Source organism: Mercenaria mercenaria, chromosome 5, assembly GCF_021730395.1.
Source record: "Mercenaria mercenaria strain notata chromosome 5, MADL_Memer_1, whole genome shotgun sequence".
NCBI lineage: Eukaryota > Metazoa > Mollusca > Bivalvia > Venerida > Veneridae > Mercenaria > Mercenaria mercenaria.
In genome coordinates, this window is record NC_069365.1 from 24,263,123 (window position 1) to 24,392,500 (window position 129,378).

A 129,378-nucleotide genomic window follows, 5' to 3' on the forward strand; every position below is an offset into this window, starting at 1 on the left:
TGTAATTCTGCCCAGTGGTTTTCAAGGAGATTTTTTTTACAAATTGTTGACGCACGACGGACAACGCATGACGGACATCAAGCGATCACAATAGCTCACCTTGTCACTTCGTGACAGGTGAAGAGTCCAATAGCTCTACTATTCTTTGAAGAGTCGAGCTAAAAAATGGAGATAATAAAAAGAAGAAAATTGAATTAAGGGAGATAATTAGAGCTAGGGACTTATCATTAAGTGTAATTTTTGCCTCTATCATTTTGTGCAGTAAGGTAGAATTATGATTCTTTGACACTGCACTTTTTCTCAATGGCCTCTATCATTGTTGTGAAGTTATGTGCCATGAATACTTTTCAAGTTATACTCCGAAAATAAGTGTGTCGGAAGAGCAGACAGATGGATGGACGAAAGGAAGGAAGAAAGGAAGGACAAAGCGGCAACTATATGCTAGCCCTTCGAGAGGCATAAAAATAACCTTTCAAGTTAAAGCGGGCCACAACTCTTATAAAATCCAAGACAGAGAGTTATGGTTCTTGACCTACTTACTAATCTAGTGATAATAGACAAAAGTGTACAAAGTTTCATAGCTATACTAAGCTTTTAAAGTATTCACAAACAATGGAACAACAAACATTTTAACCATGAAATTTTAATTTAAAGGCCACAATTTAAACAAAATACAAATAAATTCAAACAAAATGCAAATAAGAGCTGTGGTTTCTGATCTGCATAATAACCTAATGATGATAAACAAGTTTCCAAAGTTTCAAGTAAATTGGACCTTAACAAAAATTCTTACCAAAAATTATCAATTTTCCATGATAAAAAGGACCATAACTCTACTAAAATGCAAGCAAGAGTTATGATTCTTAAAACAAGAGGGTCATGATGACCCTGGATCGCTCACCTGAGTAATATGAGCTACATGTTTTAAATGTCAAACTGATGATAAAATATTAAGAAAGTCAGTAGGTCACATTCATGGTCAATGAAATTCAGTTTTATGATTTGTGTGCAAAACTGTGTATGTCATCAAAATTTCAAGGCTGTATCTTAAAAAAAAACAACAAGAAAGTAGGTCAGTAGGTCAAGGTCACAGTCAAGTGACATCATATTACTTGGGGTCATAAGGTAATTATAATTAAACAGTCTTGGAAAAAGGATCAGATGATGTTTTAAGTATTTTTCCTATATAACTCACAAAATATCTAAGTGACCCCAGGGCAGGACCTCTTTTAACCCCAGGGGCATAATTTGAATAATTTTGGTAGAGAACTACTAGACAATGCATCATACCAAATATCAAAAGCCTTGGTCGTATGGTTTGAGACAAGAAGATTTTTAAAGCTTTTTTCCTATATAAGTCTATATAAAACTTGGGACCCCCGGGCAGGGCCTCTTTTCACCCAAGTTGTACAATTTGAACAATTTTGGTTGAGGACCATAAGACAATGCTACAAATCAAATATCAAAGGTCTAACAGTTGTGGTTTCAGACAAGAAGATTTTTAAACTGTTTTTCCTATGTAAGTCTATGTAAAACTTGGGATCCCTGGGGCAGGGCCATATTTGACCCTAGGGGGATAATTTGAACAATCTTGGTAGAGGACCACTAGATGAAGCTACATACCAAATGTCAAAGCTCTAGGCCACGTGGTTTTGGACAAGAAGTTTTTTAAAGATTTTCCTTTCGGTTGCCATGGCAACCAGAGTTCTGCATGGAATTCAATTCTTTGAATAATTTTGAAAGGGGGCCACCCAAGGATCGTTCCTGTGAAATTTGGTGTAATTCTGCCCGGTTGTTTTCAAGAAGATTTTTTTAGAAAATGTTGACGGACACACGACACACATTGAGCGGTCACAAAAGCTCACCATGAGCCTTTGGCTCAGGTGAGCTAAAAACATCTTCATCAAACATGATGTACGAGTCTATAAAGTTTCATCGATAAAGCTCTTATAGAATTTAAGAAAGGTCGACTTAAACAAAAACTTAACCAAAGAAAAAAACCTAATCAAATTTTATTAAGACAAAAAGGGCCATAAAGCAAGTGAGAGTTACATGTATGTAATATTGACCAACTTCTGCAAAAACTTTCGATAGAACAGTTTATTCTGTAGAACATTTTCAGTTCTAGTGCAAGTTTGCCTGCTGTTTCTTTTTTTTATGAACAAATTGTTCTTCTCTTCTTGACTATTTGACAGACAATCAACCAGTCAGCGTAAGGGTTACATTTGGTGTTAATATAATGGAAATATGTCAAGGGGTTCAAAGATATGGACAGGACACTATGTTATGGTATCCCCAAGTGTGACCTAGACCCAGCGCCATTTGAACATTGGTTCTGCACATTGCTTGGTTAGTTTAACATTTGGTGTTAATATAATGGAAATATGTCAAGGGGTTCAAAAGATATTGACAGGACATTAAATATCACCCCATGACTTTGATCCCAAAGTGTTACCTTGACCATGACTCAGCGCTGTAGGGACATGGGATCTGCACATCACCTTGGTGAGTTTAACATGGAAATATGTCAAGCAGTTCAAGAGATTGACCGGACATGATTTGTTACAGTATCCCTAAGTGTGACCTTGACACAGCACCGTCTCCACATGGCTTTGGTGAGGTGTAAGAACCTGATAAAACTTTCCAGGATTCAAGTCTGGCATCAGTATCTACATAAACCCGGTAGACATCATTACTTTCAGGTCTCTCTTCAACACCTTCCCTGACATTTTGTTCATAACATTCTTTGACCCCATACTTAAGTATTTCACTCCTAAAACCACATGGCTTGAGAAATTTTTCAATTATTTTTACTGATTTGTCAAGACAGAATTTGTCAAAGTTCAAGGCAAGCCATATTGTAAATACAACTCTTCTGTTTAGTTCTTTATTAAACAATACTGGTTGACACTCAACCTGAGTGACTAATGAGTCATTGGGTAAATTATACATTACTAACCTGACTCCTTTTGGACTAACAAGAAAAGATGGAATAAAGAAATTCTTTAAATTCTGATTAACCTTGGCTACAAGAAATGCATTGACAATTGTCTGTGACAATATCTGAGGAACAGGGTCTTGGTCTTGTTCACTTTTACGTGTAACTTTCCAATTTAGGTCTTTCTTTACTTCTACTAATCCAGTTCTGCTGCATTCTGTTTCCTTTTCTCCAGCTATGCTAGATTCTGTTTCTTTTTCTTCAGAATCCATCCTCTGTCTTTTTGCTGCAGGCTCACCGCTGCTGCCAGAACTCCCCTGTCTCACTGCTACAGCCTGCTGAACTTTGCCATGTTTAATAATTATGTCTGCTTTTCCATGCCACATTCCCGGAACACCTGCAAGCCATCAAATCTAGACAGTAAGACTTTTAGAGATTGCCTCAACCATCCTTCCTGTAAGGACACGGATCACAATCACTTTCATGTGATTTTCATGTAATATTTAAGTATTTTGACTTTATTTCAAATGCAAGCAATTCAGTCCAGTGTTCTCATCTACAACCTTTTCAGGATATCTTTTGACAATATTTGCATATCCATGTAGACAAAGAGCAACTTAAAGTTTATCTGATAGAACAACTTTCCATCCAAGGCTCCAATAAGACCTTTTGATCAATCATTCAATGTTGTCTGTCTTTGTTACATGTACCTACAATTTGCGCAAGTTTGGTGCGAGAGCCCAGGGTTGAAAGATGATGTGTAGACAAAAACAGCATTTTTATTATAGGTGGGTGCTTAATACATAGAGCTCATCAAGGTGCAACTATATATGAGGTTTGAAGACCCAAGGTGGTATCATTTTCATTTTATGGCCAGTGTAACGTTTTCCTATTAGAGGTCTAATAGGGATGAACTCCCAAAATTGAGATGTAAAGTTTGAAAATTGCGAGACCTTCACATTTAAGTGCAACTGACAACAAAAATTAGTCTAATTCAATATTATATCAAGTGATTATAGTTTATACATGCATGCTTCATAATGTCAAATGTAACAACCACACAGACTTGCACCAGTCAAAATGTCAAATGTAACGTCCATGTTTCCATGTTAAGTTATTAAACCCACGCTTACATTGTGTTCTTTATCTTGACACCAACACAATGCCAAACAAAGCAGTTAAATTACTTGTAGAATATCATTATGGGTTATGGCCCATTTACATTTGGTACCATCACAGAAACATAAAATGGAACAAAAAAATAGTAATGTAAAATATGTTGTTACAGGCAAACTATAGGTGCTACAATTAATACCATTTTGTGGAAACAAAAAACACTTTGTTCTTCCATAGATTTAATGCTTGTTTAACAAAAACAGTAAGCACATCTACCTTTAACCACTAAGAAAAAAATGTCAAAGTAACGCCCATCACATTTACCAGGTCAAACATTTTAATTTTTTTCAAAACCAATGCACAAACTATCTTCTTACAGCATTTTTCTATTAGTTGAATAATCATTTCATTGTAAAACCACAAAAATCCAGCTGAAATATGCCTTCCGATTTTTGTAAAGTGACGCCCGTTGTTTTTTCCATTTATCTGATAAGGAGCCATATGAAGTTTGTCACAGGACCCTAGGTGAAATACTTTTCAGCTTTTAGCCATGGTAATGTTTATCTATTACGGGTTATGGTTACCTTGACCTTTGACCTAACATGGTAGGTAGAATTCATAGCGTTGCATCTTCAGTACACTATATTAGGTTTGAAGATCCATTGTGATGATGGTGGGCTAACAAGTTTTGTCAAGTCTTGAAATACATAACACCTCAATATTGCTGCAACTACCAATCGTGCCCTGAATGATCTAAAAAGTCGGATCTATGACCACACCACAATGGAGCCATTAGAACAGTGTAAATGAACAAATATTTTGTTGGTTATATGTTGACCCACATGCAAATCTGACCTAGAATTTCTAGAGATGTACAGATTGGCCAAATTTTAAGAAGATCTGATGAAAACTGTGGCCTATAGAGCGCACACAATTGTTGTCCTATGACTTGACCTAGTGACCTACATGTACTTTCTCACCCCAGATGAACCAGATTTGAACTTGACCTAGAATTCATGAAGACATCCATGCAGACCAATTTTTTATAAAGATCCAATGAAAATTGTGACCTCTACAGAGAACACAAGTTTTTTTCCTTCATTGTCTTTTGTGACATGACATGACGTGACGGACAGGCTGATTACTAAATGCCCACCAAACATTTGTTGGGAGGGTATAAAAATTTGAGCTTACCAAAAGAAGTGGTTCCTGATTTAACTGCCTCATTTTTTCCTGGACAAAATGGACATTTTGATGCATCAATTCCAACATATTCGTCAACCAGCATTTCTGCACGAGGGAGCAACGGCTCAAACAGATGGTGGGCAAAAACAAGAAGAATTTGTTTCTCAGAAATCTTGTCTTCTTCCATTATCTTTGAAATGCAGGGCACATGTTTTTTCTCTGAAATGATAAAAAGTATCATTATTTCATTCATTGTATCATGCATTTTTCCATTGGTCAACAGTTGATCACACGACCAACAATATTCTGATATACTGACTTGTGTATCTTGTGTTGTTAGCCTTTGATCTTGTGATCTCAACTGCATAGCTGTTCCAGTCACCGTTATTTATGTGCACTTTGGATGATTTCATCCCTAACTGTCGTATTATTTCTCATTCCACTAAAATTGTTTTTGTCTCATGTTTTTGTAATTGTACAAACTGAGAATTGATTAATATACTTGAAACTTGACAAGTCTATTTTCTGATAAAACAAATATTGACTTCTAAATTCAGAGAATGTCCAAATACATAGACTTCCTGTACGTGATATATCATACGATGGGTCAATAGTATACAACTAGTCGACTTCTGATGATGAGAATATCAAAATCTATGGACCTTGTGGCATTTTTATACAAGCATCTGCAGAGCTCATCCAGGTACATCTACATAATTATGACAGTAGGGAGGTAACTTCCCATTCGGGAAGTCAGGCAGTAAGTTTTCCTCTACTTCCTGAACAGGAAGGTTGTTATTATATTTAGTAACAACCTTCCCATTCGGGAAGTAAATCACCAATTTTTGACCTACTTCACTTAAAAGACTCGGTGCATAAGAATATTCATCTGATCTTAAAAATGAACATACCATAAACTAGAGAAATATATCTAACTTACTACTGTTCAGAATTGTTTTAAATTCACTTGTTTTTGTTTTTTTATTTGATACTGAAATTGCAAAAAATCGGCACTTGCTGAATTGGAAACCAAAAATTCCTGATCAGGAAGTGCATTAATCAATTACAGCTTTAACTATCGTACAGATATTCTTAATGTGTGTCATATTCTGAATGGAAGTCCACATGCATTCTGAATTAAAATAAAACATGTGATCCTTCGGTGTTTTGGAACAATAATCTTCTAGTTTTAAACTAATATAGGGTAAAAGAATGTGAACACCACCTTCTGTCCGCAACATTTGGTGTCCGATCTACAACAGTTACTGTTATTATCAATGAAGAGATTTTGCAACAACTTGGCATAAATATATTATTGTATATATCTGTACAGGAGTTAAAGGCATAATTGCTGAAAGTGTTTCCCAATTGGGAAGTTAGATTTCCAATTCGGGAAGCTCCGATTTTTTGCATTTTTGACAGAAAATGACCATAATCAATATTTAATTAAAAAATTACTGGTGAATTAAAAAAAAATTCTGAACGGTTGAAAGTTAGATGTATTCCTTTGGTTTAAAATGGCATGTTCAATTTTAAGATCTGATGAATATCCTTATGCACCGGGTCATTTGAATGAAATAGGTAAAAAACTGGCGATTTAACTTCCCGAATGGGAAGGTTGTTACTAAATATATAGTAACAACCTTCCTATTTGAGAAGTAGGGAAAAACCTATTGTTGACTTCCCAAACAGGAAGTTTCCCTCTACTGTATGAAGTTTGAAGATCACAGGTGGAAGTGCTTTCATTTTATGGCCAAGGTTACAAAGACCTTGACCTCTGACAAAGTGACGTCAACTATGTGGGAGGAGAGAACTTGCCAAGATGCATCTACATATGAAGTTTGAAGAGCCTAGGTGAAAGCACGTTTAGTCATTGTCATGTTAATTCTTTTGTTTTGGAGTTCAATGCCGCCTAGACATTTGACCTTGTGACCTCAAAATATGTGGATTTGTAGAACTTATCCAGGTGCATCCACATAATTACAGGGGACAAGCGAGGGGGCGACTTGGGCAAAGAAGTCGCTCTCCGAGCCCAAACCTCGCCGTATTCAATGATCAAAGCGAAAAAAACTTCGCCCTGATTTTTTTCAAATAAACAAACAAGAGGACCATGATGGTCCTGAATCGCTCACCCAGTTTTGAACTTGACCTAGGTATTATCAAGATAAAAATTCTGACCAATTTTCATGAAAATCCATTGAAAAATATGGTCTCTAGAGAGGTCACAAGGTTTTTCTATTATTTGACCTATTGACCTAGTTTTCGAAGGTACGTGATCCTGTTTTGAACTTTGCCTAGATATCATCAAGGTGAACATTCTCACTAATTTTCATGAAGATCTCGTGAAAAATATGGCCTCTAGAGAGGTCACAAGGTTTTACTATTTTTATACCTACTGGCCTAGTTTTTGATCGCACGTGAACCAGTTTCGAAACTGACCTAGATATCATCAAGGTGAACATTCAGATCAATTTTCATGAAGATCCATTGAAAAATATGGCCTCTAGAAAGGTCAAAAGATTTTAATAATTTTAGACCTACTGACATAGTTTTTGACTGCAGATGACCCAGTTTCAAACTTGACCTAGATATCATCAAGATGAACATTCAGACCAACTTTCATACAGATCCCATGAAAAGTATGGCCTCTAGAGAGGTCACAAGGTTTTTTATTATTTGCCCTACTGACCTAGTTTTCTAAGGCACGTGACCCAGTTTCAAACTTGACTTAGATATCATCAAGGTGAACATTCTGACCAATTTTTATGGAAATCCATTCAGAAGTATGGCCTCTAGAGAGGTCACAAAGTTTTTCTATTTTTAGACCTACTGACTTAGTTTTTGACCACACATGACCCTGTTCCGAACTTGACCTAGATATCATCAAGATGAACATTCAGACCAACTTTCATACAGATCCCATGAAAAATATGGCCTTCAGAGAGGTCACAAGGTTTTTCTATTATTCGACCTACTGACCTAGTTTTGGACGACACGTGACCTACTTTCAAACTTGACCTAGATATCATCAAGATGAACATTCAGACCAACTTTCATACAGATCCCATGAAAAATATGGCCTCTAGAGAGGTCACAAGGTTCTTCTATTATTTGACCTACTGACCTAGTTTTTAATGGCATGTGACCCACTTTCAAACTTGACCTTGATATCATCAAAGTGAACATTATGACCAATTTTCATGAAGATCTCATGAAATATTTGGCCTCTAGAGAGGTCACAAGGTTTTTCTATTTTTAGACCTACTGACCTAGTTTTTGATCGCATGTGACCCAGTTTCAAAACTGACCTAGATATCATCAAGATGAACATTCAGACCAACTTTCATACAGATCCCATGAAAAATATGGCCTTTAGAGAGGTCACAAAGTTTTTCTATTATTTGACCTACTGACCTAGATTTTGACGGCATGTGACCCAGTTTCGAATCTGATCTAGATATCATCACGGTGAACGTTCTGACCAATTTTCATGAAGATCTTGTGAAATATATGGCCTCTAGAGAGGTCACAAGGTTTTTCTATTTTTAGACCTACTGACCTAGTTTTTGATGGTACATGACCCAGTTTCGAACTTGACCTAGATATCATCAAGGTGAACATTCTGACCAATTTTCATGAAGACCTTGTGAAATATATGGCCTCTAGAGAGGTCACAAGGTTTTTCTATTTTTAGACCTTCTGACGTAGTTTTTGACCGCACGTGACCCAGTTTTGAACTTGACCTAGATATCATCAAGGTGAACATTCAGATTAACTTTCATACAGATCCCATGAAAAATATGGCCTTTAGAGAGGTCACAAGGTTTTTCCATTATTTGACCTACTGACCAAGATTTTGAGGGCACGTGACCCAGTTTCGAACTTGACCTAGATATCATCAAGGTGAACGTTCTGACCAATTTTCATGAAGATCTTGTGAAATATATGGCCTCTAGAGAGGTCACAAGGTTTTTCTATTTTTAGACCTACTGACCTAGTTTTTGATGGCACGTGACCCAGTTTCGAACTTGACCTAGATATCATCAAGGTGAACGTTCTGACCAATTTTCATGAAGATCTTGTGAAATATATGGCCTCTAGAGATGTCACAAGGTTTTTCTATTTTTAGACCTACTGACCTAGTTTTTGATGGCACGTGACCCAGTTTTGAACTTGACCTAGATATCATCAAGGTGAACGTTCTGAACAATTTTCATGAAGATCTTGTGAAATATATGGCCTCTAGAGAGGTCATAAGGTTTTTCTATTTTTAGACCTACTGACCTACTTTTTGACAGCACGTGACCCAGTTTCGAACTTGACCTTGATATCATCAAGATAAACATTCTGACCAACTTTCATAAAGATCCCATGAAAAATGTGACCTCTAGAGTGGTCACAAGCAAAAGTTTACGGACGGACGCACGAATGGACGACGGACACCGCGCGATCACAAAAGCTCACCTTGTCACTTTGTGACAGGTGAGCTAAAAAGCGAATACACAAGGTCGTGTCAACTACTTTCTGAAGCATAACTACCTGTCAATATGATTTTACCTTGTATATCGATGGTGCCTGCATGTCTATCGTAATTTGAAACGGTGTGAAAACATATATTTCGGATAATCTACAGTGACTTTTGATTGAAGCCGACGTATTCCATTTTCTGTATCTCGGACATTATCGGTAAGCGGTAATAACAAAATATTCCGATTATCAAAACAGTATGGTCGCATTTTCATGTTTACTTAAAATTCTCGGAAAACAATAAATTGCTATTTATGCATTAACGGAATGGAATAAAATAGACAGGTGTGTGAGAATAGTTCACAAATACATTTTTACAAACATCTTTTGTATCAATAGTACACATATAGCTGACACAGTGTATGATCGCTCATAACATGGATAGTTTCCAAAAAGTTTTATCCAAAATTCATTCGGGACATCGGCGCCTGTACTGGCCGAGTAATTTTGTATTGAAAATATGCCCACTTTGACCATGCATGTGACTTGTTTATTGAAATATGCATTTACTGACAATGAAACAGTATCAGTTACACAAATGATCAATGTCACGTGGTGGGAGTGGGTATGGAACAACAGATATCTGTTCGACAATTACAGAGTGCAGACACTGGTTACAAAGACTGAATTTCTATGGGTTCAGTAACATTTAATTAGCATATTATCTAATATAATATAATCTCTTTTCAATAAGTTAAACTAAACAGCGACGCACCACTTCTCCCTAGTGTCTCCCCACTTCTCCCTATTTTTGGCCCAGGGAGAAGTCACTTCTCCCTAAAATTTGGTTCTTGCCTGTCCCCTGAATTATGAGAATAGAAGATTCTAGGTGGAAGCACTTTCATTTTATGGCCAATGTTAATGTTCGTGACAGACAGATAGATGGAAAGACACAGAGACAAACAGACAGGACAAAATCATTATGCCCCCAATCAACAAGAGCACCGCCAAGGGGGGCAATATACGCCCGAAGATTTTAATCAGAGGATGGGAGCAAAGTTTTGACTGTTGAAATCCAAACGACAGGAACATGAAAGGGAAGATATCCCGCCCCCCCACCAAAGAAAAAGACAATGTTGCTTAGTGAGCACTGGTTATAATCTAATATCAAACAAAGTCATATAACTTCGAAGTGTTCTCAAGTTATCATTTGGAAGCCGTTTCACTGTTCATGGTCACTGTGACCTTTAACTTTGACCCACTGACCCCAATATCAACAGGGCTCATCTACTTACCATGACCAATAAGCCTACCAAATTTGATGACCGAGGGGTTCTCGAGTAACTGAGGGGAAATCGAAGTGTGACCTTTAACCCCTATTTATGACCTTGACCTTGAAGTGAGCTATCTGGAACATGAGTTCTGCACGTTGTCTCAATGTGGTGAACATTTGTGTCAAGTTTCTTTAAAATCCTTTAAGGGGTATAAGAGTTACAGAGCGGAAGGGAAATTGCTAAATATGACCTATGACCCCTAAGTATGACCTTGACCTTAAAGCAAGCCATCCGAAACATGGGTTCTGCACGTCAACTCGATGTGGTGAACATTTGTGTCAACTTTCTTTAAAATCCTTCAAGGGGTAAAGAGTTACAGAACGGAAGGGAAATTGCTAACAGACAGACGGACGTTCTTACGAGACCTACATTATGGGGTTACTCCTGTGATCTTCTTTTGATCTTTTAAACCCCACAAAACCCCTAACCCTAACCCCATAATGCAACAAGAGGGCCATGATGGCCCTATATCGCTCACCTGAATACGACTGTCCCTAATGGCAAGGGCAATGATAATACTAGAAATGCACCACATTGACTATGTACTCTTTTAATCCATGTGACCATAAACATATTGTTCAACTGAAATTGCTGTGTCCACTAACACAGGTGCAACTGTAATCAAGATGACGATTAACAAATCTGGATTCAACAGTTATCGAGGTAAGCAATACCATGGTCTTAACTGTAAAAGAGATGACCTCTAACAAAAGGAAACACTTACATAGTCTGAACTGTTATAGAGGGGACCACTAACACAGGTTTAACTGTTATCAAGGGGACCATTTACACAGGTTCAACTGTTGTAGAGGGGACTCTAACACAGGTTCAACTGTTGCTTAGGGGGCTCTAACACAGGTTCAACAGTTATTAAGGGGAATATTATCACAGGTTCAACTGTTGAAGAGGGGACTCTAACACGGGTTCAACTGTTGTTGCGGGGACCACTAACACAGGTTCAACTGTTGTTGAGGGGACCATTAACACAGGTTCAACTGTTATTGAGGGGACCACTAACACAGGTTTAACTGTTATTAAGGGGACTCTTACACAGGTTCAACTGCTGTTGAGGGGACCACTAACACAGGTTCAATTGCTGTTGAGGGGACCACTAACACATGTTCAACTGTTATTAAGGGGACTCTAACACAGGTTTAACTGCTGTTGAAGGGACCACTAACACAGGTTCAACTGTTATTAAGTGGACTCTAACACAGGTTCAACTACTGTTGAGGGGACCACTAACACATGTTCAACTGTTATTGAGGGGACCACTAACACAGGTTCAACTGTTATTAAGGGGACTAACACAGGTTCAAATGTTGTTGAGGGGACCACTAACACAGGTTCAACTGTTATTAAGGGGACTCTAACACAGGTTCAACTGTTGTTGAGGGGACTCTGACACAGGTTCAGCTGTTATTAAGGGGACTCTAACACAGGTTCAACTGCTGTTGAGGGGACTACTTACACAGGTTCAACTGTTATTAAGGGGACTCTAACACAGGTTCAACTGTTGTTGAGGGAACTCTAACACAGGTTCAACTGTTGTTGAGGGGACTACTTACACAGGTTCAACTGTTATTAAGGGGACTCTAACACAGGTTCAACTGCTGTTGAGGGGACTACTTACACAGGTTCAACTGTTATTAAGGGGACTCTAACACAGGTTCAACTGTTGTTGAGGGGACTCTAACACAGGTTCAACTGTTATTAAGGGGACTCTAACACAGGTTCAACTGTTGTTGAGGGGACTCTAACACAGGTTCAACTGTTATTAAGGGGACTCTAACACAGGTTCAACTACTGTTGAGGGGACCACTAACACATGTTCAACTGTTATTGAGGGGACCACTAACACAGGTTCAACTGTTATTAAGGGGACTAACACAGGTTCAAATGTTGTTGAGGGGACCACTAACACAGGTTCAACTGTTATTAAGGGGACTCTAACACAGGTTCAACTGTTGTTGAGGGGACTCTAACACAGGTTCAACTGTTATTAAGGGGACCACTAACACAGGTTCAACTGTTGTTGAGGGGACTCTAACACAGGTTCAACTGTTATTAAGGGGACTCTAACACAGGTTCAACTGTTGTTAAGGGGACTCTAACACAGGTTCAACTGTTGTTGAGGGGACTCTAACACAGGTTCAACTGCTGTTGAGGGGACCACTTACACAGGTTCAACTGTAAACTTAGTGATCACTTAAAAAGGTTCATGTTATCATAGTGTTTACTAACTGCAGAAAATGAGTGCTTTTTTTCAGATTTAATATATTTCATCATCTTCCAAAAAATTCCTTGGACAGAAAGGTCACTGAGAGGACAAGTTTTTCCAAGAAGGGTCATTTCAAAAGTACAGCTAAGGTTATAACTGTCAAAAGAATAATTTTGATTTGCTAGCTAATAAAACAATCATTTGAAATTTTCATGAATTTTATGTTTTCAATATGACAAAAAATTATATAGTGAGAAATTTATCATAAACAGTTTGACCAGCCCTTCTTCATTGCATGCTTAACTCTCAACAATTTGAACCACAGGTCACAATAAAACAACTCTCTTGATAAAACATGAAATTTTGTCCTGTAAATAAAATACCAAATTTGAACTTCCTGCGTGAACAGTTATAAAGTTCCAGCCAAAATAAAATATTTCTATTTTTAGTAGCATTAACCCCTTATAAGCAGTCGCACAGTGCGACCAAAAAATCAGCTGGGCGCCTAAAAATCACAAGTTAGGGGCCTAGGAGGCGACCAGGGTGAAAAAATTTTTTTTTTTCCATAATTCGGTGTTTTTTGGCCTCTTTTCGTTTTTTCACAGTTCTCTTGGGAACTGAAAGGAATATAATGAGTTGCTCTGTCTGGACTATATGTTTATGTCTACTGGGAAATGGATTGCAATAGTATGAATCATTCAAAAACGTAGTCGACTCGATTTAACAAGAGGACCATGATGGTCCTGAATCGCTCACCTGCCCCCACATGAACTGAGTATGACGTCGTTTTTTCTATTACTTGAGCTCATGTGACCTACTTCTGAACTTGACCTAGATATCATCAAGATAAAAAATTTTGACCAATTTTCATGAAGATCCATTGAAAAATATGGCCTCTAGAGAGGTCACAAGGTTTTTTTAATTATTTGACATAATAACCTAGTTTTTGAAGGCATGTGACCCAGTTTTGTACTTTACCTACATATCATCAAGGTGAACATTCTCACCAATTTTCATGAAGATCTCATGAAAAATATGGCCTCCAGAGAGGTCAAAAGGTTTTTCTATTTTTAGACATACTGACCTAGTTTTGATCGCATTAACCCAGTTTCGAACCTGACCTAGATATCATAAAGGTGAACATTCTCACTAATTTTTATGAAGATCCATTGAAAAATATGGCCTCTAGAGAGGTCAAAAGGTCTTTCTATGTTGAGACCTAGTGACCTAGTTTTTGACCGCAGTTGACCCAGTTTCAAGCTTGACCTAGATATCATCAAGATGAACATTCAGACCAACTTTCATACAGATCCCATGAAAACTATGGCCTCTTAAGTGGTCACAAGGTTTTTTCTATTATTTGACCTACTGACCTAATTTTTGAACGCATGTGATCCAGTTTCGAACTTGACCTAGATATCATCAAGATGAACATTCTGACCAATTTTCATGCAGATCCCATGAAAAATATGACCACCAGCTAGTCACAAGGATTTTCTATTATTTGACCTACTGACCTAGTTTTTGACCGCACGTGACCCAGTTTCAAACTTGACCTACATATCATAAAGATGAACATTCTGACCAATTTTCATACAGATCCCATGAAAAATAAGACCTTAAGAGAGGTCACAAGGTTTTTCTATTATTTGACCTGATGACCTAGTTTTCGACCGCACGTGACCCAGTTTCAAACTTGACCTAGAAATCACCAAGATGAACATTCTGACCAATTTTCATGCAGACCCCATTAAAAATATGGCCTCTACAGAGGTCACAAGGTTTTTCTATCATTTGACCTACTGACCTAGTTTTGGATCGGACGTGACCCAGTTTTGAATCTGACCTAAATATCATCAAGATGAACACTCTGACCAATTTTCATACAGATCCCATGAAAAATATGACCTATAGAGAGGTCACAAGGATTTTCTATTGTTTGACCCACTGACCTAGTTTTTGACCGCAGCTGACCCGGTTTCAAACTTGACCTACATATCATCAAGATGAACATTCTGATCAATTTTCATACAGTTCCAATGAAAAATACCGCCTCTACAGAGGTCACAAGGTTTTTCTATTATTTGATCTACTGACCTAGTTTTGGACCGGGCGTGACCCAGTTTCGAACTTGACCTAGATATCATCAAGATGAACATTCTGACCAATTTTCATGCAGATCCCATGAAAAATATGACCACCAGAGAGGTCATAAGGATTTTCTATTATTTGACCTACTGACCTAGTTTTTGAAGGCACGTGACCTAGTTTCGAACTTGACCTAGATATCATCAAGATGAACATTCTGACCAATTTTCATGAAGATCCATTGAAAAATATGGCCTCTAGAGAGGGGGGTCACAAGGTTTTCCTATTTTTAGACCTACTGCCCTAGTTTTGGACCACACATGACCCAGTTTCGAACTTGACCTAGAAATCATCAAGATGAACATTCTGACCAATATTCATAAAGATCGCATGAAAAGTGTGACCTCTAGAGTGGTCACAAGCAGAAGTTTACGCACGCATGCACGCACGGACTGACGGACGGACGACGGACGCTGCGTGATCACAAAAGCTCACCTTGTCACTATGTGACAGGTGAGCTAAAAATGGAGGTCTGTCAAGAGAAAGTCCGTTATACCGGTCTATACCAGACACGTTTAAACTGCGACGCCATGTGACCCAATGTGTGGCGCAGTGCTTCCTCCCAATGTGGCGCAATATTTGAAAGCGTGGTTCGCAAAAGTGGCCATCGGTTTTCACTGTTGCATGTGCTTCATTATTATCGGAACCACAAACTTAATTTACACATCTCGTGTAGAGATGCCGATGAACTGCTAGCTTTTTGGAACGAACTTTTAGGATCGATGAATGTCCGTCGTCCGTCTGTCCTAAAAGCTCACCATGAGCCTTCGGCTCAGGTGAGCTAAAAATAACCTTATAATGATGGAATGAACGTAATCAACCTCATAATGTCAACCTGTACTCAAACCCTAACCCCCTAATGTCGCTTGACCACGTACGGACCGACAGAAGGACGGACACCAAGTGATAACATAATACGTCCCTTTGGACGTATAAAAAACTTGTGCGATGCTTCCCTGAATTTGTTTAGTATTGACACAACGTATCCACAACTTGCTGAAATAATTGAAAGTCCAGTTGCAATAATAAACAGCTACAGTACAGGCAGCGTGTTCGCTTGAAAATTGATCCCCGCGATGTGTGTTGTCACTTATCACCGCGACAAGCCTGTCCGATCAGGCCTAAAAAAAAAATTGTTTGTTTCCAGTGACATGGCCAAAAAAAATAGGGTAGGTAGGTAGGTAATATTTTTTTTTTTTTTTTAACCGAACACCATCGTAGTTTCAAACAGGGTGACTATAAACCTTATAAACATGCATCCTATTGTTATGTTTGATTTATACCTGAATGTACAATGACTTTGATGATGTTTTAGCAATATAAAATGCCATTTGATTATGTATTTTAATATTACAAAATAAATACTTTATTTACATGTTTGCGTTTTGTTGTTTTTTGGGGTTTTTTTCATTTCCAGGTTAGCCTGTCTGATTAGCTCAGTAGGCAGAGCAGTCCATCTACAGACTGAGTGGTCATAAGATCGTTGTGTCCTATAACATTCATTCTCCGCCGCTAATTCATGTGGAGAAGTTGGCAATTACTTGCGGAGAACAGGGTTTATATTTGATTAAACATGAAACTTGAATGAAATCTTGCTGTGGATTCTCTCTTTAAGTAATACATTGAATATTATTCACCAACAAACATTTATATTTCAAACTACAACCAAGTAAAAGCCCACTGGCCAGGAATATCATTTGTATCTTTCAGCTGCATTGAGATTAATACCATCAACCCCTACCCCAATCTAAAATTCTGGATTAACTGGAAATGCCAGACAATGGAGTTTTGACTGGTATGCCCAAATTGTAAATTAATAAAGCTACAAGTGGTTGTTTTAGGTCTTACTACTACAAATCCCATCTAAAAACTGACTTTTCATGACTCTGCAAGCCTCGACCTTGACTTTTTTCAGCAGTTGCCAGCAGGTCCACCAACTGCTAAAATCTAGTAGTCCTGCTCAGACTTTAGTGGACCTCCAATTCTATCACATAAATTGTGATGTTGTAGACGTCATAACTTCATATGACTCAAAGAAACAGGAATTATTTCTAAAATAATTAAAACTGGAAGAAGTAGCAATCTGTTATCCCGAAAAATAATTATTTTGAAAAGTGTCCCAAAATATGGACACAATAATCATCATCCACCCGACCCGTGTTATTTAGATGATAAACTAAGTAATTGGCCTTGTTTTCATCATCAATTAACAAAAAGCTAAAAAGTGTGTTGGTTATTTTGGCATCTGAAGTGGAGATCAAAGCGGTATAGTTGCCCGAGATTGTCATGGCATTACGTCATGTTTTCGTGCCATGTGAAACATCACTGTCTGATCGTACTTTCTCAATTCCTTAAATCGAGAAGAAATCAATAAAAAAAGTTTTTACTTTAATCATTTGAAAGTGATTGTGCAATATCCCAAATAAACTGACATGTAAATGTGTTAAATCGTGAACGATGATAGTGGATATCTTACCTCTGTGACCTATTTGCCCTCAAGAAATTTACATTATTGTTGGAGAAGAATATCTATCAAAGTGTTGCGTCAAAAAATGTGTGTGTGTGTGTTCGGGTTTAACGTCTTTTTCAACAATTTTTCAGTCATATAAACAACGGTGTCTACTTGTAGCAGTGAACACAATGCCCAACTTTATAGTGCTGCCTCACTGGAATATCACGCCGTAGACACGTGACATGATACCCCACCCAGTCACATTATACTGACACCGGGCTGACCAGTCCTAGCACTATCCCCTTAATGCTGAGCGCCAAGCGAGGAAGCTGCTAGTACCATTTTTTTACGTCTTTGGTATGACGCGGTGTGTCAAAAAATACATGTAGAAAGAATCGTTTAAAATTATTAAAAACCGCAACAACATCATACTGCTTTATTTTATAACCACATTTCTATATAAGTTCACGAGGTCACATCTGCCAACAGAAATCTGTTTGCCAAAAATCGTTTTACTCAATGTATTTAAATTCCTGCCGCTTTTTCATTATTTAAGATTTTCTAATTGTGTTTTTTGTACTTTCTGGGCAAAAGTCTGAATTTTATTACCATATTATGTACCATTTATTTACCTTAAAAATTAAATAAATAATCAAGATCGCGCTGTTTGAAATTTTACAAAACATTATATGAAAATTTGATCATCTTTAAAGAATTTTGCCTACATTCCTGTCGATATCTTATTAAAATTGTTATAGAATTCAAACTGTATTAGTTCTCAAGCGGTGTTGAAAATTTGAAGCGATTATATTAAAAAACGAATGCACTGTGCACGTTTTTTGTGTCAAAAGTAACCGCGGTGTAAATTAGATATGGCGCACGTGCTTGTGGAATGGAAAATTACCAGCATGACGTTTTGATACTTTTCGATTCGCGGGTAAATTCCAATCAATCCAGGTAATTTTGTCTGATGTAATTTCTCATTTTGGTAAACTTACCATGTAAAAACCACTCGCCTGATCGGTGGAGTAGTCCATTCATGCTATCCTGACTTTAACTCACCAATGCTTACAATTGTATAATGCCATACTTTAGGAAAAATCAACTTTGGTTTTGTGAATTCGTCGATATGGGTACGATTTTCCCCCCCTATTTTTCACTTTTAAGGGTTTTATTTTATTTGCAGACCGTGACTTTTGATAGTGGACCTGTTGATATTTTGGTTGCGTCGGGCCGACAGTCCACTGCAAAGGTCGAGGCCTGTATCATATTGTTATATTTTGATGTTTAGTGTGCAGATAAAGTTGAACATAAATACGGCACGATTTTTATTGCGGGGCGTCACAAAAATATGCGGCCCGATTTTACCGCTAAAAAAGTAGGGTAGGTCGGGCCACCAGAAACAACGCCTCACGGTGTCCACAGACACCGCGTAACACCGTGTTCAGGTCAGGGTGTTTCGCCGTGTCTGTTTCAAAACGGTAGCATAAATCTGGGAGGCAATGTATTATGTATTTTAAGTTAATATACATACTACAAATAAGCATATTATATACATTGTATCATTCATTTTTAAAAACGTGTTTGCCATTTTAATTATATTCCATTCAATTTTCCAACAAAATTTTAACATGTTTCCAAACACAATCGTTTAATTCAAAACAGAAAATTATTTACAATTTCAAACTGTCAAAATATTACTGTCGCTTGTCTCGATTTACAGTCAACTCGTTGCCGATTTGGTCATTTTGTCCCCCTTGGCGATTTCAAATTGGTCATTTCGTCCCCCCTTTTCGGCCCCCTTTTTTAAAAATTATTTTTGAATAATTTTCAAAATAAGATAAATTAATTCTTTCTTTTTTTATAAAAAGGAAGTATATTTAATGCTAAAAATATAAATATGTTTTTGTTTGTTTAAAAAAAAAATGAGTCAAAAACGATCAATTGAACCACTGAACCAGAGGATTTTCTGGATTTTTTTAATGTTTTTTTTTATTGTTATTATTATATTTTTTATTATGTAAGTCTGCAGGATTGATTTTTTAATATTTGTATTTTTTTCTGCTTAATTTCCAACTTTTGAATAAGATTTAATTTCCTAAATATAATCAACTATTAGCACATTTTATTCCGTCAATCAACACCTTCTGATGCAATTAAATACCATTAACACCTTCCAATCAGTCCAATCAAGACTTTTAATGTGATTAATATCCTTCTTTTATTATAACCAGTTAACTGACTAATATTTTCAGTACAGTTTTATTATTATTTTTTTTGCAAGTATGCGAAAACAGTTGATTTTTTAATGTTCGTATTTTTAATATAAGACTACACCTTTTTTATAACGCATAATTTCCTCCGTCCATCTAATTAACTTTTACCGCGTTTCATTCAGTTAATCAACAACTTCTCAAGCAATTAATCAGCATTAACACTTTCCAATCAGCCTATTTAACAACTTTTAATATGATTATCAGCTAAAGCTTTCTGCATACATTTGTATACCAAGTTATGGCTAATAACATAACAAAATATAAAATAATATAGTAAAAATAAATAAACTAGACTAGTGTTTGTTTAATCTATTTCATTGAAATAGATAATGTACACATGTGTAACATGCAATAAATAGGTGATTCACAACTATATGTATTCATCAATGTTAATGTTTTATTTCGTAACACTTTGAATGTCTGTTCTACACACTTCACATAGCATTTATTAATTAGCACTTGTAATCTGGTACACATGTATAACATGCAGTAACTGTGATATAAATTATGAAATAGTAATTGAATTCATAACTATGTGTTCATCAATGTTCATGTTTTATGTCTGTTACACTTTGAATGTCTGTTCTACATGCACACTTCACATAGCATTTAGCTTGTTATCGGGTGTCTGTACACTAAAGACATTTCTTTCAGAAGTCTAGTCGTCGAAAGATTCTCGTTCGTGTACCTGTGAAACATAATTAAAAAGATCATAAATATACAGTTTTCAGTGATTTATTATTAAAAATTCTAGTCATGATAAACAATTTGACAGTTTTATTTAAATCTAAAACATAAATCACCATACATTTGTTAGGGTTGACTGTGGAATGTAGGAAAGAAAAAGTAAACTTGTTATTACCTTTCTTAAATCGTATTATTGTTCCATTCGGTACTAAATGTCAATATAAGTTAGACTGACTTTACTAACTACAATTTAGGAAAACAATAAGAAATAAAAGAAAATTACCTATCCCACAACTCAAACACCTTGGCTTGGACAGCTCGTGTTGACTTTCTGTGTATACGTCTCAGCTTCATTTCGGACACCAGCTGGACCAGATTCGCCATCTGTCTGCTTTCTTGGTGCAAAACATGGACAAGGAGGTGGAAGGCTGGTGAGGGGCCTGCACGTCCACTGATCTTCCTGTGCCAGCCTGAAATGTATGAAAATACACAAATACATATAATAACAACAACAACAATAATAATAGTGCATGACTCGCATTATTTTCTTCAGATGTACTGACACTTAATCGCAATTATAAAAGGCAAAGGACTTACATAAAGCACTACATGTAAATACTAGTATAGCTAAAAACAAGAGCGCCACCAAGCGGGGCAATATACGCCCGCAGGCTTACATCATAGGATGGGAGCAAAATTTTAAGAACTTGACTGTTGTAGCCCCAAAGGACTGGAACAACAAAAGGAAAACTTAAAAAAACAAATCTAAGTCCACAAAAAAAATATTCAAAGTCTACAAAAAATCCTTATCAGGTACAGGTATTTAAAAATACACCTTAAAATTGGAGGTACCATCCATGTTGTACCACAGAAAAGTGGTCTCGGTTTTTCCCTACGGCCAATAATAAAAAAGTTTCAAAATAAGCTATTTATAGTAACATAAAAGGGAAGTAATTAAAAAAAAAATTATTGTAAGTACAAAAAAGAGATCTGCCAAATAAAAACAAGAGCACTGCAATGCAGAGCAATATACACAAAGCAAAGTCATATATGACCTTTGACCCTTAAGTGTGACCTTGACCTTGAAGCGAGTCATCCGGAACATGCGCTCTGCACATCATTACAATGTGGTGAACATTTCTGCCAAGTTTCTTTGAAATCCTTCCAGCAGTTCAAGAGTTACAGAGCGAACACGAAAAAGACTGATGTGACTTTTGACCCCTAAGTGTGACCTTGACCTTGAAGCAAGTCATCCGGATCATGCGCTCTGCACGTCGTCTTGGTGTGGTGAACATTTGTGTCAAGTTTCTTTGAAATCCTTCAAGGTGTTCAAGAGTTACAGAGCGGACACGGAACAAACTGGTATGACCTTTGACTCCTAAGTGTGACCTTGACCTTGAAGCGAGACATCCAAAACATGCGCTCTGCACATCGTCTCGGTGTGGTGAACATTTGTGTAAAGTTTCCTTGAAATCCTTCAAGGGGCTCAAGAGTTACAGAGCAGACACGAAATTGCTAACGGACAGAAGGACACCAGCGTCATAACATAATACGTCCCTTCGGGCGTATAAAAAAGGATAGAACCATACCTTCAACATCATTGTTGTTTCGTACAGACTGGCCGTACACGGACCATGATGTGACAGGCCATGTGGATGACTGTAGCCAAGTGTGATGGATGTACTTCAGTAACGGCTTCAGGTGGTCTGCTGAGTTGAGATCACACAGGGCGTAGAACGTTGGTTGGATATGCTCTGGTGGGAGGAACGGTAAGCGTAACAGTTTTCGGATGTAGCAGTATGTGCCTACGTCCTGCGTGTATTGTGTGGAAAGGCCTAGATTCTGAAATGAATGATTTGTTGATGGCAATGTATGATACGGTATCTGTATTAAAAATGTAATAAAGAATATAACGATCTTACATGTTTTTTATCCAGTACCATGTATTACTTAGAGCACTTAATATACCTAGTCATATAAATAATCTCTCCGCATAAATATCATGAGAATGATTTGTAAATCTGAAGCTACATTATTTCATTATTTGTAAGTGACGTACCACCACATGTTTCCAAACTGCCTGTCCCCAGTGGAACGCGCAACCACGGATGTCGGCCCCCTCAAAGACGTAACGCACTGCCTTCCATAAAGCCTGTTCATAATCCACCACGAATCCCTCGCCAACGCACTGGCCTTTCAACATTCGACCCACAGCCTGAAGAATACACCATAAATGTTGTTTTTTTTTTACTCACTTACCTCTACCATTTTCATAATTTATCTGTAAGCACGTAGAGTTAAAAAAACAAGAGGACCATGATGGTCCTGAATCGCTCACCTGTTCCCACATGACCCAGTTTTGAGTATGACGTCGTTTTTTCTATTATTTGACATAGTGACCTAGTTTTTGAGCTCATGTGACCCAGTTTTGAATTTGATCTAGATATCATCAAGATAAAAATTCTGACCAATTTTCATGAAGATCCATTGAAAAATATGGCCTCTAGAGAGGTCACAAGGTTTTTCTATTATTTGACCTATTGACCTAGTTTTCAAAGGTACGTGACCCTGTTTTGAACTTGACCTAGATATCATCAAGGTGAACATTCTCACTAATTTTCATGAAGATCTCATGAAAAATATGGCCTCTAGAGAGGTCACAAGGTTTTTCTATTTTTATACCTTATGGCCTAGTTTTTGACTGCATGTGACCCAGTTTCAAAACTGACCTAGATACCATCAAGGTGAACATTCAGACCAATTTTCATGAAGATCTATTGAAAAATATGGCCTCTGGAGAGGTCAAAAGATTTTTCTAATTTTAGACCTACTGACCTAGTTTTTGACTGCAGTTGACCCAGTTTCAAACTTGACCTATATATCATCAAGATGAACAGTCAGACCAACTTTCATACACATCCCATGAAAAATATGGCCTCTAGAGAGGGCACAAGGTTTTTTCATTATTTGACATACTGACCTATTTTTTGATGGCACGTGACCCAGTTTCGAACTTGACCTAGATATCATCATGATGAACATTCTTACCAATTTTTATGAAGATCCATTCAAAAGTATGGCCTCTAAAGAGGTCACAAGGTTTTTCTATTTTTAGACCTACTGACCTAGTTTTTGACTGCATGTGACCCAGTTTTGAACTTGACCTAGATATCATCAAGATGAACATTCAGACCTACTTCCATACAGATCCCATGAAAAATATGGCCTTTAGAGAGGTCACAAGGTTTTTCTATTATTTGACCTACTGACCTAGTTTTTGATGGCACTGAAACAGTTTCGAACTTGACCTAGATATCATCAAGATGAACATTCTGACCAATTTTCATGAAGATCTTTTGAAATATATGGCCTCTAGATAGGTCACAAGGTTTTTCTATTTTTAGACCTACTGACCTAATTTTTGACCGCACGTGACCCAGTTTCGAACTTGATCTAGATATCATCAAGGTGAACATTCTGACCAATTTTTATAAAGACCCCATGAAAAATGTGACCTCTAAAGTGGTCACAAGGTTTTTCTATTATTTGACCTACTGACCTAGTTTTTGATGGCACGTAACCCAGTTTCAAACTTGACCTAGATATCATCAAGGTGAACATTCTGACCAATTTTCATGAAGATCTTGTGAAATATATGGCCTCTAGAGAGGTCACAAGGCTTTTCTATTTTTAGACCTACTGACCTAGTTTTTGACCGCACGTGGCCCAGTTTCGAACTTGACCTAGATATCATCAAGGTGAACATTCTGACCAATTTTCATAAAGACCCCATGAAAAATGTGACCTCTAGAGTGGTCACAAGGTTTTTCTATTATTTGACCTACTGACCTAGTTTTTGACGGCACGTAACCCAGTTTCGAACTTGACCTAGATATCATCAAGGTGAACAGTCTGACTAATTTTCATGAAGATCTTTGAAATATATGGCCTCTAGAGAGGTCACAAGGTTTTTCTATTTTTAGACCTACTGACCTAGTTTTTGACCGCACATGACCCAGTTTCGAACTTGACCTAGATATCATCAAGGTGAACATTCTGACCAATTTTCATAAAGACCCCATGAAAAATGTGACCTCTAGAGTGGTCACAAGCAAAAGTTTACGCACGGACGCACGCACGGACGGACGCTGCACGATCACAAAAGCTCACCTTGTCACTTTGTGACAGGTGAGCTAAAAACAATTACTGAAAGATAACTGTTTTAACAGATGAGCCATATCATGGTTATATATTTTTCTGGAAAAAAAAATGCCACTGTTGATTTCCAAACATCCTACCTGAAGAACCTTGACGTAGTCAGCTGTTGATCTTCTTGACATGAATATGTAGACCAATGGGACCTGTTTGCTGCAATCACCACGGCGCACGAACGCATGAATAGACAGTAGCTGTGTGAATGGTTCACGTACCACCTGAAAAGTAATCATTCTGAGCATGCCGGTAAATCATGGAAATATTATTTTCATTTTGATAGTGATGCTTTTTTTTTTTTGGCAGTCATATATCCCCAGTTATGAAATGAAACCGACGTATATAAATACAAGTATTCAATAAATGCAAGTATTCAATTACCTTAAACGTGCCGTCAATGTACCAGCGTTTGGCCTGACGATGAAGATCGAGTTGCTGATCTGACGCAAATATCAAGTGACGTTGTGCACCAACACGGATGTCACCCCTGAGGAATGCTGCGGTAAGTCGTTCTCGTTCAACTGAAAATGCAAGAAAACAAAAGAACATTGCAGAGTACTGAAAGCCGATACACATTTAACAACACATCGCAATTCATGACATGCCAATTGAGAATGTAAATATTTAAAATAACACAAAACTACCTCAAAGTCCAGGTTTTTTGGATCTTCTGGTCGTAAATCTTTCCTGTACCGATTTGCCGCACATGCGATGTACTCCTTATTGAATGGTTCAACGTTTGTGATTCCCGTCACCCCATCCAACACCTTCGTAATTGTGCGCGCCTATTTAAACATATCCTTGGAAGCCAAATCTTTCACCTGAAAAGAAGTAACTTTGCAATGTTTCGACATGCTTAGAATGTAACGGACTGTTCAGTACAATTCTTCATTGAATAACATTAGCTGAAGTGTATTTCGGATTTTTTATGTCCTTTTTTTCATAACTGCAATAATAATAATAATTTTTTCATATTTCTTGCTTTTGTTACCTTATTTGTGATCTTGGCTGTGACACAACGCGCTGGGTCCGGTTCGTGTATATGGTCAGATCCACTACCTTTGAACTGTCCCTCCCGCTCTATGACCCCTGATGGACACTTCATGGAACCATTACGCACAGCACACCGCCACTTCCGTGTGCGCCCTCGAACCTCCTACAGTGGAAAATGTGCATATTAATAAAGGATATTACATGAGTGTTTTTTCATACTGAATGTATCAAACGAGTTGAATAAAATACTAAATTTTATTCAACGAGTTAAATAATTTCAATGCGGAAAGACGCTCATGTAATCTTATTTTATTTTTATAATAATATAATGCATATTTAATTTTAAAAAGATAAAGTATTTTGTTTCTCATTATAGTAATCGTGATTATAAAAGTAATAGTGACTAATGCATTTTTTATTCAATTACCTTCACATTGTACGAGTATCCTCTGGAATCAACCAGCAAGTCCTTCCCCCTCTGCGTACCGCCAGGAATCGAATTCGAATTCAACCGGTCTATCATCGATCAAGGTGGCTGCTGGAGGTGATCGAGAATAGATCTGTAATAAACAAATTTCGTTCTTTGCCTGTCTGTTCAGAAAGAATAAACAGTCAAAAGTTACATACGAGCTTTACCGCTCGTACTATATGACGATAAATAAAGATTCCCGTTAGAATGTATAAACTCTAATATGAACCATGTAATTCACTTAATGGAGAACGAATCATATTTAAACCTGCTTAGGATCGGTGAAATTTCATTTTTTGTTAACGGCTATTAACACTTACCTTTCGACAATCACGTTAGGCTCAGCAAAAGAAACGTCAATTCTCACTGACTCATTATTCACTGCCATAGATTCCTGCATCTCGACATCATCTGTATTTGTTGATCTCTCCAGGTTGTCTGTAGAACGTGTGTGCTGTTCGGAATCCTTTAAAAAAGAAAAGTACAATCTATCCTCACATGCATAACGTCTCTGCATGCAAAACTATTTTTATTTGCATTTAAGGCAACGGGCCCATACACAATAATATTTAGTTTATACTGATTTGTTTCAGCTCAATTTTGATGAAAGCTTTCAGCTTATTGTAACCACTGTCGAGTCCGCTTCCTGGAAGTTATGGAGTAACAAGCAATTCTTACCAGACATTAAAACCATCTATATGCATTATAATCACACTGCGTGAATAAGTGATGTGTGTATGTTATGAGTCAATTATCCTGTGCTAATTAATGACCTGATATGATATTAGCTGAAGTGAAATACAAATAATAGATTTTTAAACATTTATTCTACAATACCTGCTCAAGATCCATTTGAATTTCGTCATCTGTTACGCTATCGTGATCATTGTCTACTGGCGGAATTTTCAGTTCACATGGTGCACATATAAATGCCAAATCTGACCCAGCAGCAACAGCAGCCTTATACTGTTTTACGGTGATACCTGTAAATTAATGAGAAGAACAATTTTCTTAAAGACGCGGCACAAACTAAATTTTTTAAAAGAGATTGACCAAATAAGTTTGCACCAAGTTCACGTGGGCAGAAAAGGTACGTCACTAGATTATGACGAGTCTTTATGATATAATCTATTTCGTTTTGTACTAATTTGTAACATAATTGATACAATTCTATTATTACTCTTACTTATCATTTTCTCGATTTTAAACTGGGTATGAGAAAATGTTACGTTGTGCTCTATCAGAACAGCGGATGATGATACGGATCAGGTCCGAAAATTAAAATATATATAAAAAATCTCACCTGTTGATCCACATTTTCTGTGCTGCCAGTTACCGCACATATCACACGAAATTGCATGATGGTGAGCATGCACTCTCTTGCTGCAAAAGATGCAGAGAGGTGAAGACAACGACATTCTAAGCACTTTATATTAAAGTCAATCAATATTAATCCTATAGATCTTTGCACGTCTAACACAGAATAAAAATCTAAATTTAATACAGAAAATTTATATATCCAATAATCCTTCGTCAAATAACTTTAACACAGTGATAATTAAGCAGAAAGTGATTGCTTACCTCATATAGAAAGTTTATATACATTTGGACGCCGGTAGTTCAAAGACAGTTGCAATCATTAGTCTCTATTATTTCGGTGCTTTGATGTTGTTTTTTTGTACTTTCAACAAACTGTTTTCTTAACTGTCCCTTCTGTTATAATATAATTATCACCTTTACAATGCCGCATTATCACCTATTAATTAAAGTACCTCATATCTTATCTTGTGATTAGAAGTGTGTCAGTATTTAATTGATTGACTACTTACATGGGATTCTATTAATCCTTTAATTTTCATTTGCATTCTAATTATCAATTATCTAATTATCAGTTCTAATTACAACTAGTTATAATTATCGGATAAATTTAAAGTGCCGACAGATTAAAATGTTTGTCAAGTTTAGCGCCACTAAAAGACTTTAATCTAATTATACTTCCATTACTAATCAATTAATTTATATTCAATTATACCGATTATTGGCTTCTTTTTTCTTGCTACGAATTGTAAAAAGTTAATTATTGTCTTACTTTTCTTTTTATTTCCAAGGGCATTTTATTATTTTTTTATATATATATTCTATAGTAAACTATAAAAAATAACTCAAAATTTGGAAGTCATAATTTTTAGAAAACGATTTTAACGTAAGTACAAATTTATGTAAGAAAATAAAAAATCCTCATAATATTTATTGGAATTAAATTACAAAAAGGGGGACCAGTTTACAAAAGGGGGACGAATTGACCAAAATGGGGTCGAGTTGACCAAATTTTATCAAGGGGGGGACGAAATGACCAATTTTAGGGGACGAGATGACCAAATCGGGGACAAGTTGACTGGGGGACGAGTTGACTTGATACCCTTGTCTCACACCTGGGATGAATAGAAATTTAATTAATGTACGCACTGCTCACACCCATGCTACAACTTCAAACAATGATTAAGGACGCCGCACGCTCCTTTGATGTTTCGACTTCAACAAGTGACACCTGCTACTCAAGTACCGGTAAATTGCAGGCATTTCACGGGTACACATGGATATTAATTATCTGGCACCTGTGATATATTTCTGTCCAAGTAATTTGGACTATAGCTTACCATCTTCCATGTATTTTCCCAACTTCTCAAGTGCTTCTTCAACATCTACAGAGAAATCTCCTTGTGCAAGAGCGGAAAAGGCATGCGTGAAAAAATTCACCGGAGCCATACATTTACACATGTCATCATAATAATCAGCACCATTTTCGACGTGAAGGCTTGCAGACAAACTAATCTTGGAGAAACTTTTACACTGATGTGGAAAAAACTTTGAAACTGTTAGTTGTGCAAATTCTGCATTGTCAAACCAGCGAGAAAAGACTTCTGAACAGTCAGAATGTGGGCGTAATATATGCGGAAAATAGTCAGCTGCTTTCGCCGCCATTTTGTTCTGTGACGCGCATATTAAAGGTTACATACAACTAAATCATTTCCCATAATGTACTCTGCCATCGGCTCTACTTTAGACGTTTTCTTTTGAAAACAATATAGTATCTTATCGTATCGTATCGTATCTTATTCTTGTAGTCTTCCCCGATGACGTCTTGGCTTTCTCTGAGGCAGAGATAAAATCCTTCCCAGGCTAAATTCAATTTGTATTTACGCACGGGTTAAATTCCTGAACGTATGAATACATGTAACACTGTACTGTAGTATGTACACTACACCGATAGCCATATCCTTCAGGGATTTATCTCGTATCACATTCTTTCAACTTCTATTTTATATCCTGTTGTATCTTTACACCTTAAAAACTTAAAGAATAATTGTTAAAAAGTTAAATATATCAGCTCTGAACTTCTATAAAGACATAAAAATTTACAGAACTGAATTATATGCCAGTGGTCAGTATAACTTAGGAGCTCCAGTTGAAGCATGTGTGACTGACAGCAGTACCGTGCATAAACTGCAGTCAAACTGAGTAATGTTTTAACTGTGAATAGGAATGAAAATGTTTATATTGATTGTAATGAAGGGAATAAACGCACTTCAAAAATTGAATTGGAATTTTATGTAAAGAGCAAGTTAAGTGTCCTTTATACTAATGCAGATTGTCTCACAAAAGAAAAACAGCTAGAATTAACAACAATTTTGTCTGAAAAGAGATGTGATATTTGGCAATAACTGAGGTATATCCAAAAAACTCTATTATGACTGTACCAGGAAGAATTATACAAAATAAATGGATATGATGCATTTTTTGGTGATAATGGTAAAAGGGGAACAGTGATATATGTAAAACAAAACTTCGTGCCATTAGGATTGAGAAATCTAACACTTTTAATGAATCTGTATGGGTAGAAATTGATCTTGATAGAAATGATAAGCTCTTGATTGGCTGTATATATAAAAGTCCAAATAGCGACAGAATAAATCATGACAAAATGTATGAAATGCTAAACCAATGTGTGCGTTGAATTATTCCCACCTCTTAGTGATGGGTGATTTTAACTTCAAAAACATTGACTGGGATCTACTTGCAACAAGTACAAGTGAACATCATCCTGAAACTGAATTTGTAGAGAAGGTTAAGGATTTGTTTTTATATCAGCACGTGAAAGAGCCAACTAGATACCGTTCAGGAAATGAACCGTCCATTTTAGACTTGATCTTCACAAATGAGGAAGACATGGTTACAGAAATCATATATAACCCAGGGGTAGGGAAAAGTGATCATTTGACATTGATCTTTGAATTTATCTGCTTTAAGGAGATAAAGACCAATAATGCACCTAGATTTGACTATAATAAAGCTAACATCTCCGCCATAAAAGAGGACATCAAAACGACAGATTGGACAGTTATTGACAGTGTGGGGATTCAGATGTCTTGGGAATTGTTTGAAAACAAACTTACCAATTGTATCGAAAATCATGTTCCAAAAAAGACAAATAATCGAGGACACCGGATTCCTTATATTGACAATGAAACTGCAAAGGCCATCAAAGAAAAAAGAAGTAAGTGGCTGAAATACAAATACAGGAAAAATCATCTAACATACAACAGTTATAAAATAGCAAGGAATAGGGTAGGATATCATCTTAGGAGGTCAAAATACAAATATGAACAGAACATAGCAGACAATGTTAAGAAAGATCCTAAAAGATTCTGGAAATATGTAAGATCAAACTCTAAAACAATGTCTGGAATAAATGGAATACTAGTTAATGGAACCAAAACTAATAACGACATAGAAATCGCAGAAGAATTCAATAGGCATTTCACAACAGTGTTCACCACTGAAACAGAACCTATACCAGATACAGAAAGAATATCAAAAGTTGCTATATATGACACAGAAATCAATGATAGAATCACATTTAAAGCTATTCAAGAAATTAACCCAACAAAATCCCAAGGGCCAGATGAAATACACCCCAAAATCATATATGAATGCAAAGATGAAGTCTGTAAAATCCTGACTAAAATGTATAGAAAATCTCTTGATGAAGGCAAACTTCCAAATGACTGGAAAAAAGCAAACGTGACAGCAATTCATAAGAGTGGAAATAAAAATAATGTTGAAAATTATAGACCAATTAGTGTGACATCTATATGCTGTAGGATAATGGAGAAAATTATAAGAAATGCCATAGTAACACATCTAGAAAATAATGAAATAATTTCAAACTATCAACATGGATTTAGAAAAGGCAGATCGTGTACTACACAATTGCTCGAATGCATTGAAGAATGGACTACGGCAATTGATGAAAACCATGACATAGATATCATTTACTTAGATTTCAAGGCTGCTTTTGATAAAGTTCCACATAAAAGACTGTTAAAGAAAATCTGGAGTATAGGAATAAGGGGTAGCATTTACAAATGGATTGAGGACTTCTTGAACAATAGGTTACAGAGGGTTAAAATCAATGGGGCCACCTCAACATGGCAAAATGTCACCAGTGGAGTCCCACAGGGTAGTGTATTAGGACCAGTTTTGTTTCTAATCTTTATCAATGACTTACCAGATGCTCTAAGTTGCGCATCAAAACTCTTTGCTGATGATACCAAACTGTACTCGGTCATAAGAGGACATGATGATGAAGTTAGGCTACAAGATAATATTTTCGATGCCTGTGAATGGGCAAACAAGTGGCAAATGATATTTAATATCAAAAAATGCAAAACAATGCACATAGGAAATAAACCTAGGACAGAATATTACATGAAAGATAATGAAAACAAAATAAACAAGATAAACCAGATTACTGAAGAAAAAGACCTTGGGGTTATATTTGATGATAAACTCACTTTTAGTAAACATATAAGTACCAAAGTTAACATCGCAAATAGAAATCTTGGACTAATAATTAAAAACTTTACATATATGAACAAAGAAATGTTTTTACAGTTATACAAATCACTAGTACGTCCACATTTGGAGTATGCTTCTGTCATATGGACCCCAAAATACAAGAAAGATGCAGTCGCCATAGAAAATGTGCAGAGGAGAGCCACAAGGATGCTTCATGAATTACAAGGATTAGAGTACAGCGATAGGTTAATCCAACTAGGGATGCCAACTCTAGAGTATAGGAGAACTAGAGCAGATGTCATTGAAGTGTACAAACTTAGAAATGAATTAGATAAAACTTCCACAAACTTGCTAACTGTTAGAACAAATACTAATACAAGGGGGAACACACAGAAATTATTCAAACCTAGAGCCAATTCTAACACAAGAAAAAATACTTTCAGTCACAGAGTAATTGACACATGGAATGCACTCCCCTCCAGTACAATTGAAGCTCCAACTCTCAACAGTTTCAAATCAAGACTAAATAAGCACTGGTCTGGGCGGTCAAAATTCATAGCTAAGTGCTACAGCCCCTATCAGTAAAAATTTTGTATATTGACATAAAGGGTGATAAGACTGTGCTAGGGAACAATGTTCCTTTTTAGAAATTTTATTGATTGATATTTTTAAATGTCAGGCCAGTCTGAACCCAAGCATAGGTGCTATGGTCTTAATTTGTAAAATCTAGACTCTATGACAGTTAAGATAAATTATGTTCTTTTTAAAAAAAAAAAAATGAACAAAAACAAACACCAAAATAACTTGTTTCTACTATATAAATGTAACGCCAGTCTAATTCAAGCAATGGATACTGTGCCAAAACACGCAATTGATAGTACATACACAAGTATATATTGAATAGACTGTGCTAATTAACTGTGATTTTTTATCCTTTTAAGAACACACCATTATAAGGAATTTTAACTGTAAATAGTAGCAATATAATATATGTCAGAATGTACATACCAATATTATGACAATTAAATGGAATAGAATAAATATAAAGATAATTTATAATAACCATAATTAAAATAATTTAGTACCAAATTGGGAAAACAAATACAAATGGGCCTAAGAAGCGTCAACGCTTAACATCTAATGATGTTCCGGGCTTCTACTCTACATGAACTACATGAACTACATGAATATAGATTTCTTTGAAAGAACTTGTTATATCTCTTATATCCATATTGGCCATTTCTGTATCTTTTATTATATACAGTTGATCTGTAGTCGTATATTTTCTTTCATTCAAGTACAGACTTGTAATGTTTTATATTGCAAGTATTATATTGTTGGAGCGTGAAAAAAAAGATTCTGAAATTGGGCAACTATTGGTCAGTCAATTTACTAGGCCCATCTCAAATAAAATATACACAACATGCGCTTTGAAATGTTGGCTAAATTTACATAGATTTATATTGCCATATATTGTACGTATGTTACTGACCGATAGCCATAACTTTCAGGGATTTATTTTGCATCAGATTCTTTTAACTTTTATTCAAAGCGAGAGAACATGCCATCATCATGAGAAATAAGAAGAAAATTTGGTAAAACAGTTCAATATGATTACGTAAAAGTGTTCCTCTCTAAAACTCCTATCAACTCTTTCCAACTAAATATTTGTTTGACTAAATTATAAATTTCTTTGAAGGAACTAAGTACTGTATCTCTTTTCGACCTGGCCATTTCTGTATCTTTTATTTATATAAAATTGATCCGTACTCTAGGGGCCTCCATGGCCGAGTGGTTAGTCATTGACTTCAAACCATTTGCCCCTCATCGATGTGGGTTCGAAACCTCATTTGGGGCGTAGAATTCTTCACGTGAGGAAGCCATCCAGCTGGCTTACGGAAGGTCGGTGGTTCTACCCAGGTGTCGTTGTGATGGGCACCTGGGGTCTTCCTCCACCATTAAAGCTTGAACAAAATAAATAAATGATCCGTACTCTTCACTTTGCTTCCATCACAAATAAGATATATAACATGCGCTTCGACATTTTGGCTAATATTCCATGGTCTTATATTGTTCTATCTTGTACGTATGTTACTGATACTGACCGAAAGCCTCCTCCACCTCTGCTAATTCATGTGGGGAAGTTGGCAGTTACTTGCGGAGAACAGGTTTGTACTGGTACATAATCCAGGAACACTGAAATACTGTTAAACCCAAAACAAACAAACTGACCGAAAGCCATATCTTTCAGGGATTTACCTCGTATGAGCTTCTGGAACTTTTATTAAAAGCGAGAGAATATGATATCATCATGGGAATTAAGAAGAAAATTTTGTCCACCCGTTCAGCATTATGCATTTCGATAATATGCATATAAATAGGGGTTACTATACCCCAGACCACCCCAAAACCTTTATGTGAATAGGGGTTACTATACTCTAGACCACCCCAAAACCTTTATGTGATGTACCCCTTTGGCTTGAACCTACACCTCCCCCCTCCCCCCCAACCCCTGAAAATTGCAGTCAAAGAAGGTATGGTAGGAATTGAATAATCTTGATTTCAAAAAGGAGGCACTCTATTACGAGTCTAATACCTTAAGCAATAATCCTGTGAAACTTCTATAAATAACAGAAATGTGTCTCTTAAAAACTCAGCAGAATATAGGATTTTGTGTTTAAAATACAAAAATATTGCAGGATGGGGTTCCCTACAAGGAGTTTCCCACACCCTGCTACATGTGATGCACATAGTAAACCGGCTGACAAAGCCTTGCGTCATTTCAGTATCTCTTCCTTCAAGGTCTATCAACAAGTACATGCAATATGATACATGGCAAGACTATAATTGAATGAAAGAAAATAAACGACTCTAGTTTCACGTATATATAAATTTAAGACATAGAAATGGACAATATGTCGAAAAAAGTACAAGATCGTCAAAGTATTTATCAATCAGTTTATCAGTTTACAGTTTCATACATAGTTAAAGCAAGTTCAGAGAGGATCATTATAAAACCTGCAACTTTATATAATCATGCCTAAAGTTTTCATTGCGATTCTTTAATACAGTTCTCAATGGAATACACACAATGAAATTAGTCATGTTGTCGAAGAAGAAAAGATGAACTGGAGGTCGAATTGACGTCCTAATGCTAATGATGATATCATGTTGTTTCACCTTCAGTAAATGTGTGTTGTATTGCAACAATCTCCAACGCAGTGATCTCCCCTTATAATAGGAAGAGACTGTACTATAAGGGAAGTAACTCTGCATGGAGTTTGGTGTTGCAAAAATCTGACATAAAATCAATTTCTGCAATATATGGTCATTTCTCAGTTACATAGACAATGTAAAACTAGCCAAAATGTCAAAACGCATGTAAGATATATAATTGTAGATGTGATGGACATAGTAAATCGACTAACAGTTTTGCGCCATTTCAGTATCTCTTTCTTCAAATTCTATTAAGAAGTACCCGCATTATAATAAATGGCACGACTACGGACTACGGTATACCGGTATACAATTTCCAATGGAATACACATATCAAATTAGTCATATTGTTAAAGCGCAAAAAACTGAAGGACTAAATTGACATCTTCATGCTAATGATAATATCATGTTGTTTCGCCTTCAGTAAAAGGGCGTTTTATTGCAAAGAAGCAAAGAAGTTGATATGAGAAATTTCTGCAGGACATGCATATTGGTCAGTTCCACAGGAAAGTTAGACGATGTAAAACCAGCCAAAAAATCGAATACATGGCAAGACCGTATTTGAATGGAAGAAACTAGACGACTATGGTTCACGTGTATACAAATTAAAGACTTAGAATGACCAATAAGTCGAAAAAAGATAACCTCAGAAGATCGTCCAAGAATTTACTAATGACTCTAACAGTCTATTATTTTCATAAATAGCTGATGCTATCTTAGAGTGGAACATATTAAACTGGTATTTTTAACTTGATATAATCATGCCTATAGTTTTTATTGTGATATCTGTATACAGTTGTCAATGCAATGGAATACACATATCAAATTTGTCATAAAGTCCATGCGCAAAAGGTAGAACTAGAGAACCAAATTAACATCTGAACTGTCATAATTATGACATGTTGTCTCGCTTTTAGTTAAGTGCGTTTAATTTGAAAGCAGCCGATATGAAATAAATTCCTACAGGACACGGTCATTGGACAGTTCCACACGTTAAATATATGGCAGTATTAGACAATGAAAATCTAGCCAAAATGTCGAAACACATGTGACATAATTATGTCGAAGATTTGATGACATAGTAAACCGACTTACAACGTCTTGTGCTATTTCAGTATCTCTTTCTTCAAGTTATATCAACAAATACCCGCAATATAATACATTGCAAGACTATAATTGAATTGACGAAAATAAACGACTATGGTTCACGTATACATAAATTTAAGACAAAGACAAGAAACGCGGCAATGCCACGAAACCAGGTTTTCAACACTTTTCATAAGGATAAACAAGAGTGCCAGAATGTCACAAATTTACGCCCGTCACAGCAAATTTCTTTACTCTAGCACCTGTATTTGCAGATGTAATTTTAATTTTGTGGTTGTTTAGTAATCATTGTAATTCTTTTGTTTTTCTAAGTCCACAAAAAAACTCCTTACCAGGTAGAGATACCTTAAAATACACCTAAAATTAGAAAGTAACAACTATGTTGTACTACAGAAAAGTGGTCTTGGTTTTTCCCTACGATCATTTATAAAAAAGTTACAATATAAGTTATTTATAGTAACAACTAAGGGAAGTTAATCTTAAAAAAAAATTAAAAAAAAAAAAAAAAAAATTGTAAGTCCACACAGAAATCCTTACCAGGTAGAGATTGGTCAAAATACACCTCAAAATTGGATGTAACATGCATGTTGTACTACAGAAAAGTGGTCTCGATTTTTCCCTACGTCTAGTAATGAAAAAGTTACAATATAAGCTATTTATAGTAACAACAAAGGGAAGTAATTCTAAAGAAGGGAACTGCACAAGACACTTCGTCTCATGATGGTGTATAATTGTGCCAAGTTACATCAAAATCCCTCTATGCATGAAGAAGATATGCTCCGGACAAAGTTTTCATTCTTGTATCCTTTGACCTCTAAGTGTGACCTTGACCTTAGACCTAGGGACCTGGTTCTTGTGCATGACACTCCGTCTCATGATGGTGAACAATTGTGCCAACTTTCATCAAAATCCCTCCATGCATGTAGAAGATATGCTAACCCTAACCCTAACCTAACCCTAACCCTATTTTCAGTAACAATGCCCTTGACCTTGATCCCAGAAACCCCAAAATCAATCCCAAGCTACAACTTTATATAAGTTTTCTATATACCAAGTTTCATCATGATAGCTCATTCCTAAGTTAAGTTATTGACCGGAAACCCTTTCTCTATTTTAAGTAACAGTGACCTTGACCTTGACCCCAGAAACCCCAAAATCAATCCCAGCCTTTGTCTTGATATAAGCTACATACATACCAAGTTTTATTCAAATACCTTTACCGAAACAAAAGTTATTGACCGGAAACCTTTTTCTATTTTAAGTAACAGTGACCTTGACCTTGACCCCAGAAACCCCAAAATCAATCCCAGCCTTTGTCTTGATATAAGCTACATACATACCAAGTTTTATTCAAATATCTTTACCGAAACAAAAGTTATTGACCGGAAACACCAGTTTGACGTCGCCGCCCGCCCGCCCGACCGACATCTACCCCAATCTAATAACTCAGGTTTTCGTTGAAAACCTGGTTAAAAAGGTCAATATGTCGAAAAAAGATATCGATGCAAAACTATCCAAAATGTCGAAACGAATGTAACATAAATCATAGATGTGATAGACATAGTTAACCGACTGACAAAGTCTTGCGCCATTTAGTATCACTTTCTTCAAATTCTTTCAAGACGTACCCGCAATAAAATACATGACAAGACTGTATTTAAATGGGTCTTGTTCATGTACATCTAAATTAAAGACATAAAATGGCCAGTCGGTCGATAAAAATATAACCTAACAAGAAAGTCAAAGGAGCTATCAATCACTCTAGCTGTCTATCGTTTTATAAATAGGTGATGCAATTTCAGAGTGGTTCTTTATTAAACTTGTATTTTTAACTTTACATAATAATGTTTTTATTGAGATATCTGTATACAGTTTTCAATGGAATACACATATCAAATTAGTCAGAAAGTCCAAGCGCATAAGGTTGAAATGGAGGACTAAATTGACATCTGAATGGTCATAATGATCTCATGTTGTCTTGCTTTTAGTTAAGTGTCTTTTACTGCAAAGCAGCTGATATGCGATCAGTTCCTACAGAACATGGTCACTGATCAGTTCCACAAGTAAAATATATGGCAGTATGAGACGCTGAAAAACTAGCCAAAATGTCGAAACGCATATGACATATGTCGAAGACGTGACGAGATAGCGAACCGACTGGCAAAGTCTTGTGCCACTTCAGTATCCCTTTCTTCAAGTTCTATCAAGTATCCACAATATAATACATGGCAAGACTATACTTGAATGGACGAAAATAATCGACTGCGATTTACGTAGATATAAATTAATGTCAAAGAAATGGTCAATAATTCGAAAAAAAATATCGTAACAATCTTGATCTTCGAAGCATTTATCAATTAGTCTGCCTGTCTGTAGATTTATAAATAGTTGATATAAGTTGAGAGCGGAGCATTATAAATCATGTAACCTTAACTTTACATTATACTGTCTTTTTTTTTTTTGATACCTGTATGCTGATTTAAATGGAAAACATAGATCAAATTAGTCATATTGTCGAACTGCAAAATTGCAAAAAAGTGGACGACCAAATTAACATCTTAATACTAATTATGATATCAGGTTGTTTCGCCTTCAGTAAAAGAGTGTTTTATTGCAAAGAAGCTGAAATTTCTGTAGGACATGTACATTGGTCAGTTATACAGGAAAATTGATGATGTAAAGCTAGCCAAAATGTCGAAACGCAAATTACATATATCATAGATGTGATCCACATAATAAACCGGCTGACAAAGTCTTGCGCCATTTCAGTATCTCTTCCTTCAAGTTCTATCAACAAGTACCCGCAATATGATACATGGCAAGACTATAACTGAATGAAAGAAAATAAATGAATCCAGTACACGTATATATAAATTTAAGACATAGAAATGACCACAATGTCGAAAAAAGATATCGTTACAAGTTTGTAAATCAGTTTAACAGTTTATAGTTTCATAGATAGTTGAAGCAAGTTCAGAGAGGATCATTATAAAACCTGAACCATTAACTTTATATAATCCTACCTAACGTTTTCATTGCGATTCTTTTATACAGTGCTCAATAAATTTTTGCAATATATGGTCATTTCTCAGTTACATAGCATTATTAGACGATGTAAACTAGCCAAAATGTCAAAACGTATGTAAGATATATTGTAGATGTGATGGACATAGTAAATCGACTGGCAAAGTCTTGCGCAATTTCAGTAACTCTGTCTTCAGATTGTATCAAGTAGTACTCGCAATAAAATCAGTGCTAGCTCTGGCCATTATAAATTAATAGCCACTTTTTTTTTCAGGTAAAAAATTAATAGACAAACCTGGCGCGCGCGTAATTCACATGCGCTTTCGCATTTCAATGAAAAACATAAAACAGGGTATTTGTAACTTTTTTTTTCATGAAACTCTTAAACACATTTTATTTTTCAGTTATCATTTTTCATGTTTATCATAGGCTTTGAAAAATCATACATTTATGCATATCTTCAGTTGTTTGTTTTCAGATGTCACTGAAAATACCATTTTACTATGTGACATGACCCACTGTGAATTCTTGTCAAGAATGATCATTACTTTTTGTGACGAAAGTCAGGGCTTAAGCTAGGCTAAGATTTTAGGGAGAAGTCACTTCTCCCTCAGCTAAGATTAGGGAGAAGGGGAGAGATTTTAGGGAGAAGTGACAAGATTTTAGAGAAAATGTGGAAATATTTTAACGCCATGACATGCAAGTTGAAAAAGGAATTGAATATGCTTAATATAATGTTACTATTTTTATTATTTCCTATCTTTGTTTAAGTCTATTGATTTAAAGTAAATAACAAATTCACTCAAAATGTCAGTGATTTTGTTTTCTTATCCTTGTAAACGTTGTGAATCTCATGTAATTAAACTGCAAATTAAAGTTTTTTTTTCACTATTGCAATGATTGCCCAAACCTCGAAAACCTTTTGAATATAAATACAATTTAAAAAAGTTAATTCCATATCAGCCAAAAATAAATCAACTCCCAGCGCTATATGCACTCGAAGTCACAGTCACTTTAAATAACAGGTGTGTGTATTGATGCTGGTTCTGAATTAAATACATGTCAATAGCAGTGACATCACTATGACATCACATGGAATACAGGTCTTCTTTGATCTGCTGGTGTCAGCACACATTAAAAGAAACAGTTGTCAAACAGGTTAAACCCAGTTTCTGATGGCAGGTGTCAAAAATTTGGGTAAATTTAAGTTACGTTACATGGCAAGTCTGTATTCGCTACTTTCTAAGAGGGGAAATTAACTGTAATTTATTTTAATTGATAGGGAATCGATCCTACGCGTAGCAAAGGAAGTCGGGACCGACCCCTTTAATATGCGATTTATCGACTAAAAGATTTACTGTCTGCCCTTCATTGCTGCCGTTAGGCACTTCTTTTGATTTAATGAGTTGTAGTCGGATCATTTGAAAACATTGTGGCAAAGGAAGAAATTGCTCCTGCAGGAAAAAATTGTCACAATGTTTTCAGAGCTTTCAAACCAAAATGTTTCATTTATATTAGTAGTAAAGACATTTATCCAGATCTTTTTCAATGTTGTCTGATGATTTGCACAATCTTTGTAGGGGTTCACTAGGCAGTGCTCCATTCTAAATATCTAAGATCTAGGCCTTGCAGTTCTGGAGATCTTTTTCAGTTTTTCTTATACATGTATATGTCTATGTAAAAACAAGTGACCCATCAAGCGTGGCCATTTTTGACCCCAGGGTCATGATTTGAAGAATCTTTGTAGAGAACCACTAGGCAGTGCCACACGCCAAATACCTAAGCTCTAGGTCTTGCGGTATTGGAGAAGTTTTTTAAAGATTTTCCTTTTGGTTGCCATGGCAACCAGAGTTCTGCATGGAATTCAATTCTTTGAATAATTTTGAAAGGGGCCACCCAAGATTTATTCCTGTGAAGTTTGGTCAATATCAAACCAGTATTTAAGGAGGAGATGTTGTTTAAAGAAATTGTTGACGCACCCACGGATGGACAACGGACGACAATGACCAATCACAATAGCTAACAAGAGGGCCATGATGGCTCTATATTGCTCACCTGGGTATCATTTTGCTTCAGTTCAAATTCAAAGTTTAAATTAAAACAAAACTGTACATGTGGTCCAAATTTGAAGGCTGTGGCTCAAATAATCAAGCAAATTCAATGAATTGGCATCCCCCGCCGAATATTTTTGGGTACAATCCAAAACAAGAGCTGTCCCAAGACAGCGTCGTTCGACTATTCTCAGTTCCTGATAGTATAATGAGGTAATTATTAATTTTTAGATGAAATTTGTACAAATTTCTAAGTCCAAAAAGGGCCATACTTCAGCCAAAATAGTTGAAGGAGTTAAGTTCTCTTGCCTATAGGTAGACATCATGATGATAAACAAGTCTTCAAAGTTTCAAAGCCACAGGTCAAATAATTTTGACAAAATTATAAATTTTATGAAATTTTTAGCAATTTCTAAGTCCAAAAAGGGGCATAATTGTGTCAAAATGCTTGATAAAGTTACCTCCTCCTGTCTGCAGGTTGGGTCATGATGATGAACAAGTGTTCAAAGTTTCAAAGCCAAAAGTCAATGGACTTTGAAAATATCTGAGGTGGTATGCAAACTTTAACAAAAATTCTAAGTTGAACAAGAGGGCCATGATGGCCCTATATCGCTCACCTGAATCATGTTATTCATATCATTGCAGAGTTATCAAGCTTTTTGGTACTAAAGGTCATGGTGACCTTTGCTCTCAGGGTTATCTACTGGTAAGGACAAACATCCCTGCTAAGTCTGAGGGTCCTATCCCAAAGCATCAGAGTTATAAGCTTTTCTGTACTACAGGTCACCGTGAACTTGACCTTTGCCCTCAGGGTCATCTACTGGTCAGGACCAACATCCCTACTAGGTTTCAGTGTCCTATCCCCAAGAATTGCCAAGTTAAAAGGTTTTTGGTACTTAAGGTCACGGTGACCTTGACCGTGACCTTTGCCCTCAGGGTCATCTTTTGGTCAGGACCAACATCCGTGCAAAGTTTGAGGGTTCTAGTCCTAAGCATTGTGGAGTTATAAGCTTTTTGGTACTAAAGGTCACTGTGACCTTGACCTTTGACATAATTTTAACAACCTTGGTAGAGGATCAATGGGCAATGCTACATACCAAATATCAAAGGCCTAGGTATTGTAGTTTTAAACAAGAAGATTTTTAAAGTTTTTTCCTATATAAGTCTATATAAAACTTTGGACACCCCGGGCAAGGCCACTTTTCACCCAAGGGCCATAATATTAACAATCTTGGTAGAGGACTATTAGGAAATGCTACATATCAATTATCAATGGCCTAGGCCTTGTGGTTTCAGACAAGAAGATTTTTAAAGTTTTTTCCTATACAAGTCTATATAAAACTTGTGTCCCCAGAGGTGGGGCCTCTTTTCACCTTAGGGCCTTAATTTGAACAATCTTGGTAGAGGACCAAAAGGCAATGCTACATACCAAATATCAAAGGTCTAGGTCTTGTGGTTTTAGACAAGAAGATTTTTTAAGGTTTTCCTATATAAGTCTATGTAAAAATTGAGGCCCCCTGGGGCAGGGCCTCTTTTCAACCCAGGGTAATAATTTGAATGATTTTGGTACAGGACTGTAAGGCAATGCTACATATCAAATATTAAAGGTCTAGGTCTTGTGGTTTTAGACAAGAAGATTTTTAAAGGTTTTCCTATATAAGTCTTTGTAAAACTTGTGACCCCAGGGCGGGGCCTCTTTTCAACCCAGGGTTATAATTTGAACAAACTTGATAGAGGACCAATAAGGATGCTACATGCCAGGTTTGGTGAAGATCCATCAAACGGTTCATGAGAAGAAGTCGTTCAAAGATTTTTCTATTTTTAGCTCTGGTGGCCTCTAAAGTAGGTCAAGCAGAACCATTTGAACAAACTTGAGAGAGGACCTTGCCAGGATATTACAGACCAAGTTTGGTGTAATTCTAAGCAGTAGTTTCACAGGAGATGTTTATGTAAAATGTTGACGATGGATGCAGGACGATGGACGCCGGATGGTCCACCCATTCTAATAGCTCCCCTTGAACCTTCGGTTCAGGTGAGCTAAAAGGGGGATAATTCAATGAATATAGTTGACAGAATTATGGGGATTATTTCATATGATGGAGATGTTGATAGTAAAGAAGTATTTTAAGTTTCAGGTTAATATGTTTGATATTAGACTTTATAAAAAACTTAATCAACGCCGACACTGGGTCGAGTACAATAGCTCTCCATATTCTTCGAATAGTCAAACTAACAAGTATATAGTAAGGGTCAAAACACTGGGCAAAAAAGGCAAATGTACCTTATAGTGCAAACAGCAATAATGCATAAAGAACAACATTTTATTTTGATACCTTAATGAACATGCCGACTATAATGGAGCCGCTTGATAAACATGCCGACTACAATGGAGCCGCTTGATAAACATGCCGACTACAATGGAGCCCCTGTTTGTGTGCTCCAGCAAGTTTCACAGCAGTAAGATGGTGGTCGGTACATGGGAGTGCCTTGGTAATTGTCAGCTGGTTTTGTAGACGACTAATCACAAGTTAATTCAACTTGCATGAGCACAATAGTTTCATGAAATTCAATGTGTAATTTACTGAGAAATGGCTGCACAAGTGCATTTTTTTTACTATTTCAGGATTCAGGAGCCATAACTCTTGACATACCTGTGCAGTAAAATAATACATACTTATAATAAGTTTCATGAAATTCCATACAACATAAATTTACTGAGAAACAGCTCTGGATGAACAAAATTAATAAATTTGTATTAATTAAGGGGACGCATATTGCTACATTCACAGTTCATACAGCAATGCGGAAGGGGTGCATATTCAAGAAATTGATGGTGGGAAAATAAAAAACATATTCCTAAACTGATATAATACTGATGGACACCTGTAATATTCAGTATTTTGTGGATAAGGATGTGGTACTATGAATGTAATAGGAAAACAGAGGTGTTTGTGAAAGTACATTCAACACAAAATATTAAGCTTTTGTATTAGGAAAAAACAGGTTTTTTACAATAACAGTGTTCCAAATAATGTTGAAGGGATGAGATTTTCTTTCTAACACACCAGGTTTGCTTAAACATGTAAAAATTTAACGCCACATCAGTTCATCTCGGGATGGACGCCATATTTCTCATTGATAAAAAATGTAAACAAAAAAATCAGAGTGGGATTAGCGAATTACAGTGGTTTCGTCAAATCACCGGTTCGTCATACTTAATTTATATAGTAAGTGAGAAGTGGTTTCGTCATAAAGACTTTATATAGTTAATAGCATATAATAGGTCAATACAATGGAAGATGATCGCACCTATTTAATGGCAGTTAATATCGATGATTGCGTTAAAGTAATTCGCACATACTTTAATCGATAATGTTACTCAAATTGCAAATGAGTTATTAAAAATTATTGTGTATTAAAAACGAGTTCTTGATAAATATTACGTTTCTGAAATAGACGGCCCGATGTATAATTCATTTCATGAAAAAAAAAATGATTAGCGAACAATATAAAGCTGATCTTGATCTGCACTGGTCGCGAATGCAGGTACATGTATACTTGCGATTAAGATGTTGATAATTAAAGGATGCTGTAAGAAAAATGTACAATTTTGGTAATATGAATTATATATTTAACTTAAATATGAAAATGGTTTATTTATATTCCAATTGCAATTAAATCTAAACACGTTCATTTCGCAATTTCTTTTTTCATTGCAGGTGAAGCAAGTTGCCCGGGAAAATGTTTTCCGTCCTGCCGGTGAAATTGTGGAGACCGTGATGAAGGATTTGATTTCGGCAGAAGAATTCGCTCTACCGAAACCAGATCTTCTTATCAGGGCCGCCAATCTTCATCGGCAGAATCTCCGACCAACGGACCCAACTACGCTGGACTTCGTGATCAATACCAATTTCATCGGGCCAGACTTCGTTGCAGACGACATCCGGGTAGACGACCAGAGGCACATACTTCTTGCCACAACACCTCAGCTACAGCAGCTTAAACAGGCCAGGCGGTGGTTCTTGGATGGCACCTTCAAACTGGTAAAACGCCCGTTTTACCAGTTAATGTCTGTCCACGCATTCGTCCGAAAGGGTGAAGATGCCAAACAAGTACCACTCGTCTACGTACTGATGTCACGGAGAACAAAGCAGGATTATATTGCGGTACTTAATTCCTTTATATATTTATATATTACTTGCATAACGGACCTTTAATAGTTTAAGTACGTTTTAAAATAAAATGATAAACAGACCAAGCATTTTTGTCTATGTTTCAGTATTTTTTTACCAACTAAAATATTCTTTTCTATTTTCAGGTGCTGACCAGTCTACGTAGTATGCTGGAACGCCCGCAGGTTGAATGGTTCATGCTGGACTTTGAAGCTGGTAAGTAGAAAAAATCGATTTTATATCATGTGAAATTCTATAATGGTTAAATAACTTTCATTAGACAACTTTCATATAACATTTAATACATAATACAATCATTTTTCATGCAGAAATATATTAATTTCTATTTATTATATTTTCAGCTGCCTGGCAGGCATTAAGGGAAGTTTTTCCGGGGTGTGTTCTGAAGGGATGTGTGTTCCATTGGAGTCAGCGGGTTTACCGTAAAATCCAGTCCGAGGGTCTTACCACTGCCTACCTGGAAAAAGAAGATAAGTACAGGTTCTTACGGAAACTGCTGAGTCTGCCATACCTCCCTTCAGAGCAAATTCCAGCGGCTTTCCACCAGTTGAAGCAGCAAGCTTTAGAAGTCGGCGGCCCAATCCTGCACGTGACGCAGTATGTCCAGGGTACGTGGATAGAAGGAAGTATGTGGCAGCCGAACCACTGGAGTGTGTTCAGGGAGACGGTCAGGACAAACAACGACGTTGAAGGTAACCAAACTTTTCAGACTTCTGTAAATTGATGATTCCATGAGATTGACATAAATTAACATAAAGCTGTTTTGTTTTAATAAATTTACCGACACTTACCTTTAGTTGTGTTGTGGTGCTGCCATGTGTTTTGCTTGATCTGTTTGATCATAAATTGTATGCAAGTTTATGTATGCAATGTTATCAACGATAAATGTAACATAAGTATTTCTTTTTACTTTCAGGGTGGCACAGACGAATCAACACCCGGGCTGGTCGGGCTGATTTGGGGTTCTACCTGCTTGTACCTTTGCTTCGCAGAGAGGCCGAGACGGTAGATCTCCAAATCAGGCTTGTATCAGCCCATCTACTGACGAGGCTACACAGAGCAAGATACGCCAGACTCCATGGGGCATTGTTTGACGCTTGGGACAAATACGAAGACGGTGAACTGACGACGACACAACTTCTACGTAGATGCAGCAACATCGCGGGGCTCGGACCTTCCACTGGATTTACCAACAGCGCGGTACAAGAAGATGTATAAATTAAAATCAAAGAAACTGACATTGAAAATGTGTGTTTTGTAGTGTATTGTATTGTACATTGAATGTGTATGTTCTGTTGCTTCTTTCTCTTTTTCAGGGTTGACATGACATGTGTATTATAATGTATATAATTATATTGTATTGATATTGATTGTAATATTTTATAATGTATAAAATTATATTGTATTAATATTGAATGTGCTATTGTTTCTTTTTCTTTTCAGGGTTGACATGACATGTGTATTATAATGTATATAATTATATTGTATTAATATAGAATGTGCTATTGTTTCTTTTTCTTTCAGGGTTGTCATGATATGTATAAAAATGCATTGTGTATTGACTGTGATATTAATTGCTTCTTTTTCTTTTTCTTTTTCAGAGTTTACATGGCATATGTATTATAATGTATAATATTGTAATGTGTATTGAATGTGCTATTGATTGCTTTTTTTTTCTTTTTCAGAGTTGACATGTGTATTATAATGTATAAAATTGTATTGTGTATTAAATGTGCTTCTTATTTTCATTGTTGAATGAGTGTCTTTTGTGATGATGTAAATAAATGTAAAAATATAAAACGCTTTGTTTTTCTTCTGCAAATACATTTTGATGATAAATTAATTTCTAATTAGAAACATCAATGAAATGTCGGGAATTTAATGAGCAGAATGTGCCACAATTAGCACCTCACTGACATTCTAGAAATGCAAGGAATTTAGCACATTTTAAGTATAATAATCATCGATCATCAGTTAAGCTTTGGTGACAGTTACGCTAACTTCTTAAGATAAGAATTTTAATTCTTTTACTATAAATATACATTTTGTATATCTAAATTTTACTTTTTATAGTATTTGTTTTTTTTTTCTTATCAAATTCTTTGTATATAATTATATTGTATTAATATTGAATAGATTTAAAATGTTTTAATTCTCAATAGAAATTCTTAATTTTTTATTAATTCAAATTTAACATTTTGAAAAATAAATTGTCTTGCGTCGAACTTAACATTTGTAACCAGTAATAAATACATAAGTTTCGTCCATAATAATTAGTTTAACAAAAACTAAATCTCTATATATCTTAATCGATCGGCAATTATATCATTTATTTTTCTTTTCATTTTCTGTATAAATAATTAGCTTTGAAATTATCTTTGCAAAATTAACAACTTGTTTGCCACACGAAGTACATCAACAATAAAACGACCAACAAACAATCATTATTACACTATAACAATAAGTATGACGAAACCACTTCTCACTTACTATATAAATTAAGTATGACGAACCGGTGATTTGACGAAACCACTACCATCCGGATTAGAATTGCAAGGGCATAACATGACATTCTACACAATGAATACCTTAGAACAGATATCTAAGATGCTACACAGGTCAGGCGGGTTAAATGCATAATGCCGATCACTTGAAATTCATCTTGAAAAGGTGGTTATTTTTAGTTTGTTTACATGGTTTTTAATTTTCCCACGACTTCTCGGCGATTCACTGCAAATGTATTACTGCGCCGGACGAAAGGTAACTCTAATAAACAACGGGAGACAACTTAGGTGTCAGCACGTGTACGCTTTTTAAAAAAAACATGTCGATGATTATAATTTCTTATCAAATAATGAATCCTATTCAGATATTCGTCTTTAATATTAGAAAATTATTAATTTCTGTGGACATTTGTCAAAAAATATTACCTACAGTGGACTACTTTGCGCATCAAACTGGTTTCCGCTTCAGTTGTGAGGCACTTCCGTTATACTTTTGACAACAATAACAAAACACAAAATGAATCGATAAAGTCACTTATAAACCGACTGCTACTTAAATTAGTGTAAGTAAAGTTGTTGTTACAACATTATACATGTTCGTTACGTTATGAGATAAAGTTTATCTTGAACTGCATAATCCATTAACTACGTTTACATGATATTGCATTTACAACTTATTTGACCCCATTTTTTACGTGAATGACAGCATTCTCGTGCAACTCGTGCAAACAGAGTTATGAAAAGTATGGTGGAGAATTCAAGGACAAATTATAAATGACATTAAAATGAGGATAACTGTATATTCGTCCAGTTTTGATCATTGACATTCCTGCTGTGTATTAGTAACTTTTGTGAACAAGATTAGAATGTTGCTTTTGCACATATACACATTGATCGGACCTCTCAACAAAATTTCATACCTTATTTTAGGGATTTTTAAGACAGTACATTTTCAAAAGTTTGTTGAATGTGTTTTGATATTTAAGTGCATTGCAATTCATGAATACCAAGTTAAAAATTAATAATGGCAACATTTCTAGGCCTTTATTGTAAGCCACTAGACTTCTGTAATGATAAATGTTTAATGTATTAAGGGGAATATACTCTTTTAGTTTTGTAATGTGGCATTCCTTGACCACCGTATCTTTTCTTATGCACTACTTTGTAAACAAACTAAATAATGTGTTTTAGCTCACATATGCCAAATGAAAAGCAAGACAGTGAACTTATTTCACATTCTTTCTTTAAATTAGAATCTGTAGGACATTGATAAATGTTTGGACAAAGTGAAGCACTATTATTTTCGCACCAAAAAGTCTTAATTGTTGACTTTGAATGTACACAAGAAGTCTTATGTAATTCAACAATAACTTTCTTGTTTCAGTTTTTCTCATTTTTATTTTAGTGAGCAATCCTTTGTGTAGTTATAACAGTTGAAACAGTATTCATTTCATTTACCAAAACCTTGTACTTTTTTGCAGGTAAATTTTATAATACCCCACCCACTTTTTTCTAATTTCAAAGTATGCGTCCCCTTAAGGCATCGCCCACAGTGGCAGCCATTTGACTCGAAAGTTTACATGCAAATTTTCATGAAATAAAAGATGACTAAGTGGTAACAATAAAGTCAGTAATTTTGTCATAATAATGTTTTAAATATCTATGTGAACATATGCAAGTAAATGGATGTGCATTTCACTACCTGTATTATGCCTTTATTCAATATTTTTCTCTTGCCAAAATGACAAAATTTTGCAATTTTACGTGCAGTCAAACTCAATGTATATTCAATACATTTAAAAGATAATTACAGCCAATTGTAAAGCAGACTGTGAAGAATAAAGTCTAAAGAAATTATTTTGAAATTTTACCTGATTACTGAATTATACACAAAAATCCCAACACCATCAATTTATCCAATTTGTGTTATCTGTTCACACATAATTTACATGTATATAAACAGGTGATATTATAGGATTATGTACAGGCTTACCTGGCTACCTGTGGTCAAAAATGCATGTACAAACAACATTTTAAATTAAATTTACATGGGGTTGTCTTTTTGTGTCTTATGCAATAACAAGGAACAATTTTGACAAAAATCCGTAAGAGTTTGCAGTATACATATTGTACTTTGAAATGAACTAAATTTTGTCTTTGTAATATTTTTTTTATTGGAGTTTCACACTGGCCATAGCTTTATCAGATCAAGTGGTTCCAACGTTGTTTGAGCGGTGAATTTTACGCCAATCAGATGGAGAAATATGGCCGATACTACAAATTTCTGGTATTGTAAGTATGATTTTAAGGATTTTCTACCTGTTTAATAACTAATCAAATGAAAACGATGGGTGCACCGGGAGCGCAAATGTGTCTATGTTTTAGCATATATGTCCATTTAGCTGAGATGTGTGCCGTTTATTCAAACACTTCTGTACAGTCCGGCGGGGGAAGGAGATTTTTGACAGTTTTGTATTTTTTTGTAAATACGTGTATAAAACAGTGTTAATGGGAAATAACTTAACGTGTTATTAAACACACTTATTTTGAAAGTATCTCTGAAAACAATCAACGTTTCGATGTGTATCATACGACTTATCAGTATACTTCTGATTCGTGCTGAAAACCTATTATCCGTCTTAAAAACAGTCATTCAAGCCTAACAATGAATAAATTTAGTGAGTTTTATAGCATTTTAATATCCCGCCATTTCTAATATATTGTACATCGAACAATATCGTTAAGTAAATAAAAGTAATAGTTCGTAAAAACAAGAACCAGTTCACGGATATCTATCTTCTCCGCGAATGGTACTGAACAGCATACCAAAATCGGGTTGACTCTTTAAATCAGTATAGCTAAAATTGGTAACTTTTTAGTAATTTCGTTACTAATTTGTTGTGCATTTAAGCTGTTCATTCAAAATAAATAAACTTTGGTCCTTGATATAAGTACTGATCAGCTGTTTGTACATATTTCATTCATATTGCTGTGGTAGCGTTCATTTATTTTCAGAGAAATAAATCGCAGAGAACGTTAAAATTGGCCTGGGAAAAGACAAGACTTTATTAATTTTGTCCTCCATAAAACAGAAACGACGTAATAAACATCTATGGTCGCCGTTCAAAAATGAAAATACAAATTATCAGTTACTTGTTCCCGATTAACACTATACTTGATGCGATATTGTCAAAAACTGTCAAAAATCTCCTACCCCCGCCAAACTGTACAGAAGTGTTTGAATAAACGGCACATATCTCAGCTAAACGGACACATGTGCTAAAACAAAGACACATTTGCGCTCCCGGTGCACCCATCGTTTTCATTTGATTAGTTATTAAACAGGTAGAAATTCCATTAAATCACACTTACAATACCGGAAACTTGTAGTATCAGCTATATTTCTCCATCTGATCAGCGTAAAATTCACCGCTCAAACAACGTTGGAACCACTTGATCTGATAAAGCTATGGCCAGTGTGAGTTTGATTGCACGTAAGATTTCAATATTATGGTTTATTTTTAGAATATTTTTGAAGATTTTCCTATGTAAAATCAAGTGACCCCTGGGGAGAGGTCAATTTTGACCTTGGGGGTCATGATTTGAACAAATGTTGTAGAGGTCCACCAGGCAATGCTACATCTGAAAAATCTAAGCTCTAGGCTTTATGGTTTATTTTTAGAAAATTTTAGAAAATTTTCCAAAGTAAAATCAAGGGACCCCTGGGGCTGAGTCAATTTTGAGCCCGGGGTCATGATTTGAACAACTTTAGTAAATGTCCACTAGGCAATGCTACATCCCTTACAGAAGCAAGCCTCTGTGGCGTACATGCTGCGTATTTGCTGTGTATATGCCGCGAACACAGTAGTACGCCAGAGGAGTACATTTTACATACACCGCATGCCGCGTACTATTTCGACGAGTACACAGCATGTACGCAGGAGGTCACTAGTACACTTCAGGTACGCAGCACAGACTCTGAAAATTTAAGGAGTACACTGCATGTACGCAGGAGGGACTTGTACAAGAAAATAGTACACTGCATGTACACCGCAGATACTTTGAAATTTGTGCAGTACACTTCATATACGCGGGAAAGACTTGTACAATTTCTTTTGGCATTTATACTTAGTTTTTTTTTTATAAGTTAAAGTCTGAAGTAAACTTCATATACGCGGGAGGGACTTGTTCATTTTCTTTTGGTGTTTATACTTTGAATTTTTTTAGGTAAAAGTCTGAAGTACACTTCATGCAGGAAGGATTTGTACATTTTTTTTTTTTTGGAAGCAAGAACTTGATTTCTGAGTAACTTTTATCTTAATAGCATAGAATAGTTGCGCTCGCCCCATTGGAAAAAATCAATCCAAAATTTGTTGGTGCGCTACTTTTTACGGACGTAAAAGTGTATTAATGCTTATATAATTCCAGTCCTAGATTGTTCTCAGATGGATTTTAATCAAAATAAATATATACTACGCACACATCGTCTATAATAAATCATAACACTTATATTTAGTTGCATTAAAGTTGTTTCCCCTTGATGCAGTTACGCCATTTTCTTCAAATGTTTACCAAATTACATGCTACAAAAATTGATTTATTTCATTGAAAAGTGGATGTAGAAAAGCATACTAATTTATTTGGTAGCATCAATCTACATTATTTTGGTAAGGGCAAATACTTATTGATGCATGTCACTTATCTTTTTTCTGTTTTTTTTCTGTCCAAATGATCAGCATTTGCATACAAAAGTTGGTGGGGTAAGGAAATTACATTATCACAGCAGTTTCGCCACAAGAGTACACATCATGTATGCAGCAGGAGTACACAACATGTACGCCGCAGGACTCGGGCCAGGAGTACACAGCATGTACGCCGCAGGAGTACACAGCATGTACGCCGCAGGGGTAGTACACCGCAGGCTCATTTGCATGTGAAAAGTGTATGTGCCACGTACATGCTGCGTACTATTTCCCGCATACTAAATTCCTTCAGCGTACATCATGTGTACTATGTAGTCCACAGCATGTACGCAGCAAGTAGTACGCATCAGAGCTCATTTGCATGTCAAAAGTGTACTACAAACGTACTATCTGTGTATGTGCGGTATATATCCTGCGTACTATTTAAAGCCCTTGATTTCAGTACACATCATGTACACATCATATACGCTGTATGTACACAGCAAGAGTACGCAGCAGGCCTTTTTCTTCTGTAAGGGTGTTCAACCACTTTCGACAGTATACGCTCAATGTGCAAGTCAACTGAACAGGAATAGCATTAAAACGAAAAGCTTTTGGTGGGGAAATCGCGGGGATAGCACTTCAATGTTTCGAATGATATGCACGATATAAACACAAATATGATAAAAAATTTTTTAACGCGCCTGACTTCCAATTGTTGTTTACTTTTCTTCTTTCACTTTCGAGCTCAATAGTAGGCATCACATATTACCTGGCATAGAATTTATCTAATAATCTCTAGTCGGCATCGATCAAATTCGAAACTTTGTCATGTGGGGTCAAAAACTAGGTTACCAGGTCAAATCAAAAGAAAAGCCTGTCAACGCCATACGCCACATTCATGGCCTTATCTTCAGTAATGTTTATCTTGATGATTATAAGTTTAAGTTTAACATTTTTTTGAAAGATGAACGGAGAAACAGAGTACAAATCACTAACAACAGACAAGCAGAAAGAAATGTTACAAAAAATGAGAGACAAAAACTTCATTTTCCTCTGAAAACTGTCACAGCGCCAGTCAAACATATTAAGAGACCTATAACTCCTTGTTCTAGTGCCAAGAAGACGACAAGGAATCAACTCATTTCAGTTATTCTTATTATAACAACTGAAGAACTGAAGACAAAATGTAGCTGGGAACAAACTTAAATATGCTAAAACATGATTAAAAACTTATAAACATGACAAATGGCTGCAGCATGTGCAGTGTGTTGGAGGACACCCCAATGCAAACCCGACTTCGATATTTTGTGGCCAAAAAAACAAAGACAGCAGAAACCCGTCATTGTTTATGTAATGTCTGTTCTATGATGTCGCATTGAAGCATTAATCAACATCAATGTCATAATTGTATGATAAGGAAGAAGCTTAGATCATGATCTAATTAGGTGTTAGTACGAAAGAACATGGCTTTATTATTTGGCAATTGATTTAGTAAAATAATTATGGTTTAAAATAAAGATTTTCGTGTGTGCATTCAACAGAACGGAAGTGCAAATCAATAGTTTATTATTACTAAACATTAAGTTTCTGTTGCTGATGTCAGAGTGATTTCATGGACCTACCCCTATCAAAATCCCAGAAAAATGCTGTTTACTTAAGTTAAAAGCCCATCACGAACATTAAAGAAACAAGATCCACCGTAGCCCGCCTGCTTAGCTCAGTAGGTAAGAGCGTTGGTCTACGGATCGCGAGTTCGATCCTCGGACGGGGCGTATGTTCTCCGTGACTATTTGATAAACGGCATTGTGTCTGAAATCATTAGTCCTCCACCTCTGATTCATGTGGGGAAGTTGGCAGTTACTTGCGGAGAACAGGTTTGTACTGGTACAGAATCCAGGAACACTGGTTAGGTTAACTGCCCGCCGTTATATGACTGAAATAATGTTGAAAAACGGCGTTAAACCCAAAACAAACAAACAAGATCCACCGTAATGCGTTGCAATTGTACCCACCGCACACTGCGTTGGAATCATTTTTGGTCATTTTTTTTCTTATGCGTGTAATGAAAATTTACCTATTACGAAGAAATAGTTTTTGCTTGACAGGGCCGTACTTACGATTTGCTGCAAACGTGCTCAGGGGTCGTTTTGTACAAGATTTTACCATTTTTAATGCGAATTCTACAAAAACGGCAGTCCTTCGTCAAACTGTACAGAAGTGTTTACATTAATGACAAAGAATTGCACTGAACATGTGTTTCTGGTTGGAAGAGTACACATGTGGGCTCCTGTCTCACTGGTTGTTTTCAGTCAAACGTGAAAAGGTCATTAGAAAACGTACTGATGACAGCATAAATATAGTCAGTCGGCCATATTTCTCCACCGCTTCTGCGACGAATCCTCCACCGCCGCTGCGTTGGAACCACCGCTTCTGCGAAAGCTATGGCCAGTGTGAATAGGTCACTCCTAACTTAAAAGTATTGAGCCGAAACCAATTTTCCATATTTAGCAACTTACCTTGACCCTAGGGGCCACAAAAGCCTTCCTTTACACAAAACCTTCCTCAAAACCAAGTTTCTTTGCAATTGGTCAGTCAGAACTTAAGTTATTGAGCGAAAACCAATTTTCTATTTTTAGTAACAGTGGCCTTGACCCTAGGGGCCCTAAAAGCAATCCCAACCTTCCTTTCAAACAAGAGGGCCAAGATGGCCCTATATCGCTCACCTGAGTATCATTGCATATATAGAAATTAATATGATCAGGATTGGTGAAGAAATGAGGTGCTAAAGCATAAACAAGGTGATATAGAGCAAATTTTGTCAATCAAGGGGATGTAACTCTAGTTGTATTGACCTGATTTTGTTCAAAATAATCCAAGACCTTAAGGGTATGCACATTCTGTATAAATATGATTAAGATTGGTGAAAAATGAAGGTGCGAGAGAGTTTACAATGTGAAATATTGCAAATTCTGTCAATCAAGGGCACATAACTCTGATCTAACTGGCACAATTTTGCTCATAATCAAAATAATTCAAGATCTTGCAGTTGTTCACATTCTGTGTAAATATGATTAGGACTGGTGAAGAAATAATGGTGCTAGAGTGTTAAGAAGGTAAAATATATCAAATTTTGACATCCAAGGGCACTTAACTCTTATCCTACTGATCCGATTTTGCTCATAATCAAACTCATCCAAGATCTTAAAGTCATACACGTTCTGTATAAATATGATTAGGATTGGTAAAGAAATGAAGATACTGGAGTGTTAGCAAGGTGAAATATTCCAAATTTTGTCAATTAAGGGCACGTAACTCTGGTCCTACTGACCCGATTAGGCTCATTATCGTACTCATTCAAGATCTTGAGGTTATACACATTCTGTAGAAATATGATTAAGATTGATGAAGAAATGAAAGTGCTGGAGCGTTTGCAAGGTCAAATATAGGAAATTTTGAAAATCAAGGGGGCATAACTCTGGACATACTGATAAGATTTTGCTCAAACTCATCCAAGATCTTGAGGTCATAAACATTATGTATAAATATGATTAGGATTGGTACAGAAATGAAGATGCTAGAGTGTTAACAAGGCCAAATACAGCAAATTTTGTCAATCAAGGGCACATACCTCTGGACATACTTATCTGATCTAGCCCATAATCGAACTCATCCAAGATCTTGTAGCCATATATGTTGTTACCAAGTTTGATTGAGATTGCTTCATAATTCTGGATGCTAGAGTGTTAACAAACAAAGTGTGGACGTACGATGGATGACTGCAACAAACATCCATCGATCCTAATTGCTCACCATGACCACTTTGTGGTCAGGTGAGCTAAAAAGCTTCCTACAGATCAAGTTTCTTTGTAATAGGTCACTCCTAACTCAAGTTCTTGAGCAGAAACCAATTTTCTATTTTTAGTAACAGTGACCTTGACCTCAGAAACCCCAAAATGAATCCGAGCCTGTCTTGATATAACCTACCTACACACCATGTTTCATTCAAATACCTTAAGGCAAACAATAGTTATTGACCTGAAACAGTTTGATGCTGCCTACTCACCCGCCGACCTGCCCGACCAAAGGCATATCCCAATCTAATAACTCAGTTTATTATTCAACTTTACAATATTATGCACTTTATTAGATCAATTGCGCACATGATATGAAACAGGCAGAGCTAATACAGAGCATAACTGGGCCAATACAAGAAAAGCAGGGCCAATACGAGAAAGCATGGCCAATATGGAATTCAAGCATTCTGATTGGTTCAAAAAAAGAGGGCCAATACGGAGAAGTAACTTCCGTTGGATTTTTAAACGCAACCATTTTGTAAATCAAACATTTTGTAAATCAAACAATCAACAATAGTTGGAAAATTTTCAATGAACGCATAAAATTTTGGCTCTCGATGTGCATCTTTTTTAGCCAATATTGTAAAGTTGAATAATAAAATTATCATTAATCAATTGATTTCATATTGGCCTTGTAATTTGTCCTCTGACCTCGGGCCAATACGACCACCCTCAGACAAATAACAAGACCAATATGAAATCAATTGATTATTAACATTATATTATTTCGTTTAAAAATGTAAGTCTATCAGTTGTGTGAGCACTGAGTGAAAATTGTTTTTGTTTCTTTAACTTCATAAAAAATTTAATTAAAAAAATTACCTTTTACTGTAAAGTAACTTTTAAATACCAAATTTGAAAAAATATTGAACAATGTAAGTGTAGAGCTCTATCATTTTTTAAAATAATGTTAAAATTATAATTTTTAACAAACATGACAACAGAAAGTAAAAGTTGATAAAATAAAAGGGTATGAATTTAGATGTATAGCAACTGTTAACAAGAGCTCGTAGAACACGACATGCTCCCCTTTGATGCATTCAGTAACTGTGACCTTGAACTTTGACATACTGACCTCTAAATTTATGGGGGTCATCTTCTAGTCATGATCAATCTCCCTATCAACTTTCATGATCCTGGGCCGAAGCATTCTTGAGTTATCATCCGAAAAAAATGTTTAACTGTTCCGAGTCACTGTGACCTTGAAATCAATAGGGGTTATCTACTGGTCATCACCAACCTCATTATCAATTTTTATGACACTAGGCCTAAATGTTCTTGAGTTATCATCTGGAAACCATTTAACTGTTCCAAGTCACAATGACCAACCTCTCTAATAACTTTCATGATTGTAGGCCCAAGCGTTCTTGAGTTATCATCCGGAAAAAAATGTTTAACTGTTCCGAGTCACTTTGACCTTGACCCCTTACTTACTGAGCTCAAAATCAATAGGAGTTATCTACTGGTCATGACCAACCTCATTATCAATTTTCATGACACTAGGCCTAAATGTTCTTGAGTTATCATCTGGAAACCTCTTAACTGTTCCAAGTCACAGTGACCTTGATCTTTGACCTACTGACCTCATAATCAATAGGGGTTATCTGCTGTCATGACCAACCTCCCTATTAACTTTCATGATTGTAGGCCTAAGCGTTCTTGAGTTATCATCTGGAAACCATTTAACTGTTCAAGGTCATTGTGACCTTGACCTTTGACCTACTGATCTCAAAATCAATAAGGGTCATCTACTTGTCATGACCAACCTCCGTATCAACTTTCATGATCCTAGGCCCAAGTGTTCTTGAGTTATCATCCGGAAACTGTTTAACTGTTCAAGGTCATTGTGACCTTGACCTTTGACCGACTGACCTCAAAATCAATAGGTGTCATCTACTGGTCATGGCCAAGCTCCCTATCAACTTTCATCATCCTAGGCCCAAGCGTTCTTGAGTTTCATCCGGAAACCGTTTAACTGTTCAAAGTCATTGTGACCTTGACCTTTGACCGACTTACCTGAAAATCGTTAGGGGTCATCTACTGGTCAAGACCAACCTCCCATCAACTTTCATCATCCTAGGCCCAAGCGTTCTTGAGTTATCATCCGGAAACTGTTTAACTGTTCAAGGTCATTGTGACCTTGACCTTTGACCGACTGACCTCAAAATCAATAGGGGTCATCTACTGGTCATGACCAACCTCCCTATCAAACCGTTTAACTGTTCAAGGTCATTGTGAACTTGACCTTTGACTGACTGACCTCAAAATCAATAGGGGTCATTTACTTGTCATGACCAACCTCCCTATCAACTTTCATGATCTTAGGCCCAACCATTCTTGAGTTATCATCCGGAAACCATTTAACTGTTCAAGGTCATTTTGACCTTGACCTTTTACCAACTGACATCAAAATGAATAGGGGTCCTCTACTGGTCATGACCAACCTCTCTATCAACTTTCATGATCCTAGGCCTAAGGGTTCTCAAGTTATCATCTGGACACGGATTGGTCTACATACCGACCGACCGACCTACTGACATCTGCAAAACTATATACCCCTCCTTCTTCGAAAGGGGGGCATTAATATAAATATGTATAAAATAAAAGGGTATAAATTTAGATGTATAGCAACTGTTATATACTACTCAAAGTTTGCTAAGCACCAAAAATTGCCAACATCACTATGAAGTGTGCATTAAATATATTTGTAATATTCTTATTGGATATGGTTCGGGGATGTATTGACATGATTACCAGTGTACACCTAAGCTTCAATAATGGGTAAATCATTCGTGCAAGGCATGGAAATGATGTACCCCTCGATTTTCACGTTGTTTTGGTGCATTGAATACATGTACCCGAAATGTGTAGGGTATTCAATCTTCACTTCAACTCAAAAATCTGAAGTTTAATGAGTGAAATATGGCAAACAGAAATGTTAGAAGACATTTGTCAGCTGGAGAAATGTGGCAGGCAGTTGGGATGGTGGAACATAGGGCTACCAATCGCCAGGTAGGTGAGGCCCTTGGTGTGCACCATACAGTTGTCACCAGGGCCTGGGCGAGGTTTCTTCAGTATGGCACGCCACTTAGGTGGCATGCTGGTGGAAGAGAAAGGGCAACAACTGCAGCTGAAGACCGTTTTGTGATTATTCAGGCTCACAGAAGTCGTTTCGCGACAGCAACACAGCTTCGCATCGAGCCTTCAGAACGCATCAGGGGTCAGTGTTTCTACGCAAACCATTTGATCTAGGTTGCACAAACATGGTCTTAGGTCATGAAGACCATGTATACGCATTCCGCTTTCTCGGAACCACTGCCAGGCACGATATGACTGGGCCTTGGATTATGTTGGTTGGCGACGAAAGGATTGGCGACCTGTACTCTTCACAGATGAGTCCAGTATTGCCTTGACACCGATCGACGTGTAAGGGTGTGGCGGAGGCCAGGTGAGAGATTCCACGCAGCCAACATTGCTGAACATGACCGCTATGGAGGTGGCTCAATTATGGTCTGGGGCGGGATCAGCTGGGATGGACGCACGGACCTTATGGCCCTTAACCAAGGTACACTGACTGCCCAGCGGTATCGAGATGAGATCCTGGATACCCAGGTGAGATTGTATGCTGGTGCAGTGGGTGATCAGTTCATTTTAATGGACGATAATGCCCGCCCCCATACTGCCCATGTTGTACAGAGGTACCTGTATAGAGAGGGTATAGCACTTATGGAATGTCCAGCACGATCCCCTGACCTTAATCCCATCGAACACATGTGGAATGAGGTACAGGTTAGAATTTCAGCCCGTCGGGACCAACCAAGAAGTGTCCAGGAGCTTGATATTATGTTGGTCCAAGAATGGAACAATATTCCACAAAGGACCATCAGGGACCTTATAGGGAGCATGAGGAGGCGATGTCAAGCTGTTATTAACAGCAACGGGTCACATACTCGATATTAATCCTATACCAGCTTACATCGTTCCTTTTTTCGCAAATTTAGCAAATTTCACATTCCAACAAAAATCTTTATTTTCAAGGGTCACCCTACTAAAATTCTAAAAAGTGACATAAAACAAAAAAAATCCTTTAAAAACTGTTGATATCAGTAAATAAATCATCAATTTAAAAGTATAAATAATTTTCAAAACAATATTTCAAATATAGTGAAAAGTATGTACTTGAATATTTTTGGTGCTTAGCAAACTTTGAGTAGTATATTATACATGTATGATTCTTGGCCTACATACTCTTTTAAAAATGACAATTGTGGAAAGTTTGAAAGCTTTATCTTGTAAAGATTTTGAAAAAAAGTGAACTTTAAAGTTTTATCACTGATGCCAAAACTCAAGTGATGACAAAACCTTGTCAACTTTTCTTAGACAAGCTAAAGAGGGAGATATTCAAAAGGAAGTCCAGATAGTGTTGTGATTGTGTGCTCTGCAGTTCCTCTCAGTGCAATCTACATATGAATCAAGTCTCATAAAGTTCTCTTTCATAGCCCTGAAGTTATGGTCTGCACAAGTGTTATAGTCGGATGGTGGGGTATGAAAGTCGAGAATTCTAATACATTTGGTAAAGTTTGGGAACAGAAGGAATACATGAAACAAACAAGTTAACAAGTCAGTTTGATTATCATTTTTATCTGCTAAATCTTTATTATGTATATTAGCATTACAAAACTCTTGACAACCAAGAAGTTCTTACCCATTCAAATACATGTATTATGCAAAGTATTTCATAAAACCCGCATGTAAAACAAGAGCTGCCGAGGACAGCAACTCTCGACTATTCAACAGCCTTGTCAACTGAGTTAATATAAAAGTTGAAAAAGGGGCACAACTTTGTAAAATAGCAATAGAGAGTTATGTAACCTGTAGAATGCATGTCAGCTCATCACGGTGAACAAGTATGTGAATGTTTCAATCCATTCCCATAAGTAGGTACTGAGATACCAGCTTACATACAAAACCTTACCCAAAAGCTGCTAAGTAAAAATGGGGCATAATTTTGTAAAAATGCAAAACAGAGTTATGGAACCTATGCATTGAACGTTAAATCATCACAATGAACAAGTGTGTGAAGTTTCAAACCATTCCCATCATTGGGTACTGAGATACCAGCTAACATACAAAAACTTTACCAAAAATTGCTAAGTTGAAAAAGGGGCATAGTTTTGAGTAAAATGCAAAATAGAGTTGAGGAACTTGTGCAATGTAAATCAGTTTATCACAGTAAATAAGTGTGTGAAGTTTCAATCCATTCCCACAAGTGGTTACTGAGATACCATCTTACATACAAAAACTTTACCAAATTGGGATGCAGATGCATGGCTGAGTCCAATAGCTCTTCCGATCCTTTGAATAGTGAAGCTAAAACTTACGTTTATAAAGTCAGTCCCAATCTCTAAAGTGTTAAAAGTAAGTAATGGTCTGTGAGAAAAAACATAAATAAAACATCTCAAACTTTTACATGGTGTAGTAAAACTAGTATAAAATGTATAAGAATATAATAATCAACTATATTATATTTTTTTAATTCGCTTGAAGATGAAACAAATAATATACAATTTATCCATATTATTTCTAAACTGAATGACAGTACTAAAAATATCTGTACTTAAAGGCACTGGCCTACAGATCGTTCGACAACTACAAAAATTTTTTTTACGTATCTGGAAATTTATGCTTTATTTCTTTAGAGTGCTTTAAAACTTAACTACTGACATACCATATATTACAGAAACACATAGGAACTAGAAAATGCTTTTGTAAAAAAGCGCATGTCTCCCCAAATGCAAATTCCTATAGGCAAGAAGTCAATAGGGGTCAGGAGCGAAAGTCAAAGAGACACTGATGGTTGGCTGCAATAGGGATCATCTACTTGGCATGTCCAGTCATCCCGCTAAATTTCAACACTCTTGGCCTAGTGGTTCTCAAGTCACTGTTCAGGCTCCTGTGACCTTGACCTTTGATCAAGTGACCTCAAAATAAATAGGGGTCATCTACTCTGCATGTCCAATCATCCTATTAAGTTTCAACATTGTAGGTCAAGTGGTTCTCAAGTTATGTCCAAAAAATGATTTTACATGAACAGGCCACTGTGACCTTGACCTTTAATTGACTGACTCCAAAATCAATAGGGGTCATCTACTCTGCATGTTCAATCATCCTATGAAGTTTCAACATTCTGGGTCAAGTGGTTCTCAAGTTATTGATCAGAACTGGTTATCAATGTTCAGGCCCCTGTGACCTTGACCTTTAATGGAGTGACCCCAAAAACAATAGGGGTCATTTACTCTGTATGAACAATCATCCTATGAAGTTTCAACATTCTGGGTCGAGAGGTTCTCAAGTTATTGATTGGAAATGGTTTTCCATGTTCAGGCCCCTGTGGCCTTGACCTTTAACAGAGTGACCCCAGAATCGTTAGGGGTCATCTACTCTGCATGACCAATCATCCTATGAAGTTTCATCATTCTGGGTCAAGTGGTTCTCAAGTTACTGACCGGAAATGGTTTTCAATGTTCAGGCCCTGTGGCCTTGACCTTTCACAGAGTGACCCCAAAATCGTTAGGGGTCATCTACTCTGCATGACCAATCATCCTATTAAGTTTCAACATTCTGGGTCAAGTGGTTCTCAAGTTACTGACCGGAAATGGTTTTCAATGTTCAGGCCCCTGTGACCTTGACCTTTAATGGAGTGACCCCAAAATCGATAGGGGTCATCTACTTTGCATGTACAATCACCCTATGAAGTTTCAACATTCTGGGTGAAGTGGTTCTCCAGTTATTGATCGGAAATGGTTTTCCATGTTCAGGCCCCTGTGACCTTGACCTTTGATGGAGTGACCCCAAAATCAATAGGGGTCAGCTACTCTTCATGATCAATCATCCTATGAAGTTTCAACATTCTGGGTCAAGTGGTTCTCCAGTTATTGATCGGAAATGGTTTTCAATATTCAGGCCCCTGTGACCTTGACCTTTGACGGAGTGACCCCAAAATCAATAGGGGTCATCTACTCTTCATGACCAATCATCCTATGAAGTTTCAACATTCTGGGTCAAGTGGTTCTCTAGTTATTGATCAGAAATGGTTTTCAATGTTCAGGCCCCTGTGACCTTGACCTTTGACAGAGTGACCCCAAAATCAATAGGGGTCATCTACTCTTCATGATCAATCATCATATGAAGTTTCAACATTCTGGGTCAAGTGGTTCTCTAGTTATTGATCGGAAATGGTTTTCAATGTTCAGGCCCCTGTGACCTTGACCTTTGACAGAGTGACCCCCAAAATCAACAGGGGTCGTCTACTCCAGCAGGCCTACAACCCTATAAAGTTTGAAGGTTCTAGGTCAAATGGTTCTCCAGTTATTGCTCGGAAATGAAGTGTGACGTACGGACGGACGGAAGGACGGACAGGGCAAAAACAATATGTCTCCTGGGGAGACATTATTACCTGTTTTTACTACGTTTTATGATGGAAAGCAAAAGTGTTTGTAATGCTTTACTCGAGGTAAACTGTCTCGATTATAAATATCATAATTTAACGCGCATTGAACACTAAATCCTCCATAACAGTACAGCAGAAAACTTCTTTATTGCTGCGGCAGTCCGGGTTTGATTCCCAACGCGGTCTTCTTGTTTTCTTGATTTGGCATTTTTAAAAGAGTTTAGAAACAAAAACTCATATTCAAATGTTTATAATAAGACCAAACTATATTTTTGAAAAAAAAATCATTTTTTAGCCAAAATCTGGAGGTCAGTGCATTTAAATATGTCAATAACATCATTGATATTCATAAAAGTTTACAACCTTCTAAATTTGTAAATTTCAGATCTGAAACAGAAGTTATAGTTCTGAACTGAAATATTTACACTAAAGATAATAAATCAAAATGGAACTCTATGCTGTGCACCTTTCAAACATCATGACATTATTTCTGTTTATGTCGAGATGTGCATTTCTTATGCTAAATTTAAACATGTTTCTGTAAGAAAACAGTACTTTTAATAGTAATTAATTTCATTTTTTCTATACATTCAAAACATATTCTACCACATGAAGTAGTTCAGGATAGATAAATCCTACTCTTGGGTCACTGAGCAGGTACCAACAATTACATTCTTGCTAGATATTCCCATCCTCAAATACTGAAAGATTCTTACAGTCTATACTGAAAAAAAAGGAAAATGTTTTGCAGCAAAATAAATATATGATAATTTCAACACTGGCTGATAATATCATGCTACAGATCTAACATATAAACTATGTAATATGATTGTACCTCTTTGTATGATACCTGGATCTAAGGTTATACCTGGATCTAAGGTTATACCTGGATCTAAGGCTATGTAACTGAAGTTTGATTTAGCCTCCAATCTCAGGTTTTTAACCTTGGATCCAGTGAAACTGATTTCCAGAGTTTATACCAGCCTCAAGCTTTCTTCACAACTGAGCTCAAATAAATAAATAAATAAATGAATAAATGAATCATAAAGCTTGATTTGATTGTTTTATGCACCCAAACCTACCCCAATCTTAAAAACATTTGATCATTACAACCTCATATTGGCAGCACTTTGAAACTACAGTTAACTGGTTTCTTTAACAACAAAAACAGAATCAGACCCAGAAAACTCTTATGTATATATAGATTTTTTTCTATCCTTTAACTTCACTTTTCACAGAAACCTCACTCTTAAAAACTTGTCAGACTTACTGCTCTAAAACATATAGCTGCAAAGAACATAAAACAAATCACCCTAATTTCTTTGAAAACAAGGCAGTCTGAAAGACAGCTAAATCCCCCGCCACTGCTATGGATAGTGAAAGGGTAAAACCTTTGATTTTAGCTGTGACCTTGACCTTGAACTGACACGGCTGACTCATGAATTCTGCACAACGTCTTGATGAGGTGATCATTTGACCAAAGTTTCATGAAAATCCTTCAAGGGGTTTAGGAGATACAGAGCTGAAACCTTTGACCTTCAGTTGTGACCTTGACCTTGAGTTGACATGGCTGACTCATGAGTTCTTGATGAGGTGATCATTTGACCAAAGTTTGATGAAAATCCTTCAAGGGGTTAAGGAGATACAGAGTGGACACCAAATGGAAGGCTCAAACCTTCGACCCTTAGTTGTGACCTTGACCTTGAGCTGGCATGGCTGACTCATAATTTCTGCACATCATCTTGATGAGGTAATCATTTGACCCAGGTTTTATAAAATTCCTTCAAGGGGTTTAGGAGATATAGAGTGGACATGAAATGGAAGGCTCAAACCTTTGACCTTCAGTTGTGACCTTGACCTTGAGCTGACATGGCTGACTCATAAGTTCTGCACATCGCCTTGATGAGGTGATCGTTTGACCCAAGTTTGATGAAAATCCTTCAAGGGGTTTAGGAGATATAGAGCGGAGACAAAATGGAAGGTTCAAACCTTTGACCCTAAGTTGTGACCTTGACCTTGAGCCGGCATGACTGACTCATGGGTTCTGCACATCGTCTTGATGAGGTGATCATTTGACCCAAGTTTTATAAAATTCCTTCAAGGGGTTTAAGAGATATAGAGCGGACACAAAATGGAAGGCTCAAACCTTTGACATTGAGTTGTGACCTTGACCTTGAGCCGGCATGGCTGACTCATGGGTTCTGCACATCGTCTTGATGAGGTGATCATTTGACCCAAGTTTTATAAAATTCCTTCAAGGGGTTTAGGAGATATAGAGCGGACACAAAATGGCAGGCTCAAACCTTTGACCTTGAGTTGTGACCTTGACCTTGAACCGACAAGGCTGACACATGGGATCTGCACATCGTCTTGATGAGGTGATCATTTGACCCAAGTTTCATGAAAATCCTTCAAGGGGTTTAGGAGATATGGACCGGACACGAATTTGTTACGGACGGAAGGACGGACGCAGACCATTCCTATAATCCCTCCGCCACGGCGGGGGATCAAAAAAAAGGTAAAACTTAATTTTGCTCTCAAAATTATTTTGACAAAAAAATCACATCTACATCATATATTAAAGTACATATAAAAAAAAAAAACATCACAGGAAATCTTTCATTTAAAACATCATTTAAGTAATGCAGGCAACAGTTAAAAACTGATACATCAATACAGAAATATAAAAACTCTTTTCCTTAAAAAGCTTCCCAAAAATTAAAATTCAGAACAACTACCTACCTCATAAATAACCAGTAATTTCGATCTTAATTAAGTAAAAATATTATAAAAAGTGTACGGTTGTGTTCAAAAGTAATGAAAGTGAAAAATGTTATACAATATAAGATATGAAATATCACTGCAATTTTTAACACTTTTATTCTGCATCTTATTTGATAATGCATCACCAAATTACTTAAATAGTCATCAAGACTGTTCAAACGAGAGGAAAAAAGAAAGTAAAAATTCAACATTAAAAGTATCTTGATAAAACTATCTTTTATACAGCAAATTTATATATCAAATTGCCATTGTATTCAGTGCGTATCAAATAAAAACATGTTAAACAATACAACAACTAAAACAGACCATAAACAAAAAACAATGAAAAGCAAACATTGATATCCACTGAAAAAGCAGACTTGACCACCTCTTACAAACTTCAGTCTAGTAAAAAGTGCACTTTTTTCTGTGATAAAATACCCTCCAGTGAAAAAGTAAACATGATCCTCCAACTCAAAGATAGTAAATATGAAAGTCTATCACCACAGATAAACAAGAGGACCATGATGGTCCTGAATCGCTCACCTCTTCCCACATGACCCAGTTTTGAGTATGACGTCGTTTTTTCTATTATTTGACATAGTGACCTAGTTTTTGAGCTCATGTGACCCAGTTTTGAACTTGACCTAGATATTATCAAGATAAAAATTCTGACCAATTTTCATGAAGATCCATTAAAAAATATGGTCTCTAGAGAGGTCACAAGGTTTTTCTATTATTTGACCTATTGACCTAGTTTTCGAAGGTACGTGACCCTGTTTTGAACTTTACCTAGATATCATCAAGGTGAACATTCTCACTAATTTTCATGAAGATCACACGAAACATTTGGCCTCTAGAGAGGTCACAAGGTTTTTCTATTTTTATACCTACTGACATGTTTTTGATTGCACGTGACCCAGTTTCGAAACTGACCTAGATATCATCAAGGTGAACATTCTGACCAATTTTCATGAAGATCCATTGAAAAACATGGCCTCTAGAGAGGTCAAAAGATTTTAAAAAATTTAGACCTACTGACCTAGTTTTTGATCGCAGTTGACCCAGTTTCAAACTTGACCTAGATATCATCAAGATGAACACTCAGACCAACTTTCATACAGATCCCATGAAAAGTATGGCCTCTAGAGAGGTCAAAAGGTTTTTTATTATTTGACCTACTGACCTAGTTTTTTAAGGCACGTGACCCAGTTTCAAACTTGACCAAGCTGTCATCAAGGTGAACATTCTGACCAATTTTTATGGAGATCCATTCACAAGTATGGCCTCTAGAGAGGTCACAAGGTTTTTCTATTTTTAGACCTACTGGCCTAGTTTTTGACCGCAGTTGACCCTGTTTCGAATCTGACCTAGATATCATCAAGATGAACATTCAGACCAACTTTCATACAGATCCCATGAAAAATATGGCCTCTAGAGAGGTACAAGGTTTTTCTATTATTTGACCTACTGACCTAGTTTTTGAAGGCACATGACCCACTTTCGAACTTGACCTAGATATCATCAAGGTGAACATTCTGACCAATTTTCATGAAGATCTCATGAAATATATGGCCTCTAGAGAGGTCACAAGGTTTTCTATTATTTGACCTACTGACCTAGTTTTTGAACGCATGTGACCCAGTTTCGAACTTGACCTAGATATCATCAAGATGAACATTCTGACCAACTTTCATACAGATCCCAAGAAAAAAATGGCCTCTAGAGAGGTCACAAGGTTTTTCCATTATTTGACCTACTGACCTACTTTTTGAAGGCATGTGACCCAGTTTCGAACTTGACCTAGATATCATCAAGGTGAACGTTCTGACCAATTTTCATGAAGATCTTGTGAAATATATGGCTTCTAGAGAGGTCACAAGGTTTTTCTATTTTTAGACCTACTGACCTAGTTTTTGACGGCACGTGACCCAGTTTCGAACTTGACCTAGATATCATCAAGGTGAACATTCTGACCAATTTTCATGAAGATCTTTTGAAATGTATGGCCTCTAGAGAGGTCACAAGGTTTTTCTATTTTTAGACCTACTGACCTAGTTTTTGACGGCACGTGACCCAGTTTCGATCATGACATAGATATCATCAAGATAAACATTCTGACCAACTTTCATAAAGATCCCATGAAAAATGTGACCTCTAGAGTGGTCACAAGCAAAAGTTTACGGACGCACGCATGGACGCACAGACTGACGGACGACGGACACCGCGCGATCACAAAAGCTCACCTTGTCACTTTGTGACAGGTGAGCTAAAAAATGTTGATCAAGATTTATATATTATCTAATTCATGAGACATCTATGACTTGTCGTATTAGAATCTTCAAATTGTAAAAACAAACAGGTATGGCATACTAGATTGTAAGTCATATTCACAGTCTGGCAGTAGGTACTGTACAGTATATAATATACAAGCACATTTCAAATATGATATGACACTCTCGCATTTCATGGCACAAAATAACAACAACAAAAGCTATGTTGTCATGTATTGAAAAACCTCAAGTCACGTAATTAGATGCAGGAGCAATGCAGTTCTCAGTTCTGCAATAAAAACAACACATAATGATGAAAGAATGACACATGTATTAACAAATTAAACTTCTTTCCAACTTTAGATTATGAAAAGAAGCCTGACATTGACTTTGTTTCTAATGTATTAGATCAATAAATAAAAATGACCCTGAAAAATCGAGCTGGATGTCTGTACAAGTCCAGGTAACCTAGTATTTCCCACAATTATTAAAATCTCTTTCTATAAGCTACTGAACAAACAGAACCAGAGAATATCTGATACTGTAAATAGTCTTATACTTATTAATATATAACATTTATCATGTATAAAAACAAACCCTGTATAAAGAGTTTAACAAGCACCTGCCTCCTGAGTATTTAATTTAAATAAGTATTTAACAAACTTGCAATGTTCTGCAAGTGTAAACAAGAGTACCACCTATGGGTGCCATTGCTTGTCTGCATGTGCTGGTCAGTATGTAAGAAAAGTGTTATAGTTAAGAATTTCTAAGTACAAAAAGGGTAATAATTTCGACAAAATGCATATCAGAGTTATGGTTCTTGGTCTAATAAGTCATTTAATAAAGACAAACAAGTGTGCGGCTTATACACATATCTTTGTGACTTATCTTGTATCTGTGCTGATGAAATTCCATAATACATGTACTTTAAAAGATTCCAATATTGGTTTATTATTTTACCAATATTGGGCAAAGATGGATTGTAGGTACATACAAAAGGAATGACTTTATCCGTATTTTTGCTACTGCACGAATTAAGAGCATCTTGCATTGATAGAGAAGAGGCCTTCTTTAATGCCTCATTTATAACACATTCAGGGTAATTATTAGACTTTTTTGACAGATTGAACAGTTTTCATGATACTATAAAATTTACATATTGTTACACTAAAGATACTGCTACTTTTTTAGATGTTAACATAGAAAAAGATGAAAATGGTATCCTGCACACTAGTGTTCATGAAAAAGACACTAACAGTCATCAGTATATAGAATTTTCATCATGTCACCCAGTTTCATGTAAAAAGGGTATTCCCTTTAGCCAGGCTAAGCGCTTTAGGCGTATTACTTCGGATAATACCATTTTTGACAAGAAAATGGACAAGCTCAGAAAATACTTTCAAGCACGTAACTACCCTGAATGTGTTATAAATGAGGCATTAAAGAAAGCCTCTTCTCTATCAATGCAAGATGCTCTTAATTCGTGCAGTAGCAAAAATACGGATAAAGTCATTCCTTTTGTATGTACCTACAATCCATCTTTGCCCAATATTGGTAAAATAATAAACCAATATTGGAATCTTTTAAAGTATTCTCAACAAGAGAGTGTTTGACAAATATATGACTATAAACCTATTGTTGCTTACAAAAGACCCAAGAATATTCAAGATGTTTTAGTTCATTCTAGGCTGAGTAAGAAAGACAAAAATTGTAGTGTAAGTAAATGTTATAGACGTCGCTGTACACACTGCTTAAATATCAATGAAGATAATTCATTTTCTAGTTCCACCAATTCATCTTGTTATAATGTTAGACATGATCTGTCATGCAATTCAACTGATGTTATTTACTTAATAACATGTAATAAATGTTTTAAACAGTATGTTGGACAAACGCACCAGCAATGTTCACAAAGAATGAATAGTCATAGATTTGATATCAATCATTATCCAGAAACTACTACTAATGTTTCTGAACATTTTAATTCTCAAGGACATACTATCCAGGATTTCTCTTTTATGCCCATTGATAAAGTAACTAATCCTTGGAAAAGGCTTTTAAAAGAGACTTCCTGGATGTACCGTTTGGGCACTGTGTCTCCACAAGGAATGAATTCAAAAATTCTGTATTAATGCCTTTCTGAAATACTTGTTATATATGTATATTTTATTACTTGTATGTATTCCATAATCAGTTTTTACTGGTGCCATTCCTTAATCATTGCACTTATACTGCATTTTTTCACCAGTTTTTATGTATCATACTATGATCCTGTTTATGATTTTTACGCCAAACTCTTTGTTTAATTTTGACGTTGTCGTCATCGACGTCGTTTAACGTTGACGTCACTTCCTTTGTTATGTTTATTTTGAACCCTGAAGAAGGCTGATGTAGCCGAAACGTTGGTTAAAAATAAAGTGACTTGTTTTTAAAAAGTTTTTGTAGTTTTGACTACTTTTAATACTTATATAATACATGTACCAAACAGAAGAAAACATAAATTCACACCAGACATAAGTTTAATAGAGAACCAGTGTTAACATGATGGCAGAGATACGGAGAGAATGATGCTCCTCTAAGTTCTTTAATACAAATGTCATTTTTGATTGGCTACCTTATGGCACAAATAATATTACACCTGAAAAAAAAAGCAGTTATTTCTAATGAGAAGTGTTAGTGATGATGAACTTAGAAACTCTTTTAACGTCAAGGCAAACCTAATGAAATCTGAGTAGCTAATTTTGGAAGCAACATCCACTTATCAAGCGGGAACCAAAGTAAGACTAAAACCAATTAGCATCAACTTCAAACAGACAATAGAGCTTTTTGTCTGAGCTTCTAAATACCTGCCACTGGTGAGAACCCTGCATCTATCAATCTCATATATTACCTAATTATTTATCTACCAATTTATCTATATACACAGGGTATCCTGACCCATTACGGAAAACAATATTTGTTCTTCACTACCAAAATGCTATGATGTACAAGATTATCTAACAACTAAAACATACTGTGCATATTCTGTGTTTATGTACTCAACATCATTTCACAAAAATTTCAGAACTGGTCCAAAATATCATATAACCCTTACAACACATAAACCTTACATGCAAACAAGAAGTTCCTTGTAAATAATTTGTTTTGAATCATAAGGGCTGTTGTAAAACACAAGTAACAGTCTGTCAGAGGTAAACAAGTATGTACTTTATAATCTCAAGCATGCTGTGACACTGACCTTTGACCAAATGACCACAAAGTCAATTTAGGTTAGCTATTGACTATAGGCAATATGTAACTTGGTGGTAGTTAGTCAAAACTTTCTAAAGTTATCAAATATAAACCATTTTAATTTTCAAGGTCTTTGACCTACTGACCACAGGAATTCATCCTAAAGTTTTGTTATGTCTGTTGTTTGGTTTGTGAGTTGGTAAACAATTTTGGTTTCCCATTCAGTAATAATAAGTGAATAACCTGGCTGCAAAACTTCAAAGTTGATTGCCTGTCATCAGTATATGAGGAAACTTATGTCCGAGTCCTAATCAAATATTGCCTAAATGTTCCGTACAATACAACAATGTATCACTCAAATACTTCTCAACAAACTTTACACATTTTTCAACAGGATTTCAAGTGACAAATACTGAAAGGGATTACAAATATATCTACATGAACTAAACATGTAACAAACAAATGTATTGAAAAAATATTCAATTCTTTCCATCTTATTCAAAACAAATAGCAACAGTAAGATAAACAGCTGAAATAAATCTCAATTTCTTAAAACCCTGATAGAAAACTAGGTCTAACAATGATGAAAGCAAACAAATATTATCAAAATGCCACCACTCCTCCAAGTCCATACACTGGTCTTGTAAAGTCAAGGCTATTTTGAATTATCTGCAATATGTTAGTACATGTAAAGCATCGTTAATGAAGTAATATTTGCCATAATACTGTGCTAACTGGCAAAATTGTACCAGGAGCAACATTTTGCTCCATCTTCAACAATACAGGATTTTCTGGGCCAACATCAGATTCCTGATTGGTTAATCAACTTGTGTGAAATCAATACTCTGTCTGACTGGTTAAGCAACTTGGCTGAATTTTTCATAAAGTTTCCTAAACTTCTTTATAACCAGACTAATGTTACTTGATAAGGAATACAGTAAGAAATGCAAGATTTTTTAAATAAATATCATGAAGTTAATAAATAAAAGTCAGTTTTCATTAGGTTATCTCATATTGGCATTATAATGTTTGTTTGATCTTGGACAATACATCAGCCCTCAGCCAATTTACAAATCCAGTATGAAATCGCCCAATTAATAACATTATATTACTGTAACAACATCCTAACTAATTTAATATCAATTAAACCATGATCATGACACAGAAGATCAAGGGAATATCATTATATGAGCCATGCCATGGGAAAACCAACATAGTGGGTATGCGACCAGCATGGATCCAGACCAGCCTGCGCATCCGCGCAGTCTGGTCAGGCTCCATGCTGTTCGCTAACAGTTTCTCCAATTCCAATAGGCTTTAAAAGCGAACAGCATGGAGCCTGACCAGACTGCGCGGATGCGCAGGCTGGTCTGGATCCATGCTGGTCGCATACCCACTATGTTGGTTTTCTCATGGCACAGTTCATATCATTGTTTTGATTTATGTATTTGATGTTTTCTTATTTCTCAAGGACTGTGTGTCAAACAATTATAACTGTATATAGATAAGGAACAAGATAAAACAGCTTTTAGCTCTGCCCTCATTATATCTCTTAACAAAATTGTAAAAGCTTAAAAATACAGGATGTAATCATGAATCCATGACATAATGCTTTAAAAACTATGATAAAGTGGAAGATTTGTAACTGCTTGTAAATTACACTGACACAGCTAGACCTGTAACAAATGTGAAGTGTTTCAATGAAGCTCATGTCAACAGTAATATTTCACATACAATGGGAATAAGAATTAGTACACATGAGACAGTCGGGTTAAGTCTACAAAAAATAAAAATAAAGATAAAAACTTGATCCCAATTGATATTGCTTTTGCTATAGAAGACGGTCCCACATCAGTTGGAAGCGACAAATGGTCTGTGAATGTTTGTCCTAGTGAGACGTTTTCCTATAGTTTCCACATGGAACCCTATATCCATGAGGGCTTGATGATTCAGTATCAGGCGTCCATCAAACACAAAGGCAGGCTTCAACATGTGGTCATACAGTCTTTTGTAATCGTAATGCTGAAATGAAATAGTATCAATATAATGTTACAAAATATATTTTGCAATGCAAGCATATATTTCTTTAATTATCAAAGAACATGAAATATTTGCCCACTTCTATTAAAATGTAACCGGACTTGCATCAAACTAAAATATTACTTCTTCTGACAAACAAAATGAGATATCATGAGCATGAAGTTATGTATATCTTCACTCACACAGCGACCTTACACTGAAACCTTCTAGGTAAGTGTGATGTTTAATATTGTGATATTATAGACTTTACCATAATAAGTAACAGAATCTAGTAAGCCAAGCCAGTAAGTGAAAGCGACACAGTAATCTTTCTTTTGGATCGCTATGGATGAGTAACATCTTTTTAAAATCATTTTACTGAGTGTTGTCGAGTTAAAAAGTTTGTTAACACTGATATTTTATATGATCAAATGTTTTAAACTATCAAGTACATATTATCATGTATAGATAAACAATAAACAATTCATTAAACAGCTACTGTCTCTTACATGGATACTAGCAATCAACAGCTCTCGCTATGTCCTCATGCACATACAGGCTTAACCCTGTTAATAACCGCTACAGGCACACCACTGCCATTAAGTAAGTGTGCACTATCAATTTATACAAAATGTTCCTATTTACTAATCTAAATAATTGAATGTTACAATCAATAAATATTTATACTCCTGCAAAGGAGGGAGACAAAAATATTTGCACGACTGAAGCAGGATGGAGGTACTGTATTGTGAATTAATAAATTTTTGGTATTACATCGTTACAGCTGAAAAATAATTGGTGGTTAAAGAACAGTCAGACAAAGTTTCCTCAAACATAAAACAATTTGCAGAATACGAAATATGCTGATATATTTAATCAGATCCTCAAAAACTAATCATTAATGATACAAAAAACTCTTTGATTATATTTTTTAGTGTTGCTACAGTCTCTGTATATGAGATGGGCAAAAACTTTCCCAAAAGATTTCTTAAAACGATATAAGCCATTTAGGCATAATCTTTTCAATATGTGACCTATGACATAAAATTGCATATCTTTGTTTAAGATGATTGTCCTTCAATACCAAAGTGATTGGGAAAAATTCCTCTCATAAACAGAGGACTTAGCATAATTTGAATAAGTGTTACACAATTCACTTACAATAAAATTCCCATTCATACAAACTAAGCTAGTGTCTTCTGATGCTTTTATGGATCACCAACTGTAACAGTTCGTACTGAACCTAAAAATACATATCAATCATGTAACGACAATGAGTGAATGCTTAAAGTGTTATTTTAATGTTCAAATAATTTCAGTGGATAATTTACAAATGATGACCTGGATTGCTCATGGTAATTGGCTAATGACAAGTGTAAGATATGATGGTATAAAAGTAATTCAAGTAAGCAATATCTTTTTCAAGTTGGTATATGTTTAAATGTCAAACTGATGTAAAATATAAGAAAGTAGAGTCAGAGTCACATCTATAGTCGCTGAAGTCCGTTAAAGATTGGTGTGAAAACTGTTCAAGTCATCCAAATTTCAAGGCTGTATCTTAAAAAAAACCAGAAAGTAGGTCAGTAATTCAAGGTCAGTTAGGTGACCCCTCAGCACTTGGGGTTATCAGGTAATCATAATTAAATAGTCTAGGAAATATGATCTGATAATTTTTGGAGTATTTTTTCCTATATAACTCATATAACAAGTAACCCCTGGGGTGGGGCCCCTTTTCACCCCAGGGGCAAAATTTGAACAATCTTGTTAGAGGTCCACTACATAATGCTACATACAAAATATCAAAGACCTAGGCCTTGAACTTTCAGTCAAAAAGATTTTTAAAGATTTTTCCTATATAAGTCTTTGTGAAACTTGGGACCCCAAGGGCAGGGCCTCTTTACACCCACGAGGCATAATCTGAACAATTTCTGTAGAGGACCACTATGAAATGCTACATAACAAATATCAAAACCCTATGCCTTGCAGTTTCAAGCAAGAAGATTTTTAAATTTTTTTCCTATACAAGTCTATGTAAAACTTAGGACCCCCTGGCCTCTTTTCAACTCAGGGGCATAATTTGAATATCCTTGGTAGAGGACCACTAGGCAATGCAACATACCAAATAACAAAAGCCTAGGCCTTCCAGGTTCAGACAAGAAGATTTTCTTTTTTCCACTATAAGCCTATGTGAAACTTGGGACCCCCAGGGTGGGGTCTCTTTTCACCCCAGGGTAATAATTTGAACAATCGTGGTAGAGGACAACAAGGCAATGCTGTACACCAAATATCAAAGGTCTATGTCTTGTGGTTTAAGACAGGACGATTTTTTAATTTTTTTCCTATATGTCTATGTAAAACCTGGGACCCCAGGGACGGGGCCCCTTTTCACCCCAGGGACATAATTTGAGCATAATTCATAGAGGACCATTAGACGATGTCAAAAGCTAAGTATCAAGGTTCTATGACTTGCTTTGGACATGAATTTTTTTAAGTATTTCCTTTCATTTGCCATGATAACCAGAGTTCTGCATGGATTTTAATTTGTTGGGGATATTTGAAAGGAGGCCACTCAAAAAACATTCCTGTGAAGTTTGATGTAAATCTGCCCTATGGTTTTCAAGAAGAAGATTATTTAGAAATTGTTGACACACGACGCAATACAGACATCAGGCGGTCACAAAAGCTCACCTTAAAGGCTCAAGTGAGCTGAAAACAGCTGGAGCATATTTATCATTTATGAACTAATTTATCAAATACATGTCTGAAAATCTGTCAAAAGTTTCTCTTAGTTTGGACACAAGCTACAGAAAAAAAATAAGTGTGAAAAGAACACTAACCTTTCTCTGGATCATCACTTATGCTTGGATGAGTTAACTCCCTGTAATATCATTAAACTAAGTTAAATTTATGATATATATCAATATAACTTTGCTTCAAATTCAAATAGCATTTTGAAAGTTCTATTTACAGCACAGTACAGCCTAAAGGACCTGTCAATAATCACCCTTGTATTTACATGTTTAAAGATGTAAGATTTTTCAGAATTGATTTTACAAGATATCTACATACCATACTAACAGTATCGCAACAGCTTTGTTGACTTTTGTCTCAGTTACTGTGAAATCATTTTTATTCGCGTAGGACGAATTTTTGCGTATTTCGCGCTAGGACCCTTTTAAAGGTAATGTTACACTTCTGTTCATGTAACACAGTAACCTCACTTGTATTTTAATGTTTCAGCATGCAGTATTACCTGAACATCTGTTCAGTTTCCACCTTGGGATCATAGATCCTGATGTGTGCACCTTCTTCCAGCAAATATTTCACAACATAAATTGCAGCAGATTCCCTGAAAATTTATGTTGACAATACAATATAATATATACTAATTATGAAACAAACAAATGTTAAATTTAGAATATAAAGCAAACAAATGTCTTTAAGTTGATCTTTTAGCTGACTGAGCTGACTTTACCTTGATGTTCAAGAACCTACTATATATTGATACAATACCAAATTATTAAACCAGCAAGTACCGGATGAAAACTAGAGCTATCACTGAAGATGATGAAGATGATGAATGTACCCCCTGTACGAATTGACACAGTACATTGCAATTTGTCGCACACAAGATTGCATAATTACGTATATAAACTCTATGCATATAGTATAGTAACAACATGAGGGCCAAGATGGCCCTAGGTCACTCACCTGAGAAACACACCATAATAAACCATAACAGTGTAAACATGTTTGACCTAGTGATTTCATGGAAAAAAATATTCTGACCAATTATTAAAATTGGAGCAAAAACCTTGAGTATAAACAAGTATTTTCTTTGATTTGACCTAGTGACCTAGTTTTTGACCCCAGATGAACCATATTCAAACTTGACCTAGATTTCATCAAGGCAATCATTCTGACCAAATTTCATGAAGATCAATTGAAAAATACAGCCTCTATCACATACACAAGGTTTTTCTTTTTTTTATAATTTATTTTTCAATCTTCATACATTTACAAAATATGATGACTTGGACAAATGTTTTTAACAATAGATACAAAACATGTATTTTATGGTCATCTAATTAAACAAACATTTGTAGTATTGGATGTCAAAAGAAGACTTTTTCTATATATATATTTTTAGGTAAAAAAATTAGAGAACAAAAAATCTAAGAGAGAAAAAATTTAAAAAGAGTAGATATATTGGATGTTTAGATCGTCTCCAAACTCATATAATTGTCTAAAAATTGTAATGGTTATTTATGCTACAATCATGTAAAAATCAATTTGTAGGCACACTGTCTAGAAAGTATCATTTTATTATATAGATGAAGAATAAAATATGTAAGATATTTTCTTTTTTTTTTTATTATTGTTATAGCCAACAGCATCTACATTCATACCTCAAAACCAGACCATTTGATATTATGTTGGTTTATTTTGTCATTTGATAATGCAATTTCTTTTTCAAGTTTTATCCTGATTTTAAGATATGATATGAAACTGTCAAAACTGAGTATTTGTTTTCTATTTTTGATTTGAAAAATGTAAGATTTCATTAGAAATATTATAAAGTTTATCACATTTTTTCGTTTTACGTTCCTTTCAGCGATACCAAAACTGACTACCTCTAAGCTAAATTGTGTTTTGAGATTTTTCTTGTCAAGGTACATATGTAATTTGTTCCATAGTTGTTGTACACAGTTACATTCCCAAAACATATGTTCTAATGTTTCAACATGCATATTGCAGAAATAACATAAATTTGATTCTGTTAATTTGTATTTAAATAATGATTTGTTAGTTGGGAGAATTCTCATCAGATGTTTGTATTGAAAACTTCGTATTTTTGTATCTATTGTTGCTTTCTGTGTTTGCATGTATATGTTTGACCAACAAGAGGGGTTCTCTGATATAATCGCTGACCATTTCATTTCCGACTTAATTATTGGTTTTGGTCTGTTTCTTCTTTGCGTGTCGTAAAGTAGTTTATTTGGTTCTTTTGTCTTTCTTAATTTATTTATAAGTAATTCATTTCGTGCATAAGATATATTCTCTTGCTTAAGCACCTGTTTAACAGTTTGTGGAATGCTTGCTATAAGATTGTAGTACTTCAAGAATTGATTGTTTTCTATATTATATAAAAATTTAAATTCGTCAAAATTATAGAAAGCTTTTGTTCTGTAATCAAATAAATGTTCCAAATGCTTTATTCCCTTTTCGTACCAGTCTTTATAGAAAAATGTTTTATTTTCAAGTTTTATGCTTGTGTTATTCCATATTACCTGTTTACTTATGCTCTTATTGTTGTCCTGTGTATTAATATTTACCCAAGCTGTCAATAAATCTTTCATAAAAATGTTGGATTTACATATAGTTTCAATTTCTTTCTGATAATAATTACATTCAAATAAAAGTTTTTTTAAAAGGTTTTTCTTTGATTTGACCTAGTGACCTAGTTTTTGAACCCAGATGACCCATATTCTAATTTGACCTAAATTTTATCAGGGCTATCATTCTGACAAAATTTCATGAAGATCAGTTGAAAAATACAGCCTCTATCACATACACAAGATTTTTCTTTGATTTAACCTAGTGACTACTTTTTGACTACAGATGACCCATATTCAAATCCTACCTAGATTTCATCAAGGCAATCATTCTGACTTACTTTCAGGAAGATCAATTGAAAAAATCAGCCTCTATCAAATACACAAGGTTTTCCTCTGATTTGACCTAGTGACCTACCTTTTGACCCCAGATGACCAGTAATCAAACTCAACCTAGATTTTATCAAGGCAATCATTCTGACCAAATTTCATAAAGATCAATAGAAAAATACAGCCTCTATCGTATACACAAGGTTTTTTTTTTATTTGACCTAGTGACCTACTTTTTGACCCAAGATGACCAATAATCAAACTCAACCTAGATTTTATCAAGGCAATCATTCTGACCAAATTTCATAAAGATCAATTAAAAATACAGCCTATATCGCAAACACAAGGTTTTTCCTTGATTTGACCTAGTGACCTACTTTTTGACCCAAGATGACCCATATTCAAACTTGAGCTAGATTTCATCAAGGCAATCATTCTGACTTACTTTTTATGAAGATCAATTGAAAAATACAGTCGAACTTCGATGGCTCGAACTCGAGGGTCCCGTGGAAATTAGTTCGAGTTTTCCGTTGTTCGAGCCATCCAAATGGCGGCCATTTTGAATTTGGGAATTCGAGGGCATGGTGTGTTACAAACCTTACATCGTAATATATTGTCATATTGTACCTAAATGTGTGTATGATATGATCATAAATAAAAAATGAATGCTGAAATATGCTTAATTATTTATTTTCAAACTTGATATAGATATGAAAATAAAACACAGATAAAACACTAATATAATTATAAGAATTTCGGTGAAGACAGCATCAAATAGAAAGACATGAAAAACAAACCTTTATGAATCATAGTTCAGTACAAATATTATCAAATATATTGCTTTCCAGGAGCCGACTTAGCTATCCCCCCGTTTCCGGGTCCTTTAAAATTACCAAGTTGTTCAGCCATGCCAAAGCAGTATGAAAGTTGACATCGGATCTCCCGATTTTATGCAGAAAAAAATAAAGACAGACACTGCTCAATTATTCTAAATAATATTATTCCTATAAATCAAAGCCCATTAAAGCATTGCACTGAACGGACGTAACTTTGTTTAATGTGTTTGTCGTATACCAACGCTAATTACATAAGCGTGTGAAAATTACGCATGCGCCGGTTAAAGGACAAGCTTGGAGAATGTCAGGCAGAGGTGTGAAAAACTTTGTAAACACAAGCCATTCCGGCGACAAATTGTCTGTTCGACTGAATAGGTGTAATTATCACTGTAATTAAGCCAAGGGGACCACCAAATGAGTTCGAGAGTTCGAATTTTCGAAGTTCGAGTGATCCGAGGTAGAACTATATAGAATAAAGAAGGATTAAATTCGGGACCGGACAAAGTGTTCGAGCGATCCAAGGTGTTCGAAAGATCCAAGTTCGAGCCATTGATGTTCAACTGTATAGCCTCTATCACATACACAAGGTTTTTCTTTGATTTGATCTAGTGACCTACTTTTTGACCCCAGATGACCCATTTTCGAACTCAACCTAGATTTTATCAAAGTTATCATTCTGACCAAAATTCATGAAGATTAATTGAAAAATACAGCCTCTATCGCATAGACAAGGTTTTTCTTTGATTTGACCTAGTGACCTAGTTTTTGACCCCAGATGACCCACTTTCAAACTCGGCCTAGATTTCATCAAGGTAATCATTCTTACCAAATTTCATGAAGATCAGTTGAAAAATACAGCCTCTATTGCATACACAAGCTAAATGTTGACAGACGACAGACAGACAGACGCCGGACATCGAGCGATCAGAAAAACTTACCTGAGCATTGTGAGCTAAAAAACAAAGTCCAATAACTCTGCAGAATATTTTTCTGAAAGAACTTAACATGCATCATGCACAAGTAAGGTTGGTATAGATAAGTTGTGTGAAGTTTCAATAAATTGTGTGCAATGATTTGGCAGATCAGGTGCGCACAAGATTGCATATGCAATATATATATATATAGCCTAGTAACAAAAAACAACTTACCATATCTCTGCAAATTATTTATCTAAAAGAACGTAATATGCATCATGCACAACTAGCGTCTTGAAGTTTCATTAAATTGTGTGCAAGTGTTCAGGAGAATAGGAATGCAAAAGATTGCAGACTGTATGTACATGTGTATATAGTATATTAACCAAAAACAAAGTCAAACAACTGTGCAGCATTTTTTTCTGAAAGAACTTAACATGCACCATGATTGTGTCTACGGACAGACAGACAGACAACCTGAAACCAGTACAGCCCCCTTACAACTTCGTTGTTTGGTGGGTACAATTATATGATGATATTTTCAAACTTTAATATTTAAGCATTGCAAAAATAAACTGGAGAAAAACCATAGGCCTTTACTGAAGTATGTTCCATTGTCAGCGCATATGGTCAAGTCTGTCATCACACAGCAGCAATGCGGAAAAATACAATAAGAGTTCGCTAACCTGTTACTATGACAACATTTGTCAAGCTTGCTCACCTTGTATCACCTGTGTCTTTCTTGAATGAGAATCCAAATATTGCTATCTTCTTGTTTGTAACTGTATTAAATAAGCACTGAATAATTCTGTTTGCAAATCGCCTTCGCTGGTACTCATTAATGTTGATCACCTGAATAATAGAAATGTATATTACAGAGGTATGACAGACAAAATCTATGACTGTTAAAAGGCAACTTTTATTAAACCAGTCAGCCTAAGAGGACTGTAATTATAGTTTCAAATGTCTGAGTATATAGTAAGTATGTTGAACATATCCATATATAAACATCCTGTCAACATTGTTATATATGACCAGTCTAACACATATGCTGGGCAAAAAAAGTCAATGCATGAAACAAAATCCTTGGAAATCTATATTTGATGTTACATAATAATACATTTACTGACAGGCTTTCCAGTCAATAGTTAAAACTATTTGCCTGTTAGTTTTGGTTACAGACAAGGTATATTCTAGCATGTCATTCAAGTATCAGCAGGAATACATTTTGTACAATCATAAAAAATAACTGTTTTGTTTCGTAATACAATTATCAGTCAATCTATATTCTAGTTATATTTCTTGCTATTTCAGTCCCGGTCAAACTGACACTTTCCTGCTTACATAGTGGAAAAAAACCAGTGTCCCTCTGCACATTTATCAAGCTACACTTTCCAATGCCAGCTGAACAGCTTCCGCATAAAAGGATTTTTTAAACATACAGATGAGTGGAATTTTCTTTCAGCTTTACCCTTAGTAGCTTAGTAAGAATTTTCTGGGCTTTACCTGTTGCCAATAATCAGCTACCTCAGGTAGATTGAGACACTCACACAGGTATACAAGGTTGAGGACATCTTTCTGGAAACAGCTACCTCCGAAACCTGCAAATATACCATACCTATAAGAACTTTTATAATAGACATTTCCTCTTGAGGAACTGCATCAGTTTTTACTGTGAATAAGGTAATTACAGCCCTCTGGTTATAGTTATTCTAGAGTGATGGTTATGGTAGTGAGTAATATATTCCCATAATAATCACTGAATGAAAGCTCTGTGCTAACAGTTACTACATTGAGTAACACATTCCCATCACAAACACTGACTGACAGCTCTGTATAGTGAGTAATATATTCCCATCACAATCATTGACCGACAGCTGTGTGTTAACAGTTAACTATAGTGAGTAATACATTCAAATCACAATCACTGACCGACAGCTGTGTGTTAACAGTTAACTATATTGAGTATTATATTCCCATCACAATCACTGACCGACAGCTGTGTGTTAACAGTTAACTATAGCGAGTAATACATTAAAATCACAATCACTGACTGACAGCTGTGTGTTAACAGTTAACTATAGTGAGTAATATATTCCCATCACAATCACTGACCGACAGCTGTGTGTTAACAGTTAACTATAGTGAGTAATACATTCAAATGACAATCACTGACTGACAGCTGTGTGTTAACAGTTAACTATAGTGAGTAATACATTCAAATGACAATCACTGACCGACAGCTGTGTGTTAACAGTTAACTATAGTGAGTAATATATTCCCATCACAATCACTGACCGACAGCTGTGTGTTAACAGTTAACTATAGTGAGTAATACATTCAAATCACAATCACTGACCGACAGCTGTGTGTTAACAGTTAACTATAGTGAGTAATACATTCAAATCACAATCACTGACCGAAAGCTGTGTGTTAACAGTTAACTATAGTGAGTAATACATTCAAATGACAATCACTGACCGACAGCTGTGTGTTAACAGTTAACTATAGTGAGTAATACATTCAAATGACAATCACTGACCGATAGCTGTGTGTTAACAGTTAACTATAGTGAGTAATATATTCCCATCACAATCACTGACAGACAGCTGTGTGTTAACAGTTAACTATAGTGGGTAATATATTCCCAACACAATCACTGACCGACAGCTGTGTGCTAACAGTTACTATAGTGAGTAATACATTCCCATCACAAACACTGACCGACAGCTCTGTGCGAACAGTTAACTATTATAGTGAGTTATATATTCCCATCACAATCACTAACTGACAGCTGTGTGTTAACAGTTAACTATAGTGAGTAATACATTCCCATCACAAACACTGACCGACAGCTCTGTGTGAACAGTTAACTATTATAGTGAGTTATATATTCTCATCACAATCACTGACCAACAGCTGTGTGCTAACAGTTACTAAAGTGAGTAATACATTCCCATCACAAACACTGACCGACAGCTCTATGGGAACAGTTAACTATTATAGCGAGTTATATATTCCCATCACAATCACTGACAGACAGCTCTGTGTTAATAGTTAACTAAAGTGAGTAATACATTCAAATCACAATCACTGACCGACAGCTCTGTGCAAACAGTTAACTATTATAGTGAGTAATATATTCCCATCACAATCACTGACTAACAGCTTTGTGCTAACAATTAATACTATAGTGAGTAATACATTCTCATCAAAATCACTGACTGACAGCTCTAATGATTTGCATTGCAGTGCTTTATGTAGGCATTGAATACTTCGAGTGAGACACCTTTATCCCATTTGGTGAGGGATACCCAATTTATATCCAATTTGCCATTAACTTTGTTTTATACTAAGAAAGCTAAGCTCTCTGTAGCTCCAGAATGCAAATTCATGCAAATTTTCATTGAAAACTTTTGTAATTTATCAATTACAGAACAAAAGGAAGATTTAACTTTTTTGAACATTCAGATTTTAAATACTGATGAATACCCACCCTAGGCAACTTAAACTGTTTTTAAATGTATTCATGACTGAATTAAAAGAAAATTACATGAAGCTTGTGAAGAAAAGGATCACTGTTCAATATATCATCATTTACTGCTTTACTAAACCAATTGCATAGTTATATTTACATTTAAAGGTCCATAATGCTTTAAATTTCTATATTAAAAACAGATCAAACAGCTTTTCAAACATATGTTATGCATACTTACATGGTTAGAAAAGCACTGCCTTTAATACTGCGCATGAACTGTTATAGTTAGAGCCATAAAGGGAGATAATAAAAAACTAGTTTCCATAGAACCACTAGTATATTCGTAATATTCAACCTTGACAAATTTATCAAATTTAAAATCAGAATAAGATTTTAATCAAGGAAATTAATGTATTTACATTCATAACGGAAATGTGGCTTGCACATTTTCAAGCCCAAAGAACATTGAGCGCTTTAATATATGAATCTATAACTATTTGTCAAAGGACTTTATTCATTCATTTACTGTCCACTTACTGCACTGTGCACAAATGCCATTTTAAAAGAGTACTCAAAAGATTACAGTGAATGTTACCGCTTTAATTTGTCCAGTGAGAATAAAAATCTAACATGAAAGCAACAACCTTTGGTAAATCTCTCATAATAATACTTGTTTCAGTGACAGGTCAATCTTGTAAGCAATAAATAATTAAGCTCCAAGCATTCCTTTGAGCTAATGGGAGAAGTTTATTTTATACAGTATACCTAAAACATGATGTGATGTATCAATACATACTGTCATTAGTTCTCGGATTGTGTCCCGGATTGTCCGGAAATCTCAAATACACGTCCCGGTTGACCGGACAGTGTGAAATGTCCGAAAATTAAAAATAAGAAAAACTAAAATAACTCCCCACCAAAAAAATTTTTTTGCCTATAAATTGGTGAATTTTAAAACACAATAAACAGTACGGTGTCACATTGTTATTCCTAATTATACGATAATCAGTTTCATGCCTCGAGCGGACCTTATTAAGCTAGCTCGATCCACTCATATGCGCAATAACCTTTGATGACCCAGATATTTCAGTCAGGCTATTTGATGCCGTTAAGAATTGACAAAATTATGCATTTCATAACAGTTTTATACAATGTAAATTAGTTAACAATAGCTGAAATCTTGTTTTAGCATAGTAGGCGGTGAAGACATGTAGCCTTAACTGAAGAAAAGGCGATAACGTCAATTAAATGTTAAGTTATTTGAAAAGGTTGTAATTCTTTCAAAATGTAGATTATTGTCACACATATTCTAAATATAAACTTTGACTACATTGAATGCCTTGCCGGCCGATCCTGAAAATTGACCCAACCGAAAATATTTTATATCGATTTTATCTAAAAGACTTTATTTTAATTCCTTGAGGATTCCATTTTAATTAATGATAGGTAAACATTGAAGCTTTAAAAAGATTAACTAAATAAGCATTCTAAATCACGATGACAGGTTATTCATTCGTATATACTGCTCCCAATTCATTCTCCTCGGCGAAACCAAACAATTCACTGCCGAACTAAGACGTAATTCCCTAATTTACCTCCTTAAAAGCTACACATTGCAACAAAATATTCCTAAGCGAGGAAACAATTAACTCCGGAAACTGCATATAATTTTTATGATATTTATGCTTGAAACAGACTAACACTAATGTCACGGATTGTCCCGACAAAGGGAAAATCGAATTTAATCAATCCGAAAGGTCCGGAAAAATTAATGGCATGTATGCATAAATAATGCAAAAGAAGTTTAAGTATGTGTGAAAAATACAATGATTTGGCAGAGTCTGCTATTATTTTGCTTGTGTGGTATGCTTCCAAGGGATCATCTTATAGATCATGCAAACTGTCAAAAAAACAGTTTTTAAGGGTCATGTGATTACCGTAACACTCGTGTTATTACATATACTGGTCCTTTAGGATTATGGAATCTGTTCATTAGATAGGGTTCTGCTTAAGTCAGCACTTGGGGGGCAAGAGGGGTTGTGCACACTTCCATTACCTCTCATAAACAGACACAATCAAACCAAGTCTGCTAGTATTTTGACTGGTTGTTTGCTATACTTCAAAGGATCTTCCAACAGGTTTTATCAATTATCAGAGTGCCATGTGACGCTGGCAAAAAAAACTTCCCATACTGGAAGTCTTATTATTGATTTTATTGGTGTAGTAGAATCAGAAAGAAAATATCTTTATTTTTCATCTTCTTGCATAATACAGTAAAACCTGTCTTAAGACAGCCAGCAACGGGAGTGGGGAAAAATGGCTGCTTACAGCAGGTGGCTGCTTAATGCAGGTAATTTACAGAATGAATGACCATTTTGGGAAATGAGACACTGGCTGCTTAAGACAGGCTTGCTGCACAATAGAAGTGACTGCTAAAGCATGTTTTACTGTATGCAGAATGCATAGAAAACAAGAGCTGTCCGTACGACAGCGCCCTCGACTTTTCTCAGTGCTTGACTCTGAATTAGAGCTTTGCCAGTAAAAAAAAATCCAAGTTAAAAAGGGACATAACTCTGTCAAATTTCAAATCAGAGTTATGAGAATTGTGTTTCCTGGTGTAAACTTTAGTAGTAAATAACTGTTTTGAGTTTCAAGTAAAAAGCCTTAATAGTAATAGAGATATTTAACAAAAAATTCTAAGTTAAAAAGGGCATAATTCTGTCAAAATTCAATCAGAGTATGAGGATTGTTTCTTGTGGTGTAGACTTTGATGGTAAACAAGTATCTTAAGTTTCAAGTCAATAGCTCTGATAGTAGCAGAGATATTTGACTTTATCAAAAACTTTAACAAAAAAATCCAAGTTAAAAAGGGACATAACTCTGTCAAATTTCAATTCAGAGTAATGGAAATTGTGTCTCCTGGTGTAGATTTTGATAGTAAATAATTATTTTGAGTTTCAACTCAAAAGCTTTAATAGTAACAGAGATATTTGACTTTATCAAAAACTTTAACAAAAAATTCTAAGTTAAAAAGAGGCATAATTCTGTAAAAATTCAGACCAGAGTTATGGGGATTGTTTCTCCTGGTGTAGACTTTAACAGTAAATAAGTATTTTAAGTTTCAAGTCAATAGCTTTGACAGTAACAGAGATATAGACTTTATCAAAAACTTTAACCAAAATTTCTAAGTTAAAAAGGGACATAATCCTGTCAAAATTCAATCAGAGTTATGGGGATTATTTCTCCTGGTATAGACTTTGATAGTAAATAACTATTTTAAGTTTCAAGTCAAAAGCTTTGATAGTAACAGGGTTATGTGACTTTATCAAAAACTTTAACCAACGGCGACGCTGACGCCAGGGTGAGTACAATAGCTCTACTTTTTCTTCGAAAAGTCGAGCTAAAAAGTATCAATGAAGATAGAACTCAGTCTCCATTTTTTCCCATCATAGAAACTTTCCATTCAACCTTTCAAAATCAAAAGCCCAATTTCTAAATGATAAAAGTCATTCATCTGCAACCTGTTGAAGTGAACATTTGGATGGAAGAACAAGCATTTTACCACGTACATGTATAAAACAATTACAGAGCTGCCATTCTATCAGACTGTCTTACATGAATATTTTGATTCATAGAATGCTAGTAACTAGATACTGCAATGAATGTTCTGATTCCAATAATCAGTAAAAAACTACATTCTCTGAAAAATGAATGATTTTCAATTCTTGCACTATATACATAAATGGTTAAAGGAAAAGTAAGTGTAATGTTACACTTAATATTCTCCATTATCAAATCAATCTCAAAGAATGACTAGGAAATGGCAGCCCTGTTCATCAAGATTTCAAATATTAGAGAATTAATGTGTGTAACATGATTGTTTCATACACCTAACTTTTATGACTCAATATTTTTATATTGAAATTAAGTATCAAAAGGGAAGATTTTAACAATTTAGTTTTGTCAATAAAGGGCAATATTTTCTGTTGATACTAGATACAAAAAATTCTTTAAACAACTTTATTCTAAATGTTCAATTCATTACACACACTAATTCTTGATTGTTTCAATTATTTTTGTACCAGAACATCATACAAAGTTTTACATTTACTAAATGTTCAATTTATTGGACCATGTGCTTATTCGATAATTATGCTATTTCCCACAAAACTCGAGAAATCTCTCTTAAAACTTTCAGATCTTTAACTCCCAGTTTAATAAACAAGGTACTGAATATTTAACCAAGTAAAAACTTTGTATGTTAGATTCTCAAAATTTGAAGAGGTTTTCCAAAGGTTGGGCACCACCTGAGCAAGTAATTAAACAAGAGCTGTCTGTAAGACAGCCAAGCTCGACTATTCGAAATATTGTCCCAGAAGCAGGAAAATATTACCCAAAAAGGTTAAATATCAAAAGAGTTTTAAGTTCAAAAGGTGATATAATTTGACCAAAATGCATATCAGAGTTATGGGACTTGATGCTATCAGCTAGTTTTATAACCTCAAAGGCACATGTGAAGTTTCAATTCAATATCTGCATTAGTTTTGGAGATAGTAAGTCCAAAAGGTGGCATAATTTGCCCAAAATACATCTCAGAGTTATGGGACTTGACCCAGTGTGGTTGGTAATTGATCTAGAAAAAGAAAAAATAAGTTTCAATTCTATATGCCTTTTAGTAATAGCTGTATGTACTTGCATGCAAAACTTTAACCAGGATTTTCTAAGTCCAAAAGGGGGCATAATTTGCCCAAAATACATGTCAGAGTTATGGGACTTGATCCGGTGAAGTTGGTAATTGATCTAGAAAATGAAAAAATAAGTTTCAAATCTATATGCCTTTTAGTAATAGCTGTATGTACTTGCACGCAAAACTTTAACCAGGATTTTCTAAGTCCAAAAGGGGGCATAATTTGGCCAAAATGAAGGTCAGAGTTATGGAACTTGCTGCTATCAACTAGTTTTATAACCCTGAAGACACATGTGAAGTTTCAATTCAATATCTGCATTAGTTTTGTAGATAGTAACTTGCATGTAAAACTTCAACCAGAATTTTCCAAAAAAGTCCAAAAGGGGGCATAATTTGCTCAAAATACATGTCAGAGTTACAGGACTTGACACAGTGAGGTTGGTAATTGACCTAGAAAAAGAAAAAAATAAGTTTCAAAGCTATATGCCTTTAAATTATAGCTGTATGTACCTGCATGCAAAAACTTAACCAAGGTGTGACGCCGACGCCAGGATGAGTAGAATAGCTAGAGTATTCTTTGAATAGTCGAGCTAAAAAGTCATAGTCCAAATTTGAAACTTTTACAAGGAGAATCCTTGTGCTATGTAAACTTACCAATACTAGCTTTCCCTATAACTGGTTCATCTTTTCAAAACAAAGTTATTTTTAGTAACATTCTGTCTCTGAATCAGGGCTGCATTTCATTAAAATAGCATTACTTTGAGATTAACTTTAGTATAAATAAAACAGATTCTTATGATCAATATCACTGACTTCTAACTTAACTTCAACCAGAATTTTCCAAAAAAGTCCAAAAGGGGGCATAATTTGCTCAAAATACATGTCAGAGTTACAGGACTTGACACAGTGAGGTTGGTAATTGATCTAGAAAAAGAAAAAAATAAGTTTCAAAGCTATATGCCTTTAAATTATAGCTGTATGTACCTGCATGCAAAAACTTAACCAAGGTGTGACGCCGACGCCAGGATGGGTAGAATAGCTAGAGTATTCTTTGAATAGTCGAGCTAAAAAGTCATAGTCCACATTTGAAACTTTTACAAGGAGAATCCTTGTGCTATGTAAACTTACCAATACTAGCTTTCCCTATAACTGGTTCATCTTTTCAAAACAAAGTTATTTTTAGTAACATTCTGTCTCTGAATCAGGGCTGCATTTCATTAAAATAGCATTACTTTGAGATTAACTTTAGTATAAATAAAACAGATTCTTATGATCAATATCACTGACTTCTAACTTAAAAGTACCAGTCAAAATATGAGCCGTGCCATGAGAAAACCAACATAGTGGCTTTGTGACCAGCATGGATCCGGACCAGCCTGCGCATCCGTGCAGTCTGGTCAGGATCCATGCTGTTCACTAACAGTTTCTCCAATTGCAGTTGGCTTTAAAAGCGAACAGCATGGATCCTGACCAGACTGTGCGGATGCGCAGGCTGGTCTGGATCCATGCTATTCGCAAAGCCACTATGTTGGTTTTCTCATGGCGCGGCTCAATTATTATAAACGTTATTTGCAAAGTCTTAGTCTAATAGAAGGGACAATATAATAGGGTCATTATAATAGTAGCATGATCTGGGCTGCTGTATTTGGCTCAAGTGGGTTTTGCCAGGTCGGAAAACATGAGGCTTGCAAGAAAGAACCCAATACGAATTCCCAGATCTTGCTACTGTTATAATGACCCTTTAATTTTACTGGTATACCTCCATCTTTTAGTTTGTTGTTTTGTAACTGAATGAAATCTTTAATGTTTTAACAATTTATCAATGTTAGCTATTGTAGTAAATAAAAGCAGTCTGGCAACATGCAATACAAACAGTACAATATAGATTTTTTGGCCTGTTCGTATTTACTTGTAAAATACAAGCCATATTTTTGACAGAATGTATATAGATATATGATAAATAAAAGTACTGCTGCTGACTGGCAGCCTGTGTGTGCTAGCCACTTGACTGTGTACCTGCACCTTACAGACTGGCAATGCCATTCAACAAAGTTTAGGAATGGAATAAGTCTTAGAGATGTTATATTGTTAAATTTACTCAGTTGCATTACATCTTCATCATTGTATTGGTCTGGTACAGGTTACCAAAATTCCTAAACTTATTTATTTATTTTGTTGGGTTTAACATTGCACCAACACAATTTTAGGTCAAATGGCGACTTGCTAGCTTTGATGGTGGAGGAAGACCCCAGGTGCCCCTCCGTGCAATACTTCATCACGAGTGGGCACCTGGGTAGAACCTCCGTAAGCCAGCTGGGTGGCTTCCTTACATGAAGAATTCAATGTCCCCAGTGAGGCTCGAACCCACATCGATGAGGGGCAAGTGATTTGAAGTCAGCGACCTTAGCCATTCGGCTACTGCAGCCCCCACAGAATTTATCATGAAAATATCTATGATACACTTACCAACACTAGCTTTCAAAAATTTATTGCCAATTCTGGAGTCCATGCCAACTGCATGTGCCACCTCAGATACATCTGCCCCGGTATACTCACAGACTGCTGACATGGCATTTATACTGGAGATTCTTTGAGCAAGGAATGCGTTAGCAGCCTGCAAACACACATTTACACAGCCGTTTACATAAATGTAGCATCTTGCAGTTATTTTCCTTTCAACGTACATGTACAGACAAAGAAGGCAAATTGTCCCTTTTTGCATTATGCTCTTGATTAATATTTGTATTATACAAGCAAGGCAACAGATTCATACTGTGTTCATTCAGTCCATGTCAGACATGTTGACATAACCCTGTATATCTCAGACTAATCATCAACAACTGTCCATAATACAAAGTGCTTTACTATTTGACTTTTTCAAAGACAAACAAAGGCCATAACTTTCATTAAAGTCATATAAAACATACAGTAAACCTCACTAATAAGGAACAGCTTTGGACCTCTAAAAATTGTTCCTTATAACCAAGGTTCCTTATATCCATATAGCGAACTGGTTCTTTGTAACCGAGGTTTGTGTAATGGACACAATTTGTATAGCAAACACTATTTGACTACCGTTTGAAAAGGACTCACTCTCACACTCTGGACAGACCATGAATCTTTATGTGAGAAAGTTGTGAGTCTAGTACAGGTCCTTTCCTGGAGAGATGGCAAGGTCTGCATGTATATGGCTGAGATACTGCTGAAACACGGCATTAAACCCTAAGCCAAAATGTACGTCGGTAAGAATGACAGTAATTTGTGTTCATATTTTGTCAGTTATTTCTATCTTCTTTTTCAGAGAGCACTACATTATGACAATATGATATGATGCAGTTAGTCCCCTTACCTTGCTCAACTGCATGTTATGTGAATACCAATACTAATATAAAATAAATGTTCAAATTTTTATTACAAAAATTAGGCCGTTCAATTTTCATGGAAAATAACCCTTTCTTACAATGATTTGAAACTGTTCCAGTGTCAAATTTTCAAATATTCACTTAAATACTGAAATAACAAAATAGATACTTAAATAAAACAATACCAGTTTTGAGAGTTCAGATGACCAAGTGTTCATAGTGATAACATTATCCTCCGGTACCCAGTGTTTGTACACCCAGGCCAGGGTAGCTATGGCCTGCTGACCATCGTGGTTCTGTTCTCCGCCAATCAGAACTCGATCAGGATTTAACAAATCTTTCACTGCCGTACCTTCAGCCAGAAATTCAGGATTGGACAGAACCTGTAACAAGGGAGGCAATCATTTCAATGGTAAGAGTGAGTAATAAGGAAAGTCTGATCCCGATACAGAAAAAAATTTAGAAATATAACGCCATTATTTATGGTGGGATTGAGGGGAAATGATTTAGTGGATATGCTGGCAAAACACATACAGCTGCAAATTAGGTTTAAAAGCTAAGTGGGCTTCCCTGTAAGATTCCTGTATCAGTTTTTCTCAAGGATGTCAAATAGATATCAAGCTTGTATTCAGTTAAACTAAATGCATGCCATATGTCTTTGGAATATATTTCAAGGGCTATTACACTAATGTAATGTTAATCACATTCATGCACATTATAATCCTCCATAAAATATACAAGTCTTAGTGAGAACATTTTCTCCTAATATTGACTTTCATTTTTAAACAATAGCAAAGAAAAACATCAAAGTGAAATAAACACCAGCTGTTCCAATAGGATGATGTTTTTTTCATTAAGTACATACTTAATATATAATACACATTCTTCACAGACAGCTTATCTTTAGACTAAATATAAAGGGAATATTAAAGCTACTTGCACGCAGATGTAATGGAATTTTTGAACATGTATTGCTCATTTCCACCAAGTTTGGCATGATAGAATGTATAATTATAAGACACTAAAATTGATAAAGTAAGGAGAAATAAGTGTTAGATATTGGTAGAAAAGCAAGATAAATGTTGATTTTCTCCCTTACTTTGAAACCATAAATTTGTTGTCTAAATTCTGCATAATTTTTCAGTAATTTATAAAGAAATCTTGCAAATTTTCAAGTTTGTACCACAGGTCACTTTTATTACACCTATATTTTTGAGAGGAAATAATTTTTGCCTGAAAAGTATGAACTAGTTGCTTAAATACTGCAAACAATAAATCATCATATTATTCGCCAAAATATACACCATTTTACACTTATTTCATATTTCTCCTTCCCACAAATACATTGCACTGAAGTACAATACCCCTTGAAAATAATATATGTTTGTAACAGCCCCATATTTCATATTTTGTACAAGTTTAAACTTCACCCTTCTCTTCAGTTTAGATCAAATCAATGTCAAATGTACCTATAATTTCAATGACACTGTCAGTAGAAATATTCTAAGTGCTTTACATTAACAGCAGAAAGAAATTATGTTTTTTTTTTCATACTTAATAAATTCTACATCACTCAAAAACTAAATGTCTTGTTGTTATTGCAAAGCTTTCAAAGAAATAAAATAAAAAGATATTATCACCAGTTTAACAACATAATAACTACAGACACGAGAAGGCAATTTGCTACAAGTCTACCACTACTAAATGCTAATATTTTACTTTGATTAAGATAAAGGTATGCTTGACATCATGAGCTGAAAAAGCTCATTTCTTTTACTTGTGCAACCAACTAGATAGCCAGCAACAAATACTTACATCAGCTTATTTTATCTCCAAGTACAGCCTTTCAATACTGAGTGCAAAGCAATGGGGGAAAACAGTACCATTTTTCACTAATCTTTGGCAATGACATGGCTAGGAAGCAAAACCTCCAACTCCCTGTACTCAAATTAGGCACACCAGTGACTACCAGTGAGCTATTGTGACTGTTCTTGTTTCATTTTTATACCCTGTGCCATTTAACAGCAATAAGGCATGTTGAATTATTTTTGCTGTCATGTTCCACATTATAGCCAGGACAGTTTACAACAATTAATTTAAAGACAATCATGAGTTTTGATTCTGATTATGTTTCTTAATAAACCTTTAACCTGCTGGCGGCAAGTGCTTCTACTTTTGCAACCAGTGCAGACCAACATCAGCATGCACATCCGTGCATTATTGCACCAGTCCATTTTAGAAATTTAGCAGGCTAAAGGTTAATAATTTTGTAAATCGAGGATCAAAAGCATAACTGCATTGCAATCTTCACCTTATAACTTTATATTGTTATTTCTATGTGGGGATGCCCAAAAAGTTGAAAAAGGTAAAGTGAGTAGAGAGAAATCTTGTGAAAAAGGCTATTAATAATAATAAGTGATTTCAGAGCAAATATGTGAAAAAGATGTAATTGGTACAGAACTTATCTGTGAAACACACTGAGTAAGGAACAAGTTTGTGAAAATGATTAATTCAGCAGAGAGCAAATTTGTGGGGGAAAAAAACAACATGCAGTAAATGGGGGAATACTAATGAAAGATAAAGACCATATGTCAGCATCCAAGTATTACTTCGGGCCACTAGACTAGAGAGACCCACTGACCTGCTATCAAGTTGGATGGTTCCAGTGCCAATGAGGTTCAAATTGACACCAGTAAGGCAGAAATTAACCAACTGATTCATACCACAATGAAATACAGTATTTTTATGTCCCAGTAATATAAGAGCATCTTCAATACATCTTCTGCTTGCTATATCAAGATAAGGATTCAATCAATAAATTCTAAATAACCTACAGTAATATGTATATATACAGGTATTGATCAAGAAAAAAACTTAATATGTATCTGATATTTTCATTGTCTCAACATCTGTTTCAACAAATCAAAGTGAGGAAAAATGGCCCCCTGTCAGACGGGTCAAAGTAATGTCAACATGCATTACTCTATAGAGGTCTGTGTGGGTTTATGACTAAACACCTAAAAACCATTTTAGGACACAATTTCAGATATAACTGTACACACTTTTCAACCATATACTAGTATTTATCAGTATCATTTTTCTTACCAGAACTAATTCTGAATTTCTGACTACTAGTATTTTGCTCTTTGAACAACATCTGAATTCCAATTCCAGATTCTGATTTGTTATATTAGGCTCTTCTATCTAAGATTCCTGGTTGCTGACTGGCACAATCAAGTGAAACATGGCATGTGTGAGCATTGATGGTTCAAGCTCCTGGGCTCATTTGAGCAATTTACATTTTTCATGTCTTACATAAGAATAACCTTGGCTGGGTTGAGCATCACCTACCCTGTAAACTATTTTATAGATTAACAGACTACACAGATGTGCAGGCTGATCATGATCTACACTAGTCACAAAAGCAGAACCAATCGTGTCCAGCATGCTAAATGTTATGAATTGGTGTTTGATGAATAACTGATAAATAATTGTATTGATCACATTGACGCAACGAATGTATGTTGTTACAATTTTTTTTCGTCTTTTTTCCTGATATTTGACATCTCTTTTCTGGTTTTTGATTGGAAGTAAACGCCTCTGCCTTTCCTGAAATTTAACTCCTGGTTTCCAATTGGCAGTATTTGGCCAATATTTCTTACCTGATATTCGACACTTGGTTTCTGACTGGCAATATAGTCTGTGTCTAATACCTGATATCCAACTCCTGGTTCGGGGCATCTTCTAGAGTTTTTTGGAAAAGGCCCCTGGTCAAATTGGGAATTTTTTACATGGTAAATTATTAAAATTTGGTAGAAATATATCGTCAAATAAACTAGAAATTGTGAATTTTGATATTTAATCTTATTAGGTTCAAGTTTTACTGGTATACATTGAAATAAATTACAAATTTAAAGTTTCCCCTACTGAAAATTATAGAATTTATTTTCCAGGATTTTTTTGTCTAATTTGCTGATTCTTGACAGAGATAGCATAACTCTTCATTTGTCATGTTTAATTTTTTTTACATTTTCTCTTGTTTTCTCCACAATTACAACTGCATTGTCCAAAAGGTAGTGTGTGTGTGTGTCCGTGCGAAAAAATTGAGTCACAAGTATGTGACATTATATTTTAATTGTGTAAGAACTACTGTCACCATGTTTTGGGGTACCTTATTCAATAAATATTAATGAATTTTTGTGTTTTGAAAGGTTTTTACTTACAAAACATAAAATATTCTGGCACAATCGTACATTTATTTTTGCTGACTGCTGTGTTACTAAAATAGTAACAGGTTGGGTTTTCCAACAATATGTTTGATTTCATCAGCGAACAAAACTTAATACGCAAGAATTTTTTCAAATTATAAAAAGCTTATTTTCAATGGAGGCAAAAAATTCCCAATCCAAAGAAACAAATCCCAATTTTGGAAAAATGGAGCCTAACTGCAATTGGGAATGGGCCCATATTAGGCCACATGGGCCCGCTGGAAAAAGCCCTGTGGTTTCTGAATAGAAACATATTTCTCTCTCTATCTCACCTGATATTTGACACCTGGTTTCTGATTAGCTCTCAGTATATTGCTGATACTTTCTGCAGCTTTGACTGGTACTGTGCTTTTCTCTACAACAATTTTAGACTGTGACGCAACATCTGCAATCATTCTGGCAGCTGACTCTATGTATTTCAGATCTGCAGCTCTTCCCTGATTTAAACATAATATATTATCAATATCTGTTATAGAACATGGAAGTACATATTAACTTATTTCAATGAAACATGTACTGAAAATTTTTAATCAGAGTTATGACGATTGTTTCTTCTGGTGTAGCCTTTGATAGTAAATAACAATTTTAAGTTTCAAGTCAATAACTTTGAAAGAAACAGAAATATTTGACATTATATAAAACTTTAACCAAAATATTCTAAGTTAGAAAGGGGCATAACTCAGAATTCAAATCAAACTTATTGGGATTGTTTTTCCTGGTGTAGACTTAAATAGTTAATAACTATTTTATGTTTCAAGTCAAAAGCGTTGATAGTAACAGAGATATCTAACTTTGTCAAAAACATTAACCAATGGCGACACCAGTGCCTGGGCGAGTGCAATAGCTCTACTTTTTCTTCAAAAAGTCAACCTAAAAATCAAAAAGCCATAACTCAATAAAAAATCTTTTAGTCATAAAACCTTTGACATATATGTATAACTGGGCCTGCTACTGATCATTTGTGTGAAATTTCCATCAAATCCTACCATTAACACAGGAAAAGTAGTCAAGACAAACTTCATTAAAAATGGGATGCTCAAACAGGCTTTTAACATACGGTATATTTGAAGTTTCACTTATATTCTAGATATGTAGTATGAACAAAATTATCTACCCAGTACACTCTCTGTATGTATTATAATCAATGGGCCATTAAGTCAGTGAATATTGATTCAACTACACAACTGCTAACAAATGCAAAACTAGGCTTTCATTTATTTTCCCCGTCTTTTCAATGTTTAAGATCCTTTAAAACACTGTTCAAGTGTTGTAATATTTATTTGTTTGATTGGGTTTTACATTGTTTTTCAACAGTATTTCAGTCATATAATGGCAGGCAGTTAATCTAACCAGTGTTCCTGGATTCTGTACCAGTACAAACCTGTTCTCCACAAGTAACTGCCAACTGCCAACTTCCCCACATGAATCAGAAGTGGAGGACGAATGATTTCAGACACAATGTTGTTTATCAAATAATCACAGAGAACATACGCCCCGCTTGAGGATCGAACTCGCGACCCCGCGATCCGTAGACCAACGCTCTACACTATAAGAACTATAAAGATTAATCAGTTATTACCTTTCCAAGTCCATAACTTTTGGTTGGTGTATTAACACAAATAAAAATGAGATCAGCTTCATTGATGGCAGCTGTGATGTCTGTGGAGAAAAACAGATTCTTGTTCCGTACTGACTTCACTATGTCATCTAAACCTGGCTGTAATATTAAAATATAAATTTTTTGTTACAAACAGACATCTCTATGCAGGATGTCCCATTGTTACCAATGATGCAAATTTAATAAAACTATTTACCTGAAACTCCTTTATTCAAGTACTTTAACCAAGTTTGTGACTAATCATTATCAGTCTATTCACACATTCAAGTGGTTTGTACTGATATACCACTTTACAAAAAAACAAACAAATTGGAATGTGGACGCTAAAGCGGAATGCGGGTGCTGATGCCAACAAACAAGTGCAATAACTAAACCCATAATTCAAATAGCCACACTATATTGTATGCAGTTCTTCTTTGTACTATTGTAATTGTGAACAGTGTGTGACTACTAAATATATATTCAACATCACCACAACATTCAGTCTGAATTGTACTCAATAGCTGCACAATATTCAGATATCTAACTACTAAAATGTTTTGAGAATCTTAGGAAAACACCTGTACAAACTTGTTTCACATTAGTATCTATCTTGTGTATGGGACGTACCAATGACAAATTTGTGATCTAGCACCACATCCATTTTGTAAGTTTAATATTGCAAATCTATGTTATTCAAGATATAATACTGATCAAAACTTTCATACTGAAAAGATTATGCAGTAATTCAAATAGGAATAAAAAGTAACAAGAGGACCAAGATGGTCCTGAATCGCTCACCTCTTCCCACATGACCCAGTTTTGAGTATGACATCGTTTTTTCTATTATTTGACATAGTGACCTAGTTTTTGAGCTCATGTGACCCAGTTTTGAACCTGACCTAGATATTATCAAGATAAAAATTCTGACCAATTTTCATTAAGATCCATTGAAAAATATGGTCTCTAGAGAGGTCACAAGGTTTTTCTATTATTTGACCTAATGACCTAGTTTTCGAAGGTACGTGACCCTGTTTTGAACTTTATCTAGAAATCAAGGTGAACACTCTCACTAATTTTCATGAAGATCTCATGAAAAGTATGGCCTCTAGAGAGGTCACAAGGTTTTTCTATTTTTATACCTACTAGCCTAGTTTTTGACCGCACGTGACCCAGTTTCGAAACTGACCTAGATATCATCAAGGTGAACATTCAGATCAATTTTCATGAAGATCCATTGAAAAATATGGCCTCTAGAGAGGTCAAAAGATTTTAATAATTTTAGACGTACTGACCTAGTTTTTGACTGCAGTTGACCCAGTTTCAAACATGACCTAGATATCATCAAGATGAACATTCAGACCAACTTTCATACAGATCCCATGAAAAGAATGGCCTCTAGAGAAGTCACAAGGTTTTTTTTATTATTTGACCTACTGACCTAATTTTTTAAGGCACGTGACCCAGTTTCAAAACTGACCTAGATATCATCAAGGTGAACATTCTGACCAATTTTTATGGAGATCCATTCATAAGTATGGCCTCTAGAGAGGTCACAAGATTTTCTATTTTTAGACCTACTGACCTAGTTTTTGATCGCACATGACCCTGTTTCGAACTTGATCTAGATATCATCAAGATGAACATTTAGACCAATTTTCATACAGATCCCATGAAAAATATGGCTTTTAGAGAGGTCACAAGGTTTTTCTATTATTTGACCTACTGACCTAGTTTTTGAAGGCACGTGACCCACTTTCGAACTTGATCTAGATATCATCAAGATGAACATTCAGACCAACTTTCATACAGATCCCATGAAAAATATGGCCTTTAGAGAGGTCACAAGGTTTTTCTATTATTTGACCTACTGACCTAGTTTTTGATGGGAACGTGACCCACATTCGAACTTGACCTAGATATCATCAAGGTGAACATTCTGACTAATTTTCATGAAGATCTCATGAAATATATGGCTTTTAGAGAGGTCACAAGGTTTTCTATTATTTGACCTACTGACCTAGTTTTTGACCGCACCTGACCCAGTTTCAAACTTGACCTAGATATCATCAAGGTGAACGTTCTGACCAATTTTCATGAAGATCTTGTGAAATATATGGCCTCTAGAGAGGTCACAAGGCTTTTCTATTTTTAGACCTACTGACCTAGTTTTGATGGCATGTGACCTAGTTTCGAACTTGACCTAGATATCATCGAGGTGAACATTCTGACTAATTTTCATGAAGATCTTGTGAAATATATGGCCTCTAAAGAGGTCACAAGGTTTTTCTATTTTTAGACCTACTGACCTAGTTTTTGACGGCACGTGACCCAGTTTCGAACTTGGCCTAGATATCATCAAGGTGAACATTCTGACCAACTTTCATAAAGATCCCATGAAAAATGTGACCTCTAGAGTGGTCACAAGCAAAAGTTTACGGACGGACGCACGGACGGACGCATGGACACCGTGCGATCACAAAAGCACACCTTGTCACTTTGTGACAGGTGAGCTAAAAAACTGTAAAAAGCCTCCCCTTACTTGGCTGTTATTATATTTTATTGGCCTTTGGGATCATGGAGTCCATTCAATATGTACATGCATGTAATAGAGTTCCACTTAAAAGCTGGTGCTAGGAGTGTGAGAGGCGTTGCACATTTCATTATCTCTTATGAACAGACTCAATGACACCAGAGTCTGCTAACAGTTTTCATGGTTTTTTTCCTATACTTCCATTTAGGATCTTCTATAGATATCATTATTTAATAGAAAATTGAGTAGGTAATGTGACAAATTCTTATAAACAGACTTTGAAGAAAAACTGTAGATTTCTGAATCACTTAAATAAGACTTACCTCAAAAATAGGAAGAACATCAGAGTTCCACTGTGTGATCCTCTCCACACTGAGGTCCACAACAGTGACTTTAATATCGGGACATCTATAAGCTATCACACTACAGGTGGGGCCGCCAACGTACCCTGCTCCTATACAGCAAATACTCTTCAGGCTCATTGTTTAAGTTCACTTTCTTCCACAAAATCTTGATGTTTCAGACGTAATCCTTTTCTATTATCTCAAAATAATCTGAATCAAAAATGAAATGGAAGAGATTTACTTTATTTAGTTAATTACGCATACAGGGCGAATTACATCATAAAGCTGTATTCTCATCAAATATTATGGCAAATTTTCCCGTGTGAATTTACTGAAAGTAATGAAATTATTAAAATATTAAAAAACATAAATATATTTTTCATAACTTCAAGTTTCATTTCAAAGATTTGTTAACATATTTAAATGCTCATGAATATAAATTCAACACTATGATTCAGACTGAGTCTGTTTCTTATCCTGATATACCATTGCTGAATAACTGCTAAATTATAAGAAATATAAGAAACAATCTATTCCAAGCAAATATTACTTCAATTTAACAGCAGTTGGGAAATTATGCACAGTACAATTTAAAGCAATTTATCCAACAGTTTTTTGCTTTTACTTACCCCAGATTTAAAACCAAAATACACTTGTAAGAAATACATAAATTTACTCCTGTTTACAAAACGACAATTTCCAAATTACATTATAAATGAATGGGTGTGTTGATCTGCATCATTGATGAAAAAATAATAATAAAACACCCACTTAACTATTCACGCCCTGTGAGATATGCTTGAATACTATCTAACATCTATGACATTATAATTATATTTGCTTTCTATCCGTTTAAAGAAGCACAGCAATTAGTAACCGGAACAAACTTATATCTATAGCTACAGAAACTTTACCTTGAAGTTCATTCTTTACTGACAACAATTATTTGATTTTGGAAAAGATAATGTCATTCACCTTTGTTTTGTAAAATAATTTAATATAATGTTATAGAATCTCTATGTAGATTACCACCCCTCTTTTGAGAACAATTAAAACCAATTATACCTTACAGCAGAGCTTGAAGGAGTAAAGAAATAGTGATACAGTGCCTTGCCCAAGGACTGATAGGTTTGGAGACAGGCCTTCAACTCTATTGGGAAGTTTCTTAGCTCTCCTGGCCAATGCATCAGTAAGTCTAGGTTACAGAAAGAAACCTAGCCTTTGGACATTTTCAGAAACAAATCAGGAGCTGGCCTCCCAACACAGGTTTATAACTGAATAAAGGTCAAATCTTATCATTTTATTACATTTACACGAGATTCCTATCTCTAATTAATCTATACCAACTTAATTAATATTACTAAGCATGTACATGTGTATATGTCTTTAATTGTATTGATCTGGAATCTTATACTGAAATCTTTTCTTGACTTAACTCCGGCATAATCAATATTATGTTTGTTGCATAAAATATTGTGTTCATGCAGTAGGTTAGACATTCATCTATTTAGATATAAAATAAAAAAAGAACTTGATGTTTCCCTTCCTGTTCCCTGCCCTACTCATATATAAGTATATCATAAATAAGACAAGACGGTCATGATGACTCTATAAGAGAGACTGTGTTTGTGTACAAATCCGAACTGTATTTTCTATATTTAGAACTGGTGAGAAAGTGTTTAGGTGGGCAGACACCAAACATCATTGTTTTTTATAAACAGTGATGTTTTACTTATGGCTTAAACTTTCTTACAATATAAATTGTATCAATATTTTTTTGATCAATGGAAAGGTCATAAAACAAGCAATTTATTAATTACTTTTAATTATTATTTCGAAATGAAATTGATTAATTATGAAAGCTAAAATTACAGTTTTGAACATCACTACACCGCTATCCATATGATTTGTCATTTAGAATGGTTATTCATTTTAAAAAGATATTTGAATACGAAAATATGAAAATTGTAACTATATATTTCAAAAGTCCGTAAATGACCGAAAAAGTTATTAATAAATAAAAATTCTGATCCCATACATAAACGATGTGAAAACATTTGTTTGCCCACCATCAGATAAACAGATGTTTATGCGTGACGTCACGGCGATCTCTCCTATATTGCTCACCTGTTAAACTTGGCCTTGGAATCATCAAGATAAATATTCTGACCAAGTTTCATGAAGATAGGGTCATAAATATGGCCGCTAGAGTGTTTTGATTTGAATGGTGACCTAATTTTGAAGACATTAATTTCATCCTTAGAAATGATACAATTTTATTTTTTCAGAAGCTTAGGGCTGTTATTCAGATACTAGCAAGCAGTGAACTTGCTGGCCTGACATCTTTAAAATCTATTTATTTCAAAACAAGAGGGCCAGGAAGGCCCTGTATCGCTCACCTGACCTACTGACCTAAAGATCATCAAGATTAACATTCTGACCGAGTTTCATTAAGATACATCAAATGTGGCCTCTGGAGAGTTAACTAGTTTTTCCTTTAATTTGACCTAGTAACCTAGTTTTATATCCCATATGACCCAGATTCGAACTTGCCCTAAAGATCATCAAGATTAACATTCTGGCTAAGTTTCATAAAGATATAGTCATAAATGTAGCTTCTAGATTGTTAACAAGCTTTACTTTTGATTTGACCTGGTGACCTAGTTTTCGACCCCACCTGAAATAGATTGGAACTTAACCTTAAAATCATTAAGATTAACATTCTGACCAAGTTTCCTAAAGATATGTTAATCAATGTGGTATCTAGAATGTTCACTAGCTTTTCCTTTTATTTTACCTGGTGACCTAGTTTTTGAACCAACATGAACCAGATTTACTCTTCATCTAAAGATCATCAAGATTAACATTCTGACCCAGTTTCATTATGATATGGTCATGAATGTGTCCTATAGAGAGTTAATTAGTTTTTCCTTTGATTTGACCTGGGGACCTAGTTTTTGACCCTACCTGACCCAGGTTTTAACTTGACTTAAAGATCATCAAGGTTAACATTCTGACAAAGTTTCATTAAAGTACAGCCATAAATGTGACCTCTAGAGTGTTAACAAGCTTTGCCTTTGATCTGACCTAGTTTCTGACTCCACTTGACCTAGATTTGAACATGGCCTAAAGATCATCAAGACTTACATTCTGACCAGGTTTCATGAAGATACAGTCATAAATGTGGTCTCTAGAGTGTTAACAAGCTTTTCCTTTGATTTGACCTGGTGACCTAGTTATCCAACCTGACCCAGATTTGACTTTGACCTTAAGATCATCAAGATTTACATTCTGACCAAGTTTCATGAAGATACAGTCATAAATGTGGCCTCTAGAGTGTTAAAAGCTTTTCCTTTGATTTGACCTGGTGACCTAGTTTTTTACCCCAGATGACCTAATATCAAACTAATCCAAGATTTTATTGAGGATAACATTCTAACCCAGTTTCATTAAGATAGGGCCAAATTGTGACCTCTAGAGTGTCAACAGTCAAATTGTTGATGACGACTGATGGCGGACGGACCACGGACACATGGCGATCACAAAAGCTCACCTTGAGCACTCTATAAAAGCTCACCTTGAGCACTCTATGCTCAGGTGTGCTAAAAAGTGACAAGTAGTCAACTAGTAAGCAAAATATTAAAAACCACTTGTTCTTTTGTAATTTCATACATCAATTCTTCAAATATCTTTTTTTATCATTTCCAGGTTCAAATCAGATTTCCTTAAGAGGTCTCACATCTATGATCTTATAATATGAGCCGTGCCATGAGAAAACCAACATAGTGGGTTTGCGACCAGCATGGATCCAGACCAGCCTGCGCATCCGCGCAGTCTGGTCAGGCTCCATGCTGTTCGCTTTTAAAGCCTATTGGAATTGGAGAAACTGTTAGCGAACAGCATGGATCCTGACCAGACTGCACGGATGCGCAGGCTGGTCTGGATCCATGCTGGTCGCATACCCACTATGTTGGTTTTCCCATGGCGAGGCTCATATTAAGACTCTGAATACTAGTTGTCTTTCTATAAAACATTTAAAGTAGTTTTCCACCCAGAGAATAAGTTGGAAAAGCACATCATTTTACTATAACATCATAAGGGCATTTTAGAGAAGCATTTTGAAATGCTAAATTTTTCGAATCACCTCCCATAAGAAAAATTGGAATTACAGCTGATGTTCTACAAAAACTGCTCCTTAGAATGGATGTACCTGTATCAAAACAGTTTGCTGAAAGTACTTTCAGAAACAGAATTATTTTCTTAATTTACATAGTTCATTAGAGCTGTTTATATATAAAATCCTCCAAAAAGTTTTGCATTAGGCTACTTACAACCTTACCTGGGTATGCAAACACGTTTAATACATACTAAGGGTGTCTTGCATGGAATTTCAATGCAATACAAAATTACAGTTGTTACAGGCTGCCTTTTGCATGCAAAACTTGCTCTGAATTTTCTACCTTGAAAAAATTACATTTTCACAATGCCATTTAATAAATTTCTAATTATATTTGAGTACTTTTTAAACTGGATTTATTCTCGTCTGCATAATCTGCAACAAAGGCAATATGACATTATCATCATCTTATACATGTTGACCTTCGTTTGGAATAAACAGGCAATAAATCTGACTGCAGGCAAATAAATAATGACTTTTTATTAGAGCAGCTGCTGAATAAAATAATCACCAGTTTCTGTCGCCAAAGTAATAAAATATTAGCCATTTAGATCAAATAAAGGCTAATAGCGATAATGGGACTGGCAGCTTGAGCCTTGCATTTCTTAGATGTAAAGTTCATTTCGCAAAATGGACTCTATAATTTTCACTCTCTAGACTGATCACTTCTAAATCAAATGTAGGCATACACAGGTCTAAGTTACAACTAACTAGTCCAAATATAGATTATTAAACTTAAGCCTGCTGGCAGCAAGTGATTTTGCTTTTGCGACCTGTGCCTGCTGATCATGATCTGCACTGTTCGCTATTCAATCAGTAAATCTTCAGTGAACATCCCTTTGAACAAGAGCTGTCCGTAAAACAGCGCACTCAACTTTTCTCAGCGCTTGACTCTGAATTAGAGCTTTGCCAGTAAAAAAAAATCCAAGTTAAAAAGAGACATCACTCTGTCAAAATTCAATCAAAGTTATGGGAATTGTGTCTCCTGGTGTAGACTTTGATAGTAAATAACTATTTTGAGTTTCAAGTCAAAAGCTTTAATAGTAACAGAGATATCTGACTTTATCAAAAATTTTAACAAAAAATTTTTAGATAAAAAGGGACACAATTCTGTTAAAATTCAAATCAGATTATGGGGATTGTTTCTCCTGGTGTAGACTTTGATGGTAAGTAAGTATTTTAAGTTTCAAGTCAAAAGCTTTGAGAGTAACAGAGATATTTGACTTTATCAAAAACTTTAACCAAAAATTCTAAGTTAAAAGGGGGCATAATTCTGTCGAAATTCAAATCAGAGTTATGGTAATTGAGTCTCCTGGTGTAGATTTTGATAGTAAATAACTATTATGAGTTTCAAGTCAAAAGCTTTAATAGTAACAGAGATATTTGACTTTATCAAAAATCTTAACAAAAAATTCTAAGTTAAAAAGGGGCATAATTCTGTCAAAATTCAAATCAGAGCTATGGGGATTGTTTATCCTGGTGTAGACTTTGATAGCAAATAACTATTTTAAGTTTCAAGTCAATAGCTTTGATAGTAACAGAGATATCTGACTTTATCAAAAACTTTAACCAACGGCGATGCCGACGCCAGGGCGAGTACAATAGCTCTACTTTTTCTTCAAAGTCAAGCTAATAATAAATGGTATTGCCCAAATTTAATGATGGACCAGTCCATTTTAGAAATTTAGTAGGCCTAGGGTAAGGGTTAAGTAGTCCTAATCTTTCTTCCCTTCTGCATACCCTTTCTCAATGGCTGTTCCTTATCCCATGCATTAATATTCAGGAATTATCATTTGTGTAAAGAGAATGACAGAATGTATGGACCCTGCAATATGTAATTTGATACATTTTCATTCTTTGATATAAGGACCTGAATTTCAAATGAGGTCCCTGAGTGAAAAAGTCGTGCATTCCCCATTAAAAGATTCAAGCAATAGTTAACACCTCCTGGGCAATATAGTAAATACATGCAATACCTGAGATTTGCCAGGCAGGAATGATTGATCTCTAATATCATTTTTTCACAGCACACAGCTGCTGGTAATTTTACATGAAGAGTCCAAGTATCAGAGGATGTGTATATTCCCTGCATACATGTTACTGTATGAACCCTTAGCATGCTAAATTTCTATAATGCGCTTGTCCATCTCAAAATTTGGACAGTACCATTAATTGTTAAAAGGGGTGCTTACCAAAAAATACTGACTGAATACAAACAGTGCAGCTTTGATCAGACTGCTTGGATGTGCAGGTTAATTATGATCTACGCTGGCTGCAAAGCAGGGTTCTCACTAGCAATTTCAAGTTGCAGTCCTGGGACTCCCAAAGCTGAAAAAGTTGCAGTCCCAACTAGACTGACCGACAGACTTTAACGTTTTGTCAAAACACATGCCTCTGTTGTACTGTCAAATTAAGTGTAGACCGACACTGACATTTTGTAATCACAATTTCTTCACCCAAATATTGTTTTATTTAACGTCGCACCGACACGATAGGTCATATGGCGACTTTCCAGCTTTAATGGTGGAGGAAGACCCCAGGTGCCCCTCCGTGCATTATTTCATCACGAGCAGGCACCTGGGTAGAACCACCGACCTTCCGTAAGCCAGCTGGATGGCTTCCTCACATGAAAAATTCAACGCCCCGAGTGAGGCTCGAACCCAAATATTGTTAAGGTGAGATAAAATGGTAAAGACTAAATAGGTGAAAAATGCAATAAAAAATGAATGTAGGACATAATCACCCCTGGACAAACTACCCCCTTCCCCCTCCTGCTGTTTCTGATCTACCTGGACAAAATCCCTCTGTGAAATTATCAAGGTGGACAAAATCCCCCTTGTGAAAATATCAAGTTGGACAAAATTCCCCTTGATAATTTTTTTCTTTACCTTAATTTTTATTTCAGAATGGAAACGTATATAAACATACAGTGAAAAGAAAATATATAAATAATTACTACTTCTATTTTAATACTTATTAAGAGCATAACATTAAAATATTTGGTCTAAAATACAACAAAAGAATGCACAGTGTGTCTATGATCAGCATAATGCTTCTTCAATAACATCAGCAAATTTGTAGAAAAATAATCACGTTAAGACCACATCGACAGCGTCTTAAAATTACTCGGACATTCATAATTAAGCCTAATTATCACATTTTCTAAAAAGTTCTTTAAATAATTCTGCCTTGTAATTAGTACGTGAGAATACAATTGAAGTTACTTCAAACACTTCGTAATCCGTCGTTTACAATTAGCGGTTATCACCTTTGCACTCACGCCGACAATCACATGTAATTGAGCTGATCAACATATGCCGCCTGTCTCACGGTGTAGTGGAAACGGACAACGCTGATTGGCTATACGCGGCAATTAATGATAAGCGAGTAACTCCGCCCACATATTTTTCTCTCGAGTCAAACCTTGTGTATTCGTAGGTTTATGTATTCAATTAATTTTCAAGATTTTAATGCTTGCGTCCCACTGCAAAAATGTGTGTCCGAGGACTCCTAAGCTGCAATAAACACGCGTATACTGGGACCAATTATGCGTACAGGGACGCCGATTTCGGCGTTTCCGAGAACCCTGTGCAAAGGAAGAATCAATCATGTCTAGCATGGTAAGTTTAATTCAAGGGTTAAAATGAATGTTTATTGTAGTGAATGTATCGTGGACACAAAAACAGAACATAAAGCCTCCTGTACAATATAAGATTTGAGATATTATTTTTTTTTTCATACCTAATTTCAGACCTAAAGGCAATATAATTCTGTGAAATCGGTCTGCCTTAAGCAGTGTTAAGACGAATCTTGGACATTTCGACCCCAAGACATTTCGACCCCAAGACATTTCACCCCAAAATTTAATTTTCTTGGACAATTCGACCCCAAAGACATTTCGACCCCTCAGAAATAGTTGTATGTTTTCATTTTATATTTCTTCCATTTTGCATATTTTAGAAAATATTAATATATATAGATGTATATAAACATTCTATTTTTAAATGAATCATACACAAACAACATGCCAGTGAATAAACTGCGCTGACCGGAAAGTTTATTATTGGAACTAATTGAATTATTTCTTCATGTTTAATTTGATAATTTAAGAAGAAAATTTATTATGAAAAATCAGTTTTTAAAAGAATTATATCATGTTTATATATGAATATAAAAGCGTTTACTGCATTTATTGCCAAAACACAATTAATGTCCTTTGAATATATGCGGCGTAACAAACACGTGCCTCTGATTAGTCCTGATAGAGTTTGATTGGATTATCACACCTATTGATTATATCAATTAATCAGTATATTTGTAAGCAATACACGTGACAAATAATGTCTTACAAGCTTAAGGTAAGTGCAGTTAAGTATGATAAGCTTTAATTTAATTTAAAAGCTAACAAAATTATGGCGATTGTTGTTCATCCACGAGTGCGCAAATTTCCCGTGCGCTCAACAAATTTTCAACTTCGTGTAAAAACGTGTTGTGCATTTTATTTTCCTTTTGTAAATTAATTATTTATTTGAGATATGATTGAATTCTATCATAAACCCTAAAAACACGATTTATTAAAGAAATACCTTTGTACATTAGAGAATCTAGGACATGGAAATTCCGAATGCACAAATTTCCAGTGCGCACGCCGATTTTCAATAATGTACAAGACATAACGCGCAAAAGTATTTTAATTTCCTTTTAGAAAATAATAATTTATGATATATATGTTTGAATTCAGTCATAAATCACTTCAAAAATACCATTTGTTAAAGAAATACGGGTGTATTTCGGTTATGGTAATTTCCCGCGTGGTCGCCGAATTTCAGTCTCTTATAAAATCATTTTGCGTTAAAGAATTTTATTTATCCTTCTGAAACTTACTGCCAGTATTATTTATATTATACACGAATGATTTCTGCAATAAACTCTACAAAAATACCATTTATTAATAAAATAATGGTGTATTTCGGTAATGGAAATTTTGCGTGAACATATTTTATTTTCCTTTCATATTTTATTCATTTATGATATATATGATTGAATTATTTAAAAAAAACTTCAAAAATACATTTAACTTACAAAATACAGATGTATCCCGGTTATGGAAAATGTATTCCGGTGTATCCCGTTTTTTTAGGTGGATTCCGTTTTAAAGTGTGACCGAAATTGCTTGAAGTTGCTAAAATCATACTTTTAAAATCATACTTTAAATCACGTGTATTTGCTAAAATATTTAATATAGAAAAAAGTAATACGGCTGCCACATTTTCTTTACAGATATGAAATATAATAATAATTTTTCCCCGTTTTTAACAGAACAGTACTCATATATTCTTATATTTTGCAGTAACGGGGATTTCGTATTTGATATTTTACAACTGGAAGGAATGTCGTTCATAGAAAAGAAAAGAGCAGTTTGTAAATAACAAAAATCATATTCTGTATTTCTGTAAAGCAAATACTTTATGTGTGCGTCAAAATCGCTTACGAAAATAACATTAAATAATGTGTTGTTTAATTTCCTATTGTTTTCTTTACATTTTCGCCGAAATTAAAGATAATGTTGACACATGTTAATAAATATCCGATGTCACCACAATCGCTTAATTGGTTGTTAATTGCAATGCACACTGCAGATAAATATACACGTGCTGTATATCAACAAACAATTAATCAAGGTGTGATAATTCAATCAAAAGATCATGTTTTTCTGATTATGATTTTAAATATCAATGTAATGAAGATGGTGACATCTTAAACTTCTTTGAGTTACATTATAATTATTTATATTTGGTTGAAATAGATAAATAAAGAGGTATTAAAGAATGATGTGACTTTATTAAAGTTATTTTCATAATTAAAATCAGCGAAATCGGCCCATGATTTAAAAATCTTGTTTTTTTTTTTTAATATAGCCGTGTACCAAAATAGTCTTTAAGATGATTTGAAAATATAAATAAACACCAAGTATATGAGATAGATAATCGGAACGGTTTGTTCTTAAATTATTTACGTAATAAACGCGGCTGATACATAAATCCCGTTATTTTCGTTAATAAAAAAAAAATTATAAATGATGATTATTTCGTTATTGTGAGATAAAAATCACTCATTTCTCATACGAAGGCAGGTACTAATAATGAGCGACCTGTGGAGTTTCCACTTTTTCTATTTTAAGAAATTTGAAAAAGAATTTTAGAAAATAAAGAAATTTAGACAAATATGGCTCATTTTCGTAAATAAAAATCTTATTTTCGCGAAAATAACCGTATTTTAACATTTTAATTGCTAATTAAGCATTATTACATTTTGAAATTGCTCAGTTATCTATAGATTAAAGCTTAAATATAATAATGACGGCATTCTTAGATGTTTTCAGGCATGTCCAAGGAGTTGGGGTTGAAATGTCTTAGGGTCGAATTGTCTCTTGGGGTTGAAATGTCTTGGGGTCGAAATGTCTTGCTAGCGTTAAGACTACCATACAGCCAGAACGCAGGACTAGACACTTCCTTCTTTCTATGGAAATACAAGTCTCTGAAAATCTGATGTCGAAATAAGACTATTATGTGGATTTATAGAAAATAAAGAACAGCCGTATATTAGTATTATTAGCTGTGTTCACCCTCTACTCAAGCACTGCCCGTAAATCATCCGAACATTTTCCTATCCGATCTTGTATCATTTACGCAAATTAACGTTCCGTGCATTAGGAACAATTTCTCTTTTTTTTACAAATAATTCCAGAAAGTTTTAAAATGGGAATATATTAATATACTTACCAGATTATAAGATTTTGTTTAATTCAATTAAACTGTTTACGTCAGGCTCCTAGCACCTGTCACAACAGAACAGAGTTACTTCCCTTGTATTATGATAAATTCTGTCCAACTCTCCGTACCAAATTCACTCAAGGTTCAGTTCCTTCTTTATTTCATATAAACAATGAAATCTTGTTACCTCATTTTCAGTACTTTAGATATGAAAACCATCATTTAGTATGACATGTCTTCTTATCAAAAATAGAAAAAAACTTTTTTTCATTAACATGTTATGTTACATATTAACATGTTACGTTACATATTAACATGTTATGTTACATATAAGAAAAACATTGACATGTTATGTTACATATAAGAAAAATAATCTGTTTTGAAAAACACCACCCTCTGAAAATGCTCCCATGAAAATCATAGTAATGGATTTTGGCGAAGGCTTTAACAAAGTCGATTGTAATCTTCTGGTATATGCTATCTAAATTTGGCATTGACAGAAAACAGTCGTGTGGATTAAATCTTTCCTTAACAAAAGAACGATCACAAACTGTTGTTGTAAAAGGCCACCAATCAGATATTCTACCTGTGATGTCAGGGGTACCCCAAGGGTATGTCCTTGCACCTTGCCTCTTTCTAACTTATATCAATAAAGAGACAAACCATTGCTTTTCCCTATAAACTACATAACCATGAATTAACAAGAGCTGTCTCCGTAGGATGACACATGCCCCCGATGGCACTTTGAATGAATAGTTATGGCCGATGTTAGAGTTTAGGACCTTTGACCTACGGATCTGGGTCTTGCGCGCGACACGTCATCTTACTGTGCCACACATTCATGCGTAGTTATTTTAAAATCCATGCATGAATCACAAAGATATGGACTAAACACGCCCATCAATGCACTATCATGAAATACGACCTTTAACGTCTAAGTGTGACCTTGACCATTGAGCTACAGACCTGGGTCTTGCACGCGACACATCGTCTTACTGTGCCATACATTCATGTGTAGTTACTTGAAAATCCATCCATGGATGACAAAGATATGGACCGGACACGCCCAACTATCATGAAAAATGACCTTTAACCTCTAAGTGTGACCTTGACCTTTAAGCTATGGACCTGGGTCTTGCGCGCGACACGTCGTCTTACTGTGGTACACATTCATGCCAAGTAATTTGAAAATCCATCCATCGATGACAAAGTTATGGACCGGACACGCCAAACTATCATGAAAAATGACCTTTAAAGTCTAAGTGTGACCTTGACCTTTGAGCTACGGACCTGGGTCTTGCGCGCGACACGTCGTCTTACTGTGGTACACATTCATGCCAAGTTATTTGAAAATCCATCCATAGATGACAAAGATATGGACCGGGCACGCCCAACTATCATGAAAAATGACCTTTAAAGTCTAAGTGTGACCTTGACCTTTGAAGCTACGGACCTGGGTCTTGCGCGCGACACGTCGTCTTACTGTGGTACACATTCATGCAAAGTTATTTGAAAATCCATCCATCGATGACAAAGATATGGACCGGACACGAAAATGCGGACAGACCGACAGACTGATAGACCGACAGACCGACAGACAGACGGTTCAAAAACTATATGCCTCCCTTCGGGGGCATAAAACTACAAATATGCTAATTATTTAGGTGTAACAATCAGTGAGTAAATCACACTTACAAAATGTATCATACAAGACAAACAATTCCCTAAAATACATAAAAAGAAATGTTCAAAAAAATAATTTAAAAATTAAAGAAGTTGCATATAAAATATATGTTCACACACAACTGGAATATTGCTCAACTGCTTGGCATCCATGCAAAATAAGTCTAACATATGAAACTGAAAGAGTGCAGAGGGCTGCAGCCAGACACGTTCTAAACAACTATGACTGTAGATCAAGTGTCACAGAAGGGACCATTAGGGATTGTATGTAGCAGTGCCATTATTTTGATATATATTTAATATGTTGTTTTTAATCTGTATAGTGTCTTTAAACATTCACAGCTGACAAATTAGACATGACTAGTACTGATGACAGATATAGTGACATGTACTTTTGGGAGCTGTCATATGTTTTACTGGGTTTTAAGATTTGTTTGGATTGTTTGGATTCAGGTATTTATTTCTTTGGTTTGCAGTTTATTATTGCTTTGCCTAGATTGATTTGATTAAGTGCTGTTTCTTGAATAGCGGTTTTATTAATCCTATGCGCATTCTTCTGTCATTCTTGAATTGGCGCTTGTTTTTGTAATGGCTGATCTACGAACTGCCCCTCCATTCTTTTAACACTTTGCATGAATATTCTGATCTTAACCTTACAGCACAGTTATACAGTTATTAGCAGTACACAGAGAACAGAGTTTGTTTGTGTGAGGATAGTTGTCAGAATGTAGGAATCAGAGGGGTACTTGTGTTACACATAAGGTATGTCATGTTATGTTTTGTGTTACTTATATACATGTTATACATGTACGTAAATATGAAATATATTTAAGGTGTAATAAAGTATGTTTCTGTTAATATGTGATATGTTTAGGTTCTGCCAGATATATTGACCACTAGGCTGTGTAATGTTTTACCATTGAGATCTATGTATTTTATATGTTTTAAAGGATATCTTGTAATGTATTTGTAATATACATGATGTTACATGTGATTAAGTAATTAATTAATGTGTCTATTACAAGTATGTTTTAATAGTATGTTAGATGTCATAATTATTGATATCTTTTGTCTGTATGATATCAGCATGATATCCTTTGATATCATTCATTTATTTATGATGCTTACATGTATTTTTCAGACCCAACACTCTATTACAGTGTTTTCAAGTGTATTCCATATCCAAGAGAATGATGTATTTTTTGTATTATTGTATGATGGACAGAAAAGTAATAAACATCTAGTAAACTACCACTGAGTTCAGTCGTGTGGTCCTACTAGATGTATAACATGTATCCGTCACTTGCATTTTGGTTTTTTTTTTTTGCATTTTCTAGCATTATTGTCAACGTCATATTAATTTTTCGATCACATATAGACATACCTTTTAGGTATGGGTACCGCAGTACAAGTGAAAAACATATATATGCTAATGAAGCCCACATTTCAGGAATGCACATTCTTACGCCATCATTCTTTTCTAACATGAGATATAGGATCACAAAGAGAATTTTAAACATACACACAGCAATGCAGCGGAGTAGAAAAAATAAATAAAAGACGTTGATATTGCGGAAGGGCACGGGAGCGTGAAATGACCAGTTGCTGTATAATGTATCATCAGTTAAACTTACAGATGCCTGTGATAATTGACTAAGCTCAGTGATGATCTGATCAAGAATGAATGCGAACCATAGACTTCGCACTGGCCATATAATGCAATGCTCCAGTTTGATGAAAAGAGCAACTACCGAAATCACCTAATATTACTGTTTCGCAATCACACCGAGTCTGACCTTTTAGATGAAATCAAATTGCCTATAACAGGTATCAACTATAATAAATTTAGTTTTAAAAAGAAACAATTAATCCTTAACATTTAGCCAGACTAACAACTATTAAATGCTAAATCATTTCTTATTTACACAATGGAAATAAAGGATTACTAATTTTTTGTTTCGGTGTCGGTGTGCATGCGATGTTGTTATTAATTTTAAATTACTAGTACTTCACATGTCGTTTTATTCAACAATGTATTATGTATTTCTTGCCAAAATAAATCTATCTTTCTAACGCCTTCTCAGCTTCTAAATTAATACCTCTGTCCGCATTTACTTTACAATAAACATTTATAGAGATAGTATGTTATAAGGAATTTATAAGCAATAACACAAATATACTTAAGATCTAATCAAAAACAAGAAAATAAAAGATTCCATAAGATCAAGAAAGCAACCTCATACAACTATAAACCCTACAGAAACGTATGCATATGTAAGTAAGTAAGTATTCGGGTCTTTGAAAGATAACAAAGATTTTAATGAGCTTTCGAGTCTTCTTCAGAAATACTATCAATGTTTAAAGTAACAAATGATGTAACGTCCGCTTAACAATAACGCTTTTCATATTAAACATAAATTAAAGTGAAAATAGACAATGAGTACATTACCAACACATTTATTAATAAGGAATACATAGTATTGAACCGTCTTGGAAGGTTAATGACAGAAACACCACTTGGCAGCTTAAACTCCCTCATTCTTTATCCCGACCATGTTTCAAAGTTACAGCAAAATGTACGTTTTACTTTGACTGTCTTTTATGTATATATGCCTGCCGTTTCTGTAATGTACATAGGTTCATTGCAGCAGGAACGTGCTAAAGCATTTGCGGTCTTTGTCCCTGTTTTTACTTCAACTTCAACTTCAACTTTAAATTGCCGTAAAATCAATGCTGATTACACTTGACAGGCGCTTGTCAGGAGCAGTTATTAGTTTAAAAGATATGTTATGTGCATGGTGGTTAAAAATATATATAGTATATACATATATTGAGAAGATAAAAGATCTACAGGTCTAAGGTTAAAAACAGTATGCACAGGTCTACAGAGAGCATGAGTCAAGTCTACCGACAATAATTAGCAGACTTGGACTTGACTGGACATATATTGGAAGACTGTTCCATATCCTGATGGTCCTTGGGAAGAAGGATGTAGAATGGGAGTTGGTCTTAGAATGTGGAATTAAGTACTTCAGATTTCTAGTACGGAGGAGGTGATGGGTATGCTACAAGGTTGGTTCTTATTTTACAGAACATGATCAGGGAGGCATGGTTTCTACGTTGTTCGAGCGTTTTCCACTTGAGAGTATTGATTATATCTGTTAAGCTACTGGTGTAACTGTAGTCATTTGTTGCATAACGGGCAGCTGACCTTTGGACCATTTCTACTTTATTTATTAAATACTTCTGCCAAGGACACCAGACTGAAGAACTGTAATCTACCTGGGGACGGACGTAGGTTTTATATGCAATTTCTTTGACCTGTGCATTATTGGTTTTAACATTCCTTTTAATGAAGCAGGGGGTATTATTGGCCTTGGAGGTGATTTTATTAATGTGGGGCCCCAGTTGAGATCCTTACTTTTGGTGACACCTAAGTATTTGGACTGATTTGCTTATTTAAGTAGGGTATTGTGTAACCTGTAGGGGTAAAGGATAGGTTTTCTCTTCCTATGTATCCTTAGGATCTCACACTTATCAGGACTGAATTCCATGGCACAATCCTGTTCCCATAACTCTAATAAGTGCAAGTCATGCTGTAAGCTTTTTGCTGAAGACTGAGATGAGATGGTAAGGTAGATGATAGTGTCATCAGCGAACAGGCGGACCCTACTTTTGACACTATCGGACATGTCATTAATGTATGCAAGAAAGAGGCAAGAACCTAGGACTGAACCCTGGGGGCCCCTGAAAGAACTGGTAACCTATCTGAAGAAGCCTTCGACAAGAACTTGTTGTGACCTATTACTTAAAAATGGTTTAATAATCCATAATATGACCTTGCTATCTATGCCTAAACGTTTAAGTTTGTGGACTATCTTATGGTGATCGACCTTGTCGAAGGCTTTGCTGAAATCCATAACAATGACATCAGATTGCTGGCCTAGGTCTAGGGAATCAGCAACTTCTTGTGTGAAACCTATGAGTTGGATCTCGCAGCTGTGTTTTACCTGAACCCATGCTGCTTTGGGTTGAGAATGTTGTAGGAGTCAAAGTAGGACATGATATTAGGCTATGTTCAAGGAGTTTGGATGCTATGCATGTAAGTGAGATGAGACGATAATTACAGGCCTTGGACTTTTTACCTTTTAACCGCATGTCTCCAATCATCGGGGACATTGCCTGTGTCCAAAAACAATTGAAATATGTGTGTAAGCATGGGGGCAACCTCACTGTGCAGTTCCTTTAGTAACCTAAGGGAGATTTAGCCCGGGCCTGATACCTTATTTGGGTTAGGAACTTAAGACCAGTTAACAGTTTATCAACGCCCTGGACTGTGATATCTATTGGTGTCATGGGTGGATGTAGGAGTTAGCTACTGCACTCTTTGCTTTGCAATTTGTTTAAGACTAAGGGGCTGGGGTTTGGAGAAGACAGACTTAAACTGTTTGTTCAATATATTGGCCTTGGTAAGTGGGTACCATTATTGGGCAGAGGGGCGACACCACTGTTTTCTGTTTTGTTATGCTTGATGAACGAATAAAAATATTTCTTTTGAACTGTGTTTGCGCTGTCGCTAAATATGACTGAGTCCAAGTATGACCCATATGCATTCCTTATTTTACTTTGGATGACCATTTTGAGAGTTTTGAATGACTTGACATTATCTAGGTTCTTGGAAGTTGACCTTTTGATCTTTTCATAAAGTTTGTCCCTTTTCTTATTTAGTTTTACGATTTCATGAGTAACCCAAGGGAGGTCTTGACGGGATTTGCTAAATCTTGATGGGATGTACTTTGCAACTAACCTATTTATTTCTTCCTTAAAACTATTTCAAGAGGTATTTAGATTAATGTGCTTACACTTGAGAAATTCCTCGGAGAACTGTTTTAAGTCCTTGAAATTTGACCAGTTGGCATTTTATATGACTTAATGAGTCTTTTAACCTTGATTGGACGGCCTCTTTTTAGATTGAGTTCATGATGAACAATGTCATGATCAGAAGAACCTAAACTTGGGAGTGTTTGAATGTTGTGGAGAACAGAGTGATTTTTTGTGAGGTAGAAGTCAAATATGTTTTTTGTATCGAGTGGGGAGTTTGACCATTTGTTCTAAGCTGAAATTTGTGGGATTTTCGGTGAAAGACTCATACTTATCTTTGAATTTACATGTTTGGGTGGGTGACTGGATTTTCCAATCCATATTGGGAAGGTTATAATCTCCGAAAATTCAGATGTGACTATTCTTAGGGATTTTGGACACTGATGTCCACAATTCATTTAGTGAATGTTCATCATTTTTATGTGGTTTGTCATATGATCAAACACATATGTCTTTTAGACCAGTGATGGAGATCTTCGACTTGGATCAAACTGTATTGCAATCAGTTTTTAGGTAGGGCTGGTCTTGACTTAGTAGCCCGTTGCTTACAGCAGGGAGGACACCTCCGCCTTTGAATATGACCTATCATCTCTGTAGACTGTGTAATTTAGACTGCTAGGGAAGATTTCATATGTTCTTTTTTCCGGTGTTAACCAAGTTTCAGTCAGACAAATGACATCGGCCTTGGTTTGGGTGATAACTGACTAATTTAATAGCTAATTAGATTCATATAAGAGGCACAGGTAATTCTTTGTAAATGTGCACATGTTCTTATTCTGATCGTCAAGGCATACAGACACTAAACAGGAAAATGGCGTGAGAAAAATGGTTCTCACATAGGCCTAATTGCGGGTTCAAATAGTCCTTATGTTTTTTGTGCTTTGTAGAGCTATTTTCCTTACTTTCTTTCTTGCTAAAGTCACATGACAGATCTATGCTTTGCATGTAGGTAGTATTTTCATAATGAAATAATAACATGACAGAATTTGTCACGGAAACTTATATCATACTCCACCTCTATCCTCGAGGTACCAGTTTCAGTGACCCTGAGAGTACCACTGGGAGAATTAGGTAAATTCTTGGAAAAGAACTAGTCTCATTTATAGATTACTATATTGTAGCCTTTCCCCAATTCAGATGATGTAAAAAGGAGTGGAAAATCGTTCACAAAAATATGTGGTACAGTTTAACACAACCAATCTTGATCTGCCTAAGATATTTTCTGTGGGACCTGTTTCAGTGACCCTTACCTTATTTCTAAACCATTCAAGGTAGCCAGTAATTGAAATGGCCTTTTGTCAATGTTAACTTTCACAATCTCAACAACAAACCGAGTAAAAACAATGTTAGGTTTTGTTCATAATAAAGTACAGAGCAAAACGGTTATACTGGTTATGCAGGATAAAAATTCTTAAAATTATAAGGGGTTGTGGTTCGAAGACTGAGCATTATATGAACATTTGTTGGTGATATTCAAACATACAGTGTTGTATTATTCAACAAGATGCTGTTTCTATATTTTGATAAAATATGGAAATACTAGCCACCTAATGTCAACAGTATCATAACTGAAAGTTAGTTGTCATTTTTCAGATCGGCTATAATTTCTGGTAGATATAATTAAGCCAGTTATCGATTTCAAATCTGTATATTTCCTAAAAGTAATTGTTGGACTGTTCTCTCTGCATAAAAATCAGACAGAAAACAAGATGACATTTGCATCAAGACAGAAAATAAATCAAAATGTTCCTTTTAACCAAAGAGCTAGATCAGAATTTGAGAGCATAAAAAGTAATAAGAAAAATGTCTTATAATTGAGGTTACCATGGAAAAACAATGCTACCAAACTGTCATTGTCAGCACAACATTTTCTTTGAGCGTATTGAAAGCTGAAATGTTACTGTTAACAACCCTATTATAATTAGTTGCCTAAATTATTTGCACTTGGAATTGGCAGCAGATTATCTAAAGGTCACTGAAACAGGTCCTCCTACGGTTCAATTTGGAGACTCATTTTTCAGCTGATTTTGCAGTTTAAAATGGGTCCTGATGTTTGCTGCGGCCATTGGAAATGTCAATTTTATATCTATAAAATAAAGAAGAGCTATTTATTGTGATGTAACAATAGCTGTTGAATTAGACTTTTTAGTGCAATGTAACTTAAACAGTTACTTCCCTTCGTCGTTTGAACGCCATTACAACTCGTGCACGTTGTGCGATGAACATTTCACTTAAATATTCTAATAAAGAGGTAAAGTCATGGTAAACTTTAATTTCAGATACTGTCAAATGCTGTTAAACTATCTTTGCATCATTTTAATTTGTCAAACATATTCTGTAAACTGGAGATTTAGGCATATCGCAATATGAAATTGTATCAGTATCCGGACATCAACAGGTCTGGTTTCATTGCCCGAAGGAGCTATATAGCTAGAACGAGCTAAAATAGCTCGTTCTAGCTATATATCGAACAAAAGAAGGGTACAAAACCGTCTTTTTTTCATATTTATCCGAATTATCGAAAGTAGACGGAACGTATGTCACTCGCTTTTCACTTGTACTTGGCAATATGAAATGTTTTGTCAACATCAAACCTCCACTTTTTTTAGGAAATCTGGCGTAAAAAACAAGGGCTTTTGAATAACACCTACAATATGGGGTGAAAAACATATAAATAGATAAATGTCACTGAAAATTAAGCTGTTACACGATTTCTGTTCAACTTCCGCATCCTGGTGACCGTTGATCATACGGATTCAGCAGCTAATTTAAACGAATTCTTTGTTTTTTATTAATTAACTACAGGGTGTTCCCGTAATTAAATTGGTTTTTAATTTATTTTTTTATTGTTTGTTTTTTTCTCAAAATGTTTATTTTATTCCATCATATGACTTCCTGTACACGGGTTTTGGACTTCCTGTACACGGGTTTTGTGACCTTCAGACGATTCATATCAATTTTCCAGTGTCTGTCTTAAGCGTTTTTCAGTGCACTATGGTGAGTTTTTTTTAATAATGATAATTGTAATAGTTAAGAATTACCATAAACATATTCACATAATTATTTCTGTTACTCGTCCTCCGTACATTCGTCTTCATCCTCTGAAATGTTAATAAAGATACTTAGATCATCTCAATTTTTTTATAATAATAATAGTGTATATTACAATATATTTAATGTGACATCATCTATTAGAAAACAAATGGCAAAAACCCTGGAAAGAATGTAAAGGGTCAAAAATCAAGAGCAAAAAACCACCATAAAGGATCAGTGGTAGTGGAATACATAACTGATGCTGAGAAAAGGGCACAGACTACGTATAATAGGAAGCCTACAATTCTTAAAAAGGTAAAATTCATTACCTGTGTCACTTTCAACAGCTGTAGCATTCTCTAAAGCAACTACCACTTCCTTATAAAACATCAGCATTTCATTTTTAGTTTTCCCTGCAATATGTATATATAATAACGTGGCTTCAATTAAAAAATTTTTCATACAACACCTTTTAAGTTCTGAAGTATACTTTATACATTTTCATAATAACATAACAACCTAGACGTATTATTCTTGATTCATATGTAGTAAAAAAAGAGACACACATGCGCGCGAGAATACATTGCACCTTATAGGGTTGTGATAATATTATAGATTCAAGAGTTGTCTACTATGACAAAAGAAGAATTTAGTCTAGACTGGAAGACTGAATCAGGTGTCTGTGGCAATTGGAAAAGTAAGGGATGTTCAATAGGTATGTTTTTACAGTGAAAATAATAATAATAATAATAATGACGTTTATAATTAGAGTAATAAAAAGGTTAGTTTTTAAAAATGTGTTCCATTTCTTTGGGTATTTTCTGTATGTTCTCTATATACGTCAGATATACGCATTTCAGTTTTTAATATTTAAATATTATTAACTTACATTGAAAAATCAACGTGTAAAATTTCATACAAATAGAGCTATTATATTAACAACTGTAGGGAATACTAGTACACCGCATACACCAGTCGAAACAGCGGCAGTGGCACTTGAGGAGTTGCAGCCTTCATCCTCTTTGGTATACCCAGACCCGCCAGAAGTACCAGAAGAGGAAGCTATTCACGAAGGGGAAAAAACAAAATGTGACATTTGTCACAGAATGTCCGCTTCTAATAAAAAAAAAAGACCTGTGGCTCAATTGCGAGTACAGGAAGAAATGTGATTTTTGGGTCCATACGCTGTGTGTTGGTATTGTTGCTAAGACTGAAAGTGATTTGGAAGACATCAAATTTTTCTGCCCTACACACATTAAATCGTACATGAAATAAATTTCTAATATTATGATAAAATAAAACAATTTTGTACTGGTTTAATCATTTTACCTCTTATTTTTTGCCACTGAGTCTCTAAAACAAACGCCTCGTCAGTGTTGCCATGTTTGTGAATGTCACTGATGCCTTCCTCTATAATGCTCGTTATCTGTTGTTTGGTCTTTTTTTCAATAGCATGAAACTTTGTACGATCAAGGGGTGTTGTAAATACTGGCGTTAAAGACAACCCCTTACCAGGCACCATTCCTCTTTCAATGGATGCCAGGTATGCATTTAAATTTTCTTCACAGGTTCTTTCAAATCTGATTAAACCCACATCCAGTCTTTCGCCAGAAACTGATGTGTGGTCACTAAATAAAGTAAATATGTGTCCTTTTAAAGACTTACTTTTTATCTCAATAAACATTTTAGCATAAAATGTAAAACGTTAGCTTGCATTTATTACATTATGTAAATGGAATTTGGTTCAGTAACTTAAAACGGTTATTATATAGTCATCACAATATGTTTACGACATATGGTGTCCCATTACTGCCATATCATAAACAGAATAAAAACAACACGCTACTAAAGTTTCAAATGTCTAAACAGCAAGCGATGGAGTATGTGTAAACGACGATGGATAATAACAAATTGAAAGTAGCATAGGTGACAATTTGGCTATGGAGAAAAAATCTTATTTTTTGGTTTTCATTCTATTGTATTCTGATCTGACTCTAACGTGACACCATATGTTATTAAGTTATTTTGAACAGTAAATATAAGTATCATTAGAGATAATTTTGAAATATAGTCCTACGTATCTTAAAGACAAATTTCATATAAAACGTTGTCATTAATCCATCCAGCATTCTATATCGGCCCCATATCAAACCGACGTCGTTGTCTATAACGGCTCGATATCGGCTTCAATATTGGTTGGAAATAAGAATGATGTCGGCCCGACATCGGCAGACGTTATCGGGCCGACATCATAATGACATTGGTCCGATAATGGCAAACGATATTTGTCCATCATCAAAATGATATCGGCTCGATATTGGCAGATGATTGCTTTATCAAAGTTGTGTTAAAATAAACACTTTATAAAATCTCGGAGTAATTTTCTTGAGAACTGATGTGTCTCGCATCATTTGTATGACTCTTATTAATTTTTATTGATATACTATTTATACAGTTACGTAAGCTTTATGTATATTCTTAACACTATTAAAATTGTTAAATTAAAATTTTAAACCTATTTATATTTTCAATATTTATTTTTAATTACAAATATTTTCTATGGCGGCATTTTACATATAAATAAAAATGCATATTAATTATTACCTCCCTTTATTATATGTAAAATTCTGATAAATACCGTCTACAATTTTGTTTGGAACCTAGTTTTATTAATTCTGGCATTCATCATATTTGCTTAATAAATTAGCACATATAAACAACTATATAACTTTTTCAGATTTATCATAATATATATAAAAATATAGTTATATTACAGAATCCAATACATGCCAGGTGTCAATCTGACGTACAAAATAGTTACACTGATTGATGTCGATCTACCGATTTAAATATTTTGCGGCACTACAACTGCCGGATGTCGGCCCTACATCGGCACATTTTGCCGACATTCCGACATTATACGTATATCGGGCCGATATAGTCATGCTGGCTGTGAAAGTGTTTATTGTAAATAACATATTTCTTTTATATATACAAATTATGGGAAAAATGTAAAGCACGAAAAGGCAATTAGCAATACATTTTGAACAAACCTATATTCTTCTCTTGCATTGCTTAAATATCTAAGGCTTCTCATTTTCACCCTCCATTCAAAGATTTCCGTGGAAAAATCTCGATGGTACAGAGTATCTAACTCTTCTGGCATGCACATCTCTTTAAATGTGTTTTCTCTTATCTGAATACATTAAAATAATACATGTTGAAGGAAGTAATAACCACTATTTCATTTATTACATTATAATATTTTTAAAAAGAGGGTTGATTTAAAAAATAGAAAAATGTTTTAATATTTTTTTTATTTTAAAATTTGGCTTTTACCCCAGTGACTGAGAATGCGTGGTGGTCATGGTGTTTTCAAATAAGTTATTTCAATTTAATATATAGGCAATGCGAATTATAACATACTCAAGGCTGCCATCTTATTTAAAAATAAATCGTCTCGTTTGCCTAAAAACAATGTGTATTATTATATACTTGCGGCGGGCATTTTAAAATATTTTTATTAAGACATGATATGTTTAATTTAAATTTTATCTTACTTTACTATTTATGTACAATGAACTACTATATAAAATATACGGGAAATTCATTCGTCCTTGATATAGTACTTTTAAAATAAATAGCAAGGAGTGATATTTGTGGTCGTCACTTCGTTTAAATAATTAATTTATCTTTAACCGATTCTGAGATATTTAGATTTAAATAGACCGAACATGACCAAATATGGCAGACTAATGTGATAGAAACATATTTTATGCAAATGTAATAGCATATTTAGAAACAAGATGGCCACCGCGCATGCGTACTACTTGTGGTTAAACCGAACCCTATACTACTTTTGATTTTAATTATTGTATATAATCTTTTTATCAGAATATAAATATTATAGAAATTAACCTTTTCTAGCAAATTCAAATTTCTGCAAACATTGACCCAGTGATGTTGCTTTGGAATGCCTGGAGGTAGCCATCTCTTTGCCCTACGATTGTATGCCTCTAAGACAAAATCACCCCCTTCTCCTTTGCTGATATTGCCAGAAACAGAAAACGACTCATTCTTACATATGAAATCCTTTACTGCTGTTGGAGCTAACACGCGAGTTTTAAAATCTCTGTACATGATCTCCTGATAATTTGTATTATTTAAGCCATAGAACAATTTCATAAATTTACTTTTACCAGCCATAATGTAATCGGTATTATTTCGCCTTGTACCACAACGAAATGCAATATTGCCAGCACGTAGTTTAAGACGACATCGCACATGAAACGGAAATTTCTATCCTTACAGCTGCCTATGTATGTATATAGACCAGCTACAGTTGGAGCTTCATCTTGTGAAATGTAAGTAGTTAATATTTCATCAATAGTACCGTAAAAGAATATTGTTAAGATCATCCATGACTTATGATGGTTTGTGCATGCCTTACAGCACATAAGTGCACGTGGTGTGCGATAACCAAGCATCTTTGCAAGATCTTGCAGGCAAACGTCCCAAAGAAGTTTGAAACAGGCCTTTACGGCAGTCATTTCTATGTGTCCTAGCCCGGGAACAAGCAATATATCACGTAGATCATCATTTTTTTCGATCAAACGTGATCCTAGAACATAGGGAAGGCCATCACATCCTACACATGTCCATGTTCTGTTATCTCCTACATGACACTGGTCTTGTACATGCTGTCCATGTAAATATAAATACAGTTTCGATATTGTTCATATTTCCTAAAGCGATATAGGGGTTATCATATAAATTAAAATAAAAAATTAACAAATTTCATACTTTGTGCTTTACGTAACTTTAAAATGTATAATTATGTGTAATGTCACATTTACAGGTATAAGTTGAATTTACGGGTAATAATTTTTTAATATGAATTAGATGAAGCAGAATTATAAATTTTGCCACAGATGTACTTTAAATGACTAGAATTACTCCAAAACATTTACATATATTCTTTGTACATTGTATATTTTCAAAGATAGTACAGCATTACCTTGAGTACTTTTTTTACAGAGTCATATGAGCAAGGGTTAAACAACGCAGGTTCTCCTACTTTAACGTGTGGTTTTTCATCCGGGTGGCAACTGGTCGCCCATGCATAGGGATCCGCAAAGTCTATTTTGTTTATTGGACCAATGAACCCTTTAAACAATAACAAATAACAACTTAGAAGCGTTCCAGTGAACTAATCGTGGTATATATATATACATGTTGTTAAGATAAATAAATATGTTCCTTCTTAATTATAGTTAAGTTTTATAATTATTAAATAAATTATGTACTGAAAGAACCATCCGGTTAAAAAGTATGGATGATTTATAGTACACACTTAATGTAAATGTAACAATTTTTTATTATTTTTCTAAACATGGTGTTAAAATAAAACTTTTATCAATTTACATATACGATGGTGTTTAAGTTAATCGTGTTAAACCTTGACATGTGGAAAAAACATCTTAACCCTTGCGCATGCGTTAACTTTTGGTATTGTTCTTGTTTCTTCCTTGTGTTACTTATGTACCGGAAGTCCTACCACCTTATAGTGTGTGGTATTACGCGACTGTGTAATTCCGATTTACGGACTATAAATTAATACCGCTTATAGTAATATACTAATATTTTGCAATTGCATTGTCAGTTAGAATTTAATATAGATAATTATACACAGACGAAAGTAAAGGGTTAAGTGTTTGTACCTCTACATGGGGACATAAGAACACCTCTTTCATATTATTTGTTAGTGTTAACTGTTACATTAACTTACCATCTATCCTTTGCTGTACGTTGTCTGTTCCTTTATTTTCTGTAACGATTGCCTTAAGCCTACTTGCAAGGAAACAATTTCTTATAGTATCAAACTTGCTTTCAGCTTCCTTTATATAATGCCTAATACTGGCAACTGTGGTACTATTATTTTCCTGGAACAACCACTGTCTAGGAGTAAGATGTGGACTTTCCTGTAAATTACTATATAATGCTGGTGTAATGTGCAGAAGCATAGTGATAACAGATGCAGTTGTTTTGTGTCCAAAGGTAACTCTCCAGTTTCTAGCAATCACCTGATTATTATCAAAAATGTTATTTGATCACTGTTACGCTCATTTTGCACTGGTTGTTGGGCATTTGCTTTCAGCCAGCGTTGTAAGCTGCTATAACTACCACAAGCTGTTTGTCGATTGTTTAATTGTGCAACAACCTTACTTCCACTTAAATAGTAATTTACAAGATTCTTGCAAAATTGCAAGGGGGCTACGTGTGTTAGGCGTCTGGCTTTGTATATACTGTCAACTGCAGTAACAATACATACTTCTTTTTTAGGATTGTTACCATTACCTGCAGCAGACTTCACAAACCTAACTAAAACATCATTTCTATCATTTAACCACTGAGTGATT

The 129,378-nt window shown here is 35.3% G+C and overlaps 5 protein-coding genes and 1 pseudogene across 14 annotated transcripts; 2 read left to right on the forward strand and 4 right to left on the reverse strand.

Annotated features, from left to right (window-relative positions):
• Positions 1-627: 627 nt before the first annotated feature.
• On the reverse strand, positions 628-49,983 carry LOC123556675 (uncharacterized). Of its 6 annotated transcripts, XR_008370915.1 has the most exons (9): positions 29,156-29,285; positions 28,080-28,211; positions 27,802-27,881; positions 27,336-27,481; positions 26,819-26,964; positions 26,457-26,589; positions 26,028-26,192; positions 25,681-25,857; positions 25,421-25,557 (listed from the first exon to the last, which is right to left on the reverse strand). XR_008370915.1 is itself a non-coding variant. In XM_053542941.1 (8 exons), the coding sequence occupies exons 4-8, from the start codon at positions 25,162-25,164 to the stop codon at positions 20,747-20,749; spliced, it is 717 nt and encodes a 238-aa protein (XP_053398916.1). In that variant the 5' UTR covers positions 25,165-25,257; positions 25,418-25,557; positions 25,681-25,857; positions 26,028-26,192; the 3' UTR covers positions 20,310-20,746. The 6 variants fall into 6 exon arrangements, 5 of the variants coding, with proteins under 5 accessions (XP_053398913.1, XP_053398914.1, XP_053398912.1 ...); XM_053542941.1 differs by lacking the exons at positions 26,457-26,589; positions 26,819-26,964; positions 27,336-27,481; ... (1 more) ...; positions 28,080-28,211; positions 29,156-29,285 and adding exons at positions 20,310-20,825; positions 21,108-21,294; positions 22,414-22,666; positions 22,884-23,039; positions 25,123-25,257 and having other exon boundaries at positions 25,418-25,557; XM_053542938.1 differs by lacking the exons at positions 25,421-25,557; positions 25,681-25,857; positions 26,028-26,192; ... (4 more) ...; positions 28,080-28,211; positions 29,156-29,285 and adding exons at positions 628-3,335; positions 5,249-5,458; positions 48,537-49,983.
• LOC123545204 (uncharacterized) lies at positions 45,381-48,057 on the forward strand. The gene is made up of 4 exons (XM_053542943.1): positions 45,381-45,921; positions 46,074-46,143; positions 46,290-46,640; positions 46,865-48,057. Exons 1-4 carry the CDS (start codon positions 45,535-45,537, stop codon positions 47,164-47,166), a joined length of 1,110 nt encoding a protein of 369 aa, XP_053398918.1. The 5' UTR covers positions 45,381-45,534; the 3' UTR covers positions 47,167-48,057.
• A 27,558-nt stretch (positions 49,984-77,541) lies between the features above and the next one.
• LOC123556677 (UDP-glucose 6-dehydrogenase-like) lies at positions 77,542-113,509 on the reverse strand. 3 transcript variants are annotated; one of them, XM_053542945.1, is made up of 11 exons: positions 113,372-113,509; positions 102,392-102,622; positions 99,518-99,655; positions 98,211-98,375; positions 93,856-94,053; positions 92,775-92,922; positions 91,437-91,466; positions 83,650-83,744; positions 82,865-82,995; positions 77,981-78,076; positions 77,542-77,605 (listed from the first exon to the last, which is right to left on the reverse strand). In XM_053542945.1, exons 2-11 carry the CDS (start codon positions 102,548-102,550, stop codon positions 77,560-77,562), a joined length of 1,206 nt encoding a protein of 401 aa, XP_053398920.1. In that variant the 5' UTR covers positions 102,551-102,622; positions 113,372-113,509; the 3' UTR covers positions 77,542-77,559. The 3 variants fall into 3 exon arrangements, with proteins under 3 accessions (XP_053398920.1, XP_053398919.1, XP_053398921.1); XM_053542944.1 differs by lacking the exon at positions 113,372-113,509 and adding an exon at positions 103,042-103,194; XM_053542946.1 differs by lacking the exons at positions 91,437-91,466; positions 113,372-113,509 and adding an exon at positions 103,042-103,186 and having other exon boundaries at positions 77,544-77,605.
• Positions 113,510-122,913: 9,404 nt separating this feature from the next.
• On the reverse strand, positions 122,914-127,223 carry LOC128556931 (uncharacterized). 2 transcript variants are annotated; one of them, XM_053542949.1, is made up of 5 exons: positions 126,878-127,223; positions 126,013-126,155; positions 124,289-124,587; positions 123,289-123,372; positions 122,914-123,027 (listed from the first exon to the last, which is right to left on the reverse strand). In XM_053542949.1, exons 1-5 carry the CDS (start codon positions 127,163-127,165, stop codon positions 122,996-122,998), a joined length of 846 nt encoding a protein of 281 aa, XP_053398924.1. In that variant the 5' UTR covers positions 127,166-127,223; the 3' UTR covers positions 122,914-122,995. The 2 variants fall into 2 exon arrangements, with proteins under 2 accessions (XP_053398924.1, XP_053398922.1); XM_053542947.1 differs by lacking the exon at positions 122,914-123,027 and having other exon boundaries at positions 123,194-123,372.
• LOC123526916 (uncharacterized) lies at positions 123,135-124,270 on the forward strand. Of its 2 annotated transcripts, XR_008370916.1 has the most exons (3): positions 123,135-123,274; positions 123,575-123,674; positions 123,908-124,193. XR_008370916.1 is itself a non-coding variant. In XM_053542950.1 (2 exons), exons 1-2 carry the CDS (start codon positions 123,593-123,595, stop codon positions 124,126-124,128), a joined length of 303 nt encoding a protein of 100 aa, XP_053398925.1. In that variant the 5' UTR covers positions 123,410-123,592; the 3' UTR covers positions 124,129-124,270. The 2 variants fall into 2 exon arrangements, 1 of the variants encoding a protein (XP_053398925.1); XM_053542950.1 differs by lacking the exon at positions 123,135-123,274 and having other exon boundaries at positions 123,410-123,674; positions 123,908-124,270.
• A 936-nt stretch (positions 127,224-128,159) lies between the features above and the next one.
• LOC128556930 (uncharacterized) overlaps positions 128,160-129,378 on the reverse strand; it is a 2,201-nt pseudogene continuing 982 nt past the window's right edge.

Bases quoted from the DNA above. Each gene is read 5' to 3' on its own strand.
- LOC128556931 (XM_053542947.1), bottom strand. From the start codon at position 127,165: ATGGCTGGTAAAAGTAAATTTATGAAATTGTTCTATGGCTTAAATAAT. The intron at 126,156-126,877 runs GTTAATTTCTAT...TAATGTATTCAG, and splicing joins ATTTGAATTTGCTAGAAAAG to ATAAGAGAAAACACATTTAA. The intron at 123,373-124,288 runs GTAAAATGATTA...TACATATTGCAG, and splicing joins TCAGTGGCAAAAAATAAGAG to GGAAAACTAAAAATGAAATG.
- LOC123556677 (XM_053542945.1), bottom strand. From the start codon at position 102,550: ATGAGCCTGAAGAGTATTTGCTGTATAGGAGCAGGGTACGTTGGCGGC. The intron at 83,745-91,436 runs GTAAGTTTACAT...GTATATTTGCAG, and splicing joins TATAGGGAAAGCTAGTATTG to GTTTCGGAGGTAGCTGTTTC. The intron at 82,996-83,649 runs GTAAAGCCCAGA...TCTATTATTCAG, and splicing joins TAGCTGATTATTGGCAACAG to GTGATCAACATTAATGAGTA.
- LOC123556675 (XM_053542937.1), bottom strand. From the start codon at position 29,480: ATGGCGGCGAAAGCAGCTGACTATTTTCCGCATATATTACGCCCACAT. The intron at 5,459-29,155 runs GTAAGCTATAGT...TTATCATTTCAG, and splicing joins GGGAAAATACATGGAAGATG to AGAAAAAACATGTGCCCTGC. The intron at 3,336-5,248 runs GTAAGCTCAAAT...GATGGCTTGCAG, and splicing joins ATCAGGAACCACTTCTTTTG to GTGTTCCGGGAATGTGGCAT.
- LOC123545204 (XM_053542943.1), top strand. From the start codon at position 45,535: ATGAAGGATTTGATTTCGGCAGAAGAATTCGCTCTACCGAAACCAGAT. The intron at 46,144-46,289 runs GTAAGTAGAAAA...TTATATTTTCAG, and splicing joins CATGCTGGACTTTGAAGCTG to CTGCCTGGCAGGCATTAAGG. The intron at 46,641-46,864 runs GTAACCAAACTT...TTTTACTTTCAG, and splicing joins GACAAACAACGACGTTGAAG to GGTGGCACAGACGAATCAAC.
- LOC123526916 (XM_053542950.1), top strand. From the start codon at position 123,593: ATGACAAAAGAAGAATTTAGTCTAGACTGGAAGACTGAATCAGGTGTC. The intron at 123,675-123,907 runs GTATGTTTTTAC...TAACAACTGTAG, and splicing joins AAGTAAGGGATGTTCAATAG to GGAATACTAGTACACCGCAT.